Here is a 144179-nt window from a genome sequence, read left to right on the forward strand (position 1 = left end):
ATAACAGGTTCTGATAACTCAACTCGGGTGATTCGTGACACCTTGCGGGAGTCCCTGGTGAAGACCAGAGGAGTGTTAGACTCCGCACCTCCTTGTTTAGCAGTGCCCAAAACACTCTGTGACAACCAGTGGAAGCAATTCTTGCCAGTGATAAGAAGAAGGCCATTGTCATGCCTGGGCATAAGAAAAAAAAAATCCACCTCTAATGTGTGCAATTATTTTTACCCAATCCTGACATCAGTTGTCTAGCAGCATTTGTAAAGCCACACCGACAACACCGTCCTCATCAATATCCTCACTAGTGATCGGAGTTAGTCCTGTAGCCAAGTTGCTATCTAGGATTACTCTGAAGAATTCTTAACCGTTACTCTCGCTGCTGCTGCTGCTGCTGGTGGTGGTTCTTCAACCCAGAAGTAGACCAAGAAGAAGACTACTAATAGTTTACAACAATTGACTGTTAAACAATCCTTTGCAAGAGGGAGCAAGTATGAAAGCTGTCACCCAGTTGCAAAGCGGATCAGAGGCGCCATGACAACTATGCTAGTATAAGATCTGCGTCCAATAACCACAATTAATGCAGCTGGTTTTAGACAGTTAATTGAGGTCCTGTGTCCCCGTTACCAAATTCCATCACAACATCATTTTACTAGAAAAACAATTCCTCATCTCTACCAGAAGGTTCCATAAAATGTAATTATTGTGCTACAAAATGCCATTCTACCCACTGTATACTTAACCACAGATATGTGGACAAGTGGAACTGGGTAAACTTTAGATTATATGACTGTGACAGCTAACTCGGTTGGTCAATTGCCTTCAGCATCAGCATGTACCCAATAACGCCAGCTTCACTAAGAGGCATATTGATGACAACTAAGGGATGTCATTGCAACATGGCTTATTCTATTTGGACTCTCCTGAGGATATGTCATTTATAATAACGCACTAATATTGTGAGAGCACTACAGCTGGTTGAAATCCCTTAAATTCCCTGTTTTGTTCATACAATCGATTTGGTGGTACAGAGCTTTTTGAAAAATGACAGGGATGTGCAGAAGATGTTGTCTGGGGCCCGAAAAATTTCGGTACATTTTCGGCACTCTGCAACAGCATGTAGGAAATTGCAGCAGCTGCAAGAACAATTTATTTTGCCCTGCCACCAACTGAAGCAAGAGGTAGCAGCAAGGTGGAATTCCACACTTTATATGTTTGTGAGGATGGAGGAATAGCAAAAGCCATCCACACTTACTCCTCATGCAATGACATTGGGAAATGAGGGGGAATGTATTTTAGTCTAGCGCAGTGGACAATACTTTTCGTGTTGTGCAAGGTGCTGAAAAGGTCGTGCTATTCGAAGTAGTCATCTGTGAACTGAGTTCAGACACTGATAGCTTGAGCAAAGTGATTCCCTTAATTAGACTTTTGGAAAAACAAGTTGAAAAAATGAAGGAGGAGATGAACAAAGAAATTACGCTAAGTATGTCGGACTTGTAGATAAAGTACTTTAATCACTTCGCTAGGACCGAAGAGTTATTAGCTTGTGGAAATTGTATCACTACATTTTGGCGACTATGCTTGATCCTAGGTCTAAGAGCTATGTCATCTCTTTAGATCCCACTGTCCCAGATCACAAGAGATGGTGAGCAAGTTGACAGCTGAAGTGGTACCTGATACGACGGCATCCCCTACCTCAGTTTCTCAGGCTACTGCTGCTGAAAAAAAACTAAGCTTTTCCAAGAGACCCAAGGATGATGCAGATGATTCAGCAGAACATTTTGACATTTGGTCTGTTGTGAAAAAATTGCCCAAAAATCGTGACAGCTCTGTCGTAAAATGAACTAAAAATTCTACAAGGAAGGCCTTTACTGGCATTTAGATCATAGTACAGAGACTTCTGCAATGGTAGATTCCAGTGGGGATTAATTAGTATTGAGTAATGATGATATACACACTGATGAGGGTGAGGAGTATGACAATATACATTGCAGGTACTGGGATCTAGCTGAGAGAAGCTGGAATGCTTATTAATATTTGTATAAAATGACATGTTGGCAATTTTATGTTTTTATACAGTAAAGTTTCACCTTTATTAAAAAGATAAAAGCTTTTTTATACATTTTTGTTTTTGACATTTATGTTAGAGACTTCTCTAATGGTGATTTCCTGCAGGGTTGTATTAATATTGTATTAAGATGAAGTTTGTTTTCAATCATCCGTTCAATTGCTTCTCTCTCGTACATGCGACCACATATATTTGTTTTTTCACTGGGTTCACCATCTTCAGCCCGCCAGGGCACCCCGGATTATTCTTCATCTCGTTTCCATGTATTAGCTGTAGAATTACCACAGTTATCCAAGTAATGGGTGGAGTGATCAAAGGAACCATAAGTGATTTAATGAGCCATTCTCACTTTCACTGTACCGGCCGTATGCTCTGGGTGACGGTGATCTCCTCGTCTTGGTGACACACCTATTTGTTTTCTCAGGTATCTTAGCTGTTCTTTAAACGGGAGATATATATCATCCTGCTTCTGTTGCGCTTAAGGCAGTTAAGCTATTGGTAGCTTGTTTTGTGGGGGCCTAAACAAACCAAGCACTTCAGCCACAAAAGTGAAACTCTTTGTCGCTGGAGTGTTTGGTTTGTTAAACCGTACATGTCCTTTTCAATATCTTACATAAGGGTGTGTGGGAGGGCCCAAGAATAATTCCACCTTGCACCACTTTTCTTTTCTGCCACTGCTGTGTGGCAATGTTTCCTCAATGTGCTGTGAACTGCCATATATTTGTGCTCGCTGCAGTCATTGCATTAAAATAATATTTTGACCTGTGAGGTGGTCAAAATTGACTGTAAATGACTGGAAATAAGTGTTATTGAAGTTAATAATAATGTAGGAACAAAAAAAGAGCAAAATTATGTGATTTTAGCATATTTTAGTACCTTTTCAACAAAATACAGATCCAAAACCAAAACACGAGAGGGTGATTTTGCCAAAACCAAAACACGAAGTTAATTCAGATCTAAAACCAAAACCAAGACCAAAACCAAAACATGTGGGTTAGTGAGCATCTCTAATTTCTAGTGGATTTCTATAGTATATTATTTTTCTTTTCTTATGTGTATTTCATCTTTGATTGTGGTTTAGCTGTACTGGCTGGTGACTGGGAATGGTTTCTTTGTAAGGTTGTTAATTTTTTCATATACTGTTTAAGTACAGATTATTTTTGACAGAAAGATTAATTTTTTAATTTGTGTATAAAATGGTTAGAATTATTGTTTGTATATATAATTCTGTCAATGTCCTTGTTATTTTTACGTGTAAATAGAATGATAATTTATTATTTTGATACATACTATATAGAAATTGTTGTTATTATTATTATTATTATTATTATTATTATTATCCTTTATTTGTTAGGTGCCTCAAGAGTTCGGCAGTGCCGTACACAGCACAAACAGTAGACTATACAGGGGGAAACATTACCAACAATTAACAAAAAAATACCAAAGCTTCAGAAATTCCAGGCAGGCTAATGCAGTAAAGACATAGCAGAAGAACAGGTATGGAGACAAGAGGGAAAAGGGTCCTGCTCAAGCGAGATTATATCCTGAGGGAAGGTAAACAAAACTCAGGCACAAAAGGAGGCAATTGAAGTAAGTGGAGAGAGAACAGGGGGGCCGGGAGGAGAGAGGGGAGAACGAGCGGAGCAGATGTGGGGGTTAGGTGGAATGTTGGTAGGCTTTGAGGAACAGGTGAGATTTAAGTGACCTTTTGAAGGAGCACAGATTAGGTGAGAGATGGATGGCGCGAGGGAGGTCGTTTCAGTGAAGGAGGTCTGCACGGGAGAAGTCTTGGACTCTGGAGTGGGAAGAGGTGATCAGAGTGGAGGAGAGGCGATGGTCATTGGCCGAGCGCAGTGAGCGGACAGGAGTCTGAATGGAGAGGAGGTTAGAGATATAGGGGAAAGTAGACTGGGAGAGAGCCTTGTAAGTGATGGTCAGGAGTTTGAAAAGGATTCTGTAGGGATAGGGAGTCAGTTTTAGGCAAGGCAGAGAGGGGAGGCTGAGGAGGAGCAGCGAGAAAGGCAGATGAGTCTTGCAGCCACATTGAGTATTGAGCGGATGGGGGTGAGATGGGAGTGGGGGAGGCCGGTAAGGAGGAGGTTGCAATAATCGAGGCGGGAGATGATAAGTGTGTGGATGATAGTTTTGGTGGCATCTTGAGAAAAGAAGGGCCGGATGCGGGCATTGTTGCGTAGTTGGAAGCGACAAGCTTGGGCAAGGGATTGAATGTTGGGGGCAAAGGAGAGAGAGGAGTCAAGGGTAACTCCCAGGCAGCAGAGTTGGTTGACAGAGGAGATGGTGGTGTTAACAATAATAGAGAGGCCATGGTGGGGGGAGTCTAGGGGTAGGAAAGACAATGAGTTCAGTGTTAAAGACATTAATTTTGAGAAAGCACGAGGACATCCAGGAGGAGATGGCAGAGAGGCAGTCAGATACATGAGAGAGGAGGGTGGAGGAAACATCTGGCAAGGAGATGTAAAGTTCAATGTCGTCAGCATAAAGGTGATACTGAAAACCGAAGGAGGAGATGAGAGCACCAAGGGAGGATGTATAGAGCAAAAAGAGTAGTAGTTATATTGAGTGAGAGACTATGGACTAGATTTACTAAACTGCGGTTTTGAAAAAGAGGAGATGTTGCCTATAGCAACCATTCAGATTGTAGCTGTCATTTATTTAGTGCACTCTACAAAATGACGACTAGAATCTGATTGGTTGCTATAGGCAACATCTCCTCTTTTTCAAAACCGCAGTTTAGTAAATATACCCCTATATGTTGTAATACAGACTATACACCCGACACAGGTGAATAGGATACGTTCATTTACTGATTAATTAATGAAGCAAGTATTTGAGACTATCCAATAAATATATACCTAACCCACACTCCCCTTGTCTTTGAAAAATTTTGGCCGAGCCGAACAAAACACATCGACAGTGAGAAGTGAGCAGACGTGCTGATTACTGGTCACTCCGGCTTGATGTTATACTGACAGATCGGTTCCCTTGCTGTTTACTTCTTTTCACTACATTGGCCACCGGGCGCAGTTGTTTACTCCTCCAAGCCTAATTGACACAGGAGCTACCGAAATGCAATGCCTGCAGATATATGCTTGATCCAATTGATGGTGGACACTTATTGGGCATAATTGGTCTACGGACACAGCCCTTCATCACCAGCTTTTTTTCCGTTCTACTGGTGTTCTTTCAATTCTATCCTGTTGTGATCATAGTAGCCAGTTCTATCGGCTACTATCGGAGGTAGGACTTTAACTGCCATACATAGTCATTCTAAAACAGCAGATCCGTTTATAAGCCTATGGGCTGTCTATTACTTGAACTATCTATGCACAAATTAGAGATGCTCAGGCTCAGTTTTCTGAAAACCGAGCCCACCCACACTTAGGGGATCCGAGTAGGTTCGCGAGCCGGCTCGTTACTTTCGCGCATCCTCGGATCTTAATCAAGGGAAAAGTCATTGTTGCGTCATCGGATCTTGTGGGTTTTGGATTTCATAAGTACCTCCCTCCCCAGGAGATCCAGCGCCATTGCTCACACAGAAACAGGGGTAGCAGTGTTCTTGTCACTCTCCAGTCTCCAGTGACATTGCTCATAGAGAAACAGGAGGGATAGCAGTGTTCTTGTCACTTGACAAAAATTGACTAGAAATGATTGGAAATTAACGTTATTGAGGTTAACAATAATGTAGGGATAAAAAAAAGAGCCAAATTATGTGATTTCAGCAAAAATAAATAGGGATTTTAGAAAAAATAATCAGGTTCCAAAACCAAAACACGAAGTTAATCCAGATCCAAAACCAAAACCAAAACACGGGGGTTAGTAAACATCTCTAGCACAACTGAGACCGGTCTCGTTATATTTAGGATTTTATCAATTGTTTTTATTTTTGAGCTGTATATGCTATTGATATTTCAGTATTAAATCTATAGGTATATTCAACGATTCTCAGTCTTACAAGTGTTGTTTGCCATCGGATAGTCAATTATATTAGCCACATATTTATTGTCTGGCTTCTCAATCAATCAAGCGCTGCTGTTTGTCTGCATTTAGGAAGTGAGATCAACAAACAGTGTTTATGTGAAGATATGTCAAATTGACTAAAAATTACAAAAAGTGACAATACATTATGACCTAAGGAGATTTACATTAAGGATATGAGAGAATGTGATAATATATCCAAGATGTTGTTGAGTGCAGAATTTAAGAAAGTTATAGAAAGTGATTACAGACTCATAGAATGGCTATGAATAATTTCTAGCCACAAACAAATAAGAAGTACAAGAGTAATTACAAATAGAGATGAGTAAATCTCACTAGTCTTTCTTTTATCTCTAGCAAATTTCCTCAAACATTTTACAGATAGGCTGAATCATGTTGTGAACTTTCGGAATCATCGTGATTCAGATTACTCAGAAGCTTTCAAAGGCTACACCGTCTGCAATGACCTCCTCCAAAGCTAATTTAATTTATTTTCTCATTCCTATTTTCCAGGGTTTATGAGCTAGGAAATACCACCCTCTCTTCCCCTTTCTGATTACATTGGCTAACTGGGGGTAATTATCTTGTAATAAATCTACAGAACCGCTTGTTATTGCTGCTGAGTTTGGGTTGCACCATTCTTCTGACCACTTTTCCCTTCAAACCAGCTTTAGTTTCCGTCGAGTACAAGTGGATGTTTGGGCGGCACAGACAATTGTGTTGTCAGACACAACAACTGTGGTTTCCTTTGTGATCCATCATGCCAGTGTTTTTAGCATGTAAAAGATGTGACTGTGGCGTGGGAGGATGAGTGAGACATTGTGGCGGAGGAGAGAAGCTGAATCTTACTCTGTACATTGTGGGAATTAGATTGTTGCTCATGGTGTCCAATAGTATGCTAAGTTTTATATATGTTTTATCTGCAATGCTTTGCAGATCAGAAAATCATTCCTATATATCTATGCATTTACCTAGGATTGAAATGGACAGGTAGTATAGGCACATAGTTTAACACTGAGTCTACAAGACAAGTTGGCAGAGAAGATAAAAAAGATTTGGAAGACTGTTAAAGCTCCTCCCTAGTGACTATAAGTAAATACAAATCTCCATTACAGGAGCTGTCACATCTAAGAAGTTCATCTACATGTAAGCCGCTTCAGTCAATAATTTAATCACTCGGTTTTTACAGCAAGACATGGGTCAAGAGCTGAGGCAAAACCCACCTACATATGCAAACAACATTTCCAGGACAGGAGATGTAGCTTCTGAGAATAGTGTTTACACGACAGCCATTATTTGCATTACTATATTGATGAGCTGAAACAGAATCCCAACAACAAATTTCTAAATGAAATGATGGTTAAATTACAGATCTATTTTGATGTTCTACAGGACTGGTTTTCAAGCTCTAAATTGGTGATAAGCAATTAAAAAAACTACTCGGTTCATGTTTTTAATACAAACACAAAGTATAAAAAAAAAATCAAAGACAGTGACATTATAATGAAAAATAGTGCAATCTATCCTATCATTAATTGCATCCTATCGTTTTCAGCTCATATTAATATAACGGGGCAGATGGTTGGCACCCCAAAAGTAGTAAAAGGAAGTATACTATATATATATATATATATATATATATATATATATATTCCCACCAAATTTCTAAGTTACACAGGCGCTTATAAGTGCAAAATCATGAAAGGTGACAGTGACAAAAAATTGTATACTCAGTATATGAGATGGCAGCTCCCAATACATTCGACACCTATCTGCAGGTATCAACCTAATAAAATACAAAAAGAGAAAGGGGCGCCAACATAGTGCATTAAATGCATAACATCATTAAAATATTCCACATGTGTGCAATTCCCGTACCAGAAGTTCATATATCAAATAGCCTCGAATATGTGCTCATAAACCTTCACACAGGTATAGTCTGCAACGGACCGCTGAAGTGTAACGTCCTGACTCCGACAGAATCTTCTCCCAAAATAATAGCACCACTCCGAATTGGCTAAAACTCAGAAAAAAACAATATAGTGTAATACCATCACAACAAGTGAAATTGGAAAAGATTTTAATAAAAAAGAGGCAACATAGCCTCACACTGCGGCTTATATATAATATACTCGTACATAAAACAAGATATAAAACAGCTTATCTGTCCAGTTTCTCGTGCAACAATGGAACAGCATGCAGGGCAAGTCTAGCCAGTACATCCACACTGATACACAAGTCCGGGACATGCTGTATCTTGTTATGCTCCTCCTGATGAAGTCCATATGCTGAACGGACGAAACGCGTTGAGGATAAGTGTTAGCTCATTTGGTGACTTGTGGATATTGGCTGTCATCTGCTCTCCAGCTAAGCGGCCGTGGAGTTACAGAGAGAACTGTTTGTTACCATTTCCACTGGATTCCATGCAGCCCAGATGAGTACTGGTGAAAGAAACCTTTATGTGTATATTTCACAGTGTTTTTACGTAAGTTTGATACTTACTGTTTTAATAAATCTGTTTTATACAGTATTATACTATTTTGGTTCTTTTTTTGTTATGCCTGTGATCTGAGGTTCCAGCTGCAATCAGTGTCATTTTGCTGAGGAGAAATCTACATCGGTTGTCTTAGCAGACTTATTGATATCATCAGCATTTCAGTTGTGCCTTTCAAGTCTTTTATCCGGTACGCAGAAACCTTAATCAGTGGTGATCTCACTTGGGAATTGAGTCACTTCACTCACGTGTGTGTTGCACTGACTTCACGGGTTATCCAACTTGAAAGTCACGTGGTTTCTTATCCAGAAATTATTGTAGTACATTTTTTATTCCATGTTTATCTGGTAATACACTATGTGGCGCCCTGTTCTTTGTACTTTTTTTCAGATTATCCAGATTTACCATCTGATTTAGGACTGGCTGCCTTCTGTAAATTGGACTTTTGTGTTTACTATAATAAGTGATATATTGTATTTTATACATTCATTCTACAGTATTGGGTTAAGCGCCCCTTGTTTGGTATCTGTTTTCTTTGTATATATATATATATATATATATATATATATATATATATATTAGTATAATCAGGGGAACAGGTATCATCTTCCGGGTGAACAGCAGCAGTAAGACACACGAGTCCAGAAGTTTCTGAATAACAGCCACAGCCAGTTTATTCACCAGCTTGAAAATAGAAACAAAACACAAATAAAAGCCTCAACGGCTAGCTTATACATTTGTGAAGGCCCTCTCTCATGTGTAGGGCCTTATGTCCCACACATACACCAAACCACATGTAACTGTTGCTCACTGCAGCAGAGTGTCTCAGGAGGCAGCTCACCTCTTCCCAGGTCTGAAACCTGGCTGCTTTCCCAGCTGCCTTCTCACAGGCACCACCCAGGTGCATCTCTTGATTTGTCTGTTTAACCTACAAATGACAGGAACCTGGCATTTATCACTAGCCCAGAGTTTCGGTCACAATATATATATATCTACTATATAAATGCCTAGTGGCGTGTGTGGAAAAAAAAAATCAAGCTGCAGCGCCACCTGCTGGGCAGAGTTATACAGAGGACGAAATAGGGAAGAATATGATAATTTCTCTAACTTTTCTTAGAAAAGATTTAATCAAAAATTTGAGGAAAGAAAAGGTGGACCATATGCCAAATATTCCCTAATTAATAAATGGAATAGGAAACCATGGAGGACACAGACCCAAAATAGATTTGAGAATTTGGAAAGGGAGCCCAAAGAAAGATCTTGTTCTCCCAGTGGTCTTCTTTCTTCCTATTCGTCTTTTTTAGACCGAGGCGAGAGGGGAAGAAGAAGGAGATAGGCAAGACTAGTAGGAAGAAGGGATTGAAGAAAAGGAAGAAAAGGGGGAAAAAGGGGGAAAGAACAGGCATAAAAGGAGGAGGAAGAAAGAGAGTATACCATCCCCTAAAACTACGAGGGAGGAAGGGACCAATATCTTTAATTTGAGTTCCCATACTCTAACTGAAGGAGAAGCCTTTTAAAAAAAGGCCTTAAGTTCGCCCCCACTAGTGACATCAATCCTTTTAAAACTCATATAGACTTACAAAAGTTTGTAAAGAAATTGACTATTAAAAAGTTCTTTAAAATGAAGGAAAATGAAGGAGAAAAAGTGATAATAGAACAAAATGAGAAGATAAAGAAGTTTAAGAATAAATCTACTTTCTTCCCTCAACATATTAAAGGCAACTTTATAGAAACCTTTAATCAAATGGTAGTGAATGATATTAGGAAGTTAAGTACAAAGAAACCCCAGAAAAAAATCACATCTAATCTCACCTTTAAAGAAACTAAGAACTCTGTCGGACAACCACCAAATTGTCATCAAGCCCGCTGATAAGGGAGGGGGAGTAGTAGTGATGGATGTCGACAACTATATGAAAGAAGTCCAACTACAGCTGGACTCAGAGGGAACATATAAGAAACTGAGGAAAGATCCAACTGAACAAATTAGTAGGGATCTAGTCACCTTTATAGTCAAATATAAGGATATAGGTGTCATAGATGATGATACAGCAAAATATATCTGTATAGAACATCCAAGAGTTCCAGTTATATATGTATTGCCCAAAATTCATAAAGACAGCAAGAACCCACCGGGTAGACCTATTGTCTCCGGGACGGGCTCTATCACTATCATTCTGTCAGAAGTGTTAGATAGCTACCTACAACCGATGGCCCAAAGCTCAAAGTCATACTTGAGAGATACGAAAGATTTCCTTAGAAATCTATCAGAGATCGTCTGGGATAGGGATTTTATCCTTGTCACGGCAGACGTAAAATCACTATACACCATCATTGCGCATAACCTTGGGGTTGAGGCAGTGAGAAGTGGCTTTGTGAATACCCCCTATGTAGATAGTGTCCAAGAATTTATTATAGATGGGATTGTTTTTGTGTTGACACACAACTACTTTAGATTCCAGGGGGAATACTATCTTCAGTGTGTGGGGATGGCCATGGGCACCAAGTTCGCTTCGAGTTATGCTAACATCTTTATGGCCCAGTGGGAGACGGAGAGTGTCTGGCTGGGTCACAAATTCAGAGCGAGCTTTATGTCCTGGTTCCGCTATATAGACAATATCTTTTTTATATGGAGGGGATCTGAACAGGAACTAAGTTTATTCCTTCAACATCTGAATTCCAATAAGTATGGTATCGAACTGACCTTCACATCAAGTAGGGTCAGTGTGAACTTTTTGGACATCACTGTGTATGTAGATGAGAGGGGCCTTCAAACCAAGACTTTTAACAAACCTACTGACACTATAAGCTATATTGACTACAAAAGCAATCATCATAGGACTTGGTTGAATGCCGTCCCATTGAGTCAAATGAAAAGAGTGAAGCGGAATTGCACTGAGAGTAACATCTTAGACACACAGGTAGAAGAAATGAAGCAGGCCTTCCATAGTAAAGGCTACAATATGGAATTACTAAATGTATCAAAGGAAAATCTGAGAAAGACTGAAAGGGAAGAGCTTTTGACGCAAGGGAGAAAGCCCTGTCCTGAAAATAACAATAAATATCAATGGGCATTCTTCTCTAATTATAGTAGTAACCATCTACAGGTCGAGAAGATCTTGACCAAACACTGGGGAATTCTTAAGAAAGATAGCACTATAGGCGATATGCTACCAGATAAACCCCATTGTATATACAGGAAAGCTCAGAACCTGAAAGACAAGATCGTTAGGAGCCATCTGCCGGAAACCATGGGAAGGCCAATTAGATCGAAAGGGTTCCATAGATGCGGTCTATGTGCAGCTTGTAAAACATGTAGAACATCTCAAAGCAAATATACGGATTTGGTACTTAATGGAAAAGAATATAAGATAAAAGATTTTATAACCTGTCATACTAAAAATGCAGTGTATGCAGTACAATGTACTTGCGACAAAGTATATATAGGGAGAACAACCCGATCACTAAAAATAAGATGGAGAGAACATCTATATGACATAAAGAGAGGGTTAGAAACACATGCACTTTCAAACCATTTCAAACTGGCTCACTCGAGTTCGTGTGAACACATCAAAGGTTTCTGGGGACTCCAGATAGTTGAAACAGGGATACTCTAACTTCACTATCAAAACTGGAGATGAAATGGATCTACAATGTAGATACCATGATTCCGAAAGGGCTTAATGCGGACTTTGAGCTAAAATGGTTTCTTTAAGACTAGGGCTTTGATGCAGTTGCACATGTATATGCCATATATATGGATATAGGATAGTATCCTCTATGAATTGCAAATGTGTGACAATTCTAATATAAGCATGTACGTATTGAAATCAAGCAAATAGAAGGGAGATATGATGGTGTTATACTCTTTTTTCTACATCCACCTGACAGTATAATATCTTGTACCATATATTTTCTTCATATCTGATATGGTTTCTGTTGGGAGGATATAGAACGTTATGTGGAAAAGTTGGAGCAACTTTCTGGAGATTATGTATAGATTGTCGATGCCAGTTGTGTACAAATAGTCTTCATGAGAGAATATATGCCAGTATATGAGGGCTATATGTATGTTTAGATCATGACCATTATGGAAGAAATGACACTGACATATTCTCTTTCTCTTTTATATCTAGGAAAATTGACTCAACGCAATTTTTGGGGGGGAAATAAAATGCTTTAGTGACCATTTATGCATATAGAGGAGATAGTATACTGTTTGTATTAGACAGCGATACTCTGTATTAACATAAGAAGGGATACCGAGAGGTGGAAACCACCATACTTCCGTGGAGACGGAGGAGCCAATCATCGCTTGTGACTATTGAGTGAGAGGGCATATCACTTTAAGAAACCAAATCTCGTTGTGATAATAAACAGGCTTCCGAAGAGACGGAGGAGCCAAGCCTCCTTCTGGATGCGCACAACAATTGGGTCTTCTAGCGGATGGACTTCCCTTTATAAAGCGATGGAATGATTTTAAATTGGAACCTTGAAAAATACTTTTTAAGTTGAAACGCATTGGTTTTATTCACGGACCCGACGGCACCTCATATCAGATGAAGTTGTGGTGAGCTTATGTGACTCACGATGTTCATGCCTGTTTTGATCTGAACTATGGTACGGGTCCTGTTTTTATTAAGCGAAAACATCTGTGTTTAGATGATTTCATTAAAAGGTGAAACACTAGATTGTTTCTTTCTTCTTGCATGACATTTGGAATATCTGAGGGCATACGTGTGTCTCGCGGCACACGTGAAGTGTCTCCCAGACGTGTGTGCAGCAGTGGTGTATTGAGACTCCAGAAAGCCAAGGAAGGCTCAGAAAGAGGATTCTGTGATATGTGGGGCCATATATTCATCTGCATCTTGTGAGCATAAACCCATTGGGGAGTGAAGTGGAAAGGGGGAGCACGGGTGATTGGTGGTGACCCGCAGACTGAGATACATGTCCTCTCCCACTTTTAGACTAATGACACATGTGTTAGACAGTATTGCGCTATGAAAACCTTTTTATGTTTCAGTATGTATAATAGATGCTGAAGTTCACGTTCATACCACCGGTGACGTGATTTGAAGTGCAACTAGGGAAGCGCCCTTGTGTATGTATAAAACCATCTGTAGAGTTAAACACTGACCTATATATTTCTTGAAGGAGAAGTGACAGTTGGGAGTGGTTGGTGGTTGCCGGGGGTGACAGTGGGGAGTTTTTAACACCTTAAGTAGCTTGATAAAGGATGTGGCGATGAAGATGAAGAATGAGGTGATGGAGAAAAATGATGAGGTGGTGACATGTGGACAAAACCACGTTAAAAAAGGGAGCCTGCGTCGGGAAGTAACGCTCTTCCCCTGAGGAGGCCTGGGCTAGGCCCAAATGCATGACAAGAACCTTTTTAACACCTTAAGTAGCTTGATTTGACTAGAATGCATGAATATCGTGCACGGGTTAACTTGTATATGTATATATATATATATATATATATATATATACACACATATATATATATATATATACATACATATATATATATATATATATATATATATATATATATATATATATATATATATACACATAATATATATATATATATATATATATATATATATATATATATATATATATATATATTATAAAGATTAGTAACAGTCCTTAAAGTACAACATGTATAAGACCTTATACCCATCCTCCTATACCCTTAAACCAATTGGCCAGGTACAGCATGAAAACTATCCTTCTAGATAAGCATCTCCAGCATGCTCCTTTAAAAATGTATATTTCATGTCTTATTCTTTGTAAGTGTTCATCAATTATTTTCTCTGGATCATATGTGTCATTAATGAAAAAGATGCAACCCTAGGCTCCAAAGTGAGTATTTAGCGTCAGGCAGTGCCCTCCAGACTAAGCTGTAAGGTAGTCCAATATTAACCTATTGTCTTGTGTAAATGTAATAATGTGTTGGGCCACAATACTTACAAATACATTTCTGTTTTGGGTGTAAACCTCTACAGTCATGGGCTGCTCTTTTCTTTATTTGGTTGGGTTGAACATTCATATTGGAATTTTTCTCCTTAGGTATAATGATCTCTACATTACTATTGGCGTGAGTCTGGTTCTTCCAGACCTGGCTTTCCTTTCTAGACTAGTACACATCTACAGCCTAGAGCAAAAGAAAATAACGTGCAATCAATATTCCTCCTGCTAATATAATTGAACACCACTCTCTGTTGTCCCTTGGACTTTTAAGTAACTTGTAAAATACATTTTACTCAGACTCCACTTGTCTATTGATCTTGCAGTAGGATGCGTGTATCCAGGTGTCATTTCCCTGTACTTCCACTGCCATATGAGTCGTCAATAAGACCTGGAAAGGACTCACGTATCTGGGTTCAAGACTCTTCCTGACATGCAGTCCCATGGTTGGAGTTTATGGGTACCTGCATCAAAATTAGGGTCTGGAAAGGAAGAGAACACTTGACCTTGTATTTCAGTTAGTTGTTTCTATAACAAAGCAACAAAGTTCAACAAATCACCATGTACATGCTGTAGTTGCAGCGGAAAATAACAGCCTGTTCTGTGTGCTGTGTCTTTCCTAAGAGTGTTCCTTACTAAGTGCAGGGCTATGGTAGCCAGGAAATCCATGGTGACTCTATTTCATCCATTATTTTCTGCATTTTTTGAATTTCAGAGTACCATTAAGGCGCTATACCCATCCTGATCTTTGGGGTCTGTAGGGGGTATGAAGGGCATATATTATTCCCATGTCTTTTAACAGTTCCTGGAATCATTGCCCCCGTAAAGTGTGTCCCTCTGTCACTTTCAATGACCTCTGCAGATTACCTCAGTCATAATTTTCTTGGCTACTGTTTTAGTATTTGCTTTCCTATACAGCCATGCCTCCAGCCAGTGACTAAAGAAGTCGACACAGGCAAGCACATTCTTAAAGTCCCAGCATTGGCAAAGTTGTAAAAAGTCTATTTGTATCCTCTTATAGGGATACTGTGTCTGGGGTGTTATAGTCAGAGTCCTATGTCCAGGGTGACCTCCAGTGTTGTCTGTCCTTGGCTCAGGTCAGCAGTCTCGGTGTGGACCTCCAATACTGTTGGATCTAATCAGTCAGTTCACCTGTAAGTGTCAGTTTACCAGTTTATGAGCTCATCAGCCGGAGAGAATAAAAGACACTGCAAGTTCTGTGTCTGCAATTAGCTCTACTTTATTGTTTACAAATTCACATACTTATAATACTCTATTTACACAAAATCACGTACTTCAGCAAACTACGCCCCTAACTGGCTTATCTTCGTCTTACCCACGCATTGTGCATGATTTTGTTACACCGACCTTGCTACATTCTCACAGGAATTCTCTGGGGGCTGGTGGTTAATCTTCTGTCTGCCATATCCAAGGTCATGGGGACAGCTTCTTGCAAACAACAAAATAATAATGAATAACTCCTACAAACTAGCTGCATTTAATCTGTCTTTAAGCTGTACAAGGACAAAATGGCTGACAGGTAACAAGATGGCGTCAGCTCAGCAAAATCACATTTCTCACCCACAAATATCTCTGTCTCAGTTATTTTACATGCATTTAACTTGCATTAGAGATGCATCTTTAATGCTAAATTATCACAATAGTGTGTGTGTGGGCTTAAGGTGGGAATCTAATTCATACTTGCCAACTCTCCCTGAATGTCAGGGAGACTTCCTGAAATAAGGGTGATCTCCCTCACTCCCTGAAGAGTCTCGCCTTCTCCCTGATGCTGAGCTGGTACAAGAAGTGGTTGGCTTCGCCATCTGTGGCATGATGACACAGTTCAGAATTTGTGTCCTTTGTCCATGTATTGATGCCTATGGAGATGGCCATTTTCATGGAGACCAAGATTTAATCAAAGACTGACAGGTAAGACAACATGACTTCAGTAATGTAGACAGAAATGTAAAAGACAATTCAGTCTCTAGAGATTCATTAGCTGCTTTTCTTTAACGCATAGTTGCCTTCTCCCCTGGAGGTCTCCCAAATTTCTGGGAGACCTCCTGGGCTCCCGTGAGAGCAGGGCAACCTCCCGATTCTCGCCCCAGCAATAGATAAGTGGCGGGGGGGGGGGGGGGGGGGGCTTAATGATGCAAATATCGTGTCATCTTAGCCCCGCTCCCTGCTGTAATTGGCCAAAATTGTGACAATCGCTTTAGGAGGTGGGACCAAAATGAGGCGATTTGTCAAGCTCCAGCCCCCACACGCCCACCTCCCCCGGGATCTTCCTGAAGCCAATGAGGAAAAGTTGGCAAGTATGATCTAATTGCATTAACTTCTCCCAGAATCATTTTAGATGTGACAGCACCAGGAAGATTGATATTTAATTGCCCTAGGTAGGAGCTTTTAAAGTTTGCTTAACATTTTTCAATTTACCAGAGACGTTAAAATTGTCTCATCTTAAAAAACAAAAACAAAAATGAAACCTAACCTGTCAGCTTCAATAAAGCAAAGACCTTAAAGTGGTTACAAATTTGCATTGGCAACAGCAATCACAAATGTTCTTTAGAGTATGCAATGTCAGACTAATGGAACATGTACCATTCAACACTCATATCTAAAACAAATATCCTGTTTAGGGGGATGATGCCATGCCTCTGCCTATGGAATGATGGGATTTCGACTGAAGCAGAGGTGAACACTGCAACAGCCAAATACCGTTTTATTGTCCAAGACACAGCTACAGGGGGCCAGCTCTATGCTTGTTCTATGGGTTTCAAAATTTCTAAAAAAAATATTTGCAGCTGAAAAGATAAGTTTACTTTGTGACTGTGAGAAATTGCAACACTAGTTTTTCCCAATAGATGCATTTGCTAGTTCATACTAAAAGATCAGGCACTATTCATCCGTCAGGCAAGGGTAAACTCTATTTTCATTTTCATCCATCTCCCTTTGCACACTGAACATCCATTGATCTTATATGCTATTTTCTTTAAGCCCATACTAGCTGTTTATTATTTCTTACTGTGTATACTTTTTGGAAACTTTCTTATTCTGTTTAATAACTAGTCTACATTCCTGTACTTTGTACCTGATACATGACATTCCAGATAGTGTGTATGTGTGTTTGAGTCTCAGATAGCACTATAATGAAGTTTGTTTTTATGTGCCTGTTTATATCCAGCTACCTGTCCCCATACATTGAAACCGGCCCAGTAGCCTGCATATTGCTGAACGCTTTGCTGAGCTCCTGCAGTGACAATATTCATTTTCATATTGAGCTGCTATATATTGATTAGACAGGACAAAGAGAAAAGGAAATTGCTTCAGTGACTGTTGATAAATATACAGCCGCCTGACACTGCCTGATGAGATTCCTGGACCAAAATATGATGGATTGTTTCCTATTAGCCCCAGAGCAGGTGAGAGCTGTACAGAGAATGAGCTGAAGGTAGATTGCAGGTGTAAGCAATCACTTGCTCCCAATGCGGGAGAGCCGGGGACCTAATCTTAACCCCTTCACTTTCCCACATCCTAAGTATTGGTATCTCTGCTACCAGATGAATCAAAGACACTTTATTGTTATTATTAATAATGCATAGTAATGTCTGCAGTAACCCCAGGTATAATAAAACTCATTAGGTTTCAAACTTCACACAGGGAAAAGAAACTTAAAATAAAACTGGATATGTCAAGGGACAAGATGATGTTTAATTTAATGTAATTCCGGCTTCTGTACCATTTTTAAGGTTTTCAATCCATAAAAGTGGCTATGAGTGGTCTGAGATGTAACAGTCATGGCTGTCCCACAAAACATGAATGTGGTCAACATAGTTACGAGAACAGCCATGTAACAACAGCTATATTTGAAATAATCCTGCTGCATGGCTGCACAGTAATAAATTCAGATGCGTTTCCCATAACATTAATATTACAGGCTCGTCTTGGCAAACGCTTTTTCTGAGTGTACTTGTGTCACATTCCAAATGAAATGCGGTATATTCTCCATCAATTAAACCACATGGTACCTTGATGGCTAATGTTATTCTAAAATATATATTCCTTGCTCCAACTAGTTAAACTACATGAGTCCCAAGTCCAGAACTCCAGCAGTTTGGGATCTACTCCTGAGAGCAGCTGCAGGCCCATGATATGCTAAGACTCCCAGCCCTGCAGTGTTCATATTAACTCCTGTGTATGCAGGTTAGCGATGCTGTTAATCAGCTGCATGGACAACCTGCATTTACAGGAATTTATATTCAAACTTCAGGCTGTAAGCCTTGAAGAATGATGGAGCTGCAGATGCCAGTGTGTGAGTATTTATAATGTGACACAGCGCTATATTAGTGGAGAAGTAACAGGGGACATACCAATCACAACTCAGTTGGTTCTGTAGGACTAGGGGCCGAGCTGCGACCCCACGTATAGCTATTTTCAAACTTGAAATAGTGGAGATGTCGGACCCTCTTGTTGGTACCTCCAGTATAAAACACTGCACAGCCACGTCCCTACCTCCTACAGTAATTCTCACCAGCAGTGTGTTTCCCTCCATCAACACCATATGATCAGAGAGTTGGTCTTAACCAACGTTATAATCAGAGAGAAGCTTGTAGGTGTGACAGAGCTTGGTGGACACCACTGGATAAATGTAGGAAACAGTGAGGGTGGTGGTGGGGGCACTGTACTGCAACAAGAGTAGTATCTCCTCAATGTTCGGGTTTTAATGCAAGAGGATTATCTCAATACCAATACAAGATTGCAGGATTTGATCATCTAGAAACTTGCTTTACTTTAGGGAAATAGGATTGTCACTTAGCAACAGATGATGGGGTAGCTATTAAACATCCCAAATTACTGAAGATGCAGGGAGAGATAGTTTAAAGAAACTTATATTGCTCCTTTCCACACATGGTATGGTGTATCAGGGTGTGCTAACAGATTTTTTGGGAAGCTCAGTGATGAAAATCCATCCCTAGAATAGAGAAACAAGAAAGGAAAAAAGGGGGAACCACCTGAGTGAGGAAGAACACAATTGCCACAAAGTGTCTGGAACTATTACTGAATGTTAACTGTAATATAACAAATAAAGATGCAAGGCACATAATAACACAACTTTAAAATTGAAACAGTAAACAATAACAGAGGCATAAAGAACAAATAATCAACTATCTCTGAAAATCATAACACTGAAACTATGAAGAACATAAGATAGTGAAGCTGACAGTTTGAATTGCCAACTATGCAAGCCATGGTACGTATTTAGTAGCTGAGACGTCTAAGGCTATATGCAGGAGGGATGAAATGTGAACACAGTTTACCCGATACTAGCCCAATATCTAGCCTTGGTACAGGACTATGTGAAAGCATGAATCAAAGTGTTTTTGGGTGGTGTTAACACTAACTCCATTATAAACCCAGCAATTTTGTTATCCCTATGCAGTGAGGCATTATCCCTAACAAATCCAGATTGCCCTAGAAGAAGTCCTTGAAAACAGAGAAGAAAGTTGAGGCTCCTACACAGCTGACTGATTAAAGTTGACCACACTGGTTGGCCAAACTGGGTCAGAACTATTTTGGTTACTGCTCCATCCAGATCTTGTGCAGGACCTTCAAGAACATGTCTGGTAGGGAAGAGGCAGAGGGACTAATCAGATCTGTGCTTCCGTTTCATTTTGGTCTGCACATTTGAAGGGATCTATGTTTGGAGTCTTGAAGATGTGTACTAGATATTGAAACATAGTGTTCTGAGTGACACCCTGTCTATTGAAATTCACTGGTGAGATAACAAATCTACCAATTCATTGATTTCCCCCAGTATATGCATCATATTTTGAAAAACATTTTCTTGAACTGTCCAATCCTTGATATCCAGCACTACCCTTAACAGAGACATGGAACATGTACATCTCATCCTCTTCATATACAAAACCACTGTCCTGTTGTCCACACACAGTTGAATGGAGACCCCTTAAATCTATCCGGGAGCTAAATCCTTCAGTGCAAATTTTGCTTTCCTTCAATTGTAAATATAGGGATAATACATCCAAAAGCCAATTGCTGCTTCCTCTTGAGAGAAACCTTAGCCCATGATATACATGCCTGTTGTGATGCTTGTGTAAGGAGGGGGATCTAGAAGAGGATGCGAAGAGAAAACAGTGCAGAGAAAGAATGCAAGAATAGCAGTGCTCTTGCCTTATCTGCTGTGTCAAGAAAATATTGTTTGTCTGAACCTAGAGAGCACGAATCAAAGAGCGTAGATAACGCTGGAGCTCTCTGCATGGAGAAGCATATGCAGAAAACATGGGGACAGTGAAATAACTTTCACTTGCCAGATTCTTGCCAAACCCCAAATGAAAATCCTGTGCTTTTGGATGGCTCTCTGTACAAAGTGCTATACCCTCTAGCCATATTCCAGGAGGCACTGCCAGAAAATCATCTAACTGAAACCCCAGAAATGTAGGAGAACATGACAATGTCAGAAATAACTTTGTCCCATTTACTTTGAAACCCAGATTCGAGAGAAGGGAGAGTGTTAAATGCCTGTAATGAACTAAGAACATGACTTGATTGAATAAGTGACCATAGACATAGACCACTGAAAAAGTTATTTGCAGTAAAACCTCAGGAGTCATCTGTGGTTGAGGTAAATGGATATAAAATGTAAAGACTCTGAAATCTGTATGCAATTATACACCATGATTAGTAAGTAAGGGATATCTGGCAAACCTTACATTCAATATTTTTCACTTCTTATAGTGATTCAAGGAACCAACATTGAGGACTAGTCTAAATGAACCATCCTGCTTTTAAAAGGGAAGTAAAGAAAGGAAGGTGAGCATGGACCAACCAGTTCTGTTTTTCATTGGTCTAGAGCTAATGTTAGGACCTTGTTGAGTAGTCCTGCAATTTCTAGGCCAAGAAAAAACATGGAAACCCTTTTAATGCAAGATTTAGTCCTGACTGAATAAATCCTAGCAACCACTTACAGCGGTACCCTAGAAACTACTGGTACCTATACCCTAGCAACCACTTGTACCTGCACCCTAGAAACCCCTTTGTATCTTCACCTGTAAAGAGGTGAAGGGAAGAAACTGATAAAATTACCATAGCTTATTCTCTCTCATAAGGAAGTCCAGACATTGTGGTGAGTTCTGTGTCCAAAGAGTCTGGTTTATCTCAAGACAGACCCTTAGATTTGGAAAGGGTTTCCTGACCACATATTGAGGTTGGAAAACTACTTGCATGATTTATGGTGGTCTTCTACCTCCTCAATGCACTGAGACTCGAACAGTCCACAGTCATCAAAATAGGAGGGCCACACCTGCAAGACTTGCTCTGGATAGTCACTGAGACCGAAGTGTGTTCGTAATATAAGTCTAAAATAAGTTATATAGTCAGACTTTCAAGAAGGCAGCTCTGCTGATAATTTAATGGAGAGCAAATTTATAGGTGACTGGACACTTGAAAGAACAGTCACCTTCTCTTTCAGCCTCTTAAAATTGGGTGGACATTGGCACATTGCTTAGCACTGCTACCTCACAGTAGTGGGGCCATGTGTTTGACTCCAAATAGGGCACTATCTGTGTAGAGTTTGTGGGTCTGATTCGTGTTCGGACATGCATCAGTTTGCATAGCGCATCCACACTGCGCATGCCCAGTAACAGAAATTACACCAATAAACGCAATTGCATTCAGTTCATGTCTCAATGCAAATGACATTTACTACTCCCTACGACTTGAGAAGCATAATGGGGGAGGAGAGGAACAGTCTGATATAGACCCTGTACAGTTAAGCCATGCCGATGCAAACGTAAGGTTTGTAACCTTTCCAGGCTAGGTGTAACTGACGTATAATAATGATGACCATACATTGCATTGTCACTCAAATAACACTAAGACCATTGGAGGGGAACGCCAATTGGGCCATTTCATTTATAACAAGTGAATTTTGTGTTAGAGAGGGAGGTGAAAATTTTACACGTATTTCAGTAGTAACAAATAAATATAAGCATTTGCATAGGTCAGCATTAGTAGATTTAAAAAAATGTTTTATGATCCCTTTTAAGCATTTGTATATGTTAGCATTAGCTGTTTTTTTTTTTTTTTTAAACAAGTGTTTATTGACGGTCACATAGGAAAAACAATGCAGTACAATTACATGTTGTATCATACAAAAAAAACAATCAATCAATACTTAAATTAGTAGAACAGAGCTCTCCACGTATTGGAGAGGAAATTGGTCAGATTCTATAAGATAATGTGAAAGAAAGACCGGTATATTTTTATATTTAAAAGAAAAAGTAAGGAAAGATGAGAAAGAGAAAGAGAGAAAGAAAGAGAAAAGTGAAAAAGAGATAGGTAAAGGAGGGGAGGGGGTAGTGCAGTAGAGATCACCCAAGAATTAAGAGCAATGAGACGAGGAGTGGCAGGGTTGCAGATGGGTATGGAGTATGACTAAGTAAGACTAAGTAAACGGGGAGCGGTATTAGAAGTATGACATCCATGGGTCCCAGACCTTGTTAAAAGATTTGGCTCTGTTTCTTATAATGCTAGTCATGTACTCCATCCAATGAGTTTGCCAAATCCTATTAGTAACAGAGTTAAGTGCGGGAGGAGCGACTTGCTTCCATTCTATGGCAATTTGACATGTGGCCGCTAAAATGATGTGGCGGGCAAGTTTGTTTTAGTGCCTAGTGGCCATGGGAAACCCGAGGGGTAGAAGGAAGAATTTAGGGGCGAAGGGCAAGGGAATTTGGATTACTGTTTCTATCAAAGATTTGATTTCACACCAGAAGGGGATCAGTTTTGGACAGTCCCACCATATGTGTAAAAATGAACCTGCGCCAGAGCACAAACGCCAACATCTGACGGAAGAGTCAGGCAGTATCTTTTGTAGACGAGTAGAAACATAATACCACCTGAAGAGGAGTTTATATATATATATTTTCTTTTATTCTGGCACAAATTGAGCTAGAGGCAGCATTTTCCCAAATTTCCGACCATTCCTCAGCATCAAGTGGTGAGCCCAGGTCGTGTTCCCATGCCAACTCATGAGGGTCACAAGGAGGAGTAGAGGGAGCAAGTAATTCAGAGTAAATATTAGATATAAGACCTGATGTTGATGCCTGGCATAGGCACAATGCTTCAATTGTTGTGAAAGGAAGAGAAGTAAGGCGCAACTTGGTGATGGAATGTAAATTACAAATTTGTAAGAATTGATAAAATATCCGTGTGGGCAGGCCAAATGTTGCTTGAATGTCTGTGAATTGGGGAAATGATACACTGTGAGTTATGTCGTTTATGAAACATATCCCTCGGGAGTGCCATGGAAGGAACGAGGGATGGTATAAGCCCGGAGGGAAATCTGGGTTATTAAAAAGGGGTATTATTGGCGATGGATGTGGGGAGAAACCGTAGATCCTGATGGACAGGTCCCATATAGCTAGAGGATGGGAAAATATGGGATGAGTTAGAGCTTTTTTGGGTCAACGTGCCCTTGGAATCCACAGAAGGGAGGCAGGAGTAAGCATCCCCAGACTTTCAGCCTCTAGAGTTATCCAGACCCTAGTACATTTAGAACCGTTCCATAAGACACATTGAGCAAGTTGGGCTGATAGGTAATATTTTTTGAAATTGGGTATACCTAGACCACCGCAAAACCACAAGCTGAACGCGTGGGAGTCTACCTGCCCAAATAAATTTAAATGACTCAAATTGGAGAAACTTAAATACGTAGGGGGGAATTCGAATAGGGAGGGTTTGAAAAAGGTATAAGAGTCTAGAAAGGATATTCATTTTAACAGAGTTTATGCGGCCTATCCAGGAGATAAATTGGTGAGACCAGGTGCTAAAATCCCTCTTAATTTGGGATAGGGTGTGGGGAAAGTTGGCTTGAAACAGATGGGAGAGATTTTTGGTCAGAAAGACACCCAAGTACTTTATTTTATGGTGATGCCAAGTTAAGGGGAATATTTGACCTTATGTTATCTTATCTTTTTTAGAGATATAAAAATCTAACGTTTCAGTTTTGCCGGGATTAATTTTGTAGCCCGAGAAGTGCCCATAACTTTCTAATTCAGAAAGAAGGGGGGGGGAAGAGAGGTTATGGGGTTAGACATGCTAATGAGGACATCGTCTGCATATAAAGCAATTTTACTTTCCGTAGACCCAACCTTTATACCGAAGATAGATTGATTGGAACGAATTCTAGCTGCTCAATTATAAGGGCAAAGATCAATGGGGAGAGGGGACATCCCTGACGAGTGCCGTTGGAGATTGTAAATGATTTGGAGGTTAGGCCATTAACCGATACAGTGGCAGAAGGGTTTTGGTAAAGAGCCGAAAAGCCAGAAAGAAATCTACCAGAGAAGCCCATCGATTCAAGTACCCCCCGCACAAATGTCCAAGATATGTGGTCAAACGCCTTTTCCGCATCCAAGGCCATCATGAGAGAGGTCAATTTTCCACTGTGTATAGAATGGATCAAATCGAATGGTCCTTCTAGTGTTATCAGGGGCCTGTCTCCCTGGAATGAAGCCCGTTTGATCCGGGTGGATAAGGTTTGGGAGCAGAGGGTTAAGTCTGGTGGCCAGGATTTTAGCATAAAGCTTGAGGTCTACATTAAGAAGGGAAATGGGTCTATAACCTTCACAGTGAAGAGGGTCTTTTCCTGGTTTTGGAATGAGTGCAATATTAGCAAGAGTAGTGGCAGAGTCAAAGGATGCCCTCTCCAGAATTTGATTGTAAAAGGTCGTTAAGTGAGGAATAAGGTCCACAGCAAACTTTTTATAATACTGTGCTGAGAAACCATCCGGACCGGGAGCAGAGGAGGATTTGAGGGATTTTATTGCTATTTTAATTTCGTCTACAGTGATGTCTGCGTTTAAGCTAGTGAGCTGGGATTGGGAAAGATGTGGAAGATGGGTATTAGTTAGGTACGACTCCAGAATATTTGATAGGAGGTCCCCCTGGGGCGGGGAGTCAGGGAGGTTATAGAGAGATGCATAGAAATCTCTAAATTCCTTAACAATATCATATGTTATTGAATTAGTGGATTTCTTATGGAGTTTGTCAATAGCTCCTCTGGTGCGCCTCTGACGGAGCTTCCGCGCTAGCAAAGAGTCCACCTTGTCTGCCTTGTCATAAAAGCGTTGCTGAAGTTTCTGTAATATGAAAGCTGCTCTACGGGACAAAAGATGGTGGCTTTGTGAGCTTCCCAGAAAACTCTGGGCGCCAAATCCTGAGAGATGCTCTCTTGGAAGTAGTCAGTTATTGCTGTTTTAATGTCCATAAAGGAGGAAGTGTTTAAAAGAAGAGCATCGTCCAGGCGCAATCTAAAGGGGCGTGGGTAATGGTGAAGGAGGTCAAGAAGGATGTATACTCCCGCATGGTTAGATCATGAGAATGGATTGACATTCCCTGTGGATTCCGTTTTGTACTGCTACCCCTGGCTCATTACTGACTACTCTCCTGGTTATCTCTGTTGTACTGTGCTACTGTAGGCTTGATCCGGACTGTCCGACCATTCTTCTCTCATCACTGCACTGGTGACTATCTGGGAGAACTGTGACCTGCGCACCTCACGCAGTCAAGTCTATACATCCTTGCAGGGGTCCCTCAGCTCTCGGCCCGTAAACTCTTGTTATAAGGCCATTCTGTAAACATCTCGGTATCAGCCTAAAGTTTGAATCATTCAGGATTTGGAGTCTTCCTCAGGTACTATTGTTCGGAACATCAATCTCTTGGAGCGAATTCTTGCCTTGGACGGAATTTGCTCATAACAATCCACACAAATCCACCAGCAGTTCCTCCTTTATTATCATCTTTGGGAAACAACCTATACTACTCACCTTTTCTGACCTTCCCAACTCTTCGGTACCAGCCGCTCAGAATATGGTTCGTAATTTTTTCCAAATCTGGTCCCAGGTGCAATCCAAATTACAGCAGGCTACGGACCATTATAAACTATTTGCAGATCGCCACCGGAGGAATTTAACGGTATGTCGGGTAGGCGATAATGTGTGGCTCACCACCTGCAGTCTCAGACTTAAGGTCCCCACCATGAAATTTGTACCTCGCTATATTGGTCCTTTCACTATTACCCATGTTATCAATCTCGTAACCTATAAGTTCAAGTTACCTCCCTCCCTCCCTTCGGGTACATAATGTCAGGATTTGCCTGCAGTCCTCTGCACTACATGCTACTTGCATTGGCAGCTTCTGTCTCCTGGACTTTGGACTTGTGTTTCATGTATTATCTGCAGTGCCTCTGTTCACCAGAGGTGCTGCTATTGTGCCTTCCCTTTCATCACCAGGGATTAACTTGTTGCACCAATTATCCCTTGCACCTGGTTTTCTCTCTATTTATACCTGCCCCTCCTTGCATACCTTGCTGGTTATTGTTGTTGCTGTTGAAGGCTTCCATGTTGCTCTGCTATTCCCTGTTGTTCCTTGCTGTGCTCCTTGTTCACCTGTTCCCTAGAATTTCTTCATTTTACCTGTTTACATGCATCAGTCGTGTTCCTGGTATTTGCTTTCTGCATCTCCCTGCAATCCTCATTCCTACACCATCCAATTTGTACCTTCCAGCAACAAGCATTGTGTGTTTCACCATATTCCGGGCTTCTTAGCTGTGATTTCTGCATTGAAGTGTGACACATAACACTTTTCACCTCTCTCTGTTAAAACCACTTATTTTCAGTGAATTCTCCAATAATGCCTATATGCCACCTCTTGTTAAGACTATCAAGGGTGAAGATTTGAGGTGGAACGTATTTTAAAGACCCACCCTCTTCAAGGCAAGTCCCAATTCTTGATTCAACGAAGAAGACCTTCATGCCGCACATCTGTCAATTCTGTCAAGCACCGCCTCCACACCCTTCATGGGTGCCGGAGACAGACGCCTCTCTCTTTTAACTCACGTCCCATTGCTTAGCAACAGGACACTCTTCCGGGTCCTGGGCGTCTCTTAGCGTGCACCTGCGCGATACTCTCGTGTCCCGTTGCTAGGCAATGGGACGTTGTTCTTCTCAGCCTGTTAGCAGTCAGCTGTGTTCTGAATGCCAAAACCGCAGGCTCAAATCAGGAGGCACTTCCTTTTATTTAAAGTAGAATCTGGCACCATTAGGGTGCCAGAGTATTGGTTCACCTTGCTCCAGCATTCCTGTCTTGTTCTGCTTGCTGCTGGTTCCTTTTTTGGCTTGTTATTGACACTCCCTGTGGATTCCGTTTTGTACTGCTCTGCCCATTCTGGTTTGACCCCTGGCTTGCTTTTGACTACACTCCTGGTTATCTCTGTTGTACTGTGCTACCGTGGGCTTGATCCGGACTGTCCGACCATTCTTCTTTCATCACTGCACTGGTGACTATCTGGGAGAACCGCAACCTGTGCACCTCATGCAGCTATGTCCATGTCACGGGCACTAGGAGTCTTTACCCAGGTATCACCAGATGATGGACTTACCAGAGCAGTATAGGTGGTAATATGGTACTCTGGTAGCGGGGTGATCACGGAACAGGAGACAGCAGATGGTAAGAGAATGCTCGTGGAAAGTCTATGACTAGCAGCACTGGTAATATATAGATAATTGTACACGAGGAACTGAATGGACAAGGAAACGTGAGGGTAGTCAGTGGTCTGCGGATAGCAAGTTGTACCACTGCTATAGTGAGGAGGAATGTCCAGAAGTAACGAGGAGGTGATGAGAGTCAGCGGTCTGCGTATAGCAAGTTGTACCACTGCTATGTGAAAGGATACTGGGAACAGGTGACTCAGGAAACAGGGAACAGTGGTCTGCCTCTAGCAAGTTGTACCACTGAAATATATATGTGAGGAGGAGCACGGGGAGATAAATGCAATGCAGAGTATACACGGGCACACTGAACTTGATCCCACGATGATATGCACAAAATAGTAATAACTGAGCAGCACTGCACAAATATACAAAGTCACAAGAACTATCCAGGCTAAAAGGTAACACAGTCAAATGATGGCAACAGTCTCAGTGGATAGGAAACTCCAGAGGAGAACAACTCAGTCCAGCAAGGTATGCAATACACCAGCGCAGTCAATGATAAGTATGCATACCGTGGTTCAGGAGAGCAGGCTGTCAGAAAGAGGTGCAGGGATACCTGAACGGCTGGAGGCCGGCAGGATACGAAGTCCCAGGAGGATGGAAGCGGTAACCAAGTAGGTGCAGCGCACAGGTGGGTAGACCAGCAACGATGGAAACAATACTCAGGAAGCAGTAGTATATAGAAGTGGACACCTGGAGATCACTGGAGAGTAGAGGTGGTATAGCAGAGATGAAAGCAGCGGAGCGTTGATCCAATGCAGACAGGCAAGTTGACACAGGCATTAACACTGTAGAAGCACGGAGAGCGGATCAGCTGGCTGCAGACACGAGGAGTACTGGAGGGTTGCGATGAGCAGGGCACTGCAGATACACGGAGGCAGCGGATAGGAATCAGCTGGTGCAGTCACGATGAAACACGGGAGAGTTGAGCTGAGCAGGATACTGTGGATACACGGAGGCAGCGGATAGGAATCAGCTGGTGCAGTCACGATGAAACACGGGAGAGTTGAAGTGAGATGGAAACTGTAGAGCACGGAGGCAGCGGATAGGAATCAGCTGGTGCAGTCACGATGAAACACGGGAGAGTTGAAGTGAGCTAGAAACTGTAGAGCACGGAGGCAGCGGATAGGAATCAGCTGGTGCAGTCACGATGAAACACAGGAGAGTTGAAGTGAGCTGGAAACTGTAGAGTACGGAGGCAGCGGATAGGAATCAGCTGGTGCAGTCACGATGAAACACGGGAGAGTTGAAGTGAGCTAGAAACTGTAGAGCACGGAGGCAGCGGATAGGAATCAGCTGGTGCAGTCACGATGAAACACAGGAGAGATGAAGTGGTCTGGAAACCACAACGAACAACAGGAATCAGCAGGAGCTGAATTCACGAGGAAACACAGGAACACCTTCAGAGGCTCATGGGGAATGAGACTCCAAGATCAGGCAACGAGGTATTGACCACAGGTGCTTTAAATAAGGAGTGTTGCCTGATCAGCCAATTAACTACAAGGAACATGTACTGAAGGTTTGAAAGGCCTGCACATGCGCAGACCCTCAGGATGGTGGACGGCCACGGTTCCTAAACACACGGGAAGTAGCACTCACAGTCCGGTGAGTGACAGTCCATACCTCTTTGCGGGGGTCCTTGGTGAACACAGGGGTGTGTTAGACTCCGCGCATCTCTGTTTAGTTGTGCTAATACCAGTCAGTGGTAATTTCGGGACACTTGCTGATAATGATGGGTGTCAAAGTCGAATAATTGGATGAAAGAAATTATAATGATTAATATTGTTTTACCGTGCGATTGCGATCAGTACGCAACGTGTCATGGTGCAATCGCACGATAAATAACGCACTCATATACTCACACTTACACATTCACTTGTATATAGTTCATATTTCTAATAGTTCCAATCCACAGTCGTTTATGAACAGATGTTATTTAGTTTATAGTTAGATATTACGAAGTTAATTGTACATGTCAGAGAGATCTAAGGTTCAAGTCACAGGAAACATATGTCTGGTATCATTCTAATCCTCTATTTATCCACAGACGTCCGGTTCATTAGCCGAAAGGATCGCACATTTTGAATGCTAGTTATGGATGATAGGGAATAAATGATTAGAATGGTATTGTCTGTGTAATGCTAATAGATCAGTTAAAACTAGTTCTTGGCGGGAAGATTAGTATTCACCCACTGGAGAGCTGACCCCCACCCTTGGAAAGTTAACCCCTACCCTTGGAGGCTGTCGTTTGAACTGACCTATGGACTGCATTACACTGGACCTTCCTGAAGCCTGAACCATTGGAAACTTGCCAAGTCATCTGTATTGTATTTACTGTAACATCAAATGTATATATATCGCTCCCTGGAATCAGCTTGCCATCACTCTGACCACAGTCTTCAGGACTGAAGGACTGTATAGCTGGATCCAGCAGAGCGCAGCACCGTGCAGAGTATGCATCAGCTGTACTTATTTATTGAACTGTTAGTCTTTTTAATTTTGCTAAATAAATTGCTTGTGCTTTGGAACCACACAAATCGCATAGACAATGGTTATTGGAAAACGATGAAATAACTTTAATAATGGGCATTTCTGCTAGAGCAGAAAAACTGGTGATGAACTTTTGTGGTACAGAGTAAAGATTGAATACTGTTGAGAATTGGGAATTGATGAATTTTTCTCAAAATCATGTGACATATTGTCTTCTTCCAAAGTGTTACCTATGAAAAATCTATGATGCCATACACTTATAAAAGTAAGGGTGGATTGTTACAGGTCAAGCAAAATGGCCACTGAACTTCATTGTATTTTTTGTGTACTTTTATTGTGTGTATTATGAAACGCTATAGTAACCAACGCTAGGCCGGGATATATATACATATATCAGCTAGGCGTTGTCCTAGTGCTAACTGCGCTCTATAAAAGCTGGTTTTGCTGCAACAAAAGGTGCCTTGTCCTGGACCGTTTGTAATGGTGCCAGTCTTTTGTCTATCCAGCTAGAGAGAGAGAGAGTGGGGCCCTGGATAATTGCTGATTAAACATATTACTAAGACAACTATCGAAGCTAAGTATATTATTATTATATTTTTACTTGTTTGCAATAAAATATTGATATTTTAACTTTGTGGTCATGACTCTTTAACTCCTTACAACCTGAAAGAACCTGAAATAGTTTGACTGGAAACAACCTTGTATTCCATTTCACGCAGTGCCTCCACTGGATACCGTAGGGTTTTCATTGGGTAGTGTCTTGGCTGTAGCAACATCAGAAGGAACCCTCTGCCACCCTACTCTGGACCACAGGTGCACACACATAATACATTGCCATACCAAGTTGGTCTCTAGAAGCCACACCAGCATATTTATTGATGAGGCATGAGCTTCTAAAGGGGTTTTTCTGAAGTTTGAATAAAAATAGACTTTTTGCAGTTCAAACGAAACACTTGCATAAAACTGCTGAATAGTACTATATAGTATCTCTTCTATTATATATATATATATATATATATATATATATATATATATATATATATATATATATATATATATTAAAAAAAAGTCTCTCTGGTATACAGTGACTTTAAATAACACAGTTCTACAATATCGATCTAGCAAAGATAACTAAGCACAAAAATATGTATTTACTTCTATCAAAGTCACATTAACGTTGACAAACACAAGGCATAGAAAACATTTGAAATCAAACCAATATAAGTAAATATGCATTTTCAGGCAAGAGGTAGTGTCAACTCAATCCGTTGCTTCTTTTCCTCAATTGGATTAAACGTTTATCAGCTAGTAGTACAAAGCAATGTACAATCTTTGTATTCAGCACAGAAAATAATATTAGATTCACCTAAATTCCCTCTTGTGACAAAAAGTAATACAATTTTTGTTAACCAGTGTTCTCATATCTCAGTCCAGCAAAAGGGTATAATACAATGTTCTTCAGGCCTCCCAAACTGTTCCCTACCTAACTAATAACACAATGCACAGTCCATATAAATTAACAGTAAATAAATGTGGACTATTTATCCCCACTGATCGATCGGCATCTGTATCCAAGATGGCTCCTCTCAGTTCAGGGTTCTGGTAAGGTTTGTCACTCTCCACTCTGAAGTCTTATCCAATCTTTCAGGGTGTCTTTCTCTTTAACCCCTCTGCCTGTCAGGTCTCTCAGACTCCTGATTTGCTCTCTCTGACAGACTGCAGGGGAGTCTCCCAGGATGACTGTCCGTCTGAGTGCCTCTCAGATTCCTGACTGTCATTGTAACTGCTCCATCACAAGCTCCTCCTTTCCACTGCATGCTGGGAAATGTACATCTCTGTCTGCAGGGGAGGCATTCAAAGCGCATGTGCGGCCTGCACGGGTCGCGGGCTCCCCACTATTTAACTTCTTGATTTGTATATGGGCATACGTACGCACAAGTTCCAAGCATTTTTAAAAATGCAACTTACAATGAAGTTGTATTCCAATTTGAAACAGGCACTGTATGTTCTCCCGGTATTTATGTGGATTTCCTCTGGATTCTCTGCTTTCCTCCCACACTTCTGGCAAAATTAACCCTAGAGTGTATGTGTTCATGTGGTAGGTAATATAGATTGTGAACTTCACTGTGATAGGGACTAATGTCAATGAGTAAATAATCTCTATAAAGCATTACATAATATATAGGTGTAATGTAAATAAATAAACAAACAATATTAAATGTCACTGCGCTTAATTGAGAAAGAATATATCAATTATTATCTTCTGCACTGTAAGTGGGATTCTGTCTGTATAATCATGAAACTGTCAGTGTGAAAGGCTTAGGAGAGCTAACAATTGCACTACACCTATGACAAATCATATCTTAGACAAAAGCACTGAAATGTAATCAAATATCTTGCATAGGATATAGCAATAAGTTAAATCATTTTATGCATTGATCTCAACATGTCTATCCCTGGCAGTGTGGCAGGGGGCATGGCCACGTCACAATGGGAGCGTGGCTACGTGATAATTGGGGTGTGGCCATGCCCACAGAGGGCTGCCCTTTAGATACCTCCATTCCCCCAACATTCCCACCTGGGTCAGGACAGAGACCTAACATCGGGACTGTCCCGCTGCAATCAGGACAGTTGGGATGTATGTATTTTGCCCATTTTGTAAATTAAAAGCGACACTTTGAAATTTAAACATTGTTTAAATTCACTATCTTTTCCAAAGCCCTTGCTGAACTTGAAGTGCACATATACTGTCTGATAAGTTTATGTATTTCCAGCTAACCAGAGTTTATTGCCGTTTTATTTATCATGGCCATAATTGGTTGTGCTCTCCAGTAGCTGAATTCTTGCATATAAAAAGAACACTGTATTCAAATAAGCAACAAATCTGGGATTCTCTTATTATAAATATTTTACAGTTAATTAATATATGGGCCATTTAGGATTTGGGATTACCGTCAGAGTTAATTACAGCACAAACTGTGATACGACACAAATTATGTGATAACTGTTACAAAAGCCCCACCCCATTGGATGCTACTATAATGATCATCCCTGTTCCTAAAAAAGCCATGTATTTACTGCTGAATTCTTTGGGTGAGTACTCAGATTATATCCCTGTCACTACATGTACAGAACAATGTACAAAATACAAACAACTGTAGTATAATTGCATGTATACTTGCCTACTCTCTCAGAATGTCCAGGAGACTGCCGTATCCCACCTACTTCCCTTGTGAAGTGAGCTGGACTGGGCTGTGATGATGAGATTTGCTGCAAATCGAGGCTAGTCACAAAATCATCTGTCTCCTTACATACATAAACACATACATAAACTGTAATGATGCATACATCATAAGAGCCCTGGGGGTAAATGTATCATACCCCATCGCCCCTTTAAATTTTAGCTGCGAAGACGCCGATCTCCCGCGAGTTGAAAAAACCGGGGTATTATACATTTACCCCCTGATGTTTGCAAGACTGACTTCATGAACTATGGAAAGGTGGGGCTTATTTGAAAGTGGGTGTGGCTTCACTGGAATGTGAAGGTTTTTGCAAAGTTTATGAGTGGGGTTTATTTTGTCCCAGTTTTTCTTTTCAAATGTTGTGTTATGGTTGATGATTTAGATTGATAAAGTTTTAAGTTGGATCGTTATTTGTTTGTCCATGGGCAAGGTCCCCTGGATTTTGAGATATTTAATTGGACCTGATATCCTGCTGCTCAGAGTCTGACAGTTGCTATATATGTACATTATTTCATCTTTATTGATTTGATAATTGTTAATTGGGATCTATTATGCAACTAAAAATAGTAAAATATTTATAGAACAAAATAATGCCTGTTTAAATTTAGTTATTATTTAAAATCACTAATGAACAAACAAATCAGACTTTACTGTAAGAGAGAAAGAAATAAAACCTAAATATATTGCTTTATTGTTCAGACTTTTAGGAATACACACCAAAATGCTTGCTGCAGGGCTGCATTAATTTGAATGAAATTCCCATGTGTTTAAGAGGATATCTGGTCCCTATATATAATTCAAGCAGTTTGGATGAATTGTTCGCTGAGGATAGCCCATATTTAATCTCTGCCGCTCTGAGGACAGTGGAATATATGACTGTTAAGGCATTCCATTAACAGCACAAGTTCTGCTTTAAACATGTCACCTCTAGAGTTATGTGAGGTACAGAGGGAACAGAACAGGTCACTGCAGGAAAGGACCATTCAGGAATATATAGCGGATGCTTCACTACTTGGGGAACCATAAGGACATCGGAATGTACATTAAAAGCTTTGAAAATAAGGAAATAAATTGCCAATGTGTAACCATGTTCAATCCTTTTACTTGACCAGATGCAATAAAGGTGTTGATGTATTGTGTCAAATTTGGAGCAAAAAGCAGAACATTTCCACTTTTTGCTCCACATTTGCCTTCTCTATGTCATTTGCCATATATGTCCATGTTACGGCTACCAGCAATTATCATAAGCTTACAGAACTATTAGCAGAGGTCTTCACCTATAGCAGCCGCCTTTCCAGTAGAGCTTGATATGCTTACAAGTACTCAAATGTCCCCAGATCTTAAATTCAACTTAGTGCAAGCTTATGAGTAACGCCACAGCACGAAAATAGGAGGTGATGGCAGAAGGTAACGATGGTCAGGAACAAACCAGCGTCCAAGGGCAAGAGAAATCAGCAAAGTAAGGGTCAGGCAGAGATCAGGACTGACAACAAACGGCAGTATCTGAGTCACAAGCAAAAGTCAGGGCCACGAGCAAATATCCGAAGTCAAGGAAAACAAGCCAAAGGTCAAACACAGAAAACAATCCAGGGATAAGGACAACAGCACCTGTTATGGCCTATAAATTGATTTGAGCAGCTTCCACTTCTGTATAAGGACAACAGGACAGGAGCAGGTCGGCAGCCAGGAACTGAACGCTATAACCGGCAGGGGCGCTCAGATCTCCCTGCCTTAAATACATGGAAGGAACAATCAGAGAATGGGAGGCTAAGCCTGAAGAATCAGCGTCAGGAGGTAATAAATAACTTGATTGCCCCCACGCATGTGCGCAGCTGCATCTACTGCAGGGACGTGGCGATTTGACAGCTTGGCTGAAACCGGAAGTGACATCCCGGTCGTCATGGAGACCACTGTGATAGAAGTGAATACATATGTTTGTCTCTGACGAACGGAAAACAGCCTGGGGCAGTGAGTCACAGCAGCTAGGGGAACCGCTGCGGCTTGTGACAGTCCAGAGGAGAAGTCAGGGCAAAGTTTTAATACCATTTTTGGGCCCCGGCTGCAGTCCCACAATTGCAGGATACCTCCTAACTGTGACCATAGGTTATCCTGTTCTTTAGCTCACAGGCTCACAGGCTAATCCTGTCTTTAGCTGCTGGCACAGGCTAAGCCTGAAAGTAACTGCTGGCACAGCCTAATCCTGATAGGGAACAAATGTGCCAACGGAAAGAAACATAATTTACCTAGACACACCTAATTACTGAGTGCCTTGTGCCTACTACTGTTGGACAGGCCTAATGCCTGATATGTGCCAAAAGCCTTGTGCCCAGTATACAAATTGTATAAAAAGACAGAGTGCAGGCATAGGCCTGAAAGAGGTTTATCCAAAGGTCTTACCTAATTTCAGCAGTCTGCTGGTCTCCTCACCACCCTGATGATGTTCGTCGGCTACCGCAATCTTCACCTCACTACTGCTGCCCGTCTTCTTGGGTTTACTATCTTCTTACTTGAACCGGCTTCTTCCTTCTTCTGTCTGGCATCTTCCTTCTGCCGTCAGTCTTCTTCGTCTATCTGGTGTTTTCTCTCTTTGGTTCGTCTCCTTTTGCCCGGAGCTCTTCTCTGCTTGACTCTCGCAGACAGAATGAAACTGTGCCACAGGGGACGGCTATATAATAGCCATTGCTATTATATGGTCATGGAGTGGTAACACAGCAATCCCTGACTGGCTCGCCGCTGTGCCAAAACTTCAAATGGCCGGAGGTGAGCGCTGGTTGGGTCACTGTCCTGGCTCTGAATGGCTGCCAGCGAATTGCTTCCGATTTGCTGTCACCACAATCGGGGGATTCAAGAACAAAAAAGAATACTCAGCTGCCTCCTGCCACTTAAGTAAGTCCCATATATGTGTAGGAGGAGAAAGTGTTTCAAATATATAGACATGTTATTTGTTCATGAGAAGGTCTAGTGCCCAACATTTACATTGCACTGCACACTACTAGTGTCCACTCCATGTTAATTGTGTTTAAACATCTGGGTATCCAAGGGACGCTCTGGTCACAGGTGCCACACCCACGCCATAGCCTGAGCAGCAAAGGAGAGCAACAGCAAGTTCCACACAACATTATAGTGCCCAATTAAGTTCCCACACACATGACCAGCAGGAGCAGGGCCGGACTGGCCATCCGGCACTTCTGGTATTTGCCATAAGGGCCGATGGATGTGTGGGCCGGTCCAGTACCCTGCGACGCGATCATGTGAGTATTTGTATACTCACATGATCGCGGCACCGCAGCCCCACGTCTTCACTCAAATTTTTTGGGGTTTTTAACTTTTTTTTTTCAAAACCTTTTTTTAAGCGGGAGGGGGGGCGGGCTCCCCCGCGATCATGTGAGTATACAAATACTCACATGATCGTCCCTCTATCCCCCCCCCCCCACTGTTTGAACTAAATGTCGGGCGTGACGTCACGCCCGTCATTCAGTGAGGAGCGGCCCCCGGAAGAAAGAAGAGAAAAGAGGAGAAAAGAAATACAGAGCAAAGGTAAGTAAAAGAGTGGAGAAAAGAACACAGGCACAGGGGGATGAAGAAGAGGGGGAGAAAAGCCACAGGGAAATGAAAAAGGGGACCATAAAAGCCACAGGGAAATGAAAAAGGGGACCATAAAATCCAACAGGGGTATGAAAAAGAGGACATAAAAGGCACAGGGGATGAAGAGGAGGGGGCCATAAAAGGCACCAGGGGGATGAAGAGGAGGGGGCCATAAAAGGCACCAGGGGGATGAAGAGGAGGTAGCATAACAGGCACAGGGGGATGCAGAAGAGGGGGCGTTAAAGGCACAGGGGATGAAGAAAGGGGGGGTAAAAGGCACAGGGTGATGAAGAGGGGCAAAAGCAGCATGGCAGAATGTGATGAAGGGGGTAAAAGTAGCATGGAGGGCGCAGTGCGATCATAAGGGAGCACAGCATCGGGGTGATGAAGGGGCACAGTAATGTAGCAATGTAGTGTGTGTGAGGTAGATGGTGGCTAATTAATGGGTGCTATTTTGTTTGCGGGGTAATGGTGGGGCAATGTGATAGTGGGGACTATTAATTTAAGATGGGGTGATTTGGGGGCTATTGAATGTGGGGGTGAGTTTGGGGAGAATGAGGTCTCTTTATTAAATGTGACTATGAATTTAATGGCAGTGATGGTTGCAGGAAATGGGTATATTTATGAAATGGGAATACTATTATTTTGATGTTCGGGCTGTATTGAGGCCTAATTTTAAAACGTGGGTGCTATATTGATCTAACAGCGGTGCTGGTTGGAGTTTTCTAAATTTCATTTACCCATTTTTTTTTAAAATAGGACCCCTGATATTCCAGGATCCAGACAAGCAGCAACTGATCTAAAGACACAGAAGCCACAAGTCAGGTAGGAGAGATCAGGACAGTCTGCCAACTGTCCTGAATTTGGTGGGTGACTGTCCCGCTTAGTCAGGATTTGGTCTGACTGCAAGGACAGTTGGGAGGTATGTGCTGCTTCACATTATACTGCTTGTGAAGGCAGAACTGTGTGCACCTAACAGTAGTGCTCACAGTAAGGCCTGTGTATTTGTTGAAAATGTGTCTAATAACCATATTACATCATAGGATCCCCCCTGTCTTAAGTGCATAGGGCCCCCACCCCCGAGCCTTAATCCAGCTCTAGTTAGCAGGAGGAATCTGATAGTTGCTCCCAGTCCCCGGACAGGACACAGGCTGCAGAGGAAGCCGAGGAGCTCTAAGTCTCATGAGATTTATTAATCTTGTGAGACTCAGAGTTTCCCTGCTCACTGTACAGGAAGTTCCCACCCTGATGGATGTCAGAAGCATAGATAAGTACAGTGGACTAGGGTGTTGTAATGTGTTTCTGGGGTGGGGGTGGCATGATGTGGATGGGGAGGGCCTGATAAATGTAATGTTTTATTATAATGTATATATCAATGCCCCATAATGACCACGCATCCAACATAATGTGGCCACGCCCTTGGCGTCGCCGCCACTGCGCAGCGGCACTAACAGAAGTGGGCCTGTATGCTTCAAATGCCAGGGCTGATTTTTAGTCCCAGTCCGGCCCTGAGCAGGAGTTTCACAAAGTGAGGGAACGCAGGCCTGGTAATGGGGTGGGTTGTGCTGCTCTCTCCCCTCCTCCATGTGCTAAAATCCAGAGTGGAGGTCAGCTGGGCTGATCTCCACAAAGATGTGTTATATGTAATTACTAAATATTATATATGATGGTCCTTTATTCCACTGGGGATTAATGAACATATGTTAAGCTTTTTTCATAATTTACAAAAGGAAAAAAACAGCTTATTGAAAATGTCCATACATTGATCATGTGGTAAGGTTTTAAAAAAAAGTGTCTGAACAGTGTCCTCTGCGACAGGACTTCTCAGGTATTTTAATTCTCCCCTATAAGAATCAAATAGAATTTAGTCTGAAATTCTTGGCACTGATGAACACTAAATATCATTATTATCCTTTATTTATATAGTGCCAACATATTATGCAGCTCTTTCAGTCCCTGCCCCAGAGGATCTTACAATCTAAATTCTCTTTCACACAAACCACATACAATGGTCATTTTATTCAGAAGCCTGTTAACTTACCAGTGTATTTGTAGTCTGTTGGGAGGAAACCAGAATGAATATCTCTGCTTTCCCCACTGTATACATCTTGGTGAACAAATTTGCTCATTCAGTCTCCATTAGAGATGGGCGGGTCCGGTTCCCCGAGAACCGAACCCACCCGAACTTTGCCTATCCGAGTACCGAGCTGAGTAGCTCGGTACTCTCCCGCCCGCTCCGAATCCAAATCGAGGCCGAACGTCATCGTGACGTCGTCGGATCTCGGGGGCTCTGTTCTCGCGATACTTCAAGATTATAAATACATGCCTCCACAGCAATCCTTCGCCATTGAAAAGAGGGAGAGAGCAGGGTGTAGTCACAGGCTGATTAGAGCAGGGACAGAGAATCCAATATTTTTCTTGCAATTGCTCTAACAAAAATCGCTAGAGCAGAGAGGAGGATAGAGGTTTATTATTTTTTTTTATATTTGGCACTCCCCAGTGCTTTTGGGGTGTCCCCCATAATTGTGCATAAATATTTCTGGCTGTCAAAAGTCATATCTGTCAGCAGTATCTACCAAATAATTTTTAGCACTCCTCAGTGCTTTTGGGGTGTCCCCCATAATTGTGCATAAATATTTCTGGCTGTCAAAAGTCATATCTGTCAGCAGTATCTACCAAATAATTTTTAGCACTCCTCAGTGCTTTTGGGGTGTCCCCCATAATTGTGCATAAATATTTCTGGCTGTCAAAAGTCATATTTGTCAGCAGTATCTTACCAAATAATTTTTACCACTACAAGTGCTTTGCGCTCAGAATGGATTCAAAGCAGTCCATATATGATCAGAATGAGCAACCAGGTTCTGTCACCAGTCCTGATGTTAGTGTTCCCAGTATGTCATCTGGGCAAGGCGATGTCAAACTACACAGTGTTTCGAAATCAGTCCAAAAAATCAAAACCCCCAAAAAATTTACTGTGTTGAAGCAAAAAAGAAGTGTTACTGAGCAAAAGTTAAGTGCCGATAAAAAAAAAATTGCCAACATGCCATTCTACACACGCAGTGGCAAACAGAGAATGAGGCCTTCACCTTTCTCTATTAGTGGCAGATCCAAAAATGTTACAGAGCCTACAAGTGGTGCACAACTACTGTTACGCGTCAAAGCCGAGCTGCAAGATAACAGTAAGGCATTAGAGGATAATGTTTGCTCTGAATCATAAATGACACCAATCCCTGTGGAGAGTCCATCCAACAGTGGGATGTCTAATCGTGAGCATTCTGTTAGTGTACCCATAAAGAAGGGCCCTTTCAGCAGTTCTGCTGTGTGCCTGAACAGCCCGAGTGTAGCCAGTGATACACCAAGTGAGGATGACACTTTGTCTTTAGAAGAGGATGTGGGGGAGATTTGGGTATCCGACAATGAGGATGCTGTTGATTGTGTAAGTCCTGCAGCAGTGTGGCACCAGTGGGAGCAGTTCTGGCACGTGAGGTTCTGGCACCAATATGCACTTTCCAAACACAAGCAGGGATGACGCAGGTGGCAGACCCCAACAGTTTGACATCTGGGCTGGTTTGAAGGATTTGTCAAAAAAATGTGTGACCTTGACCATAACTCCAACCAACCCTACTATTAACATGCAAAGGATGGTGGAGGGCCTATCAGGGATTAAACTGTATTTTTCCTAATTTTCACTAATAATGTTTGGGTGTAATATACACCCATAGAGGAGTGCTCAATTGCTAAGAGTCATTGATGAAGAGTAAGACAAGCAGGCTTGTCTGTAGAATTTGCAGGCAAATTGTGCTGCGTTATATAGGTAACACCCAAAGAGAAGAGCTCCATTGCTAATTGTAATAGCTGAAATAGAAATAATAGGGCTGACAGTCTTGGTCTAAATCTGCAGTTACATTTTATTGTACCATAGCTCACTGCGAAACAGGAGAGGTGGCAGGGTTTAGTGATAATCTTCCTCAAACAATACTAATTCATCCCACCATCATAGAAGTCTGTATAGTATGATGTAATTGCCGATAATGGCCTTCCAAAGGGAATGACAAGTTGATTTTAGGGCAGAGCTGTCACGATTTTTGGGCAATTCTTTTACAGCACAGCAAATACCAAAATGTTGAGCGGACTCCTCTGCATCACCACTGGGTGTCTTGGAAAAGCAATTTCTTTTACAACAAGCAGTTGCCAGAGAAACTGAAGGAGAAGACGTCCCAACAAGATGTTGATAAGTCTGGGATCCTTGCAAAGAAAATTAAGTATTTAATCTACAATTAAAATAGAGTTAGCACATTTACTTTGCTTTATTGCACACTATAATTTTCTGTAGCACCTTTTCAAAATGTATTATTAAGGCAATCACTTGACTCAAGCTAACCGTGTCTGCACTTTCTTCACAGGTAACTACTTCGCTGGACTAAAGTATATTCCCCTCAAATGCTAGTCTTCTTGCAGCTGCTGCATTCTCCTACATGCTGTTGCAGAAACCAAAAATTAACCCTAAATGTTTCTGGACACAAACAGCATCTCCTGCATGTCATTTTTAAAAAGTTCTGTAACACCAAGTTGATAGTGTGTGCAAAACAGGAAATGTGATGGAATTTAACCCCGCTGTAATGCTTGACCAATATTGGGGTCGTAATCAGAAATGACATATTCTCAGGAGAGTCCAAGCAGGATTAGCCATCTTTCAATGACATCTCTTAGTTTTTGGAACAGTTTGTCAGCTGTATGCCTCTTACTGAAGCCGCTGATACACAGAGTAGCCTACTTCTCAAAAATGTGATGTACCTGGGTACATGCTGCTGCTGTCCATGCTGGTGAAGGCGAATGACCAACCCAGTGGGCTTTCACAGTCATATAATCTTTAGTTTGCCCAGTTCCGCTTGTACACATATCTGTGGTTAAGTGTACAGTGGGTAGAATGCCATTTTGTCACCCAATAATTAAATTTTTTAGGAACTTTCTGGTACAGGAGAGAATTAGCTTTTCTAGTAAAATGGTATAGTGATGACATTTGCTAACAGGGAGAGAACACCTCAATTAAATGTCTTAAACCAACTGTATTACTAGTGGACATTGGACGCAGATCTAACACTAGCATAGTACCCAGGGTGTCTGTGATCCGCTTTGCGACTGGGTAAGAAGTTTCATTCTTGCTTCCTCTTGCAGAGGATTTTTTAACTGACAATTGTTGGTTCAGGGGATATTGATTATGAAGGTGTTGGGGGGGGGAGATTGCAGGTGCTGGGATGTAGATGAGAGAAGGGAGGTAGATTATGCTGGAATGTTTGTTGTTATTTTTTTTAACCAAAGTTTCTGATTTTCCCAACAGTTTTCCAAGAACTTGCTGAAAAATGATGAAACATGGATGAGGATCCCAGATGGTTAAGGTCCCTACCTCTACTGAGTGTGGCTTTAAAAACGCTACAGATGGATAGACAACTCTTGCCAGGATTTGTGTAAAAATAATTCCACACTTAACAGGTGGATTTTTGGTCTTATGCCCAGGCATGACAATGGCCTTTTTGTTATCACTGGCAAGAACTGCAGCAATTTTTCTTTTCAAGTGTATGAAAATCATATTGTGACATAGGAGGTGTTCAAAATTGAATAAAAAATTACTGGAAATTAGTGTTACTGAGGTTAATAATAATGTAGCTACAAAATAATACCTAAATTATGTTATTTTAGCACCAATAAATATAATTTTTTTAACAAATTGCAAAACAAAACCAAACAAAACCAAAACCAAAACACGCAAGGGCGGTTTTGCAAAACCAAAACCAAAACACGACGGTAATCCAGATCCAAAACCGAATCCAAAACCAAAACACGGGGGTCAGTGACCATCTCTAGTCTCCATCCAGAACCACCGCTATGCTGATGACACCCAACTACCTCTAGTCTCCTGACCTCTCCTTTTCTCTACTATCGCATGTGTATCTCTCTGCTATTTCCACATAGATGTACTAATGCTACTTAAGGCTCAACATATCCAAAACAGAGCCTATCTTCTTTCTTCTCCACAGAGTCACCAGGCAACTCCCTTCACCATCAACAACACCATCATTTCCTCAGTCTTCCAAGCTCACTGCCTCAGTGTCACCCTTGTTGCCGCTCTTTGCTTTACTTCTCACAACCAATCTCTCATCGTTTCGTTGCCTCCACCTTCAAATTATTGCATCCTTTTCTTATCAAAAAAGAAACTAAAGTTCACAGCTACTGCAATCTCCTTCTATCTGGCATTCATACCTTCTGCTAAGATGTGTCTAAATAAAAATTAACAATGGTTTAATAATTAATTTAATTATTAAATAATGTAATAATTAAAATGAGATAGCTTTAGAGGTCACATAACTATTTGACATACTAACTGTGCACTGGTGGAGTCCAATGAATTTTAAAATAAATACACCTGTCAGTGAGAGGACAGTGGAATATAAGTGGAGAGAGGCTTCATCGTGAAGATCAAAGAACAGTCAAAGTAAATCTGAGATACATTGAAGAAACTGTCCATAGGGCAATAATAGCCCAGACATGTCACAAATCAGCAAGTGGGAGAAGATTTATAGTTCAGCATGACTAAAAGCACACAGCAGAAACCCCATTGGAGTGACCCAGTCAAAGTTCTGTCTCCATCCAACCTGATAGAGCTTGAACAATATTGCAAAAAAGAATGGATGAAGATTGTAGTGTCCAGAAATGTAAATTGACACACAGCTGAATTGAAACTAAAAGTGTTTCAACCAAGTATTAAAACAGAGAATGAACAGTTAAGCAATCAACTTTTGTCTGTTTTTATTTGTTATTAAGAAAAACCTTAATACTTTTTCACATTTTAATATTTTGTGTTAAGAATTCAAAAATAAATACATTTTGATAATAAAATGTGCTTGAATGCATTTTATAGCCCCTGTAAATCATGGCAGCATGGTGGCTCAGTGGTTAGCACCTCTGCTTCCCAGCACTGGGATCATGAGTCCAATTCCCAACCAGGACCATATCTGTGTGGACTTTGTATGTTCTTCCTGTGTTTGTGTGAGTTTCCTTCCACACTCCAAAAACATACTAGTAGTCAGGGCCGGACTGGGACTAAAAATCAGCCCTGGCATTTAAGGTACACAGGCCCACCTCAGTTCCAGCAGGAATGAAAATATGTGCCGCCGCGTAGCGGTGGCGCTGAACACGGCGTGACCTCATTGTGTTGTGGGTGTGGCCAACATGGGGCATTGATACATACATTATAATAATACATTACATTTAGCATTTTAGACAAATACACAGGCCCTACTGTTAGAAGCACACAGCGTTGCCTTCACAAGCAGTACGTTGTGAAGCGGGACATACCTCCCAACTGTCCTTGCAGTCGGACCAAATCCTGACTAAGGGAGACAGTCATCCAAATTCAGGACTGCCCTACCAGATTCAGGACAGTTGGCAGACTGTCCTGCTCTCTCCTACCTGTCTTGGTCACTTTCACCACTTGTAGCAGATGGTTTCTTTAGCTCAGTTCATTCTTGTCTCGAACCTGGAATATTGGATGCCCTATTTTGAAAAAAAAAATGGGTACATGAGATTTAGAAAACTCCAACCAGCCCCAATGTTAAAACAATAGCACTCACGTTTTATAATTAGGCCTCCCTCCAGTCCCCACAATAATAATATTCACATTAATTAAGTAGACCAATTTCCCTCCAACCAGCCCCAACATAAAATTAACAGTATACCCATTTACTCAAGACATATTTCCCTCCCTCCAAACAGTCCCAGCAATAAATTAAATAGCATTAAAATGTAATAAATATAGCCATTTTCCACAACCAATCCCGACAATAAATAATTTATATTCACATTCAATAAATAGCCCTTCTCCCCAAAATCAGCCCCATATTCAATTGATAGCCCTAAACCACCCCAGCATTAAATTAAAGGTTCTTTCACCTCACCTTAAATAATTAGCCCCCACCTACACTCCACCATTAAATAGCCTACCTCCCACACTATATTAAGATCCTCCCTTCTCTCACATATTATATTAAAATACTGCGCGCACGCACACACATGCTATATTTAAAATACTGCGCTCGCGCACACTATATGAACATGGCCAAACACGCACGTACACTATAGCAACATGGGGCCACACATGCACAAAATTAGCCCCACAGCCACACTGTTAGCCCCACTGGTTGTTAGCCCCACTGTCTGGTTGTTAGCCCCACTGTCTGGTTGTTAGCCCCACTGTTTGTTAGCCCCACTGTTTGTTTGTTAGCCCCACTGTTTTTCCTCCACTGCTTGTTTGTTAGCCCCACTGTTTGTTTGTTTGTTAGCCCCACTGTTTGTTTGTTTGTTAGCCCCACTGTTTGTTTGTTAGCCCCACTGTTTGTTTGTTTGTTAGCCCCACTGTTTGTTTGTTAGCCCCACTGTTTGTTTGTTAGCCCCACTGTTTTTCCTCCACTGCTTGTTTGTTAGCCCCACTGTTTGTTTGTTTGTTAGCCCCCCTGTTTGTTTGTTAGCCCCACTGTTTGTTTGTTTGTTAGCCCCACTGTTTGTTTGTTTGTTTGTTAGCCCCACTGTTTGTTTGTTAGCCCCACTGTTTTTCCTCCACTGCTTGTTTGTTAGCCCCAATGTTTGTTTGTTTGTTAGCCCCCCTGTTTGTTTGTTAGCCCCACTGTTTGTTTGTTTGTTAGCCCCACTGTTTGTTTGTTAGCCCCCCTGTTTGTTTGTTAGCCCCACTGTTTGTTTGTTTGTTAGCCCCACTGTTTGTTTGTTTGTTAGCCCCACTGTTTGTTTGTTTGTTAGCCCCACTGTTTGTTTGTTTGTTAGCCCCACTGTTTGTTTGCTAGCCCCACTATTTGTTTGTTTGTTAGCCCCACTGTTTGTTTGTTAGCCCCACTGTTTTTCCTCCACTGCTTGTTTGTTAGCCCCACTGTTTGTTTGTTAGCCCCAATGTTTGTTTGTTTGTTAGCCCCACTGTTTGTTTGTTTGTTAGCCCCACTGTTTGTTTGTTTGTTAGCCCCACTGTTTGTTTGTTTGTTAGCCCCACTGTTTGTTTGTTAGCCCCACTGTTTTTCCTCCACTGCTTGTTTGTTAGCCCCACTGTTTGTTTGTTTGTTAGCCCCCCTGTTTGTTTGTTAGCCCCACTGTTTGTTTGTTTGTTAGCCCCACTGTTTGTTTGTTTGTTAGCCCCACTGTTTGTTTGTTTGTTAGCCCCACTGTTTGTTTGCTAGCCCCACTATTTGTTTGTTTGTTAGCCCCACTGTTTGTTTGTTAGCCCCACTGTTTTTCCTCCACTGCTTGTTTGTTAGCCCCACTGTTTGTTTGTTAGCCCCAATGTTTGTTTGTTTGTTAGCCCCACTGTTTGTTTGTTTGTTAGCCCCACTGTTTGTTTGTTTGTTAGCCCCACTGTTTGTTTGTTTGTTAGCCCCACTGTTTGTTTGTTAGCCCCACTGTTTTTCCTCCACTGCTTGTTTGTTAGCCCCACTGTTTGTTTGTTTGTTAGCCCCCCTGTTTGTTTGTTAGCCCCACTGTTTGTTTGTTTGTTAGCCCCACTGTTTGTTTGTTTGTTAGCCCCACTGTTTGTTTGTTAGCCCCCGTTTGTTTGTTAGCCCCACTGTTTGTTTGTTTGTTAGCCCCACTGTTTGTTTGTTTGTTAGCCCCACTGTTTGTTTGTTTGTTAGCCCCACTGTTTGTTTGTTTGTTAGCCCCACTGTTTGTTTGTTTGTTAGCCCCACTGTTTGTTTGCTAGCCCCACTGTTTGTTTGTTTGTTAGCCCCACTGTTTGTTTCTTAGCCCCACTGTTTTTCCTCCACTGCTTGTTTGTTAGCCCCACTGTTTGTTTGTTAGCCCCAATGTTTGTTTGTTTGTTAGCCCCACTGTTTGTTTGTTTGTTAGCCCCACTGTTTGTTTGTTTGTTAGCCCCACTGTTTGTTTGTTTGTTAGCCCCACTGTTTGTTTGTTAGCCCCACTGTTTTTCCTCCACTGCTTGTTTGTTAGCCCCACTGTTTGTTTGTTAGCCCCAATGTTTGTTTGTTTGTTAGCCCCACTGTTTGTTTGTTTGTTAGCCCCACTGTTTGTTTGTTTGTTAGCCCCACTGTTTGTTTGTTTGTTAGCCCCACTGTTTGTTTGTTAGCCCCACTGTTTGTTTGTTTGTTAGCCCCACTGTTTGTTTGTTTGTTAGCCCCACTGTTTGTTTGTTAGCCCCACTGTTTTTCCTCCACTGCTTGTTTGTTAGCCCCACTGTTTGTTTGTTAGCCCCAATGTTTGTTTGTTTGTTAGCCCCACTGTTTTTCCTCCACTGTTTGTTTGTTTGCCCCAGTTTGCCAGCCCCACTGTTTGCCACACTATTACTTACACACACAGACACTTACCTTTTTACATCCAGCAGCAGCAGCACCCTGCGCGCTGGTCAGCCAACGGAGAATCAATGACTGCCGACTATGCAGTAATCACATGGGACGGCGCCTGTGGCGTGGTGCCGTCCCATGTGATTACTCACATAGTCGCCAGTCACTGACTCTCCGTCCGCCGAGCAGCGCGCAGGGTGCTGCTGCTCGGCGGACATGCGGACCGGCCCTTCTGGCCATCGGCCCTTCTGGCATTTGCCAGAAGTGCCAGATGGCCAGTCCGGCCCTGCTAGTAGTTTATTTGGCTTCTGAGAAATGTAACCTTAGTCTCTCTGTGTGTGTTCCAATGGGGCAGGGACTGATGTGCAAGACAGATATTCTCTGTACAGCGTAGTGGAATTGGTGGTGCTATACAAATAAATGAGGTTTGATACACCTATGTAGGACTGAATTTAGCATTAAGTACAGTAGGTTTGAGCACTTCCCACCAGAATGGTAATAGTTAAGAATCTATTTAATAGTAGTTAAGAGTCTACTAGTCACAGGGGAGCATTACTGTACATTGGGGTAATCACATCCCATGTTTTCACAGCAGGCTACATGCACATTCTCTTTTGGAGCTAGATTTTGGGCAGATATGTTGAGGTCTCTATTTTAACCATTGCAATGGTCTTTATATGGCATATTGGTAACTAAAGCAGTGTCTGCAATGGCTACTAGTCAGGCTCTGTTGTATTTGATTTATATCTCTTTGAAATAAAAATGTTTTATGTCAGAGGTGTCCAAACTCAGTCCTCAAGGGCTACTAACAGTTCATGTTTTCAGGATTTCTTTAATCATGCACAGGTGAGTTTGGCTGGGTCAGCAATTATCCCACCTGTTACTACAGACAGAAAACATGAACTGTTGGTAGCTTTTGAGGACTTGAGTTTGGACATCTCTGTTTTATGCAATTGGATTACTAGATCAAGCCACTCTCAATTCAAGTAAACACACTCACAGCTCTTTGGCCGTGCCAATAATATAAGACAGGGTTTCTCAAACCCAGTCCTCAGGGCTCCCCAACAGTGCAGGTTTTCCATATCTCCTTGCTGGAGCACAGGTGTAATCATTACTGACTGACACATTGTAACAGATCCACAGGTGGTCCTAATTATGTCACATGTGATCCGGAAAACCTGCACTGTTAGGGAGCCCTGAGGACTGGGTTTGGGAAACCCTGATATAAGGGATAAACTATTCCTTATGTGCTTAACATGAATAATATACAATAGATCATAGAGAATTTCCTTTAATATAGTATAACGATGCAAAGCCAAGGAAAGAGAAGTTCCTTATCCTGTTCAGTAGTGAATGGTTTAATCATAATGCACAGTGATATCATCACTGCTCCTTTGCATCAGAATTATTATGCATCTATCTCACAACAAGAAAGGTGAAATTGCCTCTTCATGGCCTATCAATAGACCCCAATAAAATGTTGTGCTGCATAAACCTCAAAGCTGAGGATTGTGTGGAGGAATTGGGGGAGAGGGGACGATTAATGACAGTATAGAAGCAGATTGTATGGGGAGAAATGGGTCCAGGGGGTCTGTACTGGGACTCTGTGGAAGCAGTAACTTACAGACAGAACACTGTCCAGTTGAACTCCATATACTGTCTGGTAGGCTAGACTGTGAACCAGATACCCCTCTGCTAAATGATACACAATTCCTCATTCCTTGCCTCCTGGTTTGCTCCAGTTTTTTTTATTGCATTCACCATGTCTCATTTGTTACATATCCCAGAAAGTATTATAGATAGATCACCCATTTCATTTTTACTTCAGGGTAGTTTTGCTACTTTTCTTTGAAATATTATGCTTATAGGTGTAACCCCCTGTCACTGTGTGTAGTGTGGGGTGCAAAGGGTACACAGTGCACCTCCTTCTCAAGCCCTGGCTAGCTGATGGGCATGGGTGTAAATGATCAGGGGGTCCCTGCACATGCAGGTGTTTCTTTGTAGTTAGTGGGACACAGGTAATGTCACTTTGGTGCAGTGTAATAGAAGTCACAATAATTTGGGCGCCAGACCATCTCTATAACAAACTCAACTCTTTATTTACACTCTTCCTCCAGCACGATAATCATAATGGTTGCAGCAATAAAGAAATATATGTACAGCTCCTTACTCTCTCCAGCACAGTTCTTAATGAGCAATACGAATATGGTTGCAAATATATCTCATTACTCCTCCTGCACAGTTCTTAATGTTATCCAGATGTTATGTAACATAAATCATTGGTCTCTCTTACACTCCATACTCACTGCAGATACCCTTTCTGCAGGGGCACATGCATGGATGCTAATAGGCAGGCAGCCTCTCCTCCATGCAGCTCTGACACACTCTGTGTACCTCTCAACTGCAGCTCACCCCTCCTCTGCGGGGATGATGTCTCCTGTGCTCTGACACGTCACTCTGTGTACTCTCAGCCTCAGGATCTGACACTACAGCTACCAGGCCTCTTGTAGCAGCCCTCACTCCAGGGCCTCTTCCATGCAAAGTGTCCCCCTCTCTCTTGGGTTCTCTATAGTGGCATGGAGTTCTCCCCCTCATCCAGGGCACACATTCCTTGCCCTGGCTCAGTCACCATGCTCAGACTTCCAGGGAATGCTGGGGGAGCCTGGGAGCTTCCACCCCAGGTCCCCAGCTACAACTCTCCTCTTGTGTCTCCTCTCTATCTCCTTTACCCCCTTTCTGACAGCCCCTCCTTCCTCTCACTTAGTCTCACAGGCTGGGCTGGGTTATCACCATGGTAACCAGTTTATGTAACTTTTCAGAAACTTCTATCTTACCCTCTAGGTGACCCCTCCTCTATTCACTGAGGTAAAGGTTTAACTAAAACACCACTAGGGGGGTGTTACATTCTCCCCCGATTAGCTGGGCACCCTAAACTACACCTAATGGGGCTGCCTAGCTAATCTCACTCACACCTAACTCACATATGACCACACACATGTAAACTTTTCTACATCACTATTGCATGAAAAATCACAGTGTAAAGTGAATACATACATAGCAATACAATGGCAGTATCAATATAAAACACATTTCACATTGCATACCCCACAACACCCCCAATGGATGTAAACATGTGAGTCACAGGTGTCCTGTTTTCTTTCAATGTACATTTAAATATGGCTTTATGCCAAAGCAATGTAGCACCTGCCCATGCCTGCCCATGTCTCCCCCCTCCTGGGTCAAAAAGAGACAGGTGGCTCTCGTGGGCCCCTCCCAACAAATACATCTCAGCAATATATGCAGGGGTGGCATTTGACCAGCGGGGTTGTCTTCCCCCCCTTTCTCTCCAACGTGGACGATCTGCCTTTCTTTGCTCCCCCTAATCCTCCGGAAGGGCAATATACAGACGTCACTTGCACAGCCTGCCTCTCTTTGCTTCCCCAAATCCTGCTCCATATACTGTCCTGGACAGAACTACTTAGCAAACAACTTGCTTTACCTCCTCATTACCCTTGGTCTCTGTTGGGCACCTAGAGACGGTCAGACATGGTGTCCCAAGGGTGTTTCTCCGGCTGGGCACACTGCTCTCAGTTCCTGTGTCCTGCAAGCACTTTCTCCATCTGTTGTGCTCGAGCCCCACGTTGGGCACCATTATGTAACCCCCTGTCACTGTGTGTAGTGTGGGGTGCAAAGTGTACACAGTGCACCTCCTTCTCAAGCCCTGGCTAGCTGATGGGCATGGGTGTAAATGATCAGGGGGTCCCTGCACATGCAGGTGTTTCTTTGTAGTTAGTGGGACACAGGTAATGTCACTTTGGTGCAGTGTAATAGAAGTCACAATAATTTGGGCGCCAGACCATCTCTATAACAAACTCAACTCTTTATTTACACTCTTCCTCCAGCACGATAATCATAATGGTTGCAGCAATAAAGAAATATATGTACAGCTCCTTACTCTCTCCAGCACAGTTCTTAATGAGCAATACGAATATGGTTGCAAATATATCTCATTACTCCTCCTGCACAGTTCTTAATGTTATCCAGATGTTATGTAACATAAATCATTGGTCTCTCTTACACTCCATACTCACTGCAGATACCCTTTCTGCAGGGGCACATGCATGGATGCTAATAGGCAGGCAGCCTCTCCTCCATGCAGCTCTGACACACTCTGTGTACCTCTCAACTGCAGCTCACCCCTCCTCTGCGGGGATGATGTCTCCTGTGCTCTGACACGTCACTCTGTGTACTCTCAGCCTCAGGATCTGACACTACAGCTACCAGGCCTCTTGTAGCAGCCCTCACTCCAGGGCCTCTTCCATGTAAAGTGTCCCCCTCTCTCTTGGGTTCTCTATAGTGGCATGGAGTTCTCCCCCTCATCCAGTGCACACATTCCTTGCCCTGGCTCAGTCACCATGCTCAGACTTCCAGGGAATGCTGGGGGAGCCTGGGAGCTTCCACCCCAGGTCCCCAGCTACAACTCTCCTCTTGTGTCTCCTCTCTATCTCCTTTACCCCCTTTCTGACAGCCCCTCCTTCCTCTCACTTAGTCTCACAGGCTGGGCTGGGTTATCACCATGGTAACCAGTTTATGTAACTTTTCAGAAACTTCTATCTTACCCTCTAGGTGACCCCTCCTCTATTCACTGAGGTAAAGGTTTAACTAAAACACCACTAGGGGGGTGTTACATAGGCATGACACTTTTCCCAGTATTTGCATTGTATGAAATCGAACAGTGGTACAGGACAATGGTGACAGACCTTGTACATTGTTAATTCTAAAACATAAATTATTGTCTCCATGCATCCAGGTTCAATTTATATAATGACCCTGATAACCTACAAGAGATTAAAAACATAACCATGATGTAACTTTCCCAGTTCTACTCCTGACTCACCCTGCCAACCCTTTGAAAAATAAGTGGATTTTTATTTAGATTGCTGTATCTGTTGGGTAATAGTCATGATGTTAATTATGGCAACATAATTAAAAGCCCATAAATGACTAACACTTCATTAAATTAGCACTACAGGCTTTGTAAATATATGAAAAAAGGATCTCCTCCAATGCTTAGAATACACAGAGGTGTCAGGGGTAAGGATGGACAGATTAACCTCTTCACTGCCACAGAAGCATTGCACACTGCTGCCAGCCACTGCTCTCTAAGCTATCAAATAAAGCAAGGGCAGTCTAAGCAGCTCAGGAAATAACCTGCGGATTTATGACCCCGACACTGAGATTCTCAGACTGGAATTAGTGATTTGCTGATCCCAAGAGCGCCCCTCATCACAAGAAAGTGAGAGGCAATTACATGATAAATCTTATAAAAATATCTCATTGTACAAAACGCCTTTTATTACTACATTTATGGTAAATAACGAAGAACCGTCCCATGGTGCTAATATGAAAAAAGGGAAACACAAATTTTCTTTTGCTAGATTTTCCGAATTTTTCCTTTAAGGTTTCCTTTTGTTTTATTTTCCAATTAGATGTCATTTGGTTGAAAGCAAATCAAATAGGATGACCAAGTATGAGCAGTTAACCCATTGCTTCTCAGGGCCAGTTTACTTAAAGGTGTCATTCTCACCTCTTCCAAAGTGTTGTCAAATCCGAGAATGCAGGATGAGACAGGGGCTCACAGTCTGCTCTATCAGCACTTATGGTACTGATTAATGCTGATTGGGAAGTGGACCTAGTGTTCTGCAATTGTAATGTAGAGATACTTTTATGTTTTCTCTAACTCGCCTATTTTCCTTTTACATTTCATATGCAAAAATGTTAAATATTTTAACAGATTAGGGTTAAAGCTAAAGAAACGACAACTGTGTGAGGAAAATATTACAAAAAAACCGGATGGTGGAGGTGAAGTGTTATAGAGCAGATACAATTACCAAGTATCTTTTGAAAGTAGTTACAGGTGAAAAGAAAAATGAAGATAGAGAGCTCCATTACAGTACTTTTCGGAATATTTATCATAATACAATACTGTACTGAAGGTCAAATTAAGAAATCAATAGGTGGATTCTATGAAGTCATTTGCTCATCCTCTTTTTCTCCTACATTTTGTTTCTGCATCCTAGTTATGTTTATACTGCAGATGCTATGACAGAGATAGATATCTAAGAACCACATTAGTCATGTCGCTCACAGTCCTAAATACACCCATTCTAGACCCAAGGATACCACTAAAAAACAGTCCTAACAATTGTTTCCATTGTTTTATCTCATATAATTTCTCACTTTTGTCTCTCTGATTTATAATCTGTCCTTCTGCGTATAGATTGTATTTATGAAGTTGCCCCAGGCTTTTTTCTATCTTGTAGGAATTTCGCCAGGGCTCGCCAATAAACCCTGGTGACAGTACTACATTTTATGTCTCTGCAATATGCAATGATGCATAATGATATTTACCGCAGCCCTCTAACCACCAATGATACATAGACCCCCATATGTATATTTTGCCATCCCCTGGTTACCCCCCACTGACTGTGCTACATATAATATATAGGTTTATACCCGCCAATATTTGAAAATATTGCCCAATCCACTCATATCACACCCTGATCCACATAGGGCTAGTTTTAGACAAGATAATATTTATTATTGGGACCCTACATAGTATATGCTGGATCATATGTTCTTAGTTATTTTATATGCCTAGTTGCCAGCCATATTGCATACCACAGTGCCATATACATTATACAGATCCCATTTCCCAAACCCTTACCTCCTAACTGTTTCAATTTTGGAGGGACAATCCTAAATTGCAGACCTCAAAAGCAAGAGTTTGCACAGTTAGTATGAGCCGCATTAAAGATCTGCCAGTCAATATTATTTAATTCATGATGATGACTGGTATTTATATAAAAATATTAAATACATAAATAAATAACCCCCTAAGTGTAAGCAGCACCAGTGCTTCTAGTCTGATCTGATAACTTCTAATGCAAGGGGGCAACCAACATGGGGTCTCCCACTGTGTAAGCCACAACCAGCTATGCCGGGCCGGTCAGGGATTCTCTTATAATAATATGAGCCAGTCCTAGCCTACGACCTGCAAAATAAATGTGGCCATCCCCCTCCAGGGAAAATATTAACATTGGGGTAATGTTATTTAATTCAGGCAAACATTTGAACTACAAGTCTCAGCTAACCCTAACATCCATTAACTGTTTGGGAAAGCTAGAATTACCATTAAGGCTGGGAATTGTGGTTTAAAACAATAAACTAATGATTATATTAACATTATAATCAGTGGTCAAAGTGGAAATTTAGAAGTGCTGGTATGGATTTTCACTTTGAAATGAACGGACAGAGGCCAGGGGGCCGCCTAGGCCCCCAGAAGGTATAGCGGTTTTTATAGAGTGAAATTCATTTTACATGCATTTTAAAACTATATAGTATAATAGTATAATATAAAACATATTAAATGATGTGAGACCATTCACCCTGTGTCCAATTACCTTTCCTCTGTGTCCCTCCACCTCTCCATGATATCTCCATAATTTTATAATAAAACTTTCCAAAATATATCCCTTATATCTTCCATGTTACCATTCATCTTTCTCTGCTCGGTTTCCTTTCTGTTCTTATGTGCCCCAACTTCATTGCAAGTATCCCCCTCCCAACCTGCTCTTCCCTGTGCCTCACATCCTTCTTCTCTCTCTCCTACCTTACTCCTTGATACTCTCTATCTATCCTTGTTCCTGCTCCTATTATTCCCTTTTACTGGTTAATTCACACTTTTGCCCCTTCATCATCACACTGTGCCCCCTCCTTCATCATATCACACGCATGTGCCCCCATGATATCACATGCATGTGCCCCCCATTTATATCACACACTGCTGTGCTCCCCATTTATATTACACACTGCTGTGCCCCCCATTTATGTTACACACTGCTGTGCCCCCCATTTATGTTACACACTGCTGTGCCCCTCATTCATATCACACACTGCTGTGCCCCCCATCCATATATATCACACTGCTGTGCCCCCCATTCCTATCACACATTCTGGTGTCCCCCATCCATTTTACTCACTGCTGTACCCTCACTCATTATTCTGTCCTTCTCCTTCTATACTTACCTTTCTATGACCTTTTTTCCTGTTTCTCTTCCACTTCTTCTTTTCTTATGTGCTCCCCGCTCCTCTCTTTTTACTGCTGCAGCCTCCCTGACTGTCAGGCTTGACAACATCACATCGTGAGAGTCAGAGAGAATTAGCAGTGGGCAGAGAGGAGATGGCTTAGCCTGATGATGGCTGTAGCTTTTGCAGGTGAAACCAACACTGTTTGTCCCCAACATTTCTTGTAAGCAGCCAGGCTATAAATGCTGGTTACACATTTTGATGAGGGGGGGGGGAGGTCATTGCTTTTTTTTAAAAAATATATATATATTTCTTCCATATGTGCTGATCTATATCATAATCACTACATACCTTTACACCATGGCTCGGGTAACTGTAATTTTAATACCTCCTAACAGGCATATCTGGAGGTGCAACCTACTCAGAATAGGCCACTTCTCCGTGTGGGGGGGGGGGGGGTCGTGAACCTCTTACTGGGCATGACTTTACTGTGAATAATTTGTGCCTGCACGAACCAATCTGCCTCTCAATTGCATTTTACTCAAAATTCTAAACTCCACATTGTTTTACTGCACATGTGCAGATAAACAAAGCAGAATTTTGCACCTGAAAGATGGACTTTCCTCAAGCTATAAATGATTTCCCTAGTGCTAAGTATAATATACTGGGCTATATCTGCTGTCAAGTTTCAAATGCTGAGCCACAGTTACTTATTTACTTCCATATGTAAAAGTGTAGTATGAAAAGCCATATCTGCTTTCAAGTCTAATATAAGAGCTATAGCTGGAGCCAAGTACAATATCCTATGGAGAACCACAGAGCCATATCTGATGCCCAGCCTATATCCAAAGCCATATCTGCTTTCAAGTCCAATATAGAGAGCTATAACTTGTGTCATGTGTAATTTCCGATGTGTACAGTCATATCTGATATCAAGTCTACAGGCAGACCCATAATGACACACTTATTATTTCTCCTTACTAGCTGTCAGCTTATTGTCTGCTAGCACGGTTTCTCACCTGAAAGAGAATGAAGCCAAGCATAAAACTTCATAGTAGCAAAAATCTAAGTAGGAAACAGTCACAATCTGAGGTCCTTTATGTTCCATGGTGATAAGAGAATAATCTTGGGCTTAATTTGGGCCTTGATAATATAAAAAAAAAAAGAAAAGGAATAGTAACATTAGTCCAAGTAGTAAATATGAATCTACTCCAACTCTAATACTAGACCTACCTTTAGCCTATACAATACTTACCAACTTCAACTTTGGGCCTGACCCTGCAACATAATGACGCAAATGCGTCATTTTAGAGCAGGGGGCGGGGCCAAAATGCAGAAATTTCCTGAGAACCACGTCACTTTGGCTCTAATTCTGCCTACTTCACTAGGAAGTTGGCAGATGCAGGAGAATGCCCTACTCTCCTGGGAGTCTGAGAGTCTCCAGGACATTCCAAGAAGGTTGGCCTGTACTATAACCAAAGTCTTATAGATATACACTAAATGGGCAAAAGTATTCGGATACTTGACTATTACACAGGGACTGTAATGACATTGTATTCATACTTTAATATGGAGTTGTTCCCCCTTCTGCAGTGATAACAGCTTCCACTGTTCTTGAAAGGCTTTCCACAAGATGCTACAGTGTTTTTGTGGGAATTTGTGCCCTTTCATTCTGTAGCGCATTCCTGAGGTCAGGCACTGATGTTGGACGAGAAGGCCTGGCTCGCGGTCTCCGTTCCAGTTCATCCCAAAGGTGTTCGATGGGGTTGTGGTCAGGGATCTGTGCGGGCCAGTCAAGTTCTTCCATACCGAACTCATCAAACTATGTCTTTGTAGTCCTTGATTTGTGTACTGGGACACAATTGATTGCAGTCTATAAAACTTAAGTGTTTCAATTTATTTTAAAATAAATTCACATGTTTCTGAGCGGTACCATAGTTTGTTAATTCATTTAAAAATAAAAGCTTTGTCATGAAGATCAAAGAATATTAAAACAAATCTATTACTGATACAATTAATCAGGGCAGTCATATAAGAAGATGTTAAAGACTTTACTATCCATCAAAGCACTGTCAAATCCACCGTAAAGAAATAGAGAGAATGTTTTTAATGTCAATGTTAAGGAAACCATCTAACAAAGTTAAAGTCTTCCATAATAGCATGAGTACTTCTTAATCCTGCACTTTATGGAAGGGTGACAAAAATAGTTTTTGAAGAAAACACATGAAAACTTGAATTCAATTGTAGAGTTTATCATAAAGAATGCAAGAAACCTACATACAAAAATGGAGGAAAATACTATGCTTCTGCGGAGACCCAGATTGAACTTTCTGGCCTCAGCCCAAGCCCAACACTGCGCAACACCCCATGAACACTATCCCAATTGTGAAGCGTGGGACAGCAGAATACAATGGGTTCCTTTTCTACTAGTTTGGTAGACAATTCATATTCCAGCACAAGCCTGGCCAACCTGTGGCTTCCCAAGTGTTGTGAAGCTAAAAGTCCCAGCTTACCCTTCCAGCAATCTGCTGGTTATCTACTGTCAAAGAATGTTGGGGCTTGTTAGTGTCACAACACCTGGCCAGGCCTGTTCCAGCAGGACAGTGACCCAAAGTATAGAGCAAAATACAAAACAAATCAATGTCCTGAAGTATTTATTTGAAGTGTCCAATATTATTATGATTACCAACTGCTCCTAATCTTGAGGAATTACATAGCTATACTAGTAGTGTTCCTTAGACGTTCCCCCATAGAACAGTAACTCTTTTCTTCTTCCTTTTTTCGTGTGACACAGTGAATGTCATCCCAGGCCTTAGTCTTATAAAACAAATCACATGAATGATTAGAAAATTGCTCTTCACCAAAAGTTCCCATGCGACCTAAGGGAACTTGAGAAATCACTGCTCTGCAAACCCTGATCTTTCCGCTGCTATGAAAATTCTGATAATCTGGCTACAGGTTGTTCTGTCCTCAGCACTTCAAAATTGAGGATATCCTGGAAGTTCAGGTGATAAAGAGTGAATACAGTATGCTTTTATCATACCCAAGTCATAGGCTCACTAAAAAAATGCAAAGCACAGAACTTAAGTCCCCCTATGTTTTTATTTGTTCTTGTATATGCAGGATTCTCCCCCAATGTACAATAATCTGCTGGAGCACTTTAAAATGCCGTTTCAATAAAACAACATTGTAAAATAGTTGATCAATCATATATAATAATCTACTGCACAGTTTCTTTGCATTATCATTCATTCAATCAATAATGTTATGATATGCTTTATGTGGTGTGATAAAAACAAACACCTGGTATAGAAGTCACACAAATACAACATTGTAATAAAACTTATAATTATATATAATTTGGCATAAATAATGTATTTCTATACTTTGCAATTGCATCTGCTTGAGCCAACAACAATGTCATGGATCTACCTCTTGTAAAACGGCAATCATCAATGCTTCTTTCAAACAGGTCTTTCATTTTTGAACCTCAGATACAATTGTTGAATATCTTCGAACATCAGTAGTAATATATAATGCTATGGAAATATAATGCTACACAAAAACGGCCCCTACCTTCTGATGTTTGCTGGGATTTAGATGTTACTTCCAAACATCAGAATATTCCCTTAAATAGAATCTATACATGAATAATTTAACCTGAATAGTAAAACCTCTATTGCACCAGCAATAGTGAGATTAGGAATAATTGCTCCTAGTTGCCAAGGCATTATTCTATTATTTGTGAAAACCCCATTATTCTGGCAGATAAATAAACCAATTTTCATTCAAAGAATATAAAATATCAAATTTTTGTTATAAAAGTTGACCAACAGAAAGATGTTGGTAATAATAGAACTTGAATCTGGCCAACCCAGATTTCAGGAGATAACTCAGGGCTACATGGGTTTGGTTCATGTTCCTTGGTTTACACTGAACAGTGGTGAAGTAAAATAAAAATAATTGAAGGTCATTTATGAATCGCTCCGGATACGCCCCTCAAAATACTTTGGTTTTGCCTTGATGATCCACTCACGATCATGGCTGTAACAGATTTGTATGTGTATTCTGACATACTGGGACATGGGACATACGTCTTGTTTTGTTTTTTACATAAAATACGCATTTCCGCACTGTGCATGTGCACCAAAACTGCATTTACATACGTCCTTATGCAGATATTGTTGCCTCTTACATTTATGGCAAGTGTAGGTGTCTAAATGTGTGTTTGCGTAATTACAACTCAAGTAGACCTGGAAGCAGAAGTATATACAACTGTTAGTACCTCTTGCAGGTGCTGGATGGCTGGTATACCAAATCGCAATGATGATGATAACGGGACAGATAGCTCCCTCTGATTGGATGATTGTGCAAGACATCTCTAGCTGATAGTACTTAATTCACCCTAAATTCCCCTTTATTAAGGAATCTGATATTGGATACCTTGATCATGTCCCAAAATGTCAGAATAAACACACAAATCTGCTGAAATTTTTATGGCGTGTTAGTTCATCACAGAACTAGCTGCTCCAACTATGCATATACTAAAAGGGGCTCATGCGGAGATAGGCATAGATCCGTTTGTATGAAATACACAAATTTGTACTGTATATGCTCACAAAAAAGAGCGCACATTGATGTCATAAGCAAATTTGGTGTCTCCTTATGCTTGGAGAGGCGGAAGGAGTGAAGTGCCTCCAGGACTTGCCTGGCCTGCTCCCTACCTGTGGAATGATCTACCACACCCTATCAGGTTAACCTCTACTCTCCAAGGCTTCAAGTATGCCCTAAAACTAATTTCAAATAAGAGACCCAATACTACACACTGCACCTTTAAGACCCAGTTCTTTTTTCTTCTTTCTGTTTACTTCTGATAAATAGGAGACAGGTGTGAATGATTAGCTTAACCCCTGAGAGACAGACGAGAAAGGCGCGATAGCAGCACCTCTGGTGGTTCTCAGGTACTGCAGGGTAAACACAACAATAAAGTTCAATATAGTCCCATGGGCAGGAGCTGCCGAGATGAAGCAGTTTTCTGAGGCAATGCTGCAGAGGAAGCGAGGCAACGTCTGACAGATATAAGCTCTCACAAGCTTTGCCCTCTTTCCTCGTGCTCTCCTTCTACTATTGCATCATGCTCTGTAACTCTAGGACTTCTTTTCAAGGCCTTGTTTTCTTGAGCCCAAGCCTACTTCCTGTTGGACATTACCACCACTCTCACTCCTTTTCCCGTAAATAACTTGATCTGAATTACCTAGTTATCTGTGTATTATTTTTTAAATCAGTAGAGTTCTAATCTTTGTATTATTTCGTTTTTCACGTATGGATCTGTAATGCATATAGCATTATGTTGTTAGGCCCCACCCCATTTGGTGATGGCAGGCGAGGTCACTGAGGTAAATGTTCCTGTGGAGAGAGGTTAGTGCCTCATACTTAGCGCCAGATATAGGGAAGTCAGACGGGGACCCCCACCTGCAAGGTTGCCCCAGAAAAAGCACCAGTGCAGGGAATAGCATGAGAGGATGCAGGACTGCATGAGAGGTGTAGTTGGAAAAGAGAGGACAAGAGTTGGAGAATCCCCAGCAGCAAAATTCCCAGAGAGGAGAGCCTGTGGATGGAAAGTTACCTGGAGGAGTGCGTCTGGAAGAGAGAGGCTGTGTGACCAATAGCAGCAGTGGAACTGGCATAAGATGGTCCCTGTGAGGGATGGGGTGCACCATACCTGCTGGTGCTGATGATGATGACAGTCGCCAGCACTAGCTACCTGCTTCTGATTGGCTGATTGAGGATTCCCCTCTGAAGCTGATAGGTGATTTCTTCTTTGATTTTGCATATATTATATGATTTTGTGGACATATTTTCACATTCGTTGCTACATTCATTCATACACGATAAGGAAGAATATAGAGGATTGTTTCATTTCAATCAATCCTAATAGCGAATTTGTTTTTTGCTATCAAAATAAATGTTAAACATGTTCTCTTTTGCTTATGATCTGGCTGGGTGTATGTCTATCTGGGGTTAAGTACATCTGATGTAAACATGGTGAGTATGTTACTGGTGTAAAGCTGGATGTATCTTGAGATGCCTCTGACTCGGCATAAAGGTGTAAATACACTGGTCCTGATTCATTAAGGAAATATACTGATTCATATAAGGAATTATGTTATGTTAGATGCTTCCCCCAGGGCACATCAAGGTGAATTCTACTCTCTGGTCTCAGAAGACACCTCAGCAAACTCATTTTCCTCTATAGGGATGTTTGTTGGGCCATTTGGACAGTAATCTTACAGTTTTGTATCTGTGTTATTACTGTGTTTGGATATATTTCTCAAACTCTATGAAGGTGCTAAGTGGTTAGCACTTTTGCTTCACAGTTCTGAAGTCATGAGCTCTACTCCCAAACAGGCCATATCTGTGTGGAGTTTGTATGTTCTACCCGTGTTTGCGTGGGTGTTTGTGTGTGTGTGTTATGAAATTTAGTCTGTAAGCTCCAATGGGGTAGGGACTGATGTGAATGACAAATATTCTCTGTACAGCACTGCGGAATTGGCGGCGCTATATAAATAAATGGTAATGATGATATATATGCCATATGAATATTTAGAACAATTGTATTCATAGAACTATACATTGTAGACACATACAGATTGTGTTGTGTTAGTTCTCCTCATCCTCTGCAGCGGCCTCTTTTAGAGGGACCACCACAACCCTTCTGGATAGCCGGCATTGTATTGCTGCGTGCGCACAAACATTTATTACACTACATAAAGCAACAAAGGGACAACACACATCTAAAAATTGGTCATTTTGGCAAAAAATACTATTTGTTAACATTATAAAACAATTTAAAACCCTGTACTTCTATTATGTCCCAGCCAAAGGAAGAGGCTCCTGGCATCAGTAGTGATAATGCAAAGCATGTCATACTATTATTATTATTATGGTAGATTTGTAAGGCACCACAGTGCTCTGCAGCGTTGTACAGTAGGGAAAACTAGGACATACATAAAACAAAGACATACAAGTCAGACTAAATAAATGCAGACATGAAAAATAAGGGTATTGAGGACCCTGCTCAATAGAGAGCTAAACTAAGGGTATTGAGGACCCTGCTCAATAGAGAGCTTACAAATTGAAGAGGGAACAGCTGAAAAAAAGTGTGAGTAAGATTTTAAAAAAATATGTTTTTTTAGAGAACATATAAAGATTTGAAGGTTGCGGGAAAGCCTGATTGACAATAGTAGGAAATTTCATAAGTGGGGACAGCACGGGAGAAGTCTTGTAGGCGCGAGTGAGAGGTGGTTACCTAAGACGAGACATGGCGCATGTCACGGGCACTAGGAGTCTTTACCCAGGGATCACCAGATGATGGACTTACCAGAGCAGTATAGGTGGTAATATGGTACTCTGGTAGCGGGGTGATCACGGAACAGGAGACAGCAGATGGTAGAGAATGCTCGTGGAAAGTCTGTGACTAGCAGCACTGGTAATATGTAATAATAGTACACGAGGAACTGAATGGACAAGGGTGAACGTGAGGGTAGTCAGTGGTCTGCGGGTAGCAAGTTGTACCACTGCTATAGTGAGGAGGAATGTCCAGAAGTAACGAGGAGGTGATGAGAGTCAGCGGTCTGCGTTAGCAAGTTGTACCGCTGTCTAGGTGAAGGAATGGAATCCGGGTGGAGGTATCCGGGAAGTCAGTGGTCTGCGTTAGCAAGTTGTACCACTGCTATGTGAAAGGATACGGAAACAGGTGACTCAGGAAACAGAGAACAGTGGTCTGCCTCTAGCAAGTTTTACCACTGAATATATATGTGAGGAGGAGCACGGGGAGAGAAATGCAATGCAGAGTATACACGGGCACACTGAACTTGATCCCACGATGATATGCACAATATAGTAATGACTGAACAGCACTGCACAATAATACAAAGTCACAAGAACTATCCAGGCAAAAGGTAACACAGTCAAATGATGGCAATAGTCTCAGCGGATAGTAAACTCCAGAGGAGAACAACTCAGTCCAGCAAGATATGCAATACACCAGCACAGTCAATGAGAAGTATGCATACCGTGGTTCAGGAGAGCAGGCTGTCAGACAGAAGTGCAGAGATACCTGGACGGCGGGAGGCCGGCAGGATACGAAGTCCCAGGAGGGTAGAAGCGGTAATCTAGTAGGTGCAGCGCACAGGTAGGTGAACCAGCAGGGATAGAAACAAATACTCAGGAAGCAGTAGTATATGGAACTGGACACCTGGAGAACACTGAAGAGTAGAGATGATCTAGACGAGATGAAAGCAGCGGGGCGTTGATGCAATGCAGACAGGCGAGTTGACACAAGCGGAGACACTGTAGAAGCACGGAGAGCGGATCAGCTGGCTGCAGACGCGAGGAGTACTGGAGGGTAGCGATGAGCAGGGAACTGCAGATACACGGAGGCAGCGGATAGGAATCAGCTGGAGCAGTCACGATGAAACACGGGAGAGTTGAAGTGAGCAGGATACTGTAGATGCACGGAGGCAGCGGATAGGAATCAGCTGGTGCAGTCACGATGAAACACGGGAGAGTTGAAGTGAGCAGGATACTGTAGATACACGGAGGCAGCGGATAGGAATCAGCTGGTGCAGTCACGATGAAACACGGGAGAGTTGAAGTGAGCAGGATACTGTAGATGCACGGAGGCAGCGGATAGGAATCAGCTGGTGCAGTCACGATGAAACACGGGAGAGTTGAAGTAAGCAGGATACTGTAGATACACGGAGGCAGCGGATAGGAATCAGCTGGTGCTGTCACGATGAAACACAGGAACATGAAGTGGTCTGGAAACCACAAACAAACAACAGGAATCAGCAGGAGCTGAACACACGAGGAAACACAGGAACACCTTCAGAGGCTCATGGGGAATGAGACTCCAAGATCAGGCAACGAGGTATTGACCTCAGGTGCTTTAAATAGGGAGTGTTGCCTGATCAGCCAATTAACTAAAAGGAACATGAACTGAAGGTTGAAAAGGGCTGCACATGCGCAGACCCTCAGGATGGTGGACAGCCACGGTTCCTAAACACACGAGAAGTAGCACTCACAGTCCGGTGAGTGACAGCGCAGGTCAGATGTAGATCTAAGAGGGTTGGAGGGAGAGTATTTTGATGTGAGATTTGATATGATTCAAGAAGACACATGGAGCCAGTGTAGGGATTTGCAAAGCTGTGCAGCGGATGTAAAGTGGTAGGATAGGAAGATCAGTGATGCAGCAGAATTTAGGGTGGATTGAAGTACGGCTATATGGATGTCGGGAATGACAGATAGCAGTAGGTTGCAGTAGTCAAGATGGGAGATGATGAGACAATGCATAAGAGTTTTGGTAGCATGTTGAGTAAGAGAAGGGCGTATTCTGGCAATGTTTTTAAATTGGAATCGACAGGACTGGGAGAGATGCTGGATGTGAGGAATAAAGCAAAGAGTGGAATCAAGTGTGAGACCATGGCAGCAGCCTTAGGAGACTGAGGAAATTGTGGTGTTATTAACAGTAAGGGAGATTTTAGGGGAGGTGAAGATTCTGGCAGGAGGGAAGATAATTGCACTACCAATATCCAATATGAAACGTTCATATCTACTGACATAAACTAATATTATTATTATTATTATTATTATTATTATATGTAACTACACTACCTCCTGCAAAAATTAAGTAACATTTAATAGCTTAATATTTACTACTTGCTTAATATTTAATATATTGCTACACAACCTATTTTTTATTGTCTTTCTCCTTGTGAATAAAAATGAAAAATACATATTTAAAAGATTAGCTTTCTCTTTATCTTCTACAATTACTTGTCCTAGTATAACATCTATTGGCTCAAAATAATCAGTTTCCTGACATTTTTGTAGTTGAAAAACATTAGATTAGTCTTGCTTTCTTTAGCAATCAGTTTTCAGCTTCAATCTTTGCTAACCTGATTTCCTTTTTACATATTTTAGTACAATCCTTGTATTTCCATAATGAATTTTCAGGCCCTTCTACTTTAAACAAATTATATTCTCTGTCTGTATCTTTATATCCACCAATACATTCTTATTTAACCACAATGGTAGTCTTTTATCCCTAGAAATGTTGTTGCCATATAGTATAGTTCCCATTGATGACGCAGTGTAGCAGGTGTCATCAGGAGACAGAAGTGCATAGTAAGTCAGCACATCATGAAAAGACATCCATGCATAACCACGTGGCACACACATGCACCTGTCAATGTGCCACGGATGCCATAGCGGAAACAAACATAAATACATATTGTTATCACATGATACAATATTAGCCAATGATAGCAGTTAAAATGTATTCACAAATACAAGTATAATACCAAATTTCAAACACATGATTAGCCATATACTAATTTAATTAATTCATAGTATTAACCAAGAATGAATAAATAGTGTCTAGAGGTTGAAAGTTGACAATGTTGTTTAAAAATATGTAAAGGACTGCTATAAGTTAACTAGGAATCGATTAATCAACTGCAATAGAATATAAACACTCACAAGCAGGGCCCTACTTTCTAATGTTTCCTGACACTCATCACCTCTTGTTTCCTAGCTTTTGTTATCCTCCTCCTTCTTTACAATATTATGACCCATTTATACCTGAGTACATAACCATTATACCTGCTTTCTGCTACCCATGTTATCATTGTGAATTGCTTTTTTAATGATACTGACATTATATTCCCCTCTTTGTATCTGTTTTCACTCATACTACATTATGCTACTTGTGTTACTTCTATCCATGTTATATCATGTTATGCTACTTATGTTAAATTGACCCTTCTACTGCTATTCTGTATGGCGCTGTTGAATTTTATGACACCCTATAAATAATCAATAATGATAAATAAGTGCACATGTCTCTAGAAGACAATAACGAAAACTGAGCAACACACGATATTACTTGAATTTATTAGAATGTACAACCAGTGGAAAAGTATTTTCCCTGGAATTAAAAACTATGGCTCAACATGTTACATAACCTAAATATACATGCAGAAAACCAAAAATATTTAAATTGCAGTAAAAAAAACCCCAATTAATATTAACATGTTATAGCATTCTAGTTCCTAATCCCAAAAAAAAAGGTTACGTCACTCAAGAATACTCTGTGCAAACAATTTTTGCTACTTGAACTGACAGATACCATGCCTCATTTGCCACAAAATATATTTATTTATTAGCAGTTATTTAAATAGTACTTACATATTACACAGCTCTTTACAGAGAATACTTAATCATGCAGGGGAAACAAGAGCAGGCACAGGCAGGTGCTATGTTGTTTCAGACAAATGTGGCGCTCCTGATAAGTGATATTAGCTCTCCATAAATTGTGGCAATAAAAAGAGCAATGGAAATTAGACACCATGATTTGGGGAAACGCTTTTCCATATGTGATATATTCATATGCCATTTAATCTGTGATTTATTTTCCATAGAAAGATATACATTACCAAAACCAAAAGACCCATAAAAGTTTGGTTAGCTGAACACTAATTGTTATTATTATTAGGGGTATGCACCGGGCACTTTTAGTGTTTTGGGTTTTGGGTTTTGGGTTCTGATTAGCTTGAGGTTTTGGGTTCTGATTTGTTTTGCCAAAACACCTGACGAAAGGTTTTGGTTCTGATTTCGGGTTTTGGGCTCTGATTTATTTTTTAAAAAGCATAAAAAACGCTAAAATCCTGTTTTTTTTGTTCTTTCCACTCCTACGCTATTATTAACCTCAATAACATTCAATAACAATCATTTCCACTAATTTCCAGTCTATTCTGAACACCTCACACCTCACAATATTCTTTTTAGTCCAAAACATTGCACCGCGGTAGCTTTCTGGACTGCGTAGTGGAGTGGCCCCGGTACCCAATTTGGTACCGGGGCCACAATACCTCCTCCAACTGGTCTCAATTCCACTGCACATATGGCTGCTCCTCCATCCTCTGCAGCATATAGAGGGTGGCGTTCTAGCGTGTCAATACCTCTTGTTTTAGATCATGACAGTGCATTTTAATTATTTTTGGATTTGCCCCCAACACTAAATGTAGTTTAATATCTGATACGCATCTATCTGGACTGCGTAGTGGAGTAGCCCCGGTACCCAATTTGGTACCGGGGCCACAATATATCACCCTCAACAGGTCTGAATTCCACTGCACAGATGGCGGACACCGGATGGACGTCTAAAACCAACATAGATGTTAAGACCGCAGTTCCTCTTTTTTGGGACTGCACAAACAATTAACGTAGTAATATAAATGGAAGTTACTATTTTTTAGAACTACAGAAAGAAAGAACGTAGTAATAAAAATGGCAGTTACTCTTTTTTGGAACTACAGAAAGAAAGAACATAGTAATAAAAATGTCAGTTCCTCTTTTTTGTAACTACAAAAACAAAGAACGTAGTAATATAAATGGATGTTACTATTTTTTGGAACTACTGAAAGAAAGTATTAATAGAATCGGCAGTTACTCCTTTTTGGAACTACAAAAACAAAGAACGTAGTAATAGAAATGGCAGTTCCTCTTTTTTGGAACTTAACAAGAATTATATAATTTTGTTTATTCAGAAATGATGAGTCTCTCTATTAGAGTGTAATGCCCCTTAAAACTCCTTTAAATAAAATAGTACGTATTCTAGGAGACCCTGTTTATATATTTAACTTGGTTCTGCAAAAATATGCATGATGATCACAGGGCAGAGATCTGTAATAGAGCAGCGATTAAAGTGGCCTGATTAAAGGTCATGTAAGATCTTAAAGCACTCACAATTATATAGAGACTGTATTCTCATTAAAGACGCTGCCTAACGTGTCTAAAAGATGGCACTTATATAGCGCTTGCTTCACTGGGTGATGTGAGCAAGCAGAGTGTGTTAATATGGAGAGACCCTATCTAAACATTAATATGATAGAACAAATTGCAGCGCTGTATACGCTGTGTGTAGGTAAGGTAGGGATCTCAAATACCATGACACTCTGTTTAGCCTAATCCCTGACAATGTAATATCATGGAAAGCCTATTTGCTTATCAAGGGCAATGCCTAGCTTCTGCTAGATCAGACAGAGTATGCAGCGCACGTCTAACACCAACATAGCTGTGCCGGTGACATGGCCTGCAGGAATATCTCTGATGGAGATAGAACTAGGCCCCAAAGAGCACATAATGCCAAAAAAAGAGTTGCAAGATGGAATTGTCCTTGGGCCCTCCCACCCACCCTGATGTTTCTGAAATAGGACATGCACACTTTAACAAACCAATCATTTCAGCAACAAGGCCTACCAAACTACTGTGGCTGAAATGATTGATTTGTTTGGGCCCCCACACAAAAAAAGCTATTCATCTCTCCCCGTACAAACTAAACTGGCTCTACTGAGGCAAGATGTCGTCCTCATCCTCATCCTCTGATTCCTGGCCCCCTTCAGTGTGTACTTCCTCATCCTCACACATTATCAATTCGTCCCCGCTGGACTCCACAACCACAGGTCCCTCTGTACTATCTGGAGGGCAGTGCTGTACTTGATTGAGGAATTGATAATTCATTTTTATGAACATCATTTTTTCAACGTTCTGAGGAAGCAACCTCCTTCGCCGCTCACTGACCAGGACTCAGCAAAGACAGAGCACTGGACACAAGCATAAAGCACCACTGGACTCAGCAAGGACAGAGCGCTGGACACAAGCATAAAGTACAACTGGACTGATCACGCAGGAGTACCACTACCCTACAACCTCCCTCTACCCTGATCACAGCCCAAATGAAAATGGCGGCCGCTAGCGGATCCGCACTGTTCGGGTGGGCTCGGATTAGCGGAATCCGAGCCCGCTCATCCTTAATTATTATCATAGTTTTGTAAAGTGCTACAATGCTCCACAGCACCGTACAGTAGGGTAAACAGGACATATATAAAATATAGACATACAAGGCAGACAAAATAAATGAAGACATGAAAACAAAGGGTATAGAGGTCCCTGCTCATTAGAGAGCACAGCTAAAACAAGAGGAGCAAATTTGGCTCACAGTGGAGATTGGGACAGTTGTGAGGGTGCATTAGTGTGAATAGTGTTATAGGGGATAAGGCCACCTCTAAAAAAGAGATGGGTATTCAAAGAGTGTCTAAAGATTTGAAGGCTGTGGGAAAGCCTGAGCATTGTTGGGAATTCCATAAGCGGGGAACAACACAGGAGAAGTCTTGTAGGCAGGAGTGAGAGGTGGTTACCAGAGACATAGATAAGGCACATGTAAGAGGTGTTAGGAACAGCAGGTAACTGCTGTTTGCTTTTTGGCTGCTGCAGTGTTGTTTTCAGCTTGGGTGTCATCACCTGAACTTCTCTCACCTGCATCTCTATCTGACACCTGCCCTGATTGGCTACTACTGGTTTAAATAACCTAAGATTACTTTCAATTAATTGCTGAAGTATATGGGTGCACCATTCCAGGTTCAGAAATAATTGTGATTTTCAATATTTATCATAGATATGTGAATTATCATAATTGTAAGAAAATATATTTTTTACTCTGATTCCTGGTTTAAGTGAGAACCTACCTGGTGCGGTATATACATTTTTTTCCTACATCTTGGTTTAAATACCCGTCAGCTTCACTCTGCCTTTGCCGGCTATAGCGTTCACGCGCTTGCTTTCCCATGCTTCTGGTTCTACGAATAGTCTGCCTGTTTATTCTTATTGTTATTATTGGATTGTGCTCTGACAGTCCGGATTTGTAATCTGTAGACTCTTTTTTCCAAGCCTTGGGTTTCTCAGACAAAAATGCAGAGTCAGAATCCAGGCAGAGGTCAGGGCCACAGGTAAACAAGCAAGGTCAGTATTCAGGCAGAGGTCAGGGTCATGAGGAAATGAGCAAGGTCGGTATCCAGGCAGATATTACAGCAGGTATTAATCAGGAAAGACAGGCAGACTATTCACAGAACCAGGAGCATGGAGAAGCAAGCATGTAAATGCTATAACCGGCAAAGGTAGTGTTGACAGGTATTTAAACCAGTAGTAGCCAATCAGGGCAGGTGTCAGATAAAGCTGCAGGTGAGAGGAGTTCAGGTAATGACACCCAAGCTGAAAACAACACTGCAGCAGCCAAAAAGAAAACAGCAGTTCAACTGCCCCTTGTAACCGATGGTTCATGTGGTCAGCCCACAGAGGACATGGCTAGCACCATAGTGTAGTATATAAAGATTACAAATATTAAAATCAAGATTGCGCTTACCTGCCATCCTCAGGTTCACTTATGTGCCTCCGTTTGTCCATGTCGCTTCTGATCGGCAGCCACTAGAACTTCAGCAGAAGAGGAAAAGGAAAGGAAGAGGTGAAGAGGGACAAGTGGAAGATGAAGAGGGCATGAGAGTACGTGCAACGCAAAAGGAAAAGTGGGTTGTGAGGGGCACAAGGGAAAAGTGGACCATGGGAACAAATGGTAGAAGACTGGGGTTGGGATAGATATGAGACAGACAGCCAAAAAAACGGGGGAGAAAAAAAGGCAGACACCTACAGTGCAGAGACAGACACATACAAAGAGAGATAGACGTGCACATACATAATTAAAGACTGACACATAATGAAGAGGACAGAGGAACACATGAGGAGGCAGAGAGAGAGAAACTGGCACAGAGAGAGGAAGGGGAGAAACATTGTACAGAGAGGCTGGTGTTGACAGGGGAAGGACAGAGAGGCTGGCGCACACACAGAGAAAGGGGAGAGAGATTGGCACAGACAGGAGAAAAGGTAAGAAAGGTTGATACAGACAGGGGAGAATAATACCTCATATAAAAGTGTCAAGATGTGTGTATTGTGACAGAAGTACTGGGAAAGAAGTGAATGGTAGGTATATAAGTCCTGTCATTTATATTTAAAAAAAAACTGAGAGTTTGTTTCAGAGCAGACTAATTAGGAGTTACACCTGTGTGCTGCCTGTAAAAGGTTGCAGCTCTGTTAACTCCCTCTCTCGCTGTCTGGAGAGGAGATCAAATGGCTCCTGAAAGAAACTGCAACTTTGGTCTGTGATTTCCGTTGTTTGGATTAAGTGGGGGACACCAGGTCCTCACTCTAAATACCTCTGTATTAGTTAGTAGCCAGACGGCTAGGTTTTTTCTTCTGTTTGCAATCTGGTGAATAAAACTAGCTGAGGCTATTAAACCTGAAACATTGGATTCATGTGATTTATATGGCTACCGTCCACCCCAGAGGATGGCAACCTCAATATGATCTTGTCACAGTATATAAACTTATTCTATTTGCCCTCAGTCACAGCTCCATGTGCAGTACAGAGGATCTAAGGCTCCGTCTTGTGGAAGAGGAATAGAGGTGGGGTCAGGGGACATGCAGGAAATGTTGTGGCACTGACTGACTCCTGAACCCCCTTCATATTAAGTTTGCTTGCCAGAATCCCCCACCCCCAATAACAGTATATATTATTTAGGAGTAGGGCATTTTCTTTAGATCAGTGCACTGACATATGCCAGAACCACCCAACCCTAATAATAGTATGTAGTATTTAGGAGTAGAACATTTTTTTTTCGTTTAGTGCACTGGTTTATGCCAGAACCCAAAGGTTTCAGTATAAGTATTTGGGCTAACAAGAGCTACTGTCACACTAGATTTATATTTATAAATATAATTGTTTTGGTTAACTCCCAGATCTTGAAGACCTATAATATAGGTAATACCCTATCAATTTGTTATAAATATAATGTATAATTATATAGGAGGTGCTACCACTCTAAACAATATAATTTCAGAAATAGAGAAAAAATAGCTATTCGTTATGTTCTTAAATCATGGAATTGTTACGTAATCATAAATTTTTCTATCTGTGTTTTACAAATAAATTCCAAATTATACTGGATCAACCGTAAACCTCAAAATATATGGCACCAATAGAGGAACTGTGGACTATGCTCGTTTACTGGATATACTAATTTGTGTGTTTTTTATAATTTATATAACAATTCATAACACCGTGACTCCCTGTGTGACAAATAGCCGATTCATGCACTTGAGGCTATTGTGTGTAACATTATTAGAAATGCACGATTAGTATATAATCTAACAGCGAGCATAATCCATAGCTCCACGATTTCTGCCATATAATTTGTGGTTTACAGTTGGTTTAGTATAATTTGAAATTTATTTGTAAAACTTCAATAGAAAAATTAATAATTACCTAACAATTCCACGATTTAAAAGCATAACTAATATCTATTTAATGGATGATCACTAAGGATCTCACTAGTGCTATAATTGAGCCACACTGATTCTTACCTTGAGGGCATATTGAAACACATCACTAAAATAAATATTATAATAATGAGTCTACATCTAACATTTGTTGTTTAGTTCACTACACTCTACAAATTTAATAAATTCGCTGAAACACATTTTTTTTTCATTTAAAAATATATGTTCATATTTTTAATAAAGATACAAGATGTGTTATTAAATTATTGCAAGCTATATGCAATAAAAATCATATTATCTAGTGTTTGTGCACCACAATACAACACTTAGGGGTATATTTACTAAACTGAGAGTTGCAAAGAGTGGAGATGTTGCCTATAGCAACCAATCAGATTCTAGCTCTCATTTTGTAGAATGTACTGAATAAATGATAGCTGGAATCTGGTTGCTACAGGCAACATCTACACTTTTTCAAAACCACAGTTTCGTAAATATACCCCTTACTCTTTATTTTCTCTTTGTGCCAGAACCCACCAACACCACCCTCTTTGTTTCTCTGAGAGCTGTATTGCAGTAATAACCTGTTGTACTGGTTCTTGTCTCTTTTCTTCTCCAGCTCCTCTCGGGCATCTTGGCTCTGTGCATTGCACAACACAGCATGGCATGGACTTTGCTGTGCCCAGACCCACTACAGAAGAGGGTAGAGTCACCATGCATCGAGGCCCACCACAGATTTCCATGGTACCCTGGTGGGCCAGCCTGATGATGCTCCTGCAGCAATACTACTTCCATATCCACAATATAAGCCAATTTGAAGTATTGTTTGAGGTGTGTCAGATCAAGACTAATATTCCTGGCACTCTTTCCTTTCTGGAACCCAGCTACTTACATCAGGGTTCTCTTCACCCCATTCTACACTGGCCCCATATAGTTGCCTGTTCTGTGACCAGATGACTGCTCTACATGTTGTCAATGTACCTCTATGTTGCCCTCGCTGCAAATTTTGTAATATTTATTTATTTTTTATTTATTTTTTCCATCTTGCGTTTTTTAATTTTTATTTTTTATTTTTTCCCGCGGGGGGGCGGTCCGGCAAGATCGTTGGTGGGGGGAGCTGTAACATAAAAAAAAAAAAATTAATACTCACGTGGTTGCGGCGCCGCGTTCCTCCTCTCTGCACCATTCACACTGACTGTCGGGCTTGACGTAATCAAGTCACGCCCGTCAGTCAGTGAGGAGCACCGCAGCCAGGACCAAGCCAGAAGAAAGAAGAGAAGACAGAAAAGAAGAGAAGAAAAGAAAGAAGCTGACAAAAGGTAAGGAAAGAAACGGAGAGGCAAGGGGAGGAAAACAGAAGGGGACAGTACTATAAAGAAGAGGGAGTAAAAAACGGGGGAGAGAGTCTGAGATTGAAAAAAAAAAAGGGGAGAGAAGCACTGATTAAAAAAAAAGGGGGAGAGAAGCACTGATTAAAAGAAAGGGGGGAGAGAAGCACTGATTAAAAAAAAAAGGGGAGAGAAGCACTGATTAAAAAAAAAAGGGGGAGAGAGCACTGATTAAAAAAAAAGGGGGAGAGAAGCACTGATTAAAAAAAAAAGGGGAGAGAAGCACTGATTAAAAAAAAAGGGGGAGAGAAGCACTGATTAAAAAAAAAGGGGGAGAGAAGCACAAATTAAAAAAAAAGGGGGAGAGAAGCACTGATTTAAAAAAAAAGGGGGAAGACACAGAGTAAAAAAGAAGGGGGGAAAGCAGCATGGAGGGCGCACTGTGAGCATAAGGGGGCACAGTGTAGTGATGAAGGGGCACAGTATTGTATGTGTGATGGCACAAGGGGCTTGTTGCAATGTAGTGTGTGTGAGGTAGGTGGTGGCCAATTACTTGGTGCTATTTTGTTTGTAGGGTGATGGTGAGGCAATTTAATAGTGGGGACTATTAATTTAAGATGGGGCTATTGAATATGGGGGTGAGTTTAGGGAGAATGAGGTCTATTTATTAAATGTGACTATGAGTTATTTAATGGCAGTGATGATTGCGGGAAATAGGTATTGCTGTTTGCAGGAAAGGAATAGGTTTATTTATTAAATGTGAATACTATTATTTTAATGTTGGGGCTGGAGGAAGGCCTAATTATTAATCGTGGGTGCTATTGATTTAACGCCGGGGCTGGCTGTAATTTTCTAAATGTAGCCATTTTTTTTCCAAATAGGCCCTTCAACATCCCAGGATCCAGACAAGCCGCAACAAAAGAAACCAACAGCCACAGGTGGAGAAAGTGAGAAGAACAGGTAGGAGAGAGCAGCAGAGTGTGTGAAATGTTGTGATTCTAGTAGGGACAATACCAATTTTTGGTGAGTGTTGTGCCCAATGTAAGGTGCAGGCCAAGACTGAACTGTTTGTGTACACACTACATTCTTTGTATACTACACTGTGGTGCTAGAATTCCTGAAAGTCAGGAGTGTTTGAACATATGTCACGCTCCAGCGAATTGAGAGCCTAGTGATTTTGATGTTAGCCACGCCCCAATGGCGCATTTGCCATGCCCTCAAATGCATGACCACACCCCAGAATTTTTTTTCCGCATGCTCGACTATAAGGGGGGCCCCATGAATTTGTTGTACTGGGGCCCTGAATTCCTCTTGGCAGCCCTGGTTGCCAGTTGTTTATTTAGATATAAAATCTGAGTTTCCAGTTGAACAACTCTCTCACATTGTGCACAGCAGCATTCACCCTCAAACTGTTTTTGCAGAAGTGTGTGTGTATAGCACAAGATGTACACTGGATGACAATACCAATCATGGAACACATAGTGACCAGGACAATTACTGTAAAATAAAAACACTGGCGTTAAATAGAACAAATTAACATAACAAAATTAGTAGTACTACAGAATATTATTACAGTTGGTGTAAGGCTAGGTACACACTGGCCCGATGATTGAATGAAAAACCTCCAATCAGCCGACATCCGACTGTTTGGTCAGATATCGTGTGAGTGTGTATAATGACAAGATATTCTTTGGTTGGTCGTACTGTTTGATATCTTCCAACCAATCACCAACTGATCATGTAGCATGTATGCACTCATGCTCATGATCTCCATAGAGTTTACAGAGTTGTGTTCTTTTCAACCGATGCTAGCAATGAATGTCCCGGGGGAATAAATGTAGAGAGTGCTGTAGAAGGAATAATTAATTTGTTTGTTCTGAGACAGAATATTTCTTTTCAGAATCACAGAAGGTAACGAAATTCGTTAGGACATGTGAATATCTATAACAAGGCGGTTTTAATCAGTGTGACTATAATGAATAAATGAATGAATATTGTGCAGTGATTCAAGACTAGAGGACCAGATGAAGAGCACAGATCTGAAGGTAAATCGTGCCAGTGTGTATGTATGAATCGTCAGACTGATTGGACTTTCAGTTGTTTGAGATAACACGTCAGCCGGAAAATTCTTCAGTGTATACCTAGCCTTGGAGCATACTTCCCAATTGCCCGATATATACAGGTCATTCTCAGTTTGAGGGTCTATCCTGCAATCACTACAGTCAGGAACTTTGTCTCAACTCAGTGAATGTAGGGAAATAGGTCCTGCTGGCCAGGGTAGCTTAAAGCGTGTCCTGGGCACTAGACCCCACCCCATTATGTATGTATTTTGCCGCATTGCAGTAGCATGCACATTTTTGCATCAGGTCAATGTTGGGAGGTAGGATAGAGTACTAATTTACTAAACTAATCACTACAAAGTGATATTTTTTAATAAATTTAAAATAGCAGCAACATTTATAATACCAGAAAAAAAGATCACAATATTTTACAGAAACTTTCCACAAAGAAAGATAGTTTGTAAAGCTCTATCTTGCTGTAAATTTTATCTCCTGAAAATGCAATGAAATCCCCAAAAAGTTTAAAATATACTTAATCTAAACCCAACCTTTGCTTTAAACGAGGCATTTATCAGAACAAATGCACTTTCCAGCACCTTACCGGTAAAAATAACAATTCTTGCTTCGCTATGCACAATGTAGCCTTAGAATTTATCTGAGGGGGCAACAAATCCTGCACAATAAGGTCCAGCAAAGCGAGTGTTAAGCCATGCAGCATTAATGTCCTAACCAAACAACTAGCAAAATACATCAATGGAAGAAAAACAAGCATTACAAGTAGCTTAAGGGTAATTATATCAGGCAGAGAGTGTGCACACACCCTGCATTTCCAGAGCAGATTATCTGGGAATTCCTGTGCTGGCATTCATTCTTCACAAATACACAGACCTTTGTACAAACCAAGGATACACAATGTAATATGGACCCAAGGATTCTCAATCTTTGAGTGCATGTGCAAACTGTATTTTACACTTAAAAATGGGCACTGAAACCCTCCATGTCCAAACAGCAACAACATAATTGCTCAGTTTATCTAACAGTTTGCTATTAATTGTCAATGGCAACAGAGGTCTGCACAATGAATGCTCACTGCCGTCTGGAGATAAAATATATTTTCAAATACAATGTTGGGAGCTACTGTATATATTTTCCTTGCAGCATCAATTATCCCTATCTTCAAGAGTAATTGCTAGAGACAGTTATAAAACAAAATAGCAAATGCATTTGTTAAGTGGCTGCACATGAGATCAGTATTTAAAAGAGCAGTACGGACATTTTCATTTGCTGCAAAATTGTACCTGCATGCTCCTCACTTTGATTAGCAACATTCAGAGGCATGTTTGAAAGGTAAGTAGCTCACACTACTTAAAGTATGGAAGAATTCCTATTTAAGCACGTATGCCACAGCAGGGAAAACTAGTGCAAGATACATGCAGTAATTAATGGAGTCTGGAGCATTTTCTCCTTAAAATGTTTACACTATACCTTTTATATTGTTTTTTTTCTGTACATTTATTTAATGTCTTTCTTGTGTCACAGGCTTTATAAGTATGTGTTTTGTTTCCTTTATATCCTTTTTATATTGTCTCCTTAGCATTGCTGGTTTTCGCAGGTTGATGGGGACTTCTGCTAAAACATTATTATTTAATCCTCATTGCATCCAACAGGGTTAAACTAGAAAGGCCGTTCCTGAATTAAGTGGAGTGATATCATTGCCCCCGCTCAGTGGGATCTGCTATTAAACATAACAACAGGACCAGATTGGATTGGAAATCTATGCTGTTGACTGCGAGGCATTGAGAAATCTCCAGTCAAGAAAATGAATATCACACTCACGGTCTAATGGGCCAGATCAGGTTTTTTACCTTGCTCCACCACAATTTCGATCTACTTCCTCACTCTAGTGTTTTGAACCAGGTCAGGATATGACAGATGTATCTTAAAGGTGGATTCACACATTTTGTTGAGTGTTATGCAGCAATGAATGGAAGCTAAAAGAAGTTCTTCATATATATTTTTAAGTAGAACTAATGCAACATCTTATGTATAATTGTAGGGGATCATTCACAGGGGCATAATAAAAATCCAGATTTAGCCCAAATATGTGTTTTATAAATGCATGTGAAATACGTATGAATGGGTTGATGTGCAAATATAAAGCTATATGTGCATTTTTTTTAAATCCATTGCCATGTACTGGCTGATTCAGTTACCCTTACCCTATTTCTATACTCTTATCCTGCTCATTCCACATATCATCTTCCTTCTCGTCCCCACTCCATGTATACATTAGTCCACATTCCTACTTACCACCTTCTACCACACTCTTCTCACAGCTCTGCCCTTTACTTCATTACTTCCCTCACTAAGCTATTTCTCCCCTTTGTGTAGCATCTATTGTTCCCTCTGCTCCCTGCACCCTCATCACTCTCCAGCCTACACACATTAGAACTACCCTCTCGCCCACATATCTCCTTACTGGGTCCCCCTTTCTCACCCACCTCCTCCTCCAAGCTTTCAGTGACATCTCCCCCAAAACCAGGGCTCATATATTTCCCACTATCTGCTCACGTTCCTCCTGACCACGGTCTACTGTAGCGCCTGCGGGGAACAAGACAGACGCACACAGAAGAACTTACTTTGTAAACGATGGTCACCTTCAGTCCGCTTCCGATGTCCCAGCCGCTGTCCGATCCCAGCAGATCAGCAACCGCAACCCTCGTCACCTTTAACCACGTCCCTCTAAGAATGAGACAAAGATTACGGCCATGCCTACCAGGAAAGGTCTGTCCGAGAACACGGCAATGAACAAAGACACTCTCAGTCCAAGCTCACTTGCCACCTCCTCACTTTGCTCTTGCCAAGGCGCGGGGGACTACAGGCACTTGAGACCAGGAACGGTCCTGCCTCAAGTAGCTCGCACACCTCCCGGTGAGGGCCCAACCAAAAGGGGGAATCGAGCGTGATACTCACCGGGACACTCCCGCTTCTAGTCCTGTTCTCCTGCTCCTCCCCAACACCTGTGGATGACAAGGAACACACAGCCTCCCTCTGCGCTTTCAGTGAGACTAAGGTGTACAACCACGACACTGAACTACAACAGCAACCCGACCCTAACAACGCTCTAATGGTCGGCAACGCAACTGAACTATACAACTATAACGGTAACTAGGTGTGGTGCACTAACGGGAACTATTCAGTACGCACTACGGGGAACACCAGCCGATGTTCACGGACTATACCGGAGGGCGTTTCCTAACCCCCTCACCCAGGCCGTACCAAGAAGACTGTCTTGTTGCTCTGGGGTCACCCACGGATCCTAAGGACCGGTTGCACAAGGCCCGACTGAGGCTCACTGGAACAGCACACTAACCTGGGCGTCGACTGCCACACGGCACAGCCGATCGTAACTCTACCGCCCAACTGCCTTCACCCAGGTATCGAACACGTTTCCCACTCCGAAACCACCAGAGAACCTGCATGGAACGTAGGACTGGGACACTCAACCAGAACCATGGGCCGCCCCTGGAACTGAATTAAGCTGTGCTGCACTGCCACTGACTCACCCAGTCACCCCCTCTGGAAACCAGCATGACCCCAGGAACCTACGGGACGGGAAAACTATGTGTGTTCTTCCCTGACTATGTGTAAGCTGGTAACTACACTTGTCCCCACAGTACGGGTTAGTACAGGAAAACAACAGGAAACAAGAGCCTACCTTTAATGGGGGCCTGACGTCTTGCACCTGGAACAAATTGGTAGCATACCAAAAATACAATATACACGCAATATTCGCCGCCCAGACGGAATAAAACAATATACAGTATATGGCAAGCTACTACACCAGAGTACACAGCTGTTAGCCAAACAGCCGGTTGCTACAGCACCAACAGGAGCCTCTGCTCTACTGTACCTCCTACTCTGTGTACTCACCTCCCACAGGACCGCGCCCTACACTGACAAGGCTCTCACGCCTCTGACACACCAGGGCCTTCTGCCCTACACACCATATGCCTCTCTGCCCAGTCACCTACAGAGCCTTGTGCTCTGACTTTGGGCCTCAGCCCCCTCTCTACCTTGGGCTTTGAGCCCAATTACTAGGGCCTTGCGCCCTCTTACTCAGGCCTCTAGGCCTCTATCTAGGGCCTTGTGCCCTGCCACTCAAGGGGACACTGTCACTCACCGGACTGTGAGTGCTACTTCTCATGTGTTTAGGAACCGTGGCCGTCCACCATCCTGAGGGTCTGCGCATGTGCAGCCCTTTTCAACCTTCAGTTCATGTTCCTTTTAGTTAATTGGCTGATCAGGCAACACTCCCTATTTAAAGCACCTGAGGTCAATACCTCGTTGCCTGATCTTGGAGTCTCATTCCACATGAGCCTCTGAAGGTGTTCCTGTGTTTCCTCGTGTGTTCAGCTCCTGCTGATTCCTGTTGTTCGTTTGTGGTTTCCAGACCACTTCACCTTCCCTGTGTTTCATCGTGACTGCACCAGCTGATTCCTATCCGCTGCCTCTGTGCTACTTCAGTTCGCAGTCCACTTCAACTCTCCTGTGTTTCATCGTGACAGCACCAGCTGATTCCTATCCGCTGCCTCCGTGTATCTACAGTATCCTGCTCACTTCAACTCTCCCGTGTTTCATCGTGACTGCACCAGCTGATTCCTATCCGCTGCCTCCGTGTATCTACAGTATCCTGCTCACTTCAACTCTCCCGTGTTTCATCGTGACTGCCCCAGCTGATTCCTATCCGCTGCCTCCGTGTATCTGCAGTTCCCTGCTCATCGCTACCCTCCAGTACTCCTCGCGTCTGCAGCCAGCTGATCTGCTCTCCGTGCTTCTACAGTGTCTCCGCTTGTGTCAACTCGCCTGTCTGCATTGGATCAACGCCCCGCTGCTTTCATCTCGTCTAGATCATCTCTACTCTTCAGTGTTCTCCAGGTGTCCAGTTCCATATACTACTGCTTCCTGAGTATTTGTTTCTATCCCTGCTGGTTCACCTACCTGTGCGCTGCACCTACTAGATTACCGCTTCTACCCTCCTGGGACTTCGTATCCTGCTGGCCTCCCGCCGTCCAGGTATCTCTGCACTTCTGTCTGACAGCCTGCTCTCCTGAACCACGGTATGCATACTTCTCATTGACTGTGCTGGTGTATTGCATATCTTGCTGGACTGAGTTGTTCTCCTCTGGAGTTTACTATCCGCTGAGACTATTGCCATCATTTGACTGTGTTACCTTTTTTCCTGGATAGTTCTTGTGACTTTGTATTATTGTGCAGTGCTGTTCAGTCATTACTATATTGTGCATATCATCGTGGGATCAAGTTCAGTGTGCCCGTGTATACTCTGCATTGCATTTCTCTCCCCGTGCTCCTCCTCACATATATATTCAGTGGTACAACTTGCTAGAGGCAGACCACTGTTCTCTGTTTCCTGAGTCACCTGTTTCTGTATCCTTTCACATAGCACTGGTACAACTTGCTAATGCAGACCACTGACTTCCCGGATACCTCCACCCGGATTCCATTCCTTCACCTAGACAGCGGTACAACTTGCTAATGCAGACCTCTGACTCTCATCACCTCCTCGTTACTTCTGGACATTCCCCCTTTTACTATAGTAGTGGTACAACTTGCTATCCGCAGACCACTGACTACCCTCACGTTTCCCTTGTCCATTCAGTTCCTCGTGTACTATTATTACATATTACCAGTGCTGCTAGTCATAGACTTTCCACGAGCATTCTCTACCATCTGCTGTCTCCTGTTCCGTGATCACCCCGCTACCAGAGTACCATATTACCACCTATACTGCTCTGGTAAGTCCATCATCTGGTGATCCCTGGGTAAAGACTCCTAGTGCCCGTGACAGACACTAGCCCCTGCCTAACTATGGGCTTATAGCCCCCTGCCTAGGCCCTATGGCCTCTCCTAACTATGGCCGCTGGGCCACTACCTAACTATAAGGGCCTTGTGCCCTTTTACACCTGGGGCTCTCAGCCCCCTACCTGGATAACTAGCTTGGGCCTTGTGCCCTTAAACACCTTGTGGCCTACTGGCCCACTACCTGTCATTTAGGGCCTATTGCCCTGTTCACTGGGCCTTGTGCCCAACCGTGGCCACGGGCCTATTGCCCGGCCCAGCGCTGAGTGTACTTACCTGCTCTGCGCAGGATACTCAACTTGCCACGCCGTCTTCCTTCTTTTCCGGGTCTTCCAGACCCTCCAGCCGGCGGCGCCTCTTCTCCGGTTCAGCACTGTTGAAGGCTGCTTGGCAGGGACACTCTTAGCCCTTACAAGGGCTCCCCGCCGCTTCTGCCGCTGCTGGACGTCTGGACGCGACCTCCTCCTTCTTCTCCGTCGACGGACTTCTGAGAAAATGTCACCGGCCGGCGATTTATATACTCGCTGGTACAGCGTCATCACTAGGCGCCGCCGCGAGAGCTGATTGGCTCGCTGCGGTGCCAATCTTTCAAATGGCCGGGAGCGAGCCGCGATTGGCTCTCGTATCTGGCCGCTGATTGGCCAACGGAGAAAGGTGAGCCCTGATTGGCTCATCCTTCCTCCGCTGACAGGACTTGGAAAGAAGAACCGATACTCACCGACGCTGAAACGGTGAGTACTTCTCTTCCCTCTTCGCCTACTTGTAGGACGCAGCAGCCACCGGGATAGTCCTCAGCCCCTCCAGGGAAACAGCGACAGCAGCGGGCATCTTCGCCCTTTTCCCAGGCACCGGTGATGGGCACATCTCTACGCTAGTAAAGAGATGCTTTATGTTTATTGATTTGTTAGGCTGTCAAATCCATTCAAGTGAACCCATCACCTACATAGAGAGCAAGTAGCCATTTTCTTAGATGAAATATAATTAGGAACTAGTAATGTTACTGACACAGGTAAGACCATGAGGAAGGTTAAATTCTGTATTGGTATTGCCACGGAAACAAGGTCATGTAATTTGAAGGCCAGTTGGGTATGGTCCTGTCATGGCATAAAATAGGATACTTGCAATAGTTATTTATTGCTTGCTTGTATTGCTGAAGAAATGGCAACACTTGTACCAGGCGCCATCTGAACCCATTGTTATGGCTAGCGGCTATTGACATTAGCTTGCAGAACAGATAACAGAAATCTTCTCTTATAGCAGCCGCCTTTTCCCGTAGAACTTGTTGCGCTCATTGGCATTTGGGACAAAAGTCTTTGCTATCAGGGCCAAAATATAGCCATATCTGACCCAAAGAGTAATATTATTTGGCTAGATTAAAAATATAAATATAGTATTTACTTGGCTAGACTAAAAATTCCTAGGCAAACAGTCACATTGCTAAAACAAATATTATCCTAGACATGGAATGCAGTAAAGCCTTTGATCAGTAAATGGTAAACTGTATGGTGAAAGGTAGTGGGGTACAAGCATGCAAAGTGCAGAATTTCTCATTAAAGGTACATCTACCTATAGCAGCTCAAACTTTAAACATAGCTGTACTATAGAACTCTTTTATTCTCATAGAACTGCAAATCACAGGTATGTAGATAGACCGCTGTGACATCATACTGTAGGTTTAATTTAATAGTAACTATATCTTATCTACAGGAAGGGGGCTGCTTATTACTGCAAGCAGAAGGCAGTACAGTGCTGGCATATGATTATGGCATAAACATACTATCTTAACTGAACCTGCTCTCAACAAGGTTCAGGGTGAAGGACTTTGTACCAAGCAAAATTATAATACTCCTGCCAGAGCTCCAGAGGCCATGATGAGTAGTGATGAGCAGTGCTTGAAGCTATGCTTATTATGAAGTGACTACTTCGGGCAGCAGCTCTGTGGAAAAGAATTGTGACAACTGAAAGACTCTACAATTATCTAAAAAAATATTATTTCATGTTTAGAGAAAATGGTTACACTTGAAATCAAATGATTATCTTAGAAAGGAAAAAAAAATAAAACGAACAAAGCTTTGATGCCTATGGCATGTTTCTGTGTCTGCTGTGCAGATGCAATTTACAATGAAACCATGTAGGACTGTTTTCAAATGTCGAATTATATTTGTCTTTTCAGTACTGCAGAATAACACATTGGGCCTCATTTACAGCGTAGTTTTGTAATGATGTGCCTACATGGTCTGCTCAGTGCATATGTAGGTCCACTTTCTAAAGAGACGCACAGTGCAAAAGTGCACAGGTCACATCAAAGTCCAATCTTCTTGCACTAGAACTACTTTATTTATAATTAAATACAACTTTTCCATGTTATTCCTAAAATACTGGTTAATCCGAAGTTCTAGCTAAATAAATGAAGAGCGTGAGAAAGGGAAAGCCTTATTATATTTGTCTCTTTTGCATGTGTGAAGTTTTTTTATTGCACCGACAAATGCAATAAAGTGCAAAATGTGTGCTGTTCATAATATAGAATGAGAAATGAAGATTGCCAGCTCAGCAAAATTCATGTTATTTTGAGTAGTTGAAATGACTGGGTGCCTTCCTATCAACAAAGAAGACCTCCACAAATCTAATTTTGACAATCATGCTCCACAATTAAATCTTGTGTTTTGTACTGCTCAGTGTGTTCATACTCCTATAATCTGTGAGCCAAATGTGGTACCTGGATCTATTTTCACTGTCATGCTGACTAGGCATCAAAGGGGTGGCTGCCCATGATCTCCTATCATTGAAAGGAGAAGCTCGAGGACGGGGTTGTCACTCATAACCATGACACCTGCAGCACCCCCCACCCCAACGCAGGTCTGTGTGTATCGATTCACAGTCCACAGCAAGCAGCGCTAATGCTGAGGGGAGGGGGGTCCTGCTCTGTGACAGCAGTAAGATCATGTCAGCTACCTTGATTAAGCGACTGTCATTGGTGCACCGCCTGTGGCAGTTTACTTTCTCATGACTTCCCGGTTTAGGAATGTTAGTGAAGAAATGTATTCCATAGGTCAACATTGTCATACACCATCATCATCTCTAATAACTGATTCCGTTTGAAAACATTATCCCATACATTTCAACATGATCTATATTTGGGTTGTGCATAATAATTGCTCCAACTCTTCCTAGTACTTATCCTACAAGTTCTATAAGTAATACTGCACTGTTATTTAGAGCCGCAGGAGCCTGAGCCATATATATTTCTCTCACTTGGCATTCCTGATACCTGGAGACCTGCCTCTTGCTGCAGAAGCTGTGTATATAACTTCCGCTGCTTGCACAACTAAGCACTTATTTGCATTACTGCAGCCTGGTTTGGCCCTTACATGCATAAAAGTGACATAAGCTTATGATTAGTGAATGATTTCATAGCATAATGTACAAAAGGCACACCTGGGTTTGACTAGACGGCACACTGATAGGGCAGGGGAGGCAACTTTTTTCTAACTCCAGCAAACTTGACCCGTACCCAACATTTTGCTCCACAAACCTAAGCATTGACGGAAGTCTGGAAACACTTGAGCAAATCGAGACGCATCACATGTTTTGCTTCTTAGAAATTACCTCCACTGGCAGTTGGTATGCCTAGTTCTGAAGTTCTACTATTAATGTACTCAAAGAATGATATGTTGATTTGTTATAACCAGGAACACTTGTCACTTATTCACTTATATTTGATATATGATAATCAGGTCCAATAAATTGTGCTTCAAATATTTTAGATTCCAACAATTTGGCTATTTGTTCTTCAAGGAAGTATTATCAATGAAATCTAGATATTGTGCTACAGAAAATTCAGGCTTCTTGGCAATACTTGTTCAAGCTGTCTGCAGACAGTTCACCCTTGCTCTGCCCTTGTAGAAGTGCCCCACAGGGAGAGCTAATGGTAAGAAGTGGGCCTATAAAATCCAAGACAGAAAAATGGCTCCCCAACCGCACCTGAAATTACTCAGGTAAAAAGGAATGGAGCGAAGAGAGATAAAATCAAGTCAGAGTTTTTCTCTCTGACAAAGGGGCCTTGATAGCACAGTAATAATCCTTGAAGACACAGTGGAAAGCAATGAACTTATGTACCTGTTATGCTTTAAGGTGTTAAACTATATAAAATAAATACAAGCAATATGGTTGAAACTGCTTGTACATTATTTTGATGAAATATTGAAACCATTGTGACAACTACATTTTTGACGTAACATTCAATAGATATATGTACCTATTCACCTGTCATGACATGCCGAAGAAATGTGGATTTGTCCAGAAGGTTAGCAGATACCCATGCTGTGCTCTTTTTTTCCTAAAATATTTTCTGGGATTTAGCCACCAGGCTTTCCCTGCAACACATACAGACAGTCATTACAAAAGACTAAAGAGGTATTTAGAAAAACAGGTGGTTATGCAGGCATGTCAGAACCAATAGCTTTATAAGGTGCTAAATCACTAGACTAGAGGAATGGTCAGAATCAGAGGGATAACACAATCAGTACTAAAGCAAGACACCAAAACCCTAAAAAAGAGCGGTCAGGGTCATGCCAGAGCACAAGGAAACTAACAATAAAGAACTATTCAGTCTGCAAATGGTCAATGAGAACTAGTGTGACAGCACACTTAAAGACAATGCTAATGCTTTTCAAGATAGTTTTATTGCTCCATATTAGCCTACGTAAACAGATTCATGGGAGATAGATGAATGGCCATGCCAGTGTGAAACTTGTTTAAGGCAAATGTTTTAAATTTAAATGTCACTTTCTTTAAAACAATACTGAATATATAGTACAGCTGGAAAATGCCCTGAACATGATTTTGGAGCATAGGGATTGGAGTGGAAGTAAAACAAATGTAATATAAATGCTCAAAGAAAAATGCCTGCAGTATACCACCATTGTACAAAGTTCCCAATAAGGCTCAAACTATTTAGATTACTATGGTAAAAAAATATATGGAAACAGCGCTACCTTACCTAGTATGCATTGCTGCCTATGGGAGTTGTGATGGGGTTCGTCCCAGTCCCCAAATAGGTATATAGAGAGGTAAATGATTCTCAGGCGCACATCTAGGATACTAAGATGATAAAATAAGTTTGTTTATTATAAACCAGTGCAATGGATTTTTTGGAGACCAATGTTAGCAAAATTCGATGATAATTATATATTGGGCCACAGGGTGATATTGTATAAATAAAAATATACACATAGAAAGCAGCTCTGTTAATAGTAGAGATCCTAACAGCAAACAATCTAGAAGCTGATTGGTGCATAAAGATGGAATTTGGACTAATACACTTTGAAGAGTCCCGAAATGCTGCAAATATCTGATGTCCACATTAACATGAAAGTAACAAGAATTCTGATGGTGCATAAAACAACTCCATGGTAGATGCACAAAATGAAGAGTATAATTTCAAATGTCAGTCTTAGGTTGTACTGTAAGGATTCCAAATCAATAAGTGAGTGACAAGATCAAGTCCAAGACAGGGGCTAACCTTTCTGTGGAGTTTTGCCCAGAGAGTCCCGATCCCAAGGTTGCCGTCCCGCTGTTGTCTCAGCCAAGTGCCCCAGAGATGTATCTGTTTAGAAATTAGGTCCTGTATGGCCGTACTGTGATCCTCGCAGATATATACACAATCCTGTGTAGAACTCACTTGAGAGTCCGCGTCTGCGCACATGGGAAAGAAATCGAAGGAGGAGAGGAAGGGAGAGAGACGGCATTTCTAGAACCATTTGGGAAGGGAGAAGAGCACAGAGGAGCGACAGAAGTCTAGATGGAGACACAAATAAAGGAGTGGAAAAGAATGGAGAAAATACAGAGAAATTGAAGTGAAGTGAAGGGTGAATAAGATTGGAAAAAAGAACAACCATGGGTCCCATATCTTGTTAAAGGATTTAGAGGAGTTGTTGAGAATACTGAACTTGCCAGATTCGACTAATTATAGATTGAAGTGAAGGGGGAGAAGGCTGTTTCCAGTCAGCCGCGAGTTGATATGTGGCAGTCATCATTATCAACATTTATTTATATAGCGCCACAAATTCCACAGCGTTGTACAGAGAACTCACTCACATCAGTCCCTGCCCCATTGGGGCTTACAATCTAAATTCCCTAACAGACAGACACACAGACTAGGGTCAATTTGACAGGAGCCAATTAACCTACTAGTATGTTTTTGGAGTGGGGGAGGAAACCAGAGCACCTGGAGTAAACCCACGCAAACATTGGGAGAACATACAAACTCCTCAAAGATAAGGCCATGGTCGGCAATTGAACTGATGACCCCAGTGCTGTAAGGCAAAAGTGCTAACCACTTAGCCACTGTGCTGCCCATAGTGGATATGCCTTATTCTGGTGGCGAGTATACGAGGGGATTCTGAGGGCGTTAAGAAAAAAATTAGGCTCTAGGGGGACACTAATTTGGAGGACAGTATAGATCAGGTTTTTCATATCCAGCCAGAAATGGGCTAGTTTCTGGTAGCCCCACCAGATATGAAAGAACACTCAGTCGAAGGAACATCCTCCCTAAAACTGATCAGAGGAGTCAGGGAGCATCTTTGTCAGTTGAGTTGGCACATAAAACTAGCAAAACTGGATTTTATATACACTTTCTTTCATTTTAATGCATATAGAACTAGAGGCAGCATTCTCACGAATTTTAGATCAGTCATCTTCATCTAAAGTCTCACCTAAAACAAATTGGGGGAAATGATCATTACAGGTCAAGTCGCTTCGATATCTAATCACTAAAGAATGCCATGGGGCAAACAGAAGTGGTGTCGGAAGTTAAAGAATGGAATCACTGGGGAGTGCTGGGAAGATAGGTCATATTTTTGAGAAACAGTGTCCCAAGGAAGTGGGAGACAATGGGGTGAAACAGAACTTGCTTTGGACGTCGAGCTCGCGGAAACCAAAGGAGAAAAGCAGGACCTCCAGAACTGAGCAACAAATTGGGAGCCCCGGTTCGAAACGATATATCGATGGGTAGGCCATGAAGACGAAAGACATGCTGTACAAATAGCACAGCCAGGTCTTGAGCACTAGGGAGCTTGGTCAGTGGGACAAAATGAGACATTTTACTGAAACGGCCCACTATCACCCAAATAGTGTTGTTTCCTGAAGAATATGGCAGATCCACAATAAAATCCATTGACACATGTGTCCAGGGTTTCGTAGGCGTAGACAAAGGCATAAGTGGACCTGAAGGGGAGATTCTGGAGGTTTTGTTTTTTGCGCAAGGTGTGGACAAAGCTCTCAACATCCGAGGACAGGAAAGGCCACCATACAGAACGTGCAAGGATTTCAAGGGTTTTGGATATACCCGGATGCCCAGCCGATTTGTTCTCATGGGCCTCAGAGAGGACAGCTCTACGTAGATGCACCGGAACAAAAAGGCGACCCGCAGGTGTTTCAGAAGGGGCTATCTTCTGAAATTGATGCACAGTGTTTTAAGTCTTTTTTAAGTCTTGGGTCAACCCAGCGTGAATGATGGAAGCCGGAATAATAGGCTGAGGTTCACCAGTAGGTAGTTGATGAGGGAGAAAGCTCCTGGACAAAGCATCCGCCTTAGTATTCTTAGAACCGGGTCTGTAGGTTAGGACAAAGTTGAACCGGGTAAAGAATAATGCCCATCGAGCTTGTCTGTAGTTTATCCGTTTGGCAGACTCAATATACAACAGGTTTTTATGATCAGTGAAGACTGAAATTGTATAACCTGCTCCCTCAAGCCAGTGACGCCACTCCTCGAAAGCCCATAAGTTTCCGATTGCCCACATCGTAGTTGACTTCGGCTACAGAAAACTTACGTGAAAAGAAGGCACATGGATGCACTTTATGATCACCGGGGTCCCTCTGGGATAAAAGAGCACCAGCGCCTACCTCAGAGGCATCCACCTCCAGAATGAATGGCAACTGCGGGTTAGGATGCTTGAGGATCGGAACAGTAATGAATGCATTCTTAAGGGCTTTGAATGATGCAATGGCCTCCGGTGACCAATTACTGGGATCCGCCCCTGTGCGGGTAAGAGCAGTGATGGGAGCCACTAAATCAGAAAAGGCCTGAATGAATCTCCTATAGTAATTTGCAAAGCCCAGAAATCTTTGGATTGCTTTCAGATTCGTGGGACGTACCCTCTCCAGGATAGCTTGGACTTTACTAGGATCCATAGAAAATCCATCGGGGGAGATTATGTATCCGAGAAAGGACACTCTTTGGACATCGAATTCGCACTTTTTCAGTTTGGCAAAAAGAGGATGCTCCCTGAGTTTTAGCAGAACTTGTTTGACATGATTACGATGTTGAGGGAGAGAATGAGAATATATCAGAATGTCATCCAGATATACTACCACGAAGTGTCCCAGGAAATCACGAAGAACCTTCATTGATGAGATCCTGGAAGACTGCAGGGCATTACACAGGCTGAAGGGCATGACCAAGTACTCATAATGGCCAGATTGAGTGTTAAAGTCCATTTTCCACTCATTATATGCGTATGAGATTGTAGGCGCCACGAAGATCAATCTTGGTGTATATGGTAGCATCCCTCAGCTGGTCAAACAGGACAGAGATGAGCGGATATGTGTTTTTGATGGTGATTTTGTTCAGACCACGAAAGTCGATACACAGGCGTAGACTACCGTCCTTTTTGGACACAAAAAAACACCCCGCTCGTACTGGATACTTAGAAGGTCTGATGAACCCTTTATGCAAATTTTCCTCCACATAATCTTGCATTGCCTTAGTCTCAGGACCAGAAACGGAGTATAACCTTTCTTTGGGCAATTTGGATCCTGGAAGTAGATCAATGGCACAATCAAAGTCTCTGTGTGGAGGTAAAGAAACAGTTGCCTTCTTGGAAAACACGTCCTGGAATTCACGATAAGCAGAAGGCAGTTGTTCCGCTAGCGGCTGCAGAAGCCGAAAAGATGATATGGCCAAACAATTTTGAGAACAGTGGGTACTCCAGCGAATAATTTCTCCAAGATTCTAGTCGATTACCGGGTTATGGAGGTGGAGCCAGGGATGACCCAGAATTAGCGGAACGGAAGGGCAAGGGACCCCCATCCAAACCACAGACAGTGATAGCAGAATTCATTTTCATGAAAGGGATTCTAATGGACTTGGCAAAACTGATATCCAAAAAGTTCCCTGCGGCACCACTATCAATGAACGCTGAGATGACAGGAACTGTGAGAACTAGTAATGTATTTTTGGAAGAGATAAACTGCAGACCTAGATGAATTTCTTCCACATTCTCTAGGCCTGATCTTTTCCCGACTTGTTGGGACATAAACGCAGAAGGTGACCTTTGGTTCCACAATATAGGCAGAGTCCTAAGGTACATCTCCTAGTTCTCTCTTCCTGAGAGAGGCGACAGGCCCCTAGCTGCATAGGTTTCACAGGTTCCATATTAGGAGGAGGTACCGAAAGAAATGTACAGGGAGTAGGTGCTTCCTTCTCAGCTCTTCTTTCCTTAAGGCGTCTATCAATTTTGATAGTGAGCTGCATAAGTCCCTCCAGGGAGGTAGGAGAAGGGTACTGTACCAGGGAATCCTTAATTTGTTCCGACAACCCCAAACAGAACCGGCTGCGTAAAGCTGGGTCATTCCACTCACTGTCAGTGGACCAGCGCCGGAATTCAGCAGAGTATTCTTCCGCAGAGCGTCAGCCTTGTTTTAAGGATCTGAGGTGGTCCTTAGCGGAGGCTACCCAATCCGGGTCGTCATACAGGAGGCCTAGGGCTTTAAAGAAGGATTCCACTGACCTCAATTTTGATAGTGAGCTGCATAAGTCCCTCCAGGGAGGTAGGAGAAGGGTACTGTACCAGGGAATCCTTAATTTGTTCCGACAACCCCAAATAGAACTGGCTGCGTAAAGCTGGGTCATTCCACTCACTGTCAGTGGACCAGCGCCGGAATTCAGCAGAGTATTCTTCCGCAGAGCGTCAGCCTTGTTTTAAGGATCTGAGGTGGGCCTTAGCGAAGGCTACCCAATCCGGGTCGTCATACAGGAGGCCTAGGGCTTCAAAGAAGGTTTCCACTGACCTCAGCGAAGGACTGTCAGAAGGCAAGCTGAAGGCCCAGGACTGTGGGTCCCCCTGAAGTAGCGAAATCACTTTACCCACTCTCTGTTGTTCGGAACCGGAGGAGCGGAGGCGAAGACGGAAGTAAAGTTTACAACTCTCCTTAAAGTTGCGGAACAGGCTTCTGTCCCCAGAGAATCGGTCCGGTAAATTCAGCTTGGGCTCCACGGCAGGAGCTGACGGGTTTTGCTGGACTTGCGCGACCCTGGTGGCCTCTTCCTGAGCAGACAAATGTTGAACAAGGTTCTGGACCACTTGTGAGATGGACTGGATCTGACCTGCCAAAACTTGGGCTGGAGAAAGGTTCGCCCCGCTTTCATCCATGGAAGCGAATACTCCAGAAGTTTATGGCCGGTTATAATGTTACGTCAGAGTCAGTACACAAACTCACAGAACTAGTAGGCGGAGGTCTTCACCTTTAGCAGCCACCTTTGCCATAGAGCTTTATATGCTAACCGGTACTCAGATGCCCCCAGGATCTCCAGATGTAGTGTGAGTTTGTGAGACTAAACCGTAGCGGCAGGCCAGGAGGCAGCGAAGATGGCAGCGGATGGTCCAATGAAATCTAAGGTCAGGGGTCACTTGCAAGCAGGAATAGTCGGGAAACACGCCGAAGGTCAGGGTCACGAGCAATATAGCGGGGTCCAAGGCACAGGCAAGATGAGTCAAGGTCACAGGCAAAGAGACAAATCCAAGGTACAGGCAGGGGTCATACACAGCAAAGACAATCCAAAAGGTTTTACACCAACAACACAGAAGCAGGTAGCAAGCAGAAATCTGGAAGCTATAACCGGCAGGGAGGCTAAGCCCTCCCTTAAATACTAAATGTGACCAATCAGAGCCTAGCTCTGAAACCGCCCCCAGCCTATGCCTAATTCATGAATTATTCCTAAATAGCCCACAGGCTAGTTTCTTTAATTGCGCACGCCCTTGGCTGTTCTCCATTGCCGGGACGCAGCGCTATGTCTTTCAGCGTCCCGACCATTGCTTAGGCAACGGCCGGGACGAGCCCTGGAAGTGACGTCCTGGTCGTCATAGTGACGGCCGGGACGCCTGTGAGAAAGTCGCTGCGGGGCTCGTAACAGGCAGAAGCAATAAGAGCCCAAGTACCCATGGACTGTTTTGCCCACCTGAATAGAGAAAGAGAATAGGTAGTAGTTAGACAGTCTAGAGTTCAAATGGAAAAGTTACAATCCCTAAGCAAGTGAGTGTTCGTTCTGGTGTAAATCTGTGAACCAGGTTTAAATATTACTTGCATGTAAGAGAAGTGCTGAGGCGTAAATAAAGGAGTATAATTTCATTAATCGGTGGTCTGGTGAACATTCTTCTAACATCTGGTTCGGTACTGCACCACTATACCTGTGTCATCTCAACTATTGAACTGGTTATTAAAGTTACATGTGCAGGAGATATTTTACACTGTAACTTACACAGAGCCTGAGACAGGAGAAAAGAAATCTAGCTTAAGACCAAACACAAGAGAAGGTACACGTGAGACGCACTGACAACGCCACACCAGTATAACAGGAGCTATATTTTGTTTTATGTCACCAGTGTTATAAGTGCTTGGTTACCTATTTCTGTATGTCTAAGTGATCACTGCACCTACATGTACTAGAAACACTGTAGACCCCAAACAATTGCTAAAATTGACAGATGCATCTTGGCTGAACCAAGCATTAGAGCCTATTTATATCTTCTTCCATCAGGCATCTGAAGCACTTAAACACTTGGCTCAGAGATCTTGGTAATTTCCTTGATCATGGTTTTTTTTGGGAGGTGACCTTGTAAGAGCCTTAAAAATAAATCTGTGGAAAGAGTTTTGCACATATCTAGATTTAAATATAGCTACATTCTAGATCCTAGAATAACATTCATGGAATGAAAATGTTATAGTTATTTGTTAAGGTTATAGATGATGAGTTGGACGCTTTTGTGTCCAAAGCGCATATGTAAAATATGTGCTGCAAATAAACTCCATTTGCTTGTTTATTTGGAGTTCACAGATCTTGCGATACATACAATACAAAATACACACATAAATGTGTCCACTTGAGAATGTGCAGTATGAAATTTTACCCTGAAAAACGGGGCTTGCATCCAACTCTAAATGATTCCCTTTGTTACTTAATTTAAAATTCTTCTCATCTATTACTGTATCTTACAGTTCTTAAAATATGTATCCAACATTACACATGAAAAAGACACCATTAATGCATGTATTGTATAATCTCCTGTAAATAATATTTGTGTAATTGGTGCTCGTGGAAATCACCAAAGAAAGATTTTATTAGCAACACTATGCTTGTTCCATAGGATAATCTCCTAGGCACAACTCTGAACTTTTATTAAACTTTGACTCGTCTGTCCAATTTCCAGTGCTTATATTTGTTGGTGTTATGTACATGAGTGTTTGTTGCTGACACCCATAATGAGTGGTTTGGTTGCTGCTATATTTCCATGAAGTATCATACTCAATATGTCTCCTGCCTGCAAAAACGAATAAATGAACAACTCAAGCTGCAGTAGGAATTCATGGCAATAGCCAGGACGTCACTTCCGTCTTCCCTGCCTGGTCTTCACCAGGGCAATGGTTGGGACACTTTCCTAAACAGTGCTGCATCCCAGCAACTGTGGTTAGCCGGGCACGTGGGCATTAGATATATATTAATCAGGCTGCTTCTTGGGGCTAATTATATCACACTGAGGCCTGACTTCTGAATGGCCAGTGTCACTATTTAAGAACGGGACCGCTTAGCCACCCTGCCGGTTATGGCATCCAATATACTGCACCTTGCTGACCTGCTCTGTCCTGTGGATACCTTGCTATCTTTTGATCTGATTCCTGTTGTGATCCTTGGCTTGTTTTTAAACCTTGATTGAACTCTGATTGCCCCTGGCCTCTGCCTGTCTTTTGGATTACCAATGCTTGCAACCTGCCCTGACCTCTGGCCTGCCCTGTTTATCCTATTTCCCTACTGACACATAAGCAGTTTTCCTTGCACACACCCTCCCATTTTCTCTGTGAGGTCACTGAAGAAGTGTGTGGTATTCTAATCTATTATACAGCTGATTCTATTACCCTTTTGTTCAAACACACTTCTAGGGGTAAATGTATCAATCTGCGGGTTCTTCAACACCCGCGTGTTCAGCCTCTTCCGCAATTAAATTTCAAGCGGCGCTGCATTGTAAAGGGAAGTTAACCCTTTACAATGCAGCGCCGCTTGAAAGTTAATCGCAGAACCCCAGTTTGTCTTAATCCACCACTGAGAATAGAATGGTTTGTGTGGTCAACATGAAACTTAATTTGTAACCCCAAAATGTGTGCGAGCCAGTATTCTAGGACTCAGAAAGGGAACCTAACTCTAAACTAGACACCAGGGGGTAAATGTATCAAGCTGAGAGTTTTTCCAGCGGGTTTGAAAAGTGGAGATGTTGCCTATAGCAACCAATCAGATTCTAGCTGTCATTTTGTAGAATGTACTAAATAAATAGCAGCTAGAATCTGATTGGTATTTCAAACCCGCCAAAAAACTCTCAGCTTGGTACATTTACCCCACAGTCTACGCAAAGATAGGTTTTAATAAAGCTAATAATGCAGCTGAGCCTATTACTATTAGGTTTATTGAAACCTCTCTGGACTCCCAGTCCAGATTAGAGTTAGCTCTCCCTGTGACAGAAATCACCATGTCACTTGTTGGGGAGCTTCCTATCTTGGCCAAGCTAAGCACAAAGAAACTATGTAATAATATGAGCTGTAGTAAACAGGTAGGTTAGAAGAACAAGACATGTTTCCTCTTTATGTAGTACATTATATATAGTTTTTTTGTCACTCTCACCTTAATCTAGCATTCATCATGATCTAAAAAGTGTTAGAAAGAAATGCTGAAAATCAGGCTGAACGGGCATAAAAATGCATCCCCTACAGAAATGACTTTCACTTCATGACTGTCACTTCATTATATATTTTGTCTCCCAAATTTAAAGCACATTCAACATCACGAAAGACTTAAATGCTGCAGATTTTGGCATTTTACATAATTGCCATTACCCAGAGACAGATTTTCCAGGAGGAAAGCTTTCTGCACACACAGTATTGGGTTAACTCCTTGTTTGCCAAACTTGCATGTGAACAAAAACATAATGAAAGCATAACTCTCTCTCAATTTTCTTTTTACTCTTCTATAGAAACAGCATTATTATTAGTGCCAAAACACTTTATATGAAGTTGTTTTATGCAGAAATGAGCACAGAAAAGTAGCATTTAAGTCTAAATGGCTGAGAATGTTGTAAGCTTCACCATCCATTCTAGAAGCACTAAATCCTGACTTTGGCATGAGCAATCAACAGTAAAATGACCTGGGTACACACTACACTGTTTTCGTCCAATAATTGGCTCAAACAGCCGACATACGACTGCTCGTTCAAAATTCGGGTCAGTGTGTGCAGTGACACGATGGTCGAAAGTCTGCCCAAATGGACGATTATCGCCTCATTTGGTTGGTCGTACCGTTTAATATTTTCGTTCCAATCTCATTTCCGCTGTGTAGTGTGTATAAACTTCTGACCGATCCACAACAGTGAGTATGAAATTACAGTCATTGCTCACGACAACATGGCTGTGAAAAGTCGCTAAAGGGAGGTCCGCTCTTCCCTTTATCGTCCTAAACAAGGCTAGTGTGTATGCAGTCCATGGACTGAGCGATCGGACCATCGATTGCATGTAAAATCGCTCGGCATAAAAAGTTGGTCGAAATTTCTGTAGTGTGTACCCAGCTTAACTAACCCTAGCACTTCATGCAACAGGGACACAGATGGTCTGTTTGCATATAACTGTTATAGGAAGTTTTAGAAAGCACACTTAGATACATGTTATCTTTAAAGACTTCTGGATTATTATCTCTTATCTGACATTTTGGCACAATATACCAACATTTATATTGTTAAATTACACTCTTTAGCAGTATGTCCAGGTAAATCAACCATTACTGTTCAGTAATAATATCATCACATTAACAATGAAAACCTACATTTACCTTACACAAATCATCTATTTATTTATATAGTGTCACTAATTCCGCAGCGCTGTACAGAGAACTCATTCATATCAGTCCCTGCCCCATTGGAGCTCACAATCTAAATTCCTTACATAGACAGACTGAGAGAGACTAAGGGCAATTTAATAACAGCCAATTAACCTATCAGTATGTTTTTGGAGTGTGGGAGGAAACCCATGGAAACATACAAATTCCACACAGATAAGGCAATTGTTAGGAAACGAATTCATGACCCCAGTGATGTGAGGCAGAAGTGCTAACCACTAAGCCACCATGCTGCCCACACACAAATGCAATCTAACAGAAGTACTTTAATAATTACTGTCTTTCGATAGCGAACTCTAGTAAGTATTTTATGCAGTATATACCAGCATTTAATTTTTTAAGAAATTTTCTTTACTATCACTTTTTAACATGCTATTTTAAACACATACTTTCAAGCTTTTGACTAATTTGACCTCTGTGTGTGACCTTATGTAACACTTTTCAGAAGCAGTGACAGCACTCTAACATAACTCAACCCCTTTGAACTTCATAAATTTAGAGAATGAGGGGTTTCTTTTGGAGAATGCTACCTATTTCTCAACAAAAATCTGCAGTCTCCTAAAAATAATAGCTTTCCTATTCACACTATGTAAACAACTGTGTTCCACAGAAAATGTGTGAATATCAGGCTTACCAGTGAAGGTGATACCTGTTGACAACTTTCCCACTAGACATTGAAATCCTGATGCACCAGCCTGAAGTAAGGCTGACCATTCTGTTCTGAAATCTATCATCATCTATAGCAGTGATTGGTAACAGGTGGCCCTAGGGCCACTAGTGGCTCTCCCCGAGCTTCCACCATCAGCCCCCAGATTCGTCCTGTTGTCAGACTTGCTTGTTATAGCTATTAACACTCGTTTAAAATGCTTTCTGATATGTTACTACAGATAGCTTTCTATTTCATTCACTAAATGTATTATTTTAATTTAACTTGTTACTGAGATTATGGGTAATGTGCGGCGCCTTTGAAGGTTAGAGGGCCATCCACGCAGCCCCTGAAGTGTATCAGGTTGCCTATCACTGATCAATGGAATTAATTATCCATTAAAATTTTCATTTATATGCAATGTTGTTATTTTCAAATGCAAAATTGATCCTGTATCTGTTCTACTGGCAAAGCAAAGTGTAATTACAACTAAAATCAGTAGCCCTGTCCTCCATCTCCTGCTCACTACCTGATATACCTCCTGGAAGGACATATCTCTTACTGGACTTCTAAATTACTGAGAGACATTAAAGTGAGACTGAGAAACATTAAAAACTGGTCTCCAATGTTCTCCAAGTTGGATGTAATCCTTATTATCTGTTAAACCAGGGTTTTCCAAACCCAGTCCTCAGGGCTCCCAAACAGTGCAGGTTTTCATATCTCCTTGCTGGAGCACAGGTGTATTCATTACTGGCTGACACATTGTAACAGATCCACAGGTGGTCCTAATTATGTCACATGTGATCCGGAAAACCTGCACTGTTGGGGAGCCTTGAGGACTGGGTTTGGGAAACTCTGTGTTAAACTGTATGTATCACAATTGCACAACAATATTCTCTTGTTTTGTATTCCGAAATGCAATCCTACGATAGGACTTAGGAGGACAAAAAAATAAGCTATATACCATGAGTAGCCATCATCCTTACTTAAAATTCAAATACTGGCTTTATTTTCATTGGCTTGAAAATGTAATTGACTGATGACTGCTATCTACTTATGTGTGCCTTCGTCACCCATCTGCTGACAGTGACATCACGTCAATTGGCTACTCAAGTCGCCACCACTAGTTGCAAATGGGCATTCAGCTCTAAGGAGGACAGGCTGAAGGAAAGATTGATCATGGGCAGGAATATTTTTGATCTGAGATACTCTAAAGACTAGAGTACAGATATAGGCAGGAGGGGAAACACGCTTCCCTGGATTACATGAGGATGCGGATCTGAATGCAAGCAGGGACAAGGGACAAGGTCAGAACAATGTAGTGCATTTGTGTTTATTGGGCAGTTCTGTTAATGTGTTAGGACAGCATGAATACTGTGTAGATTGGTATATATAGATAGTTCAACAATGGCCAAAATATGAGAGAGCAATAGTTTCAAGCAGTATTCATATAATAAGGGAAGCAATTGCCAGCTTCAGAATAATTCAGCTGAGTGTGTAAATGGGATGTGTTATTAATTATTCCTTTTTTAATAAGCAACAAAACATATGTGCACTAACCTTGAACAAAATCACATACGGTTCCAATGGCTGGACACAAGATACGACAATCCAAATTATTATGTATTCCTGAGTCCAAGCATTAAGTGGAATTGGGCAGGGAAATTGTGCCTGAAGATTACTATGCACCGCAATGTGTAAAATTATAAAAGTTATGGAAAAATATTCTGTCTTTCCTTAAAATAGTGCTTGGGCACAGCTTTAAGCTCTCTGCAGTAGAGTCAGTCATTACCCTGCTCGTGTTGGGGATTCAGACCTACTCCCGTAAATCATTCCCTGCCAGATAAATTGATAACATATTAAAAAGCCATTTAATAGCATTAATAACATATACTTCCTGGGAGTTGCAACTAAAGTATGTGGAGGTGGCAGCAGATGTTGGAAGGGACCGACAGCATAGGAGAGATGAGATGCAGTGCTGTATCAGTATAATCAGATCAGGTAAATACATCCCATTAGAACCTCTCAGTGAAAGCAGAAATACATTTACATTTGAAATATGAATTTACGCACACCAATTTTCTTTTTACATTAATTATACAGACATCTTCAAATTTATTTCTTTTCTAGCATGAGTCTATACCCAAGGAAAACCAATGATTTTATTTTACTTGCACAGATAAGTTATCAGTAACCATGTAAATAGAAAATTGTAGTGGGTCAGGGCCATGGGTCAGAGATGACTGGAACTTGGTACAGACTACTTGGTCACGGAATGAGAGAAGACAAGGAGGTGGCTTAGAGTACAAATCCATTGGGAACAAACTGAGAAGTGTCTCAGAATGTCCAATACTATAGGTTTGGAAAAGGTTCAGATTACAGGGCCATATGGGAAAGAAAACTTTGAGGTTGCTCAGTAGGCAAGGCAATGAAAGAAGCCTGGTTGAAGGCTGAAGTATATTAGAAAATGCTGGGGTCTATTTAATAAAATAGGGAAAAAATCCCCCATACCTAAAATATTAGATAAGAGTCATCATTCTCACAAGTAGACTATCAAGAAAATGCAAGTATTTATGCCAGGTTACTGCCTAATCTTAATATACTGTAGCATAGTAAATGGTGGACATCAAGACAATCACATCTTCAATGCAGATGTCTATGTGCTATGCTATATTTTCAATATTAAGACTATGCTGCAACCATTACAATTATTAGTACCCATTATCCTCAATACACATCTCTTACAGTTTATTACATAGATAAAATGGGTTCAACATTCACTGATCCGAATTTTATAAATGAATTCCAAAAGCTACAAATTCACTGTCTAATGATGTAAATCTAAGGCCCGATACAAGACAAAGTGATAGGAACAGTGACAATTACACACTAATGGCTTAATTTAGAGCTATGAGTATACCCAGTTGCAAACAGATTATAAATTAAAAGGGGGGGGGGGGGGGGTGGCATGCTAGCTCAACTTAAGTTGCAGTGTAAAAATAAAATTGCCCAGTAGTAGTGTGCTTCATGCAAAGCAGACAGTATTTTCCCTGCATGCAATAAATAAATAAAAAAATGCCTTTGAAAAGAGGCTTTATCTATACGGTGTAGTAGATAGAGAGAATATCCTAAATGATGCAGGGGTAGCAGCTGACAAACTTTAACAATCCACAGGCAATAGTAATGTCTATAATAACATTATTGTCAGGGATAAGCCCTCTCTAGCTTCTCCATGATTTAATATATTATCATGTTTTTCAACAGTCAGGCTCTATGTCACCTCTATTTTGTCAGGAAAACCTATCCTAACTACCTTTACCAGTCACAAACTGCACTTTGTGCACTCGTGACTTGGAAGTGTTTACGGTATGGGGTTTCACACAATCCCAGCACTCAATCTCCTTCTCACCTTTCACACAGGCTACAGATTTGCTGAATCGCCCCAAACAGCACTCACACAACCACACCCACTTCGGATTTGCTACCACCTATTGGATACGGGCAATAGGACCCCAATATCCTGTCCCACACTGGCACGCAATGAGCACTCCTTGTTACACACAGTTAGCAAGCCACCAGCAATCAAAGGGTTAACCTTAACCCCTCAAGGCTCTATGACACAAATGTACATGCAGGCACCCACTAGGCTTGGTATACAAATGTATTCGCAATTCACACCTCAGCAATGAAAGGTTTTAGCATGGTCAAGCAATCTTATCTCTTCTACACAGTCAATGGATTCATTTAGAGCAATAAGGACAAAACTATTAAATTGTTAGTTTTAATATACAAAAGGTACAATGCTTACAGATAATAAAAAACAATTAGATAAAGATTTGACATATAAATAAAAAATTGCAAACAGCTATAAAAACAAATGGGATGAAAGTACAGAGCATCCCTTGCGTATAATAATCTGTATGCCTAGGGGTAGGCAGAAAAGATGGACAGTCCTTCAATTAGATTGATCCCGAAGAAACTGACAATTTGCCCCTTCTCAACACAGTTTTTTTAAGCAAAATGAAATAGGACGGCGTTCACAGAGGAAGTGTTAATGCTAATAGGGCGCCAGGGCGGTCCCCCTGGGTGTCACTATAGTTTGCTCACAAATATTTCAAAAGTTTTGACTTTTGGCAACTCTTCACAGATATATTCTAGAGACATAACTCCCCCTTCAGTCAACCAGTCATAATCTCCCGCACATTTAAATACGAAATATGATTAAATTGTGATATACCTTTCCCAAAGCCACGTAATTATAGCTGTTCCCTTATACCGCTAGTACCTGTCATTCACAACCATGGTGTGATTTCTGCTTCTCAATATGGAGTGGCACACAGATTTCCCGAAATATGAATTATGAAGACATTTTTTTTGAAGTTCATATAGTTATATACCTGTATAGGCAGCCTTCAAAAGCTGCCTTTGTCTGTAAGGATGTCAAGCTGTGAATGGCTCCACCAAGTCTATTTAGGTGTCCAAAATACTAACTTGTGTCAGGATATAGCTCACCACAGGAGCCTTTGAAGTTGCTACAGGTGACACTGTATCTTCTAACACTGAGATGTGCAGAGCCACCAGACAAACATACAACAGTCCTTCTAACTTCGCATTTTACATCATAGTAGTTCAATTTATCTATGGATTCAGTTGATATATCAAATAAACACTGCAGTTATGATTTAGGCCTTATTCCCCACCATTATGTGATGGGTTAACCCTCATAACTATAAGTTTTCTATGTTCACGACAATTATCAATAGATATTGTAACACTAGGGAAATGCAGAGCCGTAACGAGACAGGTGCCGTCGCCCAGGGAGCAAGGCCAAGGGGGTGCAACAGCCGCCCGCTACCTGCCTCTGTACCTTCATCCCTTCAGTTCCGCAGACTTGCTTTCCAAATGCCGAACTTCCTGTCAGTGGAATGCACATACGTTCAACTGCGGAACTGAAGGGATGAAGAAAATCTCTCTCTCTCTCTCGTAAACTAAGCATGTGCGCAAGTCTTGCCAATACTCCCTGTGCACCGCCTTGACGTGATCTTAGGGGCCATAGGAATTTCTGATAAAAGAAAGGGGGCATTGGTTGCATGGGATGATTACTGACTGTTCATGGACAATGTGTATGATTGTTGGAATAGTTCAAGCATGGTATCTTGGTGATTAAATATATGTATGCCTAGATCAGCTATATTGCATTGTGTGCCCTGGGTCTCAGTGTAGTTTAGTTTGCTATCAGGGATGCAGCAAATACACTATTTTCAATTGCTTTGTGGCTTTGACAGATGGAAAATGTGATAGAGACAAACTGTCCGGAGTGTGTTAGGGGTGATTGCCTTATGAGTTGGTGTTATTAGATTGGGGAGGTAAAAATAATACTCATGTACTGTAAAATATGCAGTATTGAGACCTTACCATAGCATTTATTCAGGAACACTCTATTGATGATATTCTATTGTAGCATTGACTCCCAGATTAGGAGTGACCACTAGGCAGAGCCGTAACGAGGGCGGTGCAACCGCCCAGGGCGCAAGCCCAAGGGGTGCAGCCGCCCGATACCTGCCTCTGACATTATGAACCACGACTCTAATCCAGCTCCCCTACAAGCAACAATTCATTCCCGGCATCAGAAGCAGTGGAACGCATGTGCGTTCTGGGGTAAATGCATGGACTGGGGTAAATGCATGGTCCTCTAAGGAACCCACAGACCGCAAGTGCAAACACAGTTAACCACTGTGTTTGAAATGTGGTGCCACTGGTATTTAACCCAGTGCCATATATCTATATAGATATATCTATATAGATATAAATATATATACATGCATTTGGCTTTTCATGCATTTGCAAATATGTGTAACAGAATTTTTTCAGTAAAGTGCCAATCACACCCCCACATTATGTTGGCCACACCCACTCGGCAAATGCCACTTAGATGGGGAGCGCTGGTGCCCTGTCTCACCCAGGGCACTAAAATGTCTGGTTGCGGCACTTTGGAAATTTATGCCCACTTTGCAGCTAGTAGTTTGCACTGGCTGACTTGGGACATGGTGACTTGGGAAAGTAATGGGTTTCACTGTGGCATGCCTATGCATTTCCAAGCTAATCCCATTAACTGACAAGAGACAAGAAAAGGCAGTAATGAAATCAGGGTGCACATTACAAGGTGCATGGGGTACATGGTTGTGACATGTCAGAAAACAGAACCACCAGGAGACAGAGCGATATGTCACAGACAGGGCCCGATTAGGGTTTCTGGACGCCCTGGATAGTACACTCATAGTGCTCTCCTTTCCTCTTTCTCCAATCATTAAAGGAAAATTCAGGAACATTTTCCAAAATTGAAAATTAGGCAGATTCTCCCACCTGCTCTTGCTGTTCTTTCTTGCCTGTTCTTGCAGCTTTGTTGTGGCTTAGCTGTCTTCTGGAAAGTTGGAGTCCCGTGTTTAAAATATGCACAAATTGTATTTTAATGCAAAATGTTGACAAATCCTGAATTATTAAGCTCTCTAGAGTGCATTTCCATTTCATCAACCACCAGTGGACAATTCATGATCCCCCAGCCATTTCATCACATCCCAGTGGCCAATTCATAACCAACTTCCCCAGTCATTCTGTCACCCACTTACCAAGTCATTTCATCACTTACCCTCCCAGCCAATTCATTATCCAACTCAGCTCTCTCCACATAACTTCCACTTGCCCATTACAAGGATATATGCCTAAAAGTTTCTTAACCCCAGTGTCCAACACCCCCCCCAGCTCCCCCTCCTCTCACAGCCAACCCCCCCCCCCCACCACCACCACAACTATGTTCAGACTCTGCTCTTCTCTCTTCTCTCCTCTTCTCCAGTACTGCAGAAATATTATTCTTTGAGGACAGGCAGCCTGGCAGCAAATCCGACTTCTATAAACTACCTGTCAGTGTGCGGTGGTAGTCAGTAAGACGGTACTGACTACCCTGACAGAAGACATGACGACACAGGGACATCGCCATCGCCGCCTTAAAGGGCAGTCGTGCTTGAGGATGATGTCATTTCGGGAGCCTGCAAGACAGCGAGTCGTCATCTGAAGACATCTGCATTCCAGTAAGTACTTCTTTTGGCAGGTCGTCCTCCTCTTCAGTCGAAGCCTTGTGTCGTCATCTCTTCTGTCGGGGTAGTCAGTATCGTAAATAGGTACTACACCCGTCAGTGTGCGCAGATTTTAATCTAGTCTTGTGAGATGTGGTAATCTCGTGAGACCAGGCTAGGAACCACGGCTGCACTGAGAGGCAACTAAAAGCATTAGCATTTGCTGTCAGGCTGCCTGTCTGTGATAGTAACTGTTGTGGCTATCCACTTTAAACCAGGGGCGGCAAAAACGAGCATCCGGCAGTTATATTTATATATATAAATATATATATTATATTTCAGGGGGTAGAAACATTTTTTGTAGTAGGATGCTGTGAAGCCTAGTGTCACTCACCGGACCGTGAGTGCCTCTGCGCTGTGCGTGGCTCCCTAGCCTTCCTGCCGGCACCTATCCTGAACCGCGGCCGTCCGCCATCCTAATGGTCTGCGCATGCGCAGCTCCCAAGAACTCTTGTGACTGTTGCTTTTAATCCAAATTGGTTGATCAGGCAACTCCCTATTTAAGGCACCTGTGTGCATTACCTCATTGCCTGATCTTGGAGTCTCATTCCCTGTGAGTCTCTGAAGGTGTTCCCTGTGTTCTACTAGTGTCTTCAGTTTCCTGCTGATTCCTGATATACTCATTGCTGGTTTCCATACCCACTACTATCTCCTGTGTACTACTCGTGTCTTCAGTTCCTGTGGATTCCCTGTGCTACTCATCGCTGGTTTCCATACCTGCTACAGTCTTCTGTTTCCTGCCTGTGTCCTCAGCTGGACTCTGATTACCGGATCTACTCACCTGTGGTTCCTACACTCGTCTCTGCCGTCCAGCGTCTCTGCAGTTCCTGCATCTCCCTATGGACAGACTGTTCTACTGAATAGCGGTATGCCTATCTGTTATTGACTTTCTACATTTACTCTGCATATCCGCTAGGACAAGTTTCCACGCTCAGCAGCGGTATCCATACTCGCTATAGACTGTTATTGTTACGCTGCATACCTGTTTGGACTTACCGTACTACTCAGTCGTTATATGCATAACTGTGATTGACTATCCATTATTGGCCTGCATATCTGTGCTGAGCAAGTCGCTACCGAGCAGCGCTACACATACCGTTATATAGACTTTGTTGGATACGCTGCATACATATTGGGATCAAGTTCCTCTGTCCTCTCAGTGTCTGCATCCTATTATCTTTGTATGCTTCCACTCATCAACACTTGTACACATCCTCACCTATTAAGCAGTGGTACAACTTGCTATACGCAGACCACTGACTTCCCCGCTACCTACCTGCACCTGGACAAGTCTTCTCACCATAAGCAGTGGTACAACTTGCTATACGCAGACCACTGACTTCCCCGCTACCTACCTGCACCTGGACAAGTCTTCTCACCATAAGCAGTGATACAACTTGCTATACGCAGACCACTGACTTCCCCGCTACCTACCTGCACCTGGACAAGTCTCTTCACTATAAGCAGTGGTACAACTTGCTGTACGCAGACCACTGACTTCCCTGCTACCTCCCTGCATCTACTCACGTCCATCCTGATCTCCGTGTTCAAATCTGCCTTTCCATTATATCAGCTAGTCGCTGATTCATTAACCAAAGATTGCTGCAAGTCACTGACTTTCCTATTGTTTATTGGCATTCTCACTCCATCTGCTGTGATATTTGTTCCGCTAGTCACCCTGCTACCAGTGGACCGTTGTGTGAACTTCACTACACTGGTAAGCCCAGTCATCTGGTGAGATCCTGAGCAAGACTCCTAGTGCCCGTGACACTTAGATTTCTGGTCTTTAATTAAAGATTTTTCAGGAAGTCATTAATGTGTTGTTCTCTTGAGGAAGAGAGAAAGTCCTAGTCTGTCATGAATCTGCTAGGATGAGTGGGATCCTTTCGGTATCAGCCGGGATTGGCAGTACTTCACCCAGAGGCGCGGAGTCTAACAAGTCGGAAGGTATTCACCAGTTGGATTTACACTTGGAGGTATAGAGAGCGATGATCTGCAGCAGTTACCACTAACGAGTGGAGCAGGTGAGCAATGATCTGCGGCAGTACACTTGGAGAGATAAAGAGCGATAATCTGCTGCAGTTACCACTAAGTAGTGGAGCAGGTAAACGATGATCTGCGGCAGTACACTTGGAGAGATAACCGGACACAGAGGAGCTGCTTCCAGGCCAGGAGACTGGGAGACACGTTTTACCTTGGTCAAGAAGAAAAGACCTGCAATTCAGGCAAAGCTATCCGCAGAAAAAAATTAAATTGCCAACATGCCATTCTACAGAATGAAGCCTACGCCTTTCTCTATGAGTGCTAGTTCTGCAACTGTCACTGAGGCATCTTCTTGTAAGGTCAGTCATGACCAAGCAAGACCTTGTCAATCAGACTTCAAAAGTGGTGTCCAAATAATTTTACGTGTAAAAGCCAAACTGGAAGAAAACAGTAAGGCATTAGAGGAAAATGTATGTTCAGATTCAGAAATGACACAAATCCCTGAGGAGAGTCTATCCACGAGTGTTATGTGTAATCCTGACCTGTCTGATAGTATACCCATAAAGAAGGCCCTTTTCAACATTTCTGCAGATGTGTGCATGAACTGCCCAAATGTAGCCGGTGATACAAAAATTGAGGATGCCACTTTAGAATTCCAAGATTAATGAGGATGGTGATGAGGATAATGTTGTTTGTGTAAGTACTGCCCCAGTGGAAGAAGTTCTTGCACGTGATAAGAAGAAGGCGATTGTCATGCCTGGGCATAAGAGCAAAAAATCCACCTCTTATGTGTGGAATTATTTTTACCCACATCCTGACAACAGTTGTCTAGCCATTTGTAGCATTTGTAAATCCACAGTCAGTAGAGGGTGGGACCTTAAACATCTAGAAACCTCATCCATGTTACGGCATTTGAAGCAAGTTCATGGAAAACTGTTCGGAAAATTGGAAACTTATGCTAAAAAATAACAACAAACAGTCCATCAGCTAGGTCCCTTCTCTCAGCTAGATCCCGACACCTGCAATCTACACACACAACACCGTCCTCAACAATATCCTCAGTAGCGATCAGAGTTAGTCCTGCATTTAAGTTACTAATGCTAGATGACTCCTCCACTATCCTGGATTCCTCAGAAGAATTCTTGAGCGTTAGTCCCACTACTGCTGCTGCTGCTGGGGGTGAATATTCATCCCAGAAGCAGACCAAGAAGAAGACTACAAGTAGTTTACAACAATTGACTGTTAAACAATCCTTTGCAAGAGGAAGCAAGTATGAAAGCTGTCATCCAGTCGCAAAGCGGATCACAGACGCCATGGTGACTATGCTAGTATTAGATCTGGTCCAATATGCACTATTAATGCAGCTGGTTTTAAACAATTACTTGAGGTCTTGTGTCCCCGTTACCGAATTCCATCACAACACCATTTTACTAGAAAAGCTATTCCTCACGTATAGCAGAAGGTTCGTAAAAATGTGATTATTGGGCTACAAAATGCCATTCTACCCACTGTACACTTAACCACAGATATGTGGGCAAGCGGAACTGGGCAAACTAAAGAGTATATGACTGTGACAGCCCACTGGGTTGGTGATTCACCTTCACCAGGAAGAACAGCAGCAGCATGTAGCCAAGTATGTCACATTTTTCTGAGCCAGGCTACTCTGTGTATCACCGGCTTCACTAAGAGGCATACAGCTGACAATCTGTTACAAAAACTAAAGGATATCATTGCAACATGGCTTATCCCACTTGGACTCTACTCAGGATATGTCATTTCTGATAATGCCACCAATATTGTGAGAGCATTACAGCTGGGTGAATTTCATCACATTCCCTGTTTTGCTCACACAATAAACTTGGTGGTGCAGAGCTTTTTAAGAAATGAGGGGGACGTGCAGGAGATGCTGTCTGTGACCCGTAAAATATCTGGACATTTCCGGCATTCGGCAACAGCATGTAGGAGATTGCAACAGCTGCGAGAGCAATTTAATTTGCCCTGCCACCAACTGAAGCAAGAGGTGATGACAAGGTCGAATTCCACCCTGTATATGCTTCTGCGGATGGAGGAACAGCGAAAAGCCATCCATGCTTACTCCACAAGCCATGACATTGGGAAAGAAGGGGAGATGTATTTTATGCAAGCGCAGTGGAGAATACTTTTCGTGCTGTGCAAGGTGCTGAAACCATTCGAAGCAGTCAATTGTGAAGTTAGTTCAGACACTGCTAGCTTGAGTCAAGTGATTCCCTTAATTAGACTTTTGTACAATAAGCTTGAGAAACTGAAGGAGGAGATGAAACAAAGCAATTACGCTTAGTATGTTGGACAAAGACTTTATTCACTTCGCCAGAATCCAAGAGTTATCAAAGTCTTGAATCGAGTCACTACATTTTGGCGACTGTGCTTGATCCTGGGTTTAAGAGCTATGACTTCACTTTGTTTCCAACTGACCCAGATCTGAAGAGATGCAAGGAGCTCCTGGTGAGCACAAGTGTTACGTGACAGGACGGCATCTCCTCCTTCAGGTTCTCACTCAACTGCTGCTAGGAAAAAACTTAGCTTTTGTAAGAGACCCCGGGATGATGCAGATGGCTCAGCACAATATTTTGACATCTGGTATGGTCAAAAAAAATTGACCAAAAAATGCGATACCTCTCCTGTAACTCCACCTGATCCTACTATCAACATCCAAAGAATGGTGGAGGATTAATTTCACGACAGCATAGAAATAGACACATCAGACAGTCCCTTTACATATTGGGAGGAATAAAAGGGAATTTGGAGACCCATGTACCATCTCACTTTGCACTGTCTAAGCTGCCCACCCTCCAGTGTGTACTCAGAAAGAGTTTTCAGCACAGTCGGAAATCTTGTCAGCGATCAGTGCAGAAAGCATATCCTTTTTAGATCCAACATAAGGGTGGGTGGGAGGTGTCAGGATTCCCAATAAAAACCACAGAGAGAACATAGTGAAATTAAGTGTTTTTTATTAACACTGGTTACACAGGTTTCAGGTTGTAATACAGTAGGGTAAGGCAGAAATAGCTTTAGAACACAGTGGATAGCAGATGTAGAATACGGTGGTCCGCAGGACTTTACCACGAAGTAGTGGAGATGGCACACAAGGTGCGATGGTCTGTGGAGGAAGGCACTGAATATTCAGAGAATAGGTAGCAATAATATGCAAAGCGTTACCACATAATAGTGGAGTAGACACAGTGACTGAGATGATCTGTGGAAAGATGTGCTGGGAACTTCAGACAATGGGTAGCAATAATCTGCAGAGTGTTACCACAGGATAGAGGAGTAGACACAGTGGCTGAGATGATCTGCGGATAGATGTGCTGGGAACTTCAAGCAACAGGTAGCAATAATCTGCAGATTGTTACCACAGGATACTGGAGTAGACACAGTGGCTGAGATGATCTGCAGATAGACATGCTGGAAACTCAGAGAACAGGAGCCAAGGAACAGAAACACAGGTAAATACAACAGATAAACTGTCAAAGGTTGCTTGGGATAGGCGGGCTTATATAGGCCAGAAGCAGGTGTTTAAGCTTCCAGCAATAATGAGACAGGTAAGAGCAGTCTAAGTACAACAGTGGCCCCTTTGGTGGACAGTGGTACTACAGGCAGGATACAAATATATAGAAAGGTCCAACAAAGTACCTGCAGACAGGAGCTGCAGGATGCAGGTCGTGACCTGAGGGCCCAAAGATAATTCCATCATGCACCACTTTTCCTTTCTTCCACTGCTGTGTGGCATTGTTTCTAAGATGTGCTGTGAGCTGCCATGTGTTTGTGTCATTGTTCTGTTGATTAGATTACAGGAGCTACAAGAACAATTTAATTTGCCCTGCCACCAACTGAAGCAAGAGGTAGTAATAAGGTGGAATTGCACCCTTTATATTCTTCTGAGGATGGAGGAACAGCGAAAAGCCATCAGTCTCAGATTTCATTGGTTTGTTAAAATGTACCTGTTACCCCTCCTGTTTCTTTGTGAGTTTGTTAAAACTTTTTAACATATTTCCCAAAGACAATCCCATCTTGCATTGTTTGACATTCTGGGCTTTGTCTATCAGCTTGTGTAACAGTCGACAATTGAGGTTTCTACAGTATTATTAGGTCACCAATTCACGTGGTGGACAGTATGATTATGTAGACTCTTCAAATGTGGACAGTATTATTATAGGGCTAAGGACAGGGATAGGAACTGGTTTAGGGATGGGGCAGGTCTAGGGATAGGGATAGGGGCAGGTCTAGGGATAGGGATAGGGACAGGTCTAGGGTTAAGGACAATACTGTCTACATTTGAATTGTTAAACCTAATAAATACTGTTTACATTGCAATTGATTTCCTAATAATACAGTCATGGCCAAAAGTTTTGAGAATGACACAAGTATTGGTTTTCACAAAGTTTACTGCGTAGACGCTTCTTTTTTACGACCTCTGCAATTCGCCCTGCCATACTGTCAATCAACTTCTGGGCCACATACTGACTGATGGCCGCCCATTCTTGCCTAATCATTTATTGGAGTTTGTCAGAATTTGTGGGTTTTTGTTTGTCCACCCACCTCTTGAGGATTGACCACAAGTTGTCAATGGGATTAAGGTCTGGGGAGTTTATTGGCCATGGACCCAAAATTTCAATGTTTTGATCCCCGAGCCATTTAGTTATCAATTTTGCCTTATGGAAATGTGCTCCATCATGCTGGAAAAGGCATTGTTCATCACCAAATTGTTCTTGGATAGTTGGGTGAAGTTGCTATTGGAGGATGTTTTGGTACCATTCCTTAATCATGGCTTTGTTCTTAGGCAAAATTGTGAGTGAGCCCACTCCCTTGGTTGAGAAGCAGCATGTGAGTATGCCACATTTTGGCACAAAGTATGCCACATTTTCATCATCATTTATTTATATAGTGCCACTGATTCCGCAGCGCTGTACAGAGAACTCATTCACATCTGTCCCTGCCCCATTGGAGCTTACAGTCTAAATTCCCTAATATAGACACACACTCACAGACAGACTCATACAGACAGACAGGTAGAGACTAGGGTCAATTTTTTTGATAGCAGCCAATTAACCTACTAGTATGTTTTTGGAGTGTGGGAGGAAACCGGAGCACCTGGAGGAAACCCATGCAAACACCAGGAGAACATACAAACTCCACACAGATAAGGCTATGGTCGGGAATTGAACTCATGACCCCAGTGCTGTGAGGCAGAGGTGCTACCACTACGCCACTGTGCTGCCCATTTTTTTGACATTTAGGTTCCTTAATGAATCAGTCTTATGGTTTATTGCCTAATACATATATAATTTTTATAGAAAATAGAAACTATAGGAACTATGATATGTTTCCAGTAATAAGTATAACTATATATTTTGGAAAAACACAAAGCTAATAAATAATAATTCAGTGTTTTTTTAGACATGATTTGGATATTTGTAAAGCTTCATAAGAGATCTATAGATTGTAAGCTTGCGAGCAGGGCTTTCTTGCCTCTTTGTCTGTCTGTATTTCCTAGTATTGTTTTATTAGTGTGTTTGTTCCCAATTGTAAAAGCACTACTGAATTTGCTGGTGCTATATAAGTAAATGTTAATGATTGTAATAGACACTCAGACCAATTAACACCATTGAGACGACCGCATAGACGCACAGAGCTGGAGATTTACACCATTTTGATACAGGATCCAGTAGAGACACAAATGTCTTGATTTACTGTGCTATAAAGAATATGATTAAAAGTAATTTTTTTTCAGATTTACCGTATGAGTAGGAGAGTCCAAGGTAGAAAGCAAAGGAGGAAAATATGGAGACAAAATAAAAAGAAATAGAAAAATAAAGCATGAATGAAATAATAGCATTGTCAAATGTGATTATTATTTCCCTGTTATTTGCATTGAAAACTGAAAAAAAGTTGGGAAAAATAGGTCTGTCTAGTTAAAGGAGGTGATTTCTATACTCACATAATAATGAGAGTAGTAATCTCAAAGGTACCGAACTACACATAAGGGGCATATCATGGCTCTGAATATATCCTGACCAAATTACTCTGAGAAAAGAGCCATTGAAAAGTAAAACAAATGTCAGTAAGGAGTTGATTTCTGGAAGAGGTTGTATTGAGCATAAATGGATAACTAAAATTATTGGAGGGGATATAGAGGAATAAGCTAAATTAAATGTTTTAGTAATAAAAAGAAAGCAATACTTTTTGATAGAAAGAGCTGTGGATAATAATATGAGGAAAATTGTTTAAATGAATTGCCATAACATAGCTCTAAATGGGAAATTAAATGTAATTTTAAAATACACATTACTGTCCGTTGAACAGAATGTCTTATCTCCACAGCCCACAGAGGTAAAGTATGAATAGGGGGTTGTGACAAACACTTGGTTTTGTATTGTGGATGACAAGGTGATTTTTAACATTTTTTTAAGGTGAGTATTTGAAGAAGAGAGTGATTCTTTGCACGCACGTAGAACATACAAACTCAACACACTGCTAATACAGGATTTGAAACAACTAGGGTCTATTCAGTCTTTTTCATGTCTATCATACCTCACAGACATGATAAAATAGCATGAGAGAGAGAACCAGATGCGTTGTCCCAGAGTCTACCACAGTGACCCATGTCATTCTTAAATAAATAGTTTTCATATTTGTTTTTCTAAATGATTAATATTGTAATATCCTCTTGGTTGCAGGTGACTGACTCCCCATTTTATGTGGGTACTGCTTCATGGGGCCGAAGTAACTAAATACTAGCTCTGGTGCAAACAGAAAACTCACCCTCAGGGGAGAATTCCCTTCTTAGCCTTCGCAGTCAGAAAGCTTATTTCTGGGACACATGTCACATGTTCCTCTTCAACTGTAACCAGGGTGAGCGATGTCAGCTTTAGCCAACTGTCAAGTGCCAGAGTGTGCTTGAGCTCCAAGAGGGATGCTCAGCAACCCAGTGATAGCCCCGGGAGCTTGAGATGCTGTTGGGAGTTGAGAGCACCAGAGTGAGCCTGAGCGGGAAGGTGTGGAGAGCAGTGATGGTTCGAGGAAAGCTTGAGATAGTCGACAGTGCAGAGTTTTGATAGCCTGGCCTGTCAGGGTTTGAGTGTTGAGGTTCATTCTGTCACTGCAAGCAGGGGTAGATTATCCAAGTCTGTCTACCTGAGAGTCCCAGGTGTATCAGAGAAAGTAAAGAGTGAGATCCTTGTGCAATCCGTGACCTGGGGAGGACAACAAGGCCCAGTATTGCAGAGGTGATGAACTGTGAGACAGGCTACCATTTATTAATGAAACCAGAACTGTTGTGCAGAGTGGGATATAAGGTATAAGAATGAGCCTACTCAAGAATAAGAACAATTGTATTGTTAATTTCTACAAAGTGAAATAGTCTGGCACCTATTACTTTAACACAGATAATTGTACTGTGCTAATATGCCTGTGTCTGCATTACAAACATTTATCTTGTTACCAGACCTGCATGTCAGGGGAACCTGTTCAAATATCCACACACAACAATATGAAATGGTGAAGACTGAGCTAGTACCCAGGTGGTTGATCCAGAGGAGTTGCAGAAGTAGGTGTTAAACCACAGTATTCAAATAAGGAGTGAGGAAGAAAAAAATGGGAATTTAAGTAGATAAAAGATAGTCCAAAGTAACAAAAGACAGGCATATACCAGCTAAATATATACACATCATCTATAGTGCTGTGGGTAATGTGCTGCTTTGTTTCATTGTTTTTCTTGGCCCCTAGCTGGGGAAGACAAACTGGCTGATTACATTTTAATTTGGAAGGTATTATATCTCCCTAATTGCATAAAAGATTCCAAACAACTTCTTAATGCAGAACAAATTGTGTTGTCTTCCTGAAGATACTCCCAAGTGATACTAGGATTACCTCCTGCAACACAGACTAAACCACAAACTGTTCAGTAGGCTCACAGAGACTTTACAGTACTGCCCAGTGTTAATTCATATCTGAGAAATATAAATTAAATAGGAAATATCACTTTTTAAATACATAAAGGTCTCAAAATTCTATCCTCTTAACCTCCCTAACCCAGTGACCAGATCTCTGACCAGTTCACTCAAACCCTACATTTATTACCTGCCTTGCCCATCTCATAGTGCCTGGTTTTGTTTTATTATGATGTTTGTTCCCAATTATAAAGCACTGAAGAGTATGACGGTGCTATATCAATACATTTTAATAATAATAAAAGTTATTTACAAAAGTGCAAAAATGCAGACGAGCATTCGATTTTTGTTTGTTTTGCACAAATGCAAAAAATTTATCCATTTCACACATACATAAGTGAACATCCACATTACAATTTTGAGAAGTGTCCCTCTAAAATAATGAGAGTGACTTGACATTGGGACTTTATTACACATATAACTATTGTGAGTTTAGCTACAATTTTGCACCCTGCAAAATGGGTGAATTTGCGCATTAATATCGGCATGACATCACTAAATGGCAGAAGATGCTCACAAACAATAATAATAATAACAATAATGCAATTATATATATTTGCATAGTGGAACAGTTCCCAAGTATCAGGACTGTTCCACCAGAAGCAGCACAGTTTACAGACTGTACTGCTCTGTCCAATCTGTTTGGATTGTGTCAGCGTCTTGAGAGAAGTCTCTGCCGACTTCTTTTTTCAAATACTTGATAAATGAAGGACCATGCTATTTGTTGGCGGGCATTGTCAGAAAATATTAAGCTTTGGTAAGTAGGGTGGAAAGTCATATTTAATTGTGGGAGTCTCCTAGATTGCCATTCCTGGAGATATGTGTTTTAAAAAAAGAGCATAGAGCTTGATCGTAGTTCCAACCATATTCATATGTTAAAGCAGATTTCAAGATCTTAAGTCTACTGTTTTTTTCCTGAAGTGAATGGTCACACATAAAGAGATAATACAGGTCTTGATGAATTTATCTTATTATACATATCCGACTACATGTCCTACTTTTTTTACCTAACGTTATGTGATATTGTAGGTAGCAGTCCATTCCTTGTTTGGATATTTCTGTTTCCACTGTGTCTATAGTCGGCATCTGAAGAGTTGCCTAGAAATCTCTGAACTCTAAAATCTTTCTAGCTATCCCTAGCCAAGCCTGTCTGAAAAAAATGCTTATTTCTACCAATCCTTACCTGCAAGCAGCCTTATTGTGATTTGGAAATTTAATGGTCTTGTTCAATAAGTTACTATAACATACAACCTGTAGACATGCTTACAGTCACAGATCCCCAGGTGCTACGTCAAACGGAGTACTATGTGCATGTATTTACAAGTCCTCTTAATTGTATACAACCCCACCATATGTTGTTAGAAGATCCCTTGCTGCTTGCAACTGTTGTGGCAAGAGCATGGTGTGAGTCTAATTGAAAATAAAGGTTAAGGCCCCTTGGCATAAATTGTATTATTTGGCTCTGTCAATGGTAACATATGTTATAATTTCATTGCCCTGTTCCCAATTGTCACCAAATGTTTACTAGGCACCCCATAACCGGTACCATGCTATCTGAAATTACTATTGTCACTTGTGTTCATTAGGGTCCCCAGGCTACCGGCATCACATAGACAATTCGCACCGACTGCTTGAGCTATTCTTGCGGGACTTATCTGCTAGCAGTTTGCCATATTTCATAAGGCCATATGTGCCGGGCAGCTGGAAACATCATTTCAGCCCAAAAAAATGGAAAGGTTTAAATTAGGAGGTGCTCCTACATTCCCAAAAACATGGGTAATCATGGTTCATTGTATGGACAAGTGGGACTCCATTGTTTAACATCATGGCCAAGCACATTTCCTGGAGCCAAGTACTGTAATGGGCCTTTTGGCTATGTGAGAGATGAGAGGGTATCGTTGACAGCCTCTATGCTGAGCAGGTCCCAATTCGTGGAGATTTTGTTATATGAGCAGCCCTTCCTGTGTTAACTGTCATGAGCCGTGGCGACCGCGGGCACCGCCGGTGACTCTCTGCCCCTGGTTTCCGGCGTCCCGGCTGTCGCTATGACGACCGGGATGTCACATCCGGTGCCACGGCTCCGACCACGCCGAAATTACTACTATCGTGCCCCGGCCACTCAGTACAGCCGGGCGCGCGCACTACAGCCTGCGGGCTAATTAGGGCTTTAATGTTTTTGCAGTCCCTGATTGGCTGGCTCCAGAATTCCGGCGATGGTTCACCGATAGTGCCTGGAATGATCTGGCACTGCGAAGTCAATTTCGCTTAGGTCTTACCAAGCAAATTAAGGACTCCTTAGTCCAGTATCCGGTACCCATCTCGCTGGAGGATTTGATGCAACTCGTCTTTAAAATTGACCGTCGGATCAGAGAGAGGAAGACTGAATGGGAATCATCCATACCTGTTGGCTCACCATCCAGTTCTTGTGCTACCCTGTCGGATTCCTTTGAGCCCATGCAGCTGGGTACTTACCGCCTGCCTCCAGAGGAACGCTCCAGTAGACGCTCACTAGGCCTTTGTATGTATTGTGGCCAACTAGGTCACCTAGTACGTTCTTGTCCCAATAAGCCGGGAAACTCCAAAGCCTAAGTGCTGGCGAAAAGGTGCGCTTAGGTCTTCAAGTTATCTCTTCAGAAAATTCTTTGTTAGTGCCTGGACGTCTAGCTTTCCGTGATAAATTCATGGATATGACAGCCTTTCTTGATAGTGGTGTGGCAGGTAACTTCCTGGACATACACTTGGCTCAGACGCTTGACATTCCAGATATCAAGTTAGGATCAAGCATTACCACCTGTGGGTTGGATGGTAACCACTTGCCTGGGGGTAGAATTCTCGCATGGTTCGGTTGTCTGTGGGAGCCCTCCATACGGAGAAACTCTCATTTTACCTAATGTTCTCTTCTATAAAAAGCCGTTGCTCCCAGCAAATACAATCAATCTTCCTCTAACAGACCTCGGCCTCTGCTTATAAATGGATATTGCGAGTTCATCATTGAAAAAATTCTGGACTCAAGAAGGGTTCAAGGGCAGGTCCAGTTCTTAGTGCACTGGAAGGGCTATGGCCCAGAGGAGCGGTGTTGGATACCACAAAAGCGTCTCCACGCTGAGAGACTCAAGAAGGAATTCTTTAAAAAATTTCCCACGAAGCCTGGTTGTCGGGGTTCCTTGACCCCTCCTCAAGGGGGGGGTACTGTCATGAGCCGCCGCAGCCGTGGGCACCGCCACGACTCTCTGCCCCTGGTTTCCGGCATCCCGGCCATCACTATGACGACCGGGACGTCACATCCAGTGCCAGGGCAACGGCCGGACGCCGAAATTACCACTATCGCGCCCCAACCACTTACGGCCACTTAGTACAGCCGGGCGCGCGCACTACAGCCTGCGAGCTAATTAGGGCTTTAATGTTTTTGCAGGGGAAGTCCCTGATTGGCTGGCTCCAGTATATTAGGCAAGGAGGGCTTAGCCTCCCTGCCGGTTATAGCGTTCTGTTTACAGTTCAGCTGCCTGCTTGTTCTCTCTGTGCTTGGTGTTAAAACCTTTGATTGACTTCCCGTGTAGGACCCTCGCTTGTTCCTGGACCTTGAACTTAAGCTTCTGACCCTGACCATTTGCCTGAACCCGGATTCTGCTCCTCTGCCAGTGCCCCTGACCTTTCACCTGTCTCTGGATTCCGAACCTGTGCCTGTGACCTCTGACCTTGGTTTTCTCTGTACTTTACGCTGTCTCCTGCCGGTATCTACTCTGCCTGAACCCCACACTGCTGTCCGCCAATCACTCCTTCCCTGGGTTCTCCTTAGCCGCTATACGATTCTCGACCCTCTGTCAGCCTGCGGCCAAGTCTATCCCCACCACTAGGGGCTCCAGCGAACACCAGGCTTTCGGAGTAGACTCCGAGTTTTGTTGTGCCGACTGGGGAGTTCCTAACATTAACTAGACTGGTGATAAAAGCAGACCTCTCCCCTGTAAATAGAGTATTTTATTTGGGTAGTGCTGACGAAGACTGTTATGTCTCCTGTTTGATAGGTCTAGGGTTGCTGAAAAGTACTGTGGATCGTAACTGCAACTTTGTGTGCATGCAAAAATCGGGATGACATTGTACTTGGCTTCTGTCTTGCTGACAGAAGACTGAAAAGAGTCAGTAACCATCAATGGGATTGCCTCTCCAGGACCATGACTATAGCTCTTTTAGGTTAGGGATGTATGTTTGGCTTCGTGCGGTGAACTCCTTTGTTACCTTTTCATTTGAAAATGCTAGTAATTACTGCAATGTGTTATGTTACATAATAAAGTTCATTCACTTTGGCCAGTTAGTTGCATAGCTGATTTCGTACCTACTAGGTATACCAGGTATGCCAGTCTGGTATATAAGGTTGTCTTCAGGCATATCAGCCAGCTGGTACGGTAAAAGAGCTGAACATTGCCCCGTTATCCTCACTCATGAAATTATGTCTGCTGTCATAGGCAATGAATGTATGAGCACTAGATCCTTAACACTTCCTGTGATTAGCAATGAATTCAACACTTTCTGAAGTGGTCATGTCTGATACCTATGTCCTGTTAGAAAAAATTACACAGCAGGTATGCTTAGTACGGTACATGACATATGTCAAGAAAAACTTTTTTATAATCATTTTTTAATTGACCAAATTATAAATAATTCATATCGTGAGATTTGTCTTAGCTTCACTGATAGATTTCTTTTAATGCAACTATAAGAATACTTGCTGAGCAAAAAGTGAAATGTTCCTAATACACCATTCAATGAACTGCTGAAACACATAATGAATTTCACAAATATAGCTGAATATATAATAATCTTAACTGTTTATTTATGCAAATTAATGTCAGTATCTCACCGAAAGTTAACAGTTGCATTTTATATTTAAGGAAATCCACAGAATAATAACCAGCTTGCTAAAATAAGTTGCTTCAATACTTGAACTGCACTTTAGTGCTTTTTACAAATACTGCATTTTGCACTGAGCTCAGTGAAAGAGCTGTCAGTCAATATTTTATTAATATTATTTTTTTGGAAACTTCCAAGTAAGGATTTAACAAATATGCTGAACAACAGTGAGCTCTTTCCCTAGATTGTCACTTGCACTGCGTGTCTCCTCCTTCACAACATTGCCAGACTGTGCCTTGTTCTAACTCAAGATTTTACCAATACCCCTATTCCATTCTCTCATTATCTCCTGCCTTGAGTACTGTAACCTTTTCAATCCATGCTAAATGCCACGGCGAGACTGATAGTCCTATCTCACTTTTCCACATCAATTGCAACCAGTGTCAGACTGGGGCATGAAGGGCCCACCGGGGGACTGCAACGCTAGGGGCCCACCAGAGGGGGTGTGGCCAGCCATCATAGAGGCAAGACTAGACGCTAGATGGGGAGTGGTCAGCTCACAAAGGACAGCTAGCATCATAGTGTAGTATATAAAGAATACAGTGTGTGTATAAAGAGTACACAGTCTGACCTGCCCCTTAGATTGGGCAGAACAGTCACCATAAATGGGGATTGTCCCACTAGACCAGGCTTGGCTAACCTGTGGCACGCCAGGTGTTGTGAAACTACAAGCCCCAGCATGCTTTGCCAATATATAGCAGACTATTGCTGGAAGGGTGTGCTGAGACTTGTAGTTTCACAACACCTGGAGTGCCACAGGTTAGCTAAGCCTGCACTAGACTCAGAATATTTGACAGACTGTCATACCTGTTGTCACTTTTACCACCTGTAGCTGCAGGTTTCTTTAGTTGCGGCTTGTCTGGATCCTGGAATGTTGAGGGAAAAATAATGAGTACATTTAGAAGATTCCAAACAGCCCTGTCATTAAATCAATAGGACCAATAATTAATACTTAGGCCTTCCTCCAGCCCCAACATGCTTAGCCCTTCACTCTGCCATCATGCTCCCCCTTGACTCTGCCATCATGCTCCCCCTTCACTCTGCCATAATGCTCCCCCTTCACTCTGCCATCATGCTCCCCCTTAAGTCTGCCATAATGCTCTCCCTTCAGTCTGCCATCATGCTCCTCCTTCAGTCTGCCATCATGCTCCCCCTTCATTCTGCCTTCATGTGCCCCTTCACTCTGCCATCATGTCTCCCTTCACTCTGCCATCATGTCTCCATTCACTCTGCCATCATGTCCCCCTTCACTCTGCCATCATGTCCCCCTTCAGTCTACCTTCATGTCCCCCTTTACTCTGCCATCATGTCCCCCTTCACTCTTCCTTCATGTCCCCCTTCACTCTTCCTTCATGCTCCCTTCTTTCTTCCATTCCCTCACTTACCTTTTCTATCTGCTACTTTCTTCTCTTCTGTCTTCTGTCTGCGGCGCTGCTCACTGAATGTCGGGCGTGATGACGTCACGCCCGGCATTCAGTGCGTACGGAGCCGGTGCCGCAGTCACGCGAGGTTTGTTTTTTGGGTTTTTTTTTCCTTCAGTTACTCGCTCCCCCCACCAACGAAGAGGGGAGCGATCAGGGTCGGGGCCTACAGGTGAATAGACCAGTCCCCCGGCAGGCCAGTCCGACCCTGATTGCAACACTCTGCAAATCCCTACACTCATTTTCCCTAAACTCCAAGAACCAATTTAAGGTGCTCACCTTCAAAGACCTCACCAACACTTCCCCCTCAAACATTTCTGACTTTGTCACAAGATATTCTCCCTCATGTCCTCTTAGATCTGACTATGAGCTGGTCATCACCTCCTTTCTGATTACCACTTCTCACTCCCATCTCCAAGACTTCTCCCATACGGCTCCACATCTCTCAGTTTCCCCTATATTATTAAATAGACCAGTGACAGGGCTTAGACGCCTTTAGTTGTGTCTGTATGAGGTTTAGCACAGTGAGATTAGTATTAGGGGAACAGAGTGAATATAAGTCTTATACTTTTTATGAAACACGCTGCTTTTGAGTATCTAAGGTCAACAACACTATATAGGCAAATCATCATCATCGTTTATTTATACAGCGTCACAGATTACGTAGTGCCTCACATAACCATAAAGAAATGACAAACATGAGAACCCTGTACATAAGAACTGAAATGTGGGTACAGATAAGCAGAATAATAACTGCATAATGTAATTAACAGAACAAATTGCATAAAGTACAGCAATCATTCAGTAGAAGACATGACAGGGATAAAAACAAGGAGTGGACATACAAGTGACATAGGGTTTAGGGCCCTACCCATTAGAGCTTACATTCTAGAAAGTGTTGGAAGTGAGAGATAATAGAAGTAAAGGGGACTTTAAGCTTAGCTGTCCAGTTGGCTAGCAGAGGAGGTAAAAGCTAAACAGTCAAAGTTTCAGGTCTGTGGGTTGCAGTGCTGAGATAGTAGGTTAGGTAGGATAGGAGGGACGGGAGGTTGATGGGGTGTGTGGAGTGTCATAGAAATAGTCAGTGAATTGTGGGTAGAAATACATACAAAATGAGGACTGAAAACAAAAAGAAGTAGTAATAATAATAATAATAATAATAAATAATTAATTATTATTAATAATAATAATAATAATAATAATAATAATAATATTGATGCAATAATATACAGATATATGCAACATTGGGTAGAGTTACCAGATAAAGATACAGGAGGTTGAATTGAGGAGGTAATGTGATGCAGGGGTTGGAGTGTTTGAGACCTTTTAGAAACTTTGAAGTTGCTGAATGGGCCCAAGACCTGTCAAAATCTAGTTCAAGCCCCAGGTAAAACTAATCATGCATTTAATGGCATGTTTTAGATGCATGCTGTTACAATACTTCTCTTTTTTCAAAAATGTGTGATACTATACATCTTATTGAAACTTAACAATATTTACAATACTGCTGTTACATAGTAGTCACTGAATTTACTATTGCAGAAGGTAGGACACAGATTTCAGTATAGGCATCATTATTAGGTATTATTAGCAGTATAAGGAATTTTACATTGGAAGATCACTATAATAGAATGCCTAGCTATTAGGATTATGTTAAATTGGCTCTGGAAATATTGTTCCAATTCAGCTAATAGCAAGCGTACATAAATTGTGATGGTATTTCGGTTAAGGGAGCAACCTAAAACTCCCTCAAAGTGCTGGCTTTGAAATTAAATCTAGGTGGTAGCAGTTTTGGATTAATAGAGAGTGTGAATTATCGTTGTGATGGGGTTTTAATCATTTTTAGACAGACCAGGGGGTAAATGTATCAAAGTGCGAGTTTGCCAGCGTGTTTAAATCGCGGCAAATCGCGGATGTTTACCCGCGAGTTTTTTAAAAAAAAGATGGAAATGTATCAAGCTGCGATTTTGAGACTCATGTTCAAAATCGCTGGTCATCTCTGGCGATTTTGAGCGATGTAAACACTAACGAGTTTAGCAAACTCTCCTGTGTTTGGCAAACTCGCCTGTGTTGTAACTAGAGATGGGCGGGTCCGGTTCTCCGAGAACCGAACCCACCTGAACTTTGGGTATCCGAGTACCGAGCTGAGCAGCTCGGTACTCTCCCGCCCGTTCCGAATCCAAATCGAGGCCGAACATCATCGTGACGTCGTCGGATCTCGGGGCTCGGTTCTCGCGATACTTCAACTTTATAAATACACGCCTCCACAGCAATCCATCGCCATTTGACAGAGGGAGAGAGCAGGGTGTAGTCATAGGCTAATTAGAGCAGGGACAGAGAATACAATATTGTTCTTGCAATTGCTCTAACCAAAATCGCTAGTGCAGAGAGGAGGATAGAGGTTTATTATTTTTTCTTAATATTTGGCACTCCCCAGCGCTTTTGGGGTGTCCCCCATAATTGTGCATAAATATTTCTGGCTGTCAAAAGTCATATCTGTCAGCAGTATCTACCAAATAATTTTTAGCACTCCTCAGTGCTTTTGGGGTGTCCTCCCTAATTGTGCATTAATATTTCTGGCTGTCAAAAGTCATAACTGTCAGCAGTATCTACTAAATAATTTTTAGCACTCCTCAGTGCTTTTGGGGTGTCCTCCCTAATTGTGCATTAATATTTCTGGCTGTCAAAAGTCATAACTGTCAGCAGTATCTAATAAATAATTTTTAGCACTCCTCAGTGCTTTTGGGGTGTCCTCCCTAATTGTGCATTAATATTTCTGGCTGTCAAAAGTCATATCTGTCAGCAGTATCTACTAAATAATTTTTAGCACTCCTCAGTGCTTTTGGGGTGTCCTCCCTAATTGTGCATTAATATTTCTGGCTGTCAAAAGTCATATCTGTCAGCAGTATCTACTAAATAATTTTTAGCACTCCTCAGTGCTTTTGGGGTGTCCTCCCTAATTGTGCATTAATATTTCTGGCTGTCAAAAGTCATATCTGTCAGCAGTATCTACTAAATAATTTTTAGCACTCCTCAGTGCTTTTGGGGTGTCCTCCCTAATTGTGCATTAATATTTCTGGCTGTCAAAAGTCATATCTGTCAGCAGTATCTACCAAATAATTTTTAGCACTCCCCAGTGGTTTGCGCTCAGAATGGATTCAAAGCAGTCCACATATGATCAGAATGAGCAACCAGGTTCTGTCACCAGTCCTGATGTTAGTGTTCCCAGTACGTCATCTGGCCAAGGCGATGTCAAACAACAGAGTGTTTTCAAATTTGTGCAAAAAACAAAAACCAAAAAATTTTTTACTGTATTGAAGCGAAAAAGAAGTGTAACTGAGCAAAAGTTCTACACACGCAGTGGCAAAGAGAGAATGAGGCCTTCACCTTTGGCTATTAGTGGCAGATCCCAAAAAGTTACCCAGCCTACAATTGGTGCACAGCTACTGTTACGCATCAAAGCCGAGCTGCAAGATAACAGTGAGGCATTACAGGAGAATATTTGCTCTGATTCACAAACGACAACAATCCCTGTGGAGTGTCCATCCAACAGTGGGATGTCTAATCGTGAGCATTCTGCTGATGTGTGCCTTAATAGCCCGAGTGTAGCCGGTGATACCCAAATTGAGGATGCCACTTTGGAATTAGAAGAGGATGAGGGGGAGATTTGTGTAGGCGACGAGGGCGCTAATGAGGATGTTGATGAGGAGGCAGCAGTTCTGGCACGTGACAAGAAAAAGGCCATTGTCATGCCTGGGCATAAAACAAAAAAATCCACTTCTTATGTGTGGAATTATTTCTACCCAAATCCAGACAACAATTGTATAGCCATTTGTAGTGTATGTCAAGCCACAGTCAGTCGAGGGAGGGACCTTAACCATCTTGGAACCTCGTCTATGTTACGCCATTTAACGAGAGTTCATGGCAAAGTGTTGGGAAAAGCTGAAAGTTCTTCCCAAAAGAATACAAGCACTCCCTCATCAGCTAAGACCCTCCGCTCACCTACATACCGACGGCTACAAAATACACCCACCACACCATCCTCATCAATATCCTCAGTAGCGCTCGGAGTTAGCCCGGCATCCCACTTATGGCTGGATGACTCCGGCACTATTATTGATTCCTCTGAAGAAAGCGTTAGTCCTGCTGCTGCTGTTGCTGCTGCTGGGGGTGAATCGTCATCCCAGAGGCAGGTTAATAAAATGAGCAGTCCTACATTTCAGCAATTAACTGTGAAACAATCATTTGCGAGGGGAAGCAAATATGACAGCAGTCACCCAGTCGCCAAGCGAATCACAGACGCCATGGCTGCAATGTTAGTGTTAGATCTGCATCCAATCTCCACAATAAACGCAGCTGGTTTTTCACAGTTAATTGAGGTTTTGTGTCCGCGTTACAGAATTCCATCGCGACACCATTTCTCCCGTAAATCTATTCCACAACTATACCAAAAAGTGTGTAAAAATGTAGAGATTGCGCTGAAAAATGCCATTCTGCCCACTGTTCACTTAACCACAGATATGTGGACAAGTGGAAGTGGCCAAACCAAAGACTATATGACTGTGACAACCCACTGGGTTGGTCATTCACCTTCACCAGCAGGAACAGCAGCAGCATGTACACCACTACGTAACATTTGTCACAGGCAGGCCACTCTTTGTATCACCGGCTTCACTAACAGGCATACGGCTGACAATTTGTTACGCAAACTGAGAGGTGTGATTGATGCATGGCTTATACCATTCGGACTCTCCCCAGGGTATGTCATTTCAGATAACGCCAACAATATAGTGCGAGCATTACAGCTGGGTGATTTCCAACATATTCCCTGTTTTGCTCACACCATCAACTTGGTGGTGCAGAGCTTCCTACAAAATAACCGTGAGGTGCAGGAGATGCTTTCGGTGGCCCGTAAAATTTCAGGCCATTTCAGGCATTCAGCCACAGCATGTAGGAGATTACAGCAGCTCCAAGAGCAGTTTAACTTGCCCTGCCACCAACTTAAGCAAGAGGTGGTAACTCGGTGGAATTCCACCCTGTACATGCTTCAGAGGATGGAGGAACAGCGCAAAGCCATCCAAGCATATTGCACAAGCCATGACATTGGGAAAGGAGGGGGGATGTATTTCACTCTTGCACAGTGGGGAATCCTTTCAGTGCTGTGCAAGGTGCTGAAACCATTTGAAGTTGTGACATGTGAGGTGAGTGCAGACTCTGCTAGTTTGAGCCAAGTCATTCCTTTAATTAGACTATTGGAAAAGCAGCTTGAGAAAATGAAGGAGGAGCTGAAAGCAAGCAATTCAGCAAAGTATGTTGGCCTTGTCGATCAAGTACTTAATTCGCTTCACAATGATCCTCGAGTTATTAAGATCTTGAACTCGGATCAGTACGTTTTGGACACTGTGCTTGATCCAAGGTTTAAAACCTACATGGAGTCTTTACTTGAAAATGAGCGAGATGTGAACTTTTGCAAGGAGCTATTGCTCAGCAAGATGGCCGCTGAACTGGGCCTCGGCTTGACGACGTGTCCTCCTTCACTTTCTCAAGCTGTTGCTCGTAAAAAATTAAATTTCCAAAAAAGAAGCAGGGAAGACACAGGGGGCAGACCAGAACAATTTAACATCTGGGCTGGTTGGAAGGATTTTTCAAAAAAATGTGTCACTTTGCCCATAACTCCATCCAATATGAGTATAAACATGCAAAGGATGGTGGAGGATTACTTTCAAGAGGTAGTTGATATGGAAATGTCAGACAGTCCCTTTCCTTACTGGGAAGAAAAGCAGGCCATTTGGAAACCCATGTACAAACTTGCTTTGCAAGACCTAAGCTGCCCACCCTCCAGTGTGTACTCTGAACGAGTGTTCAGCACAGCAGGGAACTTAGTCAGTGATCGCCGTAGAAGGTTACTTCCCAAAAATGTGGAGAAAATGATGTTTATAAAAATGAACTACATCTTCCACGAGGAAGGCCTTCACCATCCAAGACATCCAAGCACTGACTGTTCTCTAATGGCGGATTCAAGCGGCGATGAATTGATAGTCTGTGATGATGACGTACACACTGATGAGGGTGAGGATTAAACTGAAGATGATGCCGATAACATCTTTTTAAAACTTTCTATGTAAGTGTAGGGTGCAATCTACCCCCAAAGAGGAAAGGGACTTGTGGCATTTCCATATCACATACCATCTTGAAAGGCTGCTGTTAGGGCAATTTATCCTTAAGGGTAGGGTGTCATAGACAGAGTGACCCTAAACTGGCTTTGTCCATTTTTCATAATATTGTACAGTCTATAATGGCTGAATTTTTTGGTATTTTATACAAGTGGAGGGGGGCCTAGAGAGACAGAAACCAAACTGTCTTTCTCCATGTCAATTAATATTGTACAGTCTATAATGGCTGAATTTTTTAGTATTTTATACAAGTGGAGGGGGGCCTTGAGAGACAGAAACCAAACTGGCTTTCTCCATGTCAATTAATATTGTACAGTCTATAATGGCTGAATTTTTTGGTATTTTATACAAGTGGAGGGGGGCCTTGAGAGACAGAAACCAAACTGGCTTTTTCCATTTCTTTACATATTTAACTATAAGTGTAGGGTGTAATATACATTCAAAGACGATGGCTGCATTGCCAATATGCATAGATGGAGAGGAAGACAATCTGTTTTGTGTGTAGAATAGGCCTACCAACGAAGAATTAAACTGTTTTTTTGGATGATTTATTACCTCAACAATTAGATTACTTGTCTCTAAAACAGTTGGAGCACTAAATTGGGTTAATTTAAGCCCAAAAACATGGATTTTCCCAAAAAATAGCAAAACAAAACCAAACAAAACCAAAACCAAAACCAAAACCAAAACACGCAATGGCGGTTTTGCAAAACCAAAACCAAAACCAAAACACGACAGTAATCCAGATCCAAAACCGAATCCAAAACCAAAACACGGGGGTCAGTGACCATCTCTAGTTGTAACAGTGAGTTGTCAACACATCACTGTTACACTGGCCCTGGTTAAAAGTTAAAGAATAGATAAAAGTAAAAAAAAAAAAAAGCGTGGGGTCCCCCCGCCATTTATGCTTAACCCTAGTGCTGCCTGACTAGTGCTGGTCCCGTGAAAATCAGGGAAAAATTTTGCGTGGGGTTGCCCCGATTTTCACTTTACCAGCACTAGGCAAACCAGCCAGGGTTGGCGGCACTATAGCAGGGGGATGCGCGGCAGGGGTCCCCCTGCCATAATGACTAACCAACCCTAGACTGTTCAGCGCTGGGCTGGATTCCCTAGGGAGTGGGGTCCGCCGAAAAAAACGAGTAGGCCCCCCCCCCCCCAGAAAGAAGCAGCCCAGTGCTGATAGCACTAGGGCTCTTCCTACTACCCCTGGGCTGTGGGTAGTAGGGTAATACGGCGAGAAAGTGTTAAAAAAACAAACTAACACCAATTTTTTTTGTGGAACTACAAGTCCCAGCCAGCCAGGTTGCCCTAAAAACTGTGGCCATGCTGTTGCTTGTATAACTACAAGCACCAACATACCCACGGCAGCCAGGGAATGTTGGCACTTGGAGAACCACAAGTGCCAACATGCCCTGACATCCCTGGCTTGCTGGGACCTGTAGTTCCACACAAAAAAAGTTTACAAAACAACAACTCCCTCATAAAAACCACAAACATTTTTTAAAAATAAAAACCCCATAATAAATACACTAACCACCCTCTTTTTAACCACATCTATTTAATAAAAATAAAAAAAAAACAATTACTCATCAATGATGTTTTCTTTCTTCATCCAAACTTCCAGCCTTGCCCCAGTCCCTTAATATTTATACCTCCAATCTTGCCGGCTTGCCCCAGTCCCAGCCATTTTGTACTTCCAAAAACGATTGAAGAAAAGCAGGAACACTTCGCCCAGAAGGGCCCCATATTTGTAAGATCCCGACTCTGTGTACTTGATTGCAGAAAAATAAAAAAAAACTTTCACCGCCGCAAACACCTCCTACCTAGTAGGAGGTCCGAATCGAAATGCCCTTACGTTGGTTGCTTAAGTTACAACTACAGTAAATGTGATTTTCCCACATATCACATAATACTGTACCTAGAGCTTACGCAAGTAACGTAGCTCATTGTGCATGCGCTACGCTACTTGCGTAAGCTGTAATACAGCTGTACTTATTATAATTTTTGCTTGAATATCTACTGCTACTTTAAGAGAATAAATCTTTGTGCGTTGGAAACACAAATCGAGATTCGACAATCATTATTGGTTAGCGACAATACCCACTTAACAATTTGGGGACTCGTGAGCTTTGGAGGTTTCGTTGCCGGACGATACGCAAGACCAACGGATTTCGGTTCCGCAACAAAGGGTGGAGACGAGTCATATACGGGTAAGAACGCAATGTGTTCAAAACCTGAATTTTACTCTGTGTTGTGAAACCGAATGTCCGTTTTGCATTGTCTAGGGCACGCTAACTAGAACCTAGGGACAAAAGAGAAAACTGTTTCTTTTTACTGTTATTGTGCGTTTTAACTGTATTGCATTGCTTAGCGTAAGTGTACTGCCTGCTTTGCATACGCAAACTTCCGGTAGATTTGCCACGTCGTTAAACAATCATTTTGATAGTTATTATATGGGCATAGTATAATTACTTGTGAAAACCTCTGGGACATTATTACTATTGTTGGGAACTTTGATTTTCTGCGCAGAAAAGGTGTATGTCGTGTGATTTGTTGACTTTAATACACTAAGGTTTTATCTATTGTAAAATAGAGTGTCAGTTGCTGTTTGACGAGGCAGGTGCCCAACTGGTGTACGGTATACCAGGGGCGGAAACTAAACTAGTTTTCGCGACGTACACCCAAGGGTAATCGCATAGCTTACTGATAACCTTTAAGCATTGCGATTGCACCGCATGGCAAGGAAAGCCGTGATTGTGACTTGGGAGTAACGGGGAGGAATTACGTTGGTAAGGCTGGTAATTGACTTTACCGGATGCTACCAGTTGTAATAAACTCAACAGATTTTGTTGGAGAGGCAGGGGTGATCAGGGAGCTGATAACTCTTTAGTCCGCAGTGATATTTCTGTATTAGGGGTCCTCGTTCAATACGAGAGGAAGCGAGTGGACGTGGCTTGTAGCAAATACGTCCACGGGCCGGTAAAATATCTCTAGCGGTAGTGTTGAAATTAGTGGCAGGATATTGTGTTATTTCTGGAACCCTATTTTGTGGCAGGATATTGTGATATTTCTGGGACCCTATTGTTCAACATGGGTGCTAAGCAAATGCTAGAGAAGGCAAAGGTACTGCCTAAGGAAGGGCCTATTGGTTCAGCGAGATTTCTCATGTGTAAGAAATATGGTGCATATATATTGCGACACGTGGGTCAAGATGACCAAAGATTGTGATAGGCCTTTCCCAACAATAGGGAGTTTTAATGCAGAGGTACTAAATACTGTAAAAGATAAAGTATGGTTGATTAAGTCAACGAAAAAGAGAAATAGACATAATGATTGTTTAAAATTGCGGCAAATGGAAGGTAACACGTGGCAGAGCAGCGAATGCACAGCAGAAGTAGGCGTGGTGAAAAGCACGCGCACGGCGGAAGTAGCCGTTGAGAAGCGTGGCAAACTCAGCGCAAGCGCGTCCCCGCCACCTTATGTGACGGGAGGGGTAAGTACAGCCGTTATTAAAACTGAAAAAAGAGAAATTGCTAAGTTATATCCTGTTTTAAGTCAGTTTAAAACAAGTGTATCAGAAGATGAAGATGAACCCACTGTGATTTCGGCCATTGCTCATGCTGTTAATATGCTAGAGGTTCAGCGTAAGTATGGGAAAGGAGCAATGGCTGAGATAGGTGAGAGTAGTGTGATCACTAGGAGTGATAGCGTTCTAAGTCTTGAAACAGCAGATCCGGTAGTGACTTCTGGAGCCAGTGAACCAGTGGGTGTGTACCCAGTCCGCACAACATCAGTTCCCAATGGGAAAGCGGATAAGGATGGTGTAGTCCCTTTAAAGAATGTTACAATGCATTGTCCCTGGACTAGATCAGAACTACGTTCCATTATGACTGAATTCTTGGACCCTAGAAAGGAGTTGGCTAAGTGTCAGAAATTTGTTAAAGACTTAGGAAATGCACATGAACCAACCAATAAGGATTGGCGTGTAGTGTTGAGGGTGTGTCTTCCTCCCAATACTGACATACAAAAATTTATTAAAGATTGTTTGTTGGACGAAGATGACACCTTGACTGATGAGATTAACCAAGAGAATATAGAACAAATTGTCAAACATTTAGCCATCTATTTTCCAGTAGTGGTAAATTGGAGTAAGATTTTCACCATAAAGCAAAAAGATAGTGAAACTGCAGCGGACTATTTTGGTAGAGCTCTTGCATCAATGACACAGTTTACTGGGGTATCAGATATAAAGGAGAACCCACATCATAGGGAAGTAGCGGTAACAGTACTGATGGATGGTTTAAAGGAAAATTTAAAAACGAGAGTAGAAACCTCAACCCCTGGTTGGAGAGGCAGCACGGTAGATTCTCTTAAAGAAATTGCTGTGGAACATGACAAAAATATTTTTAGGAAAAGGGAAGAAAAGAGTGACAAGTTAATGACGGTGAGTATACAAGCATTAGAGGGAATGCATACACGACCACCAGCATATAACCCACATAACAGGAAACGCAGAATGTTGAGATGTTATAATTGCAAAGAAGAAGGACATATGAGAATAGATTGTACAAAGGGAAGGTATAATCCCAATCCAAGGAGGGATTCACATAGACTAGAAGACTCACACCTGCCCGCGCATGTTACAGCAGCAAATGCTGCGCGGGAAAGCAATAGTCAGCGCTAAGGGTCAGGTCATACCTGTAGTCTACAGCCAGTGAGGTTAACTGAGAGTCAGAGAGAAGAACCAACAATGATAGTTGACATAGCTGGTAGGAAACAAACTTTTCTTGTAGATACAGGGGCGGCCAGATCTGTGATAACCTCTCCTTTTAATCTACAGGTGACCAGTAAAACTATTCCAGCTATGGGGGTAACGGGAAGAGTGTTACATTATCCTCTAACTAAACCCGCTGAAGTTACTATCGGGCCTCTACATACTAAGCATTTGTTTCTCTTGGCTGCAGCGGCTCCTACTAACTTGCTAGGGAGAGACATGTTATGTAAAATGGGATGTGTCATATACTGTACTTCAGATGGTGTGTTCCTAGATATACCCGAGAAGGTCGCTCATGAGGTACAGGACATATTGGACACCCCTTAAAGGTTAATGTTACACTCTACTGTTATAGAACCAAGTCCATCTCAAGTAAAGGGGATGTTGCTGGAAATACCAGGTTCACTATGGACCAGAGATGGACAGGACACTGGACTGATGGCAAACGTAGCCCCTGTCATGGTAAATCTAAAAAGTGGTAGGATAGCTCCAAAAATCCCACAGTATCCATTAAAACCAGAGGTGGAACTAGGGGTATATCCTGTTATTGAAAGGCTGTTACAACAAGGGGTTTTAATTCGTACATCGAGCACAGCAAATAGTCCCATTTTCCCTGTGAAGAAGAGTGGGGGGAGGGGCTATAGATTAGTCCAGGACTTAAGGGGAATTAATAAAGTTGTTGAGAGCCAATTCCCCGTAGTGCCGAATCCAGCTGTCATCCTTTGCCTTCTTCTCAGTCCCTCTTCACCCTGACTGCCAATACCTTTTTGCATTCTCCTACCGGGGAGTGCAATACACATGGACCAGACTTCCCCAGGGGTTCATTGACAGCCCCAGTATATTCTCCCAAGCCTTACATGACTGTTTGCAATCCTTTCAAACCCGCAATGGGTCTGTTCTAATTTAATATGTGGACGATTTGTTGCTGTGCTCTGATTCTTTTATGTCATGTTTACATGATACTAAATTGTTGTTGCTTCATCTCTCACAAACAGGGCACAAGGTGACAAAGGATAAATTACAGCCATGTCAGACTAAGGTCAAATACTTAGGACACTGCCTCACCAAGGGGCTAAGACACCTGACAACCGAGAGGATTGAGGCCATACAACACATGACTCTGCCGCAGAGCCAGAAGCAGATTCGTACTTTTCTTGGGATATGTGGATACTGTAGATCCTGGATCCCAGGTTTTTCTATTCTGGCATTACCATTGCAGGAGCTAGTCTCTTCCTCAAAACCAGAACGTTTTGTACACACAGAAGAGTCAGAGCAAGCGTTCTTTAATCTTAAAGATAGTCTGACTAGAGCACCTGCATTGGGAATACCTGATTATGAAAAGCCTTTTGAGCTATACTATACGGAAGCTGATGGTTGTGCAGCAGGTGTCCTTACACAGAAACATGGTGACGCTAGCAGACCGGTAGCATACTACAGTGCACAATTAGACACTGTGGCAAGATCACTCCCAACATGTCTCAGAAGCGTAGCAGCAACTGCTCTTCTGGTAAGTAGGAGCGAGGACGTAGTATTAGGACATAATTCAACTGTCTCAGCTCTGTTAAATTCAGCCCAAACCAGACACTTTTCTTCAGCTAGATTCACAAAGTGGGAACTAGCCCTGATGGCACCCTCAAACATCACCATCAAACGATGTAGCACCTTAAATCCAGCTACATACCTTCCATATGTGTCTCTAGAGACACAAAGGGTAGGAGGTGAGGAGACCCTGGTCGATGATGAGTTAGGCAAGAGTACTGACACGCATGATTGTATGGAACACCTGAACCAGACCTTTACTGCAAGGCCCGACATACGTGACACCCCCTTAGAAAATGTAGATTTTACGTTTTATACATACGGGAGTTGTCATAGACAGACAGAGACGGGAGAGCTATGTACTGGTTACGCTGTGGTAGACGATCAGGATGTGGTAGAAGCTGAACCCCTTGGCCCACCTCACTCAGCCCAAGTGGTGGAACTAGTAGCATTAAGGAGAGCGTGTGAATTGGCAGAGGGTAAATCAGCCAATATATATACTGACTCTAGGTACGCCTTCAGGGTAGTGCATGATTTTGGGGCCCTTTGGCGTCTTAGAAACTTCACGACAGCAGCAGGTACGTCAGTGGCACACTCACAACACATAAAAGGACTTCTGACAGCGATACAGTTGCCCAGAACAGTAGCAGTCATAAAGTGCAAAGCCCATACCTTAGAAGAAGACCCAGTGTCATTGGGCAACAACAGGGCAGACGAAGCTGCTAAATGGGCAGCAGGGCAACCTATGACTGTATCGACCGAGACTATGATGGTTTTTCAGACATTAGACATGCAGAAATTAATTGAAATGCAAGATTTGTGTTCCCTGCAGGAGAAGGCAGTCAAGAGTCCTCAGGACTCTGAAGGGATGGACAAGGTAAGCCTGTAGCTCCCCGAACATACTATCCAAGCCTGGCTGAAGCAGCACACGGTCTGACTCACCTGGGTAAAGAAGGTATGTGCAAACTGGTGAGAGCATACTGGTGTGCTCCTGGATTTTCCTCTCAGGCTGGTAAGAAAGCAATGTCATGTCTTACTTGTTTGAGGAAAAATGTCGGGAAAACTATTCCAACTGAGCCATCCCACATCCCTCCTACAGACGGACATTTTCAGGTAATACAAATTGACTATATCCAATTACCACCGTGCAGGAATCTAAAGTATGTGTTAGTGTGTATTGATGTGTTTTCCGGTTGGGTAGAAGCATATCCGGCAGCCACTAATACTGCTGTGTTCATTGCAAAGAAAATTGTACAAGATTTTGTATGTAGGTTCGGTATCCCTAGAATCATTGAAAGTTATAGGGGTACCCACTTTACTGGTGATATCTTCCAAAATATGTGTAAACTCATGGGAATCGGTAGCAGACTTCACACCCCTTACCGACCACAATCCAGTGGTAAGGTGGAGAAAGTAAATGGTACTATAAAGAACAAGCTTGGTAAGGTAATGGCTAAAACTGGGTTGGCATGGCCTGAGGCTTTGCCATTGGTCCTCTATAGCATTCGGACCACTCCTAGACCTCCTCTTAATCTGTCCCCCTTTGAGATACTGTTCGGACGACAACCTCATTTGATCGTGAGTCCACAAGACGACTTGAAGTGTAATAATGAAGGGACTGTACAATACCTTATAAGAATGAGTAGACAGCTAAAGCAACAACAACAAAAATTAAAAATGCTGTCACCTGGTATGCCAGAAACGAACTGTCATGATGTTGAACCTGGAGACTATGTTATGATCCGCAATTTCTTACGTTTAGGTTGTTTAACAGACCATTGGGAAGGCCCATACCAAGTGCTGCTGACCAGTACTACATCACTGAAGGTTGCAGAAAGAGACACTTGGGTCCATTCCACCCACTGCAGGAGAGTCCGTAATCCGGAGAAAGTGCAAGATAAAACTGAGACCGACGACATAAATCTGTCACTTGTGAGTCTGTTCCGAGGGAGACCTAAAGCCTGTAGTCGAGACACCTGAACCAGAGACGTTGCCCCAGAACTATCTTTCCAGCAATGGAGTGGCGGTTTTTGTTTTTCTTTTGTTCCAGGATTTTCCTTGTTTTTACTTTTTCTAGGACATTCTATTTTTGTGAAGGAGGATGGAGGACGGAGGAGGGTTCTGGTAGTGATGCGGATGAGATCAGGGGCGCACAGAGGATTTTCGGGGGGGTTTCTCCCCGCCGACCCCAAAAAAAAACAAAAAACAGAGCAGCTCCTTTTCGCCAGCGCTGTCCTATACAGCAGCCGCGACGCTGTCTAAGAAGCGTCTGCGGCGGTGCTGTATACAATACAGCACCGCCGCGGACGCTTCTTTGACAGCGCCGCGGCTGCTGTATAGGACAGTGGCCACTTAGTAAGCGCAGGGGGGGTTTCTAGAGACTCAGAACTCCCCCTGCGTGCGCCACTGGAGATGGAGGCAGAGGAAAAGTTATTAGAATACTCAGAGCAGCCCATTATCAAGCTTGGTCCAGGGGTTATGAAAACGTCTGCTAGCTCAGGAACTCGGAGGCAGTGTGAGGGGCTATTGTCTGATGAGTATTGTATATGCAAGTTCTGCGACTCCCTCGTTGAAGAGAGATGCATCCAACGATGCCAGACCACCGGTAATCTGAATGTGGGCGGGCATCCTTTGGAGGATTATCACTCCCTGGTGGGTAAGGTGCTAAACCAAACCGAGTGCTGGGTGTGCTTTCATGTGCCACAGGGGCAGCATAACATAGGACTAGTGCCATTCCCATTAAACATCTCTGAAGTACTCGAATTGAGGGGTGGGAGGCCCATAGAGGGGAGGTACAATAACTCTAGGTCCCCTAGTCTAACGCTTCGACAATACTCTGTAGACAGATCTTTGCTGTGCCTGAATATCTCTCATGCAAAACGTCTGGAGAATTGGGAAGCTGACCCATCAGATCAGACAATGGCTCGCCACACTCATTTTAGAGGGAGACTCACATGGTCACCAATAGGCAGGAATGTTGATGGAAGTTATAAATTAGGGCGTATAACCAAACATAAGAAAATGTCCATTGGTAAAGTCTCTATAGATAATTGTGAGAATGTCATCCATGCTGACACGTGTCTTGAGCAAATGAAGACTCTAGGCATGGGTAGTTTCGTCAAAACTTTGTGCGTGTCACGGGCACTAGGAGTCTTTACCCAGGGATCACCAGGTGATAGGCTTACCAGAGCAGTATAGGTGGTAATATGGTACTCTGGTAGCAGGGTGATCACGGAACAGGAAATAGCAGATGATGAGATGCTCAGGAAAGTCTATGACTAGCAGCACTGGCAATATGGAGGTAGTAATACACGAGGAACTGTATGGACAAAGGACACGTGAAGGTAGTCAGTGGTCTGCGGTAGCAAGTTGTACCACTGCTATAGTGAGGAGGAATGTCCAACAGAAACGAGGAGGTGATGAGAGTCAGCGGTCTGCGGATAGCAAGTTGTACCGCTGTCTGAGTGAAGGAATGGAATCCAAGTGGAGGTATCCGGGGAGTCAGTGGTCTGCGTTAGCAAGTTGTACCACTGCTATGTGAGAGGATACTGGAACAGGTGAAACTGTAAACAGGAGTCAGTGGTCTGCCACTAGCAAGTTGTACTACTGAATATATATGTGAGGAGGTGCACGGGGAGAGACTGCAACACAATATATACACGGGCACCTTGACTTTGATCCACAGTAATATGCACAATATAAATGTATAAATGACTGAACAACACTGCCAATATAGAAAGTCTCTTGAAGTAATCCGGCATGGGATAACACAGTCAATGATGGCAGTAGAGTCAGCAGATAGTACACTCCAGAGGAGAACCAACACAGTCAATGATGGCAATAGACTCAGCGGATAGTACACTCCAGAGGAGAACCAACACAGTCCAGCAAGGTATGCAATACACAGCACAGTCAATGGGAAGTATGCATACCGTGGTTCAGGAGAAGGCAGTCAGACAGGAGTGCAGAGATACCTGAAGGGCAGGAGGCCAGCAGGATACAAGTCCCTGGATGGGTGAAGCAGGGGTCTAGCAGGTGCAGCGCACAGGTAGGTAGACCAGCAGGGAACACAGGAAGGCGTGGAGAGCGGATCAGCAGTAGATGGATGAGTAGCGCTGAGAAGTAACAGCAGCGGGTCTCTGCGGGAACACGGAGGTAACCAATAGCAACCAGCAGGTGCAGTAACGATGGGACACCGGAGCAGAGTTGAACTGGAACAGATGATCACGGAGAGTAGCGGGTAGCAATAGTGGCAGCAGACTCAAGGAAACACGGTAGAGTAGACAAGGACTGAAGACTGAAGCGCACAGAGGCAGCGGATAGGAATCAGCTAAACAGTCACGATGAAACACAGACGGGTTGCAGGTTGAAGACTGTAGTGCACGGAGGCAGCGGATAGGAATCAGCTAGCAGTCACGATGATGAAACACAGACGAGTTGCAGGTTGAAGCCTGTAGTGCACGGAGGCAGCGGATAGGAATCAGCTGGCAGTCACAATCATGAACAGGTGAGTGGATGTGGTTGAAGCCTGTAATGCACGGAGGCAGCGGATAGGCATCAGCTAACAGTCCCAATGATACATGGTAGAGTTGAAGTGATTAGAAGACTGTAGTGCACGGAGGCAGCGGATAGGAATCAGCTCACAGTCACGATGATATAGTAGATGGTAGAAGTGGTATGGGAACCACAGTAGCAGAAGTGGTTTGGAAACCACAGAGGTAGAAGTGGTTTGGAAACCACAGGAATCAGCAGGGCTGAATGAACAAGGAAACACAGGAACACCTTCAGAGACTCATGGGGAATGAGACTCCAAGATCAGGCAACGTGGTGTTGACCACAGGTGCTTAATATAGGGAGGTTGCCTGATCTGCCAATTAAGTTAAAGGAACATACACTGAAGGTTTGGAAAGGGCTGCGCATGCGCAGTCCCTCAGGATAGAGGACGTCCACGGTTCCTAATAGTCCGGGAAGAAGCACTCACAGTCCGGTGAGTGACAGTACCCCCCCTTTTAAAGGTGGGCACAGAACGCCTGGAACCGGGCTTGTCCGGATTTTTGGAATAAAACTTCTTCAGAAGGGCAGGAGCATTAAGATCTTCAGCTTTGATCCATGAACGCTCTTCAGGACCAAAGCCCTTCCAATGAACGAGGAAACGGAGGACTCCTCGCGAAATTTTTGCATCCAATACCTCAGTAATCTCGAAATCCTCCTCCTGATGAACTTGAACTGGCTGCGGTGCTGAGGGAGGAGTCGAGAAACGATTGATAATAAGAGGTTTGAGTAAGGACACATGGAAGGCATTGGAAATCCGAAGATTCTTAGGAAGAAGAAGTTTAACACATACTGGATTGATAACTTGAATGATCCTATATGGACCAATAAAACGAGGGGCGAATTTCATAGATGGAACCTTCAAACGAATATTTTTGGTAGATAACCAAACCCGATCTCCAATTTTTAGTGGTGGAATAGCCCGCCTCTTCTTATCTGCGAAAGACTTATATTTGTTAGATGTCTTCTTTAAACAGGTTTTGACCTGAGACCAGATATTTTTGAAGGTCTGACAAGCAGTCTCCACAGCAGGAACTTGGGTGGGTGGGAGGGCAGGAAATTCCGGAAAAGACGGATGGTGACCGTAAACCACAAAGAATGGAGTTTTGGATGATGACTCATGGTACATGTTGTTATGGGCGAATTCAGCCCAAGGGAGCAATTCTACCCAGTTGTCTTGGTTGGCTGAAGAGAACATCCTAATAAAAGTCTCAAGATCTTGATTGACTCGTTCCGTTTGTCCGTTAGATTGCGGATGGTACGATGATGAGAGTGCTAATCGTATGCCCAAGGTTTTACAAAGGGCCCGCCAGAATCTGGAAACGAATTGTACTCCTCTATCTGACACAATCTCAGACGGACATCCATGGATGCGGAAGATTTCTTTAATGAAATGTTCAGCCAGAGTAGACGAGGAAGGTAAACCGGACAGAGGGACGAAATGAGCCATCTTCGAAAATCTGTCTACCACTACCCAAATAGTATTGTGATTCTTACTTGGTGGCAAATCAGTAACGAAATCCATACTAATATGGGTCCAAGGCTTGGACGGAATGGGTAGTGGTCGCAGCAACCCTGCTGGAGTTCTGCGGGAGGATTTGAACTGAGAACATAAATCACAGGAAGCAATAAACTCTTTGACGTCTCTCCTCATTGAAGGCCACCAGTAACTACGAGAGAGAATCTCAAAGGTCTTATGTTCACCGGCGTGTCCAGAAAAACGAGAGGCATGGAACCACGAAAGGATTTTCCTCCTCAGAGTAGGAGGCACGAGGGTCTTCCCAAATGGTAGCATTTTGGTGGATGACGCAGCCAGAGAAATACATTTGGGGTCTAGAATAGCATGGTTGGGAACCTCTTCTACATCAGAGGACGTCACAAAAGCTCGAGATAGAGCGTCAGCTTTCTTGTTCTTAGCAGCTGGTTTGAAGGTTATAATTAATTCAAAACGGGAAAAGAAAAGAGACCATCTTGCTTGACGAGGGTTCAAGCATTGAGCAGATTGCAAATATGACAAGTTCTTATGATCCGTGAAGATCGTCACAGGATGGCGAGCTCCTTCCAACAAGTATCTCCATTCCTCTAATGCAGCTTTGATGGCCAGCAACTCCTTGTCCCCGATAGTATAGTTTTTCTCTGCGGGCAGAAGACCCCGAGAGTAGAAGGCACAAGGATGTAATTTTTGTTGCTCCGAGCGTTGGGAGAGAATAGCTCCTAAGCCCACATTAGAGGCATCTACTTCTAGGAAGAAGGGGAGTGTCACATCAGGTTGTCGCAGAATGGGAGCAGACGAGAAGGACTCTTTGAGGATTTGAAAGGCTTGGAGAGCCTCAGATGACCATTGCTTAGTATTAGCCCCTTTCCGAGTTAAGGCCACAATGGGAGATGCAATGGATGAGAAGTCTTGAATGAAGCGTCTATAGTAATTGGCAAAACCTAAAAAACGCTGGATGGCACGAAGAGTAGTTGGCTGAGGCCAATGTAGTACAGCATTTACTTTGTCTGGATCCATCTTCAGGCCAACTCCGGAAACTATATACCCCAAGAATGGAATCTGGGGTAACTCGAATGAACATTTTTCCAATTTACAGAACAATGAGTTTTTCCGTAGTCTGGAGAGGACCTCTGCCACATGTTGGTGATGAGAAGGCAGGTCCTGTGAGAAGATCAATATGTCGTCCAGGTAGACAACGACACATACATATAATAAGTCCCGAAAGATCTCATTGATGAAACCCTGGAAAACCGCGGGGGCATTACACAGCCCGAAGGGCATTACTAAATATTCGTAATGCCCATCTCTGGTGTTAAACGCGGTCTTCCATTCGTCACCGGAACGGATTCTAATTAAATTGTAGGCACCACGAAGATCCAACTTAGTAAATATCCGAGCTCCCTTGATGCGATCAAATAGCTCAGTGATCAGCGGAATGGGATACCGATTCTTGATAGTAATGGCGTTGAGTCCACGAAAATCTATACAAGGGCGTAATGATCCATCCTTCTTTTTGACGAAGAAGAACCCAGCTCCAGCGGGAGAGGTGGAAGGTCGAATGAACCCACGCTGGAGATTCTCCTGTATGTACTCAGATGTGGCTTGAGTTTCAGGTAACGAGAGAGGATAGACCCGACCCCTGGGAGGAGTCTTGCCAGGTAGAAGGTCGATCGGACAATCCCAAGAACGATGAGGAGGAAGACGTTCAGACTGAGCTTTATCAAACACATCGGCAAATGAAGCATACTGAGGAGGGAGTCCCGGGGAGGACGATGAGATGGAAGATTGCTGTACTTTAAGAGGAATAACTTGAGAGAGACAACGATGGTGACATTCAGGCCCCCAAGACGTAACTTGAGGGGTGCGCCAGTCAATCTGGGGAGAGTGACATTGAAGCCATGGAAGGCCTAAGACAATCGGACTTGTCGTAACAGGAAGAATTAAAAACGAAATTTCTTCATGGTGTAGTACACCAATCTGAAGGGTTACTGGAGACGTACTCTGGGTGATGAGACCATTGATGAGACGTGATCCATCTATAGCCGTCACAGTAATGGGTGTTTTTAAAGTGATCACTGGTAGGGACCATTGATTCACTAGTGATTTAGAAATGAAATTTCCTGCTGCTCCGGAATCAATCAATGCCTGTGACTCAAAGGATTTGGTAGCAAAGGAAATCGTAACATCGAAAGCGCAGACTTTAGATTTCATAGACAATGGAGAGGACTCCAGGGACCCTAACTTCACCTCTCCAGAACTAGTTAGGGCCTGGCATTTCCCGATTTCTTAGGGCAAGAACTGAGCATATGTGTGGAATCAGCACAATAGATACAGAGTCTATTCTTTACTCTTCGTTTCCTCTCTTCTAAAGATAATTTGGAACGTCCTATCTCCATGGGAATCACAGAGGATGGAGCTGGACGAAATTGAGGGTTTGAACGAAGAGGTGCTTTGACAGCCGTTGTTTTCTCAGACTCTCTTTCACGAAATCTCATATCTACACGATGGCAAAGAGAGATCAAATCTTCTAGTGACGAAGGAAGCTCTTGGGTAGTCAGTGCATCTTTAATTTTATCGGAGAGCCCCTGCCAGAAGGCGGCAACTAATGCTTCAGTGTTCCACTGAAGTTCAGAGGCTAGGATCCTAAATTGAATGACATACTGTCCTACTGTATGGGAGCCTTGTCGCAAACGAAGAATGCTGGAAGCAGCGGAAGTCACACGACCTGGTTCATCGAACACACTTCGGAACGTGGAAATGAATTTGGCACTATCTTGTAGAATTGGATCGTTTCTCTCCCACAGAGGGGAGGCCCAAGCCAGGGCTTGTCCAGAAAACAATGAGATAAGATAGGCCACTCTGGAACGATGGGTAGAAAAATTTTGAGGTTGGAGTTCAAAAAGGACTGAACATTGGTTAAGGAAACCTCTACAAGTTTTGGGGTCCCCGTCATATTTTGACGGAGTAGGCAGGTGAAGCGTAGGAGCTGTAGACACCTGGGATGGCACTGGGGAAACGGAGGCAAGCACAGGAGCTTCAATATTAGCTGTAACAGTCTGTCCAGATGTTCCTTGGGAGGTTAACGATTGGTAACATTGAAGTAACAGCTGTTGGCGAGCATCCTGTTGCTCCACACGGCTGACCAGATGCTGCAGCATCTCTTTAGCAGTAGGTTCCGTATCTGGGTCTGTCATGGCCTGATCTTACTGTCACGGGCACTAGGAGTCTTTACCCAGGGATCACCAGGTGATAGGCTTACCAGAGCAGTATAGGTGGTAATATGGTACTCTGGTAGCAGGGTGATCACGGAACAGGAAATAGCAGATGATGAGATGCTCAGGAAAGTCTATGACTAGCAGCACTGGCAATATGGAGGTAGTAATACACGAGGAACTGTATGGACAAAGGACACGTGAAGGTAGTCAGTGGTCTGCGGTAGCAAGTTGTACCACTGCTATAGTGAGGAGGAATGTCCAACAGAAACGAGGAGGTGATGAGAGTCAGCGGTCTGCGGATAGCAAGTTGTACCGCTGTCTGAGTGAAGGAATGGAATCCAAGTGGAGGTATCCGGGGAGTCAGTGGTCTGCGTTAGCAAGTTGTACCACTGCTATGTGAGAGGATACTGGAACAGGTGAAACTGTAAACAGGAGTCAGTGGTCTGCCACTAGCAAGTTGTACTACTGAATATATATGTGAGGAGGTGCACGGGGAGAGACTGCAACACAATATATACACGGGCACCTTGACTTTGATCCACAGTAATATGCACAATATAAATGTATAAATGACTGAACAACACTGCCAATATAGAAAGTCTCTTGAAGTAATCCGGCATGGGATAACACAGTCAATGATGGCAGTAGAGTCAGCAGATAGTACACTCCAGAGGAGAACCAACACAGTCAATGATGGCAATAGACTCAGCGGATAGTACACTCCAGAGGAGAACCAACACAGTCCAGCAAGGTATGCAATACACAGCACAGTCAATGGGAAGTATGCATACCGTGGTTCAGGAGAAG

The sequence above is a fragment of the Mixophyes fleayi genome, chromosome 3, assembly GCF_038048845.1.
Source record: "Mixophyes fleayi isolate aMixFle1 chromosome 3, aMixFle1.hap1, whole genome shotgun sequence".
NCBI lineage: Eukaryota > Metazoa > Chordata > Amphibia > Anura > Limnodynastidae > Mixophyes > Mixophyes fleayi.